This window comes from Pelobates fuscus, chromosome 1 (genome assembly GCF_036172605.1).
Source record: "Pelobates fuscus isolate aPelFus1 chromosome 1, aPelFus1.pri, whole genome shotgun sequence".
NCBI classification, from domain to species: Eukaryota; Metazoa; Chordata; class Amphibia; order Anura; family Pelobatidae; genus Pelobates; species Pelobates fuscus.
Window position 1 is genome coordinate 38,586,589 of NC_086317.1, and position 144,179 is coordinate 38,730,767.

At 43.4% G+C, this 144,179-nt stretch overlaps 1 protein-coding gene across 2 annotated transcripts; it reads left to right on the forward strand.

Moving 5' to 3' along the window:
* Positions 1-2,319: 2,319 nt before the first annotated feature.
* On the forward strand, positions 2,320-58,034 carry LOC134602755 (claudin-8-like). Of its 2 annotated transcripts, none has more exons than XM_063448063.1 (3): positions 2,320-2,389; positions 42,645-42,711; positions 55,623-58,034. In XM_063448063.1, exon 3 carries the CDS (start codon positions 56,234-56,236, stop codon positions 56,909-56,911), a length of 678 nt encoding a protein of 225 aa, XP_063304133.1. In that variant the 5' UTR covers positions 2,320-2,389; positions 42,645-42,711; positions 55,623-56,233; the 3' UTR covers positions 56,912-58,034. The 2 variants fall into 2 exon arrangements, with proteins under 2 accessions (XP_063304133.1, XP_063304125.1); XM_063448055.1 differs by lacking the exon at positions 2,320-2,389 and adding an exon at positions 35,094-35,109.
* The last annotated feature ends 86,145 nt before the right edge of the window (positions 58,035-144,179 follow it).

The window sequence follows — 144,179 nt, forward strand, 5'->3', positions numbered from 1 at the left end:
CAGGTAAGCTTCAGTTAATGTCAGTGATTTTTTTGTGTGTGAATCTGCTAGTGAGCAAGCTAGTATGTTTGTATGTCAGTAAGCTTGTCTGTAGTAAACATGTGTGTGTGTGTCAGTGAGTGTGACAAAACTAGCCACTTTAAACTGTATTTTCAGAAATGTGTGTGTATTGCTTTAAGAACCAAGTGTACGTCTGCACTATGTATTCATGCAAACAATAGCGTTCGTATGCTGGCGGCATGAAAACCGCCAGCATTCATACAATAGTTTCACGAACAGTGAATTTCAACACTGTTCGTGAAACGAACCAAACTGCCGAATGGAGACCACACACAGGAGGCCGTGTGGCTCCCATTAAGGATTGCAACATTGTTGCAATCGGTAATTAGAAGGATGCAGGGTGGCCATCGTTCTGCTACCGACCACACGGCGGTCGGCCATCTTGGATCCTTTGTTAGCCCAGCGGTATTTGGTCGTTGAGCGCCTGGAACTAAAATCGGCTACTCGACGGCACGAATACCGCTGGACTTCCAAGCCGTTCGGGAGCCCCGGCCGTTCTGTAATGTGGTTCCCTAAAGTCAATCGGTAGTTTGAAGGTAACTTCAACGTAATGTTTGTTTCGTGCAGCGTTCGGTTATTTAGGCTGGGATCTGAGCGGTACTCTCACGAAATGTGCGCTCAGGTCCCAGCTATCAACCGAACGTCCATTCGTCTAAATATACAGAATTTTATAAAAGTTATGTATTTTTATGTAAAATGTCAGTTCTGCTGCACGGAGGGATAATCCACTTAACTGTATATTCTAGTGGGAGTGTCCCTCTCGTGCAGCAGTGCATGATGGGATAAAGGTCCAGGTTATTAAGTCCCCATGTAGTCCCCTACTGTACAACCCCTGTAAGGTCAGTACCTTGCATGGGGAATCCCATAAATACTGTGACCTGTGAATAAAAGCTCAGTTGACTCCCAACCCATGTGTCGTCTGTGTCGTCTAGTTCTTGGGAAGGAAGGATTCATACAACGCTACCGGGATTATGGTATGCTGTATTTATTTGCCTGGATTATTTTATGCTGTTCCTGTCTACCAGCGGATAGATAGATTATACTACCTCACCGCATTTCTGAAGTGAACATGTGTCAGTCAGCTTGTCTGTAGTGAGCATGTGTGTCAATGAGCTTGTCTGTAGTGAGCTTGTATGTGTCAGTTACCTTGTCTGTAGTGAGCTTGTATGTGTGTCAGTGAGCTTGTCTGTAGTGAGCTTGTCTGTCAATGAGCATGTGTGTGTGTCGGTGAACTTGTCTGTATTGACCATGTGTGTGTGTCAGTAAGCTTGTCTGTAGTGAGCATGTATGTGTCAGTGTCTGTAGTGAGCATATGTGTATGCCAGTGAACTGGTCTGTAGTGAGCTTGTGTATATGTATATGTACACACACTACATGGCAAAATGACTTAGGGGGCTGGCATAAATTTTTTCCAGGACTGCTTTGTATGTCCAGTCTGACCCTGGACATAAAACCGCATTTGTGTTAATAATAATTAAATTAAATTATATATAAATAATTAAATCTATTTATCGATTACCACATACAATTAGGGCAAAAAGTGTAAATATAACTATTTAAGGAAAGCGAAAAAAAATCAAAATGAGTGAGTATTCTAAGAAAATTTATTGAATTGCAGTTTATTAGTACCTGCTACAATGAGTGGGGTGGGTCGGAGAGTGCGTTAATCCATCTGCAACCAGAGCACAGTGACATAACCTTTATTTAGTGATATTTCTCCTTCACAGAGGTCCACTGTCTTGTCACCACCCTTCCCTGACACTCCCCGGAACCCACCTGGCCCAGACCCCAGACTTTCTATGCTGGGAGGTGTTTCATTTTTGTTCCTGACGGAATAACTTGTTTTGCAGTAACTATTTGGGAATCATTCACTAAACACTGGATTGTGTCAACTGATATTCAAGTTGTAAGATTTTGGTTAAAACAGCCAAGCTGTGAGTATAGCCAAATTGGATTTTATTTTTCAAAATACACATTTTTTTTTTCCTTTTTATTTCTTACAAGTCAGTATTTCACGAAGAAATCGCGTTGTGTTAACTTTAGGTGCACACACATTTCTTGGGTTAAAACCCTTACAGGCCATGATAAACATTTAAAACATGTACATGAATCTCTTTTATCATTTCGCCATCCACAGCAAAACACACCTCATCTAATTGCACATACACAACTTGTAGCGTAATTATTTTGTATTTATAGGTGGCCCCAAAGGAGCGTGGAGGTATGAATTTTCTGTGCCCTGTACACAGTTTGCACAAGAAATCAGACAGGTCAGGTTTCAAAGACTACACCTTACTAACTTCAGACCCACCTTTTATTCCACATTAAGGTACACTTTTATACTTTATTTTAATAATAGCAAATAGCAATTTAATTTGTGCATTTTTGTTTTCCAGAAGTGTTGAAATGTTGCAGTGATGTCTAGTTTCTTGTGATATGAAGCAATTCTCCTCTGTTTTTGATTACATTAGATCAATTTGAAAAAGAACATTGAGTTACTAACTAAGACAGGTACTGAATAAATTATATAATGCCATTATCAACAACATTTAAATCCAAAGCAGATTGTACTTTTGTTTGATTTGTATATGACCTTACTATTAAACTGCTAAGAATTGCAAAGTATGTCTCTACACTCTGTATTTAAACACACCAGGTGCCAATATTAAGCAGAGCTCTGTAATTAGAATTTCACACTTACATGAAGGAAAAGATTGCAGATTTCTCAAAATATATGTTAGCTGCTACGATGACATTCATATCACACAGTCTATAAACAAGTGCAACTATTTTACAAAAAAATAAATAAAATATTAGAATTTATCATGTTTATTATCTGAATGATATTTTAACTTGTTTTGAGCTGGCTCCTGAAATTCCAAAAATATTTATCAGAATTTAGAATTTTACTGCAGCTACAGGGATGAATGATGGATATAACTGGGGATTCAATGCCCAAACAAATTGTAGATTATGCTAGCTTTAGTGTACCTATAATCTTAATTTTATTAATGACAGGAGGCGAGTATTTGCTTAAGTCTCTCTTTACTAGAACTCCACAGCAGCACAGAAAAAACAACCAATCAGAAAAAAGTTAGGTACTATAAAACTCCCCTCCCCATGCATCATTTCCTCTTTCAAGCTGAGACAAAACAGAATAAAAGGCAGAAAACATAATGGGGAAGAAACAAAGTCCTAGATACGATGAATACAACGATGTCCACCACCCGAGAAGAACTGCCAAACCAGATAGTGTTGATGGACTGTAAACTGAAACGAGAGAAAAACAGAATCGACAGGTTGATTATCCAATGAAAGGTACTCTGAATAAACATGTAGGCACCCAATGTAGCAACCAAAATTACCTAAAATGAAGATATCCCAACCCTACTTATGAAAGAAAAGACATAAGAGCATGCAACAGGTAGCAGAGACAACAAGCAGAGTTGCATACGTACCTGATCAAACCAAACTATAAACATAGAACAAGGGAGGGATAAAAATGGGTGGGAAATACTCGCCTCCTGTCATTAATAAAATTAAGATTATAGGTACACTAAAGCTAGCATAATCTACAATTTTATAACATGACAGGAGGCTTCGTATTTGCTGTTTCAACGCTCAGATCACCAATCCAACGCTGGTTGTGTCGCTGGTACCTATTCCAGGAGATAGCAAAGTAATCCTAATTGTACTTACCAACTGCGAAAAAACGACAGTAGACGAATCAATGAAGATGTCAGCCGATGAAGCATCTCAACACACAGAAAAAACACCATCTGCTGATAGATCCAACAAACTAGTGTTGTCACCTGCTTCCTAGCGGTTGGTACCTGAGCTTGCAACTGACCTATCAGCTATTTTCCTGTAGTTGTAAAATAACGAAGGCCTTTTGCGTATGCAAGGCCGCGAGAAGAAACTGCCACCAAGACGCAATATAACCGAGTATGATCCTTCATTCTCTCCTGGTCTACCTGGTGAGATGTCTCATCCGAGGATAAATCTGTAGTGCCTGCGGGAGTGTAGTCAACTAGCCATATCCTAAGTGATTCCGGCATTCCAAATGGACTGTGTAATCCTCGGACTCTGTAGAGAAAAGATTCCAAAAGGACGTCTAGTCATGGTTCCGAACTGAACTCATGTGGAGGAACAGTGGTCGACTATTTTCTGGAATAGTGAATCCCAGAAATATTCAAAGGGATGGAGAGTGCAACCGGAGTGCAGATTTCCATCCAGGTATGTCCTCGCCTAAGAGTGAAAGGTGTCTGTGTAGGAGTCGGGGTACCCCAGGTACTCTCGCAAGGTCTCGTAGGTCTCCTCGACGGTAGTTGAAGAGTAGGTTAGCGTGAATCAAAAAGGCAGAATGGCTCCCGCGAGGGGTAAATAGCTAATAGACGGAGGACCCACCAACTCCGAATCCTGTTCACCAGGTATGCGTTCCGAGGAGATGGGGCTGTCCTGCCCCCTTCTCCCGAGATCGTAATGAGCAGGGAACTCAAGCCAACCGGGATGTCCGGTCTCACCATGTGAACCATGTGTACGGTTACCCAGAGACCGGATAACTGGCCCTCCTTAATCTTGGTACCCGAGCAAGGCAGTGTCCTTTCGCTCCATGAAGGTTTCCGTAGCTCCTGTCATCTTGATATGGGAGAAACGGTCTGTGCGGTTGGTCCGCAATAGCCTGGATATCCAAAACAGAAAGCAGATTTACGATTTATAAGGTGTAGAGAAAACCAAACACCTGCACTCTCGTAATACCTGAAGCCATCCGTTAGCCGTACTATCTTCAGTAGTGTGTGTATCTAAGTGATCCGGACCCAGTAGAGCCCTCACCGGAGATAGAATAGAGGGATCCAGACTAAAGATTATATCTTGTATGACTAGGCAGTCCTCTATAACGAAATCAGTAGTACGGGCGTCAGATCCAATTGAATGCAGGAGGGACGCCCCTCTATGTAGTCACCGATGTCTTGCACAGGTACAAGCCTGTGTGGTGAGCGAATGGCCGGCCCTGTAGAGTGACGAGCGTATGAGAGAGCCGCGTTCTCATCTAATGTGATCGACTAACGTGACCGCGCCCGGCCGATAGCCTGAGCGGGCCGCGCCTGTTAACAACCAAACAGTAGGGTTTACATCCGTGATCGGTTCCTTCTATGAGAACGCGTCCTCCAAACATGTACTCTGTATCCAGCCCAGTATTCGGCCGAGGTTGAGGGAGGGCTGTGTCCCTCAATAACAAATCAGTGTCCGTCCTGTATCTGAGAGGGTTCGCTCTCTGTTCCTGAAAATAAAGTATTCTTGAATCGGGATGAAGGAGGGCCGCACCCTCCTGTGGTCCAAACTAGAGTCCCTAGAGACTCAGGGTGACCAATTGCAGGAACACCCAATACCAATATCAGTATAAGGCTGATGGAAATCCACGGAAGAAAACAACAATGGAAAGGAAAAAACTACCAACTGTCCGCCCGGATCCCGTGCGCGCGCGCGGGGTCCAGGACGACCGTTGGTAGCCGGAGGAAAGCTGGAGACGTTCTCCGCAATCCACAAGCGCCCGGGAGGTCGGGGGAGGTCAAGTCAGGCCTCTCGACGACCCGAGCGAAAGGAAAAGGAAGTTACGAAAACGAAAAATTTAACGTAGATAAGAGAAAATACATAAATTCGAGAACAGATAGAAGGGAAAATAGCAGGCCGGAAGGTAAGACCCACTGAACCGAGCCAGGAGCTAATCTAACGTGGGAAGTAACTACCGATACCTCTAAGGATACCGGGGAGCAGATACGGAGGTAGATGTAAAGGTAAGGAAAAAAACACTGCATTCTCCTTAGGTGTCTGAGCACCGATCCTTGCCTGTGCGAAGTCTTCCTTGGAGATGTATAACCGGGTGCCTTATAAAAAACCTTGCCCTTCAGGCATGAGGTTCCGGGCCTTCACCCTACCCACCATATTCAGATGGCCGTATACTGGTTTCCTCTTGGATAGATTGGCAAAGGTGCCTGTCTGGACACCTGCCTATTTCCATGTCACTGGTGGGCACCGGCATTTCCCCAGTGATATTCCCCCAGGTCTGCGGCCTAGCCGGGGTTCGGCACCCAGACATAACCGGCCGTCTTAATAGGTACCGACATTCTTAATAGGCACAGACATAGCCGGCCGCACTTGCATAGCAGGTCGTACTTATGGGCACAGACATAGCAGGCCGATCTTATGGGCACAGACATAGCAGGCCAGTCTTATGGGCCCAGACAAAAGCAGGCCGTTCTTATGGGCACAGACAATAGCAGGCCGTTCTTATGGGCACAGACAATAGCAGGCCGTTCTTATGGGCACAGACAATAGCAGGCTGTTCTTATGGGCACAGATAATAGCAGGCCGTTCTTATGGGCACAGACAATAGCAGGCCGTTCTTATGGGCACAGACAATAGCAGGCCGTTCTTATGGGCACAGACATAGCAGGCCATTCTTATGGGTACAGACATAGCAGGCCGTTCTTATGGGCACAGACGTAGCAGGCCGTTCTTATGGGCACAGACATAACAGGCCGGTCTTATGGGCACAGACATAGCAGGCCATTCTTATGGGCACAGACATAGCAGGCCATTCTTATGGGCACAGACATAGCAGGCCGTTCTTATGGGCACAGACATAGCAGGCCGTTCTTATGGGCACAGACATAGCAGGCCGAACCTGGTTGTGTATTATTGTTATATTATGATAACATGTTATTCAAAATAGCGCCCTCCGATTCCGTAGCGCGTTACAATGGGTATTGAATGAGTAATGGGGACCTCCTAGTTCCAGTGGAGGTCCCTAAGAATAGCAGATTCTGAGAGCATCCTGACACAGGAACTCTAGACTCCAACCCATTAGGCAGTGTAATGCCATGTGAATAAACCTGAACCGGGACTGGCAGTCCCTAGATGCCCAGCAGGCAAATAGTGGTATTCAGTCTGTATAGGGTATAAGTGGAAGTTGTTCCAGAGGCTATCATGTCCATGAATGTAAGATACACTGAGCAATACTCTCCTTAAACTGTGAATTGGTATGCCCGTGTTCACACAGATCTGTTGGAAATTCCTTATCGTATAATAGACTACCCTCATCATACCACCTGAAGGGTATTGTAACCATGGGCACTTCCAGGAGTAGGGCCAACGATAGCCAACCCAATGAATTCCCCCGGGAATCTGATAAAAATGTATGGCATCAGCGAGACTGGTCTCCCATACTAGTTTGAGTCAGAGCCAGGTCTGTAAGTGAGAGATATATGCCATGGACAGAGAAATCATACCAGAGGAGTCTCAAGAGACCTCCAGCCGGACAGAAAAAATATATATACTGAGAAGGAGATGAATCCTAGAGCTAACTGGCACTGTAAACACCCTGTACAGAATCAGTGTAACAGAGTTCATATACCTGTAACTCACAATAACCTGCAATATATCCCATCAGGCACTCACAAAACCTGTTAATATACACTGACAGTAAAAAGCTCACAGCGATCCGTGACATAACCTGTCAGCAAAACTCACATCAACCTGCGATATACACAGTCAACAGAAACACGCAGTAATCTGTGATATACACTGACAACAAAAACCCACAGTAAACCACGATACACACTGTCGGCAAAAACTCACAGAATCTGTGGTATCACAGTCAGCAAGGCAAACCAACATGTCATGTACGCTGTCAGTAGAACCAATATGTGATATACACAGTCAGTAAAACTAATGTGTGCTATACACTGTCAGAAGACTAATATGTGTTACACACTGTCAGAAAAACTAATATGAGTTATACACTGTCAGTAAAACTAATGTGCTATACACTGTCAGCAAAGCTAATGTGTGTTATACACTGTCAGTAAAATAAATATGTGTAATACACTGTCAGAAAACTAATATGTGTTATACACTGTCCGTTATACACTGTCTATGTGATGTACACTGTGGGAAAACTAATTATGGGATACACATAGTCAGTGAAAAAACCACAGCAAGAACAGAATCTGTGTCAATAAAATTCACAGCAGATATGAAAAATATATAACACTAAAAAGGCTCAGACTACTATATATATCCGACATGAAAATGCCCTAAGACACACAGAAGCTGTGGGATACACGCTGGAAATAAATAGCACATAGGAAAAGGGGATAGTACCCTGCCTTCCGGCAAAAACTGGAGGGAATCCGCCGGGGAAAAGGCAGGGCAACAATAGCCGCGATCCGACCACCGTGGGTGGAGGAGGGGTCGCGAGTAAGTGCGTTCTCCTCCACCCGGTCGGCCGCCTGCGGCTCTGTGAAGAAGTTGAGCGCGGCGGTCGACCACGTGGCGGACGGGGCGGCCACGAGAGTGAGCGGAGCGGCCGCCGGGTACTCGCGTCCGACCGCGAGTACCTCGGTCGCCGGTATGAAACTAGGGGGTCGGGAAATCAGGAGGCAGCCAGAGGCTAGTCTCCTGAAACCCCTATACCGCGCAGGCAGCCCGCGGAAAATGGCGGGCAAAGAGAGTGGGCAGCAAGGGGAGGGGGGGGGGGGAAGGCATGGCGAAACAGAGAAAAAAAACCCCCAAGACTCCCCTAAAACTACCCCCTGAAAGGGAAAGAATCCCTAAGAAGACAGGGGAAGCAAATGCAAGGCAAGTAGTAAAAAGGTATAAGCAAAAGTAACACGAAATATAACCAAAAAATATAGGAGTACAGAACACAAGATACTAGATAAAGGTACAAATAACAAATAAGAAAATATACTGAGATATCAAAATAAATCCCAATAAGTCATAAAACAACCCAAAACCACCCACTATAAGCAGGAGGCCGTGGTACTCTGACCTGTACTGGTGCGGAGCAGCAAAGAAAGAGGAAATGATGCATGGGGAGGGGAGTTTTATAGTACCTAACTTTTTTCTGATTGGTTGTTTTTTCTGTGCTGCTGTGGAGTTCTAGTAAAGAGAGACTTAAGCAAATACGAAGCCTCCTGTCATGTTATAAAATTAAGTCTTATGGGTTAGTAATTAGAATTTGAACTATAGCAATTTAAAAGCTGATTGGCAAAATTTTGGCAAACATAGATCAGAATTTTTTTTCCATGTAAGCTATAGTTACCACTTAGGTTCTTTTAGTCTAAATTTAAATGTACTACAGTTTAGTGAATAAGTCAATATTTTTGGGCCAAAATAGTCGAACTGAAAACTCAACTGACTTGGATTTTCTTTAATTTGTTTTTTTTTTCTTTTCACAACCTTAATTATATACAAGGTGTGCCCAATAGTAGGGTGGTTATTGAAATGTGAAATAAAGCAGAAGAGACGTTTGTGCCACTACATCATATAAGGGGAATTAAGATTTGTTAAAGGGACACTGTAGGCACCCAGACCACTACAGCTAATTAAAGTGGTCTGGGTGCTGGGTCCCATTTGCACTTAGTGCTGCGATGTAAAACATTGCAGTTCCAGAGGACTGAAATGTTTACATTGCAGCTCTAAGTCTGCCAGCTACTGAAGGGCTTCTGGAATCCAAACAGACTTTTGGTCCATTATCTGATGCTTGACGTCCTCATGGACCTCCTGCCTCAGATTTTCCCCATAGGAAAGCATTAGGTCTCCCCGGCCGGCTGACATCGGTGGGGGAAGAGCATGGGCGGAGTCTGACCCAGCAGCGAGGGACATCGGCGGTGGATTCAGGTAAGTGGCTGAAGGGGTTTTAAGCCCTTCATCCCCGCAGGAGGGAGGTCATGAAGGAGGGGGGCACTCCAGGAGCCTATAGTGCCAGGAAAATGGCTTTGTTTTCCTGGCACTATAGGATCCTTTTAATATAAATGAAAGAAAATGGATATAAATATATCACAAAAACAACAGGAAACTATTTACTTACTTACTCCACCATGGCAGTAGATGTGCTACAAGTTCTCGGTTTCGGCTGCAATGTTTCTCCAATTCTGAAAATTCGACAAAATAGCAAAACTGCACTCAAAAGAACTTAATGGAAAAAAAAGTTCTCTGGAAAACAAATATCCTTGTAGTGCGGATGTATTACAATATTGTGAGCATAGCATGCCCACCATAACAAGCAGCAGTGATAGGAGTTGTAGCTAACACATCTCTGCACCGGGCTTCAAAAAACTTGAGGTGGGTGGGGGAGAGCATAACAAAAAAACTAAATAAAACTGGGAACCAAACGCATTTCACATAATTACTGGATATTTCATTTTTAAATTCACTTTAAATTCTCACGTTAGTGAATAACCCTGATTGTGTCCCATCCACATCAGAGTGTTGGGGTCTGTGGGAGATTTTTTTCAGTACAACACAATGCGTAATTTAATTAATAAGTGTTTTAATTTTATGATTTTACTTTATCATATTAGTGCTCTGCAGTATTGTACAAATTCCCATATAAACAATAAGGTTATTTTTATGTTTTTATGCTATATTGCAATAATATGTTATTACCATATACCATACCATGATGCATAGGGTAGTCAATGGCAAAATAAACAGATGAAATATTCTCAAACAGGGCTATTCATTAAATTCTGTGTTTCAAGGTCAGGAACACAAACATGTATTCCTGACCCTAAAACACTATCTAGCCTCCCCACATATAGTACTTTTATTCCAGTCTGCTGGTGCTTGCTCTGCCCCTGCTCTGACCATCATAAGTAATGTTCTCAGCCAATCACAGTGCTTTCCTATAAGAAAGCATTGGATTGGCTAAGATTGCCAAGGAGGAAGGGCAGGGGGCAGAGCCAAACACTGCCTTGGATAATCAACATCTCCTCATATATATATATATATATAGAATCAAAGCATTACTATGAGGAACGTTCAGTGTTTCCATGCAGAGGGGTGAGACACTGAATGGCAGTTACACTGTCCAGCACTGCCCCAGGAATCACCTCAAGTGGCCATCTGAGGAATTGGCCATGCCAGTGGAGGCATCCCTAGGCTTTTCTCTGAAAAGACAGTGTTCACTGCAAAAAGCCTGAAGGGAATGATTATACTCACCAGAACAAATACATTAAGCTGTAGTTTCTTCTGGTGGCTATAGTATCCTTTTAAATCTGATTGGAAAAACTGAGGCAAAAATAACTCAGCCAACTCAGCCATTGTTACAGCGTGGCTATTTAGAGACTTTAATTTGAATGTGTGGAGTGATGGTTAAAAACATGATTGTGCACACTCACCGGGGTGGACGGCACGGGTCCCGTCAAGAACACGGAATAGACTGACACCACGTCTCAAGTTGGGTAAGCCGACACACACTACTCCACAACGAGACATGGAATTAAAAATAACCTCACTGAAGTGAATGGGCTAAATATACCCACTAAACGCAGACTACTTTTGAGAGAAATACGATGCCATAAGACCGACATCACATTCGTGCAAGAGACACACATACCACCTAGCTCACGAATAAGCCTAACAGACCACATATACACAAGAGCATACGCATCACGGGCCCCTTATAAAAAAAATGGAGTAGAGAAACTCATACAGAAGAAATGCCCTATACAGGTCACTAGCGTACAAACCGACTTGGAAGGCCGGTACGTGGTACTGTCAAGCACACTCCACTCCAACACCTACCACCTTGTGAATGTCTATGCACCAAACTCCCCCACACCAGAGTTCTGGACAGACCTCGAAACAATTGTACATACCCTCCCGAATGGAATCTTGATACTGGGAGGGGACCTTAATGCGACACCCTGCCCGGCGTCAGACCGCGCTCACAACACAGAGGGGGACAGGACAAACTTCTGCACAAATTCATACTTAACAAAGGACTGTTGGATCTGTTGCTAATCCAACACCCAAGTGAGCATGACTACACGTTCTACTCTGCCCCCCATGCCACCTACTCCCGCATAGACCTCTTCCTCATGAATCGGCTGGGCATGCAATGGGTCAAGACCACCGCAATAAACTTAATATCCTGGTCAGATCATGCAGACATAGAGATCACTCTAAAAACCACCGGGACCCACACACCCTGGAAGTGGCGGATGAACGCCTCCCTCCTTAAGGTGCCCAGGGAGGGTGCCCATGGAGGGTGCCCACGGAGGGAGACACAGACTGCTGGGGAGGGGAACCTCATCGCCAGGCTGCTGGGGAAGGAGGAGGCCACCGTCTGCAGCAGCAGCACCATTACCAGCCCTGAGGGCACCCAGGATGACTGTAACAACCAGGATCCAGCATCCAGGACCCCAAGCAGAAAATCCAGCAAGCCCAGCAACAGGAGGAGGCAGGAAAACAAGTGGCACTGAGGTCAGTCTGATCTGTCACCACCCACTTCCTCACATCTCACACTCCCACACGTAGCACATAGCCGATCATGCATCATTCATCCCACATTCATACATGTGCCCCTGTCCGCTAAGCTGCGCACTCTCCCTGGGGCCTTGTATAATGAGGTACCCGCTCTTCGCTTGTTGGGGACAGTTTGATGGTGTCAACAAAAGCGGTACAGCAGGAACAAAGTGTGAAAAAGGTACCCAAAAAATTAAGACTGCTCTACCGAAAGCAGAACATTTGGGAGGACTGCTTTTCATTGGCTGCCCGAGAACATTGGATGTACTATCCAGGGAAGCACAGTCGATTTGGGAATTCTTCTAACACTTGCCAAAATATGCAGCATCATCACTCACTGTGCTTAGTTTTTAAATAGTTTTTATTGAAAGATTTAACATTTTACAATAAAATGAACAATCAATATGAGATGAGTAAAATATTGATACAACAAACGCTGTGATTACTATACCAAATTACAAAAAGCATTGTGAGTTTACTTGCAGGTCACCGATTCCCGTTGGTGAAGATCTAGATTCTAGAACATGCTTTGTAGCATCTGAATGACTTGTAGAGCTGGCCCTTACACAGAAAGCGATATTATCTAGTGTGCATGACACAAAGGGGTTAAAGGGCAGTTGTAGTTCAAATGGAGCAATATTAGGTGATGTGCATCTCTGTAATGAGAAGGGGTGTGGTCTAATGACATCAACACCCTATATCAGGTGTGCATAATTATTAGGCAACTTCCTTTCCTTTGAAAAATTTGTCAAAAGAAGGACTTGACAGGCTCAGAAAAGTCAAAAATAGTGAGATATCTTGCAGAGGGATGCAGCACTCTTAAAATTGCAAAGCTTCTGAAGCGTGATCATCGAACAATCAAGCGTTTCATTCAAAATAGTCAACAGGGTCGCAAGAAGCGTGTGGAGAAACCAAGGCGCAAAATAACTGCCCATGAACTGAGAAAAGTCAAGCGTGCAGCTGCCAAGATGCCACTTGCCACCAGTTTGGCCATATTTCAGAGCTGCAACATCACTGGAGTGCCCGAAAGCACAAGGTGTGCAATACTCAGAGACATGGCCAAGGTAAGAAAGGCTGAAAGACGACCACCACTGAACAAGACACACAAGCTGAAACGTCAAGACTGGGCCAAGAAATATCTCAAGACTGATTTTTCTAAGGTTTTATGGACTGATGAAATGAGAGTGAGTCTTGATGGGCCAGATGGATGGATTGGTAAAGGGCAGAGAGCTCCAGTCCGACTCAGACGCCAGCAAGGTGGAGGTGGAGTACTGGTTTGGGCTGGTATCATCAAAGATGAGCTTGTGGGGCCTTTTCGGGTTGAGGATGGAGTCAAGCTCAACTCCCAGTTTCTGGAAGACACCTTCTTCAAGCAGTGGTACAGGAAGAAGTCTGCAGCCTTCAAGAAAAACATGATTTTCATGCAGGACAATGCTCCATCACACGCGTCCAAGTACTCCACAGTGTGGCTGGCAAGAAAGGGTATAAAAGAAGAAAATCTAATGACATGGCCTCCTTGTTCACCTGATCTGAACCCCATTGAGAACCTGTGGTCCATCATCAAATGTGAGATTTACAAGGAGGGAAAACAGTACACCTCTCTGAACAGTGTCTGGGAGGCTGTGGTTGCTGCTGCACGCAATGTTGATGGTGAACAGATCAAAACACTGACAGAATCCATGGATGGCAGGCTTTTGAGTGTCCTTGCAAAGAAAGGTGGCTATATTGGTCACTGATTTGTTTTTGTTATGTTTTTGAATGTCAGAAATGTATATTTGTGAATGTTGAGATGTTATATTGGTTTCACTGGTAAAAATAAATAATTGAAATGGGTATATATTTGTTTTTTGTTAAGTTGCCTAATAATTATGCACAGTAATAGTCCCCTGCACACACAGATATCCCCCTAAAATAGCTATAACTAAAAACAAACTAAAAACTACTTCCAAAAATATTCAGCTTTGATATTAATGAGTTTTTTGGGTTCATTGAGAACATGGTTGTTGTTCAATAATAAAATTAATCCTCAAAAATACAACTTGCCTAATAATTCTGCACTCCCTGTATATATATAAACAGTGCTTGGTTTTAAAATTGATTTGTAGTTTTTATGGTGTTCATTTTGATATTGTCCGACATACAGGTAGTCATTGTAATTTGGTTTTGATTTTTAATGCAGATGTATTGTTGTATCTCAATCTGACAGGCATTTACTCCAAAAATAAAACCAGATTAAGACTTGCATATTTTATGATGCAATAGTTGGAATAACACACACGTTTTAATTTATATTTGAATTTTTTCTCAATTTCTTCAGTTTTCGGTTTAGCGAACGGCCACATTTTCTCTCCTTCAAGCCCTCTGTTTCTGAAATGTAGGACACTCAACTCTGAATGGCAGAATTCAGACTAAAATAGGTAACCTATGCTTTAAATCAGTGACCTTAGCCTAAATCAAGCCATTTAGAGCTCAATCAGTTTTAATTCGGAGATTAATAGATAGACCTTGTCTGCCTTCCCCCTTATCATAGTCAGTTCTTCTCTACAATGTACTGTCATTATTTAATAAACTATGCATTGCTATAAAGTTATCAGGGTAACTCGCATTTAGGTCAAAATATATTTAGTGGAAAAATAGCCAAGTTAGGGAATTTTTCCAATTTGCCTTTTTGGAGAGAGTGTAATGCACACACTAAAAAATGAGGGGATTCTTCCTACAGGGTGCTCCAGAAAGGGAGGGCCAAACCCTGAAGGCATCAAATGGATGCCCAAACTTGATTAAGGCTCAGAGAGAAGCCGAAACGTTGTCTCCACTTCCGTGTTTCAAACAAAGACTGCCTTTTAGATGAAACCTCAGGTGTGCCTGGATATTTCTTTTTCCCATTTTATACACTAACATGGTCTGTGTCTTCATATATATGTATTTTTTTTCAACCACACATCATGGGTAAAAAATAAAAGTATACTTCTGTAGATCTCCTTGACAACTGAGGACTCCCTAGCTGTCAGACTCCAGCGCAATATTTTCATCGCAGCGGTGTCTACTTGTGTGTTCCAACATGCAAAACTATGTAACATCTATATAGAATAGAAAAATAGACAGAATGTAAACCGGTCCTTAGAATGGCTGGATTAATATGTTAAAGGGACACTATAGTCACCTGAACAACTTCAGCTTAATGAGGTTGTTCAGGTGAGTGCTACAGCTACCCGGAGCCTTTTTCTTGTAAGCACTGTATTTTCTGAGAAAATGCAGTGTTTACATTGAAAGCTTGGAACACCTCTTGTTGCAGTCAACCAGACGGCCACCAGAGGGACTTCCGAGTTCAGAGGCCCTAAAAAGGCCTCTCGTCCGATGCATTCTGGGTGAATACATCAGACGGGCTATCAGCACACAAAGCACTGTGAACGCGCTTTGTGTGCTGATAGCCTATCAGCACTGCTGTGGGCGTGGCTTCAGCTGACAGCTTCAGCTTCAGCTGACAGCTGAAGCCCGAATCCACAGGGACGCTTTCTGTCCACAATAGTGGTTGAAGGGGGGGGGAGACCTACTCTCCTTCCCCCCCCGGCCCCCACTGCTGTGCGGCGGGTGGGTGCCCTAAAATTATCAATAAGGGGGGGATCTATTGTCCCCCCCCGGCCCCCACCCCTGAGCGGTGGGTGGGGGCCCTAAAATTATCGATAAGGGGGGGGACCTACTGCCCCCCCGGCCCCCACCCCTGTGCGGCGGGTGGGGGCCCTAAAATTATCGATAAGGGGGGGGGACCTACTGCCCCCCCCGGCCCCCACCCCTGTGCGGCGGGTGGGGGCCCTAAAATTATCAATAAGGGGGGACCTATTGTCCCCCCCGGCCCCCACCCCTGAGCGGTGGGTGGGGGCCCTAAAATTATCGATAAGGGGGGCCTACTGTCCCCCCCCCCGGCTCCCACCCCTGAGCGGGGGGACCCTAGTTAACCCCCCCAAAAAATTTTTTTTATCTCCCTACCTACCCCCCTCACCCTAAAAATAATGAGGGGGGGAACATTAACTAAAAACCTGTAAAAAAAAAAAAAGAGATAAAAAAAACTTACCATTCGATGTTTTCTTTCTTCTAAAATCTTCTTTCTTCAGCCCCAAAAAAAGGCCAAATAAAAATCCATAATAACCGACGCAATAAAAAAAAAAAAAAAAAAAAACAAGCGCAAAAAAAAAATCCATCTTCACCCATGGAGGGCTCCGTGCAGATTGAGCTCCGCAGGGTGGGGAAGGCTTATAAAGCCTTGCCCCGCCCTGCAATTAGGCTAAGAACACTCTGATTGGTGGGTTTAAACCAATCAGAGTGCTCTTTGTCATTTCACAAGCGTGGGAAAGTTCTTTGGAATTTTCCCACACTTGTAAAATGACACAGAGCACTGTGATTGGATGGATTTCAAGCCATCCAATCACAGTGCTCTTTGTCATTTTACAAGCGTGGGAAAGTTCTATGGAATTTTCCCACGCTTGTAAAATGACACAGAGCACTGTGATTGGATGGATTTCAAGCCATCCAATCACAGTGCTCTTTGTCATTTTACAAGCGTGGGAAAGTTCTTTGGAATTTTCCCACGCTTGTAAAATGACACAGAGCACTGTGATTGGATGGGTTTCAAGCCATCCAATCACAGTGCTCTGTGTCATTTTACAAGCGTGGGAAAGTTCATTGGAATTTTCCCACGCTTGTAAAATGACACAGAGCACTGTGATTGGATGGCTTGAAATCCATCCAATCACAGTGCTCTGTGTCCTTTTACAAGCGTGGGAAAATTCCAAAGAACGCTCCCATGCTTGTAAAATGACAAAGAGCACTCTGATTGGCTTAAACCCACCAATCAGAGTGTTCTTAGCCTAATTGCAGGGCGGGGCAAGGCTTTATAAGCCTTCCCCCACCCTGCGGAGCTCAGTCTGCGCGGAGCCCTCCATGGGTGAAGATGGATTATTTTCTTTGCGCTCGTTTTTTTTTTTTTTTTTTTTTTTTTTATTGCGTCGGTTATTATGGATTTTTATTTGGCCTTTTTTGGGGCTGAAGAAAGAAGATTTTAGAAGAAAGAAAACATCGAATGGTAAGTTGATTTTATCTCATTTTTTCTTTTTTACAGGTTTTTAGTTAATGGTCCCCCCTCATTATTTTTAGGGTGAGGGGGGTAGGTAGGGGGATAAGTTTTATTGGGGGGGGGAGGGTTAACTAGGGTCCCCCCCTTTGTATTTAGGGCCCCCACCCACCGCTCAGGGGTGGGGGCCGGGGGGGACAATAGGTCCCCCCCTTATTGATAATTTTAGGGCCCCCACCCGCCGCTCAGGGGTGGGGGCCGGGGGGGGGGCAGTAGGTCCCCCCCCTTATTGCTAATTTTAGGGCCCCCACCCGCCGCTCAGGGGTGGGGGCCGGGGGGGGCAGTAGGTCCCCCCCCTCATTGATAATTTTAGGGCCCCCACCCGCCACACAGGGGTGGGGGCCGGGAGGGGGACAGTAGGTCCCCCCCTTATTGATAATTTTAGGGCCCCCACCCGCCGCTCAGGGGTGGGGGCCGGGGGGGACAGTAGGTCCCCCCCCTCATTGATAATTTTAGGGCCCCCACCCGCCGCACAGGGGTGGGGGCCGGGGGGGGGGACAGTAGGTCTCCCCCCTTATTGATAATTTTAGAAAGCGAGCTGAGCTGTCAGTCAGACAGCTCAGCTCGCGAACGCGCATTCCGCGCACATGCGCGGTAAAGCGCTCAGGTTCTTCATAGGGCGGCATTCAATGCCACTCTATGAAGAACGCGATTGGTGCAGCGCGAAGCCGCGCATGCGCACCACATCGCTATGACGCTTCTCTGTGAGAAGCGTCCTATTGGGCCCCGCGATTTCGTCATTTTGACGAAAAAGGGGGCGCGGCCTAGCGGGGAGCTCGGCGCTGGAACGGAGGTAAGTTTTTAATATAAAAACACCTCGAAACTTTTTTTAATGAATGAAAGTACATATAAAAGCAAGAAGGAAGGCTGGGGGACCTGTCTTTCTTGCTTTTATATGGTGACTATAGAGTCCCTTTAAAGACAGAGAATGGTCAAAGGAAAGCCGATGTCAAGGAAGCGAGAAATACAAAAGATCGATAAGAAAGCCGAGTTAGGGAAATCAGAGATCAGAATAGTCAGGAATATCCAAAGTCAGAATACCGGGAATATCAATAACAAGGACAAGAAAACACACTCTCGGGAACCAGGAACGGAAACCACGACTGGGCAAGGAACTAGGGAAATTCAGGGGTTTAAATATCCCTCCTTGGGTTGTGATTGGTCAGGACTTGGCCTCTGACCCCAGAACGTGCGTGAGCATCGACGTCGTGACATCACACGCATGTTCGTGTGACCTTTGGAGGCGGAGCTACAAATGGCTGCGACCTTGTGGTTGGCGCCATTTTGGATCCCCACATGTAAAGGGGACGGACGCCACACCAGGATGGCTCCTGGCTTGCTGCTGAACAGGTAAGCTCTTAAACCTGTCAGTGTTGTCGCACCGATCGGGTGCGACCACGTGCAGCCACAAGCCAGGGGCCGTGACATGATGGCTGACATATTTTCAGACTTACATTTCGATATAGCAAAGGATAGAGTTTTGATTTCATGAGATATATGAAAATATGATTCCTCTTCACAGAAAATTATTTTATCCAGGAGAACCACCAAAGGTTCACCATTGAGGGATTATCCAATCCTGTTCCAGAGGGGTATTGATCAAACGTGGATTGCAATATTTGATAGCAACGCTACCATAGATCAGTAGAGTAGTGCACTATGGCACTAACAGTGTACATTGTGGTTTTACATAACAGAATAAAATAATAACAGAAAAAAAACTAAAACACACACAAAAAAAAAAAATATCCCTTTTCTTTACAGATTCCAGAGATTTATAGATCATAATAGTTGCCAGTACCTTCAGACGTGAGCAGACGATGATTGTAAAAAAGATAATAAAAACTAATCTAACTTTCAAGTGTTTAAAAAGTCACACATTCAAGTGTTTAGAATGCTCACGTTCTTTTAAGAAATGCATTATATACTGGTTATAAACAAGGTTTCAAGGTAAATGTGAACGTGATAAGACATGGTTATCCACTGAGGAAGTATTATCTTTCACAAAAAGGCTGTAAAAAAGTTATCCATAAAAGCCACATCCTCATACTTAAAGTAAATAAACCTATACATATTGGGTAATTTCGTATCCAAAGGTGGCAAAATAGCAGACGATATCTGCAGCATGTCAAGAACTCGAGAATTAAGTACGAACAGGTTTTATTAAAATAAAGATATGGTCAAATCTGGCAAAGTCTCAGATTGTTAATGATTGGTTAAATGAAATAAATCACATGGCCTTAACGTAGAAAAAAACAAAGGTTATAACAAATATTACAGCACTACAGGTAAGTGAATAATGTAATACAAATATAATTAACAGTGTGTGAATACACTCACAACTGATGGTAGGAAAGTCAGACAGATTGACATGACTGTAAGGTTGCCATAATGTTTTCCATTATAGATACATATTGTTTATGAGAAGTACCTAAACATTCTGCCCTGTGGTATTTACGAGGTCTCATCTATGTCTTATAATGTAAACATCCTCTAGTGAGTCCGAATTAATTTGTCAGCTGTCTGTTTATAAATAGATAAAATTAAGCTTATATTTATTAGTATCTCCAACAAATGCAATACATACACACAGAGACTGCTGAATACATACACACAGTCTGCTGAATATACACACACAAGACTGCTGAATACAGAGACTGCTGAATACACACACAGTCTGCTGAATACACATACACACAGACTGCTGAGTACACACACACAGACTGCTGAATACATACACAGACTGCTGAATACATACATACAGTCCGCTGAGTACACACACACAGACTGTTGAATACACACACACACACACACACACAGACTGCTGAATACACACACACACACACACAGACTGCTGAATACACACAAACACTGCTGAATACACGCACACACACAGACTGCGGAATACACGCACACACACAGACTGCTGAATACACACACATACTGCATTGAGGGGTGTAGTTTAAGGGGCATTGAGGGGTGCTGTGTGTATGCTGTGTGTGGGGTGCTGTGTGTGTCTGAGGGTTTCTGTGTGTGCTGTGTGTGTGTGTGAGGGGTGCTGTGTGTGTGTATGAGGGGTGCTGTGTGTGTGTGAGGGGTGTGTATGAGGGGTGGTGTGTGTGTGTGTGTGTGAGGGGTGGTGTGTGTGTGAGGGGTGGTGTGTGTATGAGTGGTGGTGTGTGTGTGTGTGTGTGAGGGGTGGTGTGTGTGTGTGTGTGTGAGGGGTGGTGTGTGTGTGTGTGTGTGTGTGTGTGTGAGACAGGGGTGCTGTGTTGTGTGGGGGGATAGGGGTGCTGTGTGTGTTGTGGGGGTGCTATGTGGGGGGTAGGGCTGCTGTGTGTGGGGGGGTAGGGGTGCTGTGTATGGGGGGTAGGGGTGCTGTGTGTGGAGGTAAAGGTGGGGAGCGATGCTGGGTGTAGGGGAGGGGAGGGAAGCTGGGTGTAGGGGAGGGGAGGGAAGCCTTGTGTGGGGGAGGGGTGGGATGCTGGGTGTGGGGAGGGGAGGGATGCTGGGGGATAAGGGTGCTGTGGAGGGGTGCTGTGTGGGGTGTAGGGGTACTGTGTGTGGGTGGTAGGGGTGCTGTGGGGGGTAGGAGTACTGTGTGTGGGGGGTAGGGGTGCTGTGGGGGGGTAGGGGTGCTGTGGGGGGTAGGGGTGCTGTGGGGGGGTAGGGGTGCTGTGTGGGGGGTAGGGGTGCTGTGGGGGGGTAGGGGTGCTGTGTGTGGGGTAGGAGAGATGTGTGTGGGGTAGGGGTGCTGTGGTGGGTAGGGGTACTGTGTGTGGGGGTAGGGGTGCTGTGTGTGGGGTAGGGGAGCTGTGTGTGGCAGGGGAGCTGTGTGTGGGTAGGGGTGCTGTGTGTGGGGGGTAGGGGTGCTGTGTGTGGGGCTAGGGGTGCTGTGTGTGGGGGTAGGGGTGCTGTGTGTGGGGGGTAGGGGGGCTGCTGTGGGGGGTAGGGGTACTGTGTGGGGGGTAGGGGTACTGTGTGGGGGGTAGGGGTACTGTGTGTGGGGGGGTAGGGGTACTGTTTGGGGGGTAGGGGTACAGTGTGTGGGGGGGTAGGAGTACTGTGTGGGGGGTAGGGGTGCTGTGTGGGGGGGTAGGGCTAAAGTAATAAAATAAAAAATAAAATAAAGTATATTAAATCAGTCCCCCCCCTTCCTCCTTCTTACCTCTAATGAAGGAAGGGGGGGACACAGCCATCCCTGGTGGTCCGGTGGTGGCAAGCAGTCTTCCGGGTCGGGAGGCAGGAGAGAGATCTTTGCAGCAGCTCCCCTGTCCTCCCGCGCGATGCTGTGTGGAGCGTTGCCATGGTAACACGCGGCAACGCTCCACACAGCTTGCTCGTGGGAGGACAGAGGAGCTGCATCACAGATCCCTCCCCTGCCTCCCGACCCGGAAGCAGAGTAGGCGCCTGCCGTTTTGGGCAGGCAGGTGCCTACTCTGCATTATTGGCGAACCTATGGCCGCGTGCCCACAGAAAGGGCCCGGCGTGCCACCCGTGGCACGCGTGCCATAGGTTCGCCATCACTGCACTAGAGGCTGGATTAACCCATAGGTAAGCATAGCAGTTTCTATGAAGCTGCTATGTTTACAGCAGAAAGGGTTAATCCTAGATGGACCTGGCACCCAGACCACTTCATTAAGCTGAAGTGGTCTGGGTGCCTACAGTGGTCCTTTAAGTTTTAGCAATTGACACAACACAGCCCACTTTAACCCAGGCACAGTGAGGGCATTCTTTGCACTACAGGAGAGGAAACTTTGTGTCTTTTTCTCCTCTCTCTTTTTCTATGCTCTTTCTTCTACCGCTATAATTTTGGCAAAGCATCAGGGGAGATGCAGTCTACAGCATCCAGAGTGCTGAAGGTTGGATGACAGACAGAGAGACAAGAGTTTATAACAATGGCTGACTGGGAGACAATATTGAGGCACTCAGTTCCAGAATATAGCTAAATAATGTAGTGCTCTTTTCTATATTTAATTTAATCAGGCCTCAAAAACATTTTTTTTAAATGTAGTAAGTAAACACTATATAAAATATTTCAGACAAGGCAAGTCCACAAGCGTCAACCTACCTTGCTGTCCGCCTTCCTGGGCTGAGGGCCAACCAGGGTTTGCCTCTTAGCATTGACCACATAGGCCAAAGACCAACCGCCAACAGCGGTACTCTCCATCTGAATCTTCCTGCTACCTCTGGAGGGGAAACGACTTGGTATTTGAGAATCCCTAAGTTTGTGGACTGCAGATGCTGGCCCTCATTCAGGCCTGGGGCTGGAGAGGAGCCCTACCCAGGCGCTCCAATGTGGACACTCAAGCAATCTATCCTGTAAACATTCCATTCCTGCCACTACTGGGGATCAGCTGATATGGGTCCTAGGCAGTGGCGTACCTACCACTGTCTCAGGGGTCGCTGCTGCGACCAGGTCCCTCACTCCCGTGACCCCTGCGACTGTGTGCCGCCTGGATACCTTCTGGGCTGGTGCACAGCTGCACTGGCCAAGGTCCGTGATTCCCGGGTGGTTTGTAGGAGGGGAACAGTTATTGTCAGACCAGGAACCACAGCGAGAAGCAAGTACAGGAGGAGAGAGAGAGGTATAATTGGGATACAGGGAGGGGAGGTGGGAGAGAGAGAGGAATGGGACACATGGAGGGGTGGGGTGAGGTATGGGACATATGGAAGGGCGGAGAGGGGAGAGGGAATGAGACACATGGGGGGTTCTGGGCGTGGGAATGAGACACATGGAGGAGCTGTGGGGATGGAATGAGACACCAGGGAGGAAATTAGACACATGGGAGGGTGGTCCCAGGGCAGTTTTTGCACCGGGGCCCAGTGGTTTCTAGTTACGCCTCAGGTCCTATAGTCTGAATAATGCCAATATAAACTAATTTTTCCTGCTGCCATATGTAGCTTCAGTTTTTCTAAATAGAGGGATGGCTCTCGTATTCCTATCGTTGCATTTATTTAATTTTACCTCATGTTTCTTTCCTTCACCCTATTTTGTATGGTGCCATATCTTAGAGCTGTGCAGCACTTCGGTGGATATCGCAAAGGTGAATTCAGCAAATGTCAGTCACTGCGACAGCTCGTTACCTATTACGTATCATACCTCTTTTATAGTAGAATGTCAGTTGTTTCCTCAGTGTTTAGACATGTTAACCCAGCATGACCATATTCCTTTTATCATCATATTCTTAAAATTGTGTAGTTGTCTTAATGCCATGCTATGCCTTTCTGTAACACTACACACAACTAAAATATATATATAAGAATAAAAAAAAAAAAAAAAAATTCCAGGAAGCGACATGACCCGTACAACGATCCGGGAGGACTTGTATTGAAATGTATCATATAGAGCTATCGACCATAATGAGAACTCTGTTCTGTTCTTTAGGAAAGCACAGCCATTATCTAGCAAGAAGTATGAAAAGAAAAGTTTGGGCCCTGCAGGCATCTTTAGTATATGTAGAAAGAATTTCAACTTTCTATTTGACTGAAGTTTTATGCTTTCAGTTTGTTAAAGTGATAAAAAAAACAAAAAAAACTGGGCTGTGTCACAGATACTCAGGGAGATTATTTGTTTAGGTGTGCATTAGAACATACCGTATATGTGAAATTCATTGTTCATTTATGAGAAACGAGCAGGGTTGTGTTTGAAAAGATAAAATGCCGAAAGACTGATGATCAGGAAGAAGAGTCACATTGAATAAGAGCCTTGTTTTTTTGGCAAGACACTGAAATGGTTGGACAAAAATACTTGAAGGTACAACCAAAGACTGCTTGCACCGTGACCACTGTAATACGCTTTATTGTTACTCATTTTACAGTTTTGTTTTGTCGATTCCTGATCTTTTGCTTACTCTATCATTTGCAGAATTATTCTGCATTTGGTTAAAATTAAGGCTGATGAAAGTCAAATATCTAGAAGGACAAACTGAGCAGATATAAGCTTTTTCAACCTATTGTTCTTGTAACATTTTGTAATTGTACCTTTACCCTTTCTTCATGTGACTTGTTTTATTATTTAAAAGAAGACTCGGATAAGTAGGAAATAAAGTAATGGGAAACGGAGGTGTGAGACCTCTGTATGTATAAAATCCATGGAGATGCAGTTTGTAGTTAACAAAAATAATACGACAAAAATAAGAATGCATTTATAAAAGAGGAACACACAGTAAAGCTTTTACAAGTGAAGAACTTTGACTTGCAAGTATTTGATTTACTAAATGAGGTAAAACAGGCACTCCTCACTTACCGACCTGGTTCCGTTCCTACGACCCGGTCGTAAAACTAATTGGTTGGTAATTGAGGCTGCGCTATCGAGCATGTGCAAGAGAGCAGGTCTACGTTTGGGGGAATAGACCAGTTCACTAGCGCAGGGAATCTCCCGAATCTATGTTTGGGTAAATTTCCCTGAACATAGACCAGCTCTCTAGAATCCTGTGAATCCCCACGCTAGACAGTTGGCTGTAAGTGCTCACCGTTGTAAATCAGGTAGGTCGTGAAGGAATTATCACCTGTAAGGCTACTCCACGTGACGTCACTCATAAAAGTGGTGAAGTCTGGACTTTAGAGAGTAATTTGAAAATAAAGGATAAATAAAGGAGCCTACAGTGTCTCTTTAAATATTATAAAGTGGCACAAATATAAGACATAAAATTAAACGAATACTATTCATACAAGGGTGTTGTAAGGAATCTCACTGTACAAATATCAAGGGTTATCAGCTATATTCTACAGTTTTCTAACCAAATAACCTGTTGAACTCTTGGGGAAAGAGCTTTGTTTGCTTTTTGATAAAGAGCTAACAAGCATTACAACAAATAATTCTCTATTAGAATATAACCAAAGCATTACTGCCGTGATTATTTATGAAGCCTCAGTTTTGTGCATGCATCATTGGCGTCCTTGTTAGCTGCAGTTATGGGACCTCTAATATTTGTGTAAGTATGTAACTTCTTTGCAATGGTGCCCTTCTGTACTATTTGTCTCTATTGTGTGGCCACGAGTAATGATATATTGATTTTCCTGGCGACCTGGCCTGGATCACTGCTTTTGGTTCCTGATAATGGCTTCTGTCCAGCAGTCTTCCAGGATTTCCTGTAGAGCCATGTTTTGTACGAAGATGACAACTCCTAAGAGAAGGATTGAAATCTCAGAAGGGCTTTAGACAGGTTACTGGTTTTCTCCTTCATTCTTCACATAGGGGCATTTAATAGGACCAACACATACGGACAGTTGCAGATGATCCTACTCGGCAGCCCTTTGTAATATCTTTTGCCTGAAGTTGAAAAAAGGATAGGGTGGTGGTTCCAAGTAGGAGATCATAAAGTTAGTATTCTTCTCCTCCCTCATGGTTTCCCTCAGGGTCTGACTTGTTACAGACATGTAACCTGAAGGAATTTTTCAAAAAAATTCTAAAATCATAGAAGAGAGTTTTTGATACCTGGGTAGAGTCAACATCATTGGCTATTTAATATATTTTATTTTGCCTTTGAACATTTTGCAAACACTTGGTTGGATTGCAGATTATTAAGTGCTATAATCCCTAATAACATATTATTGTTACTGTGCCCTTACATGCTTTCCCCTGAAGGACATATTATGTCCCTAAAATGGTGCTGCTTGGAGTATGATTGTCATTATATTGAATACAGACATAACATAAACTTGGGGAAAAAAGCTCTATCTTCACCAAGTTATTTTATATTTATTTGCTTTATTGAGGTTTTGAGGAAAGGTAAGGTATATAGACATATGAGTAATGCAAGTTGCAATAAAGCAGAGTGTCATCACATAAGATTTTTTTAATGGGTAATATTAAAGATAAGCTGGGGAGCTCCTTCCATCTGCATCCAGCTTGGTCTGCCCCCACCAAGTTATTTTTTAGTTTTTTTTTATCATTATAGTATGATTTCTTATTTGTGGTATATATTGTACTTTGTTAGAGATAGATTCTACTTAAAAGCTACATGTGATTGGGACCGTGAAGTAGCTGATCTTTTTTGTTCTCTGCCCCCCTTTCCCGGGCATTAATGGGTCTCTAATCGTCTTGTCCCCAATTTGTTCTTAAATGCCAGTTCAGGCTATTATGCTAGATATGGTGTTTTTTTTCATTAGCTATATATTGTTATTCCCAAATGTCTTAGCTAAAACACTTTCAGGTGCCCTTACCAAGCAAAACCTGTATATTTCATACATTTACTGCTTTCAATTAAAAAAAAAAAATTCAAAAATAAAAGGCATGGCGTTTTTTTTTTTTTATCATAATCAAGTAGTAGGATCCGGTGGATGCCTCTGAACTTGGTCTAATAATAATAATTTATTAAAAAGGAAAACAGTGAAAACCAGGAGTATTATTGGTATAAATATCTACAGTGAATTTAATATAAACATCATAACACAGTCGGGGGAAGCTCAATGTCATTGAAGGTGGGAGAAACAAGAGAGATTGGATTAAAGTAAGAGTATACGGGACAGGGAGAAAGAGAGAGGTGTCAGGGCAGGATTTAAATCTAAGGTATCTTTAGGTACAGAATTTGCAGTCATCGTCACTCTCACAAAAATATGCAGTATTAAATACCATTTAAAGAGACACTCCACTATTAAAAAAAAAAAAATACCTTTAAATCACTATTTAGTAGATATAGCCCCAATGAAAACATGCATGCATTTAATTATGCATTTTTTTTTTCATTGGGAGTATATTTAAGAATAGCTTGCAAGAGTTGTAGATCTCTTGTCTTCATCCTTTCCAAGAGATAGTATAGGACAGGGGTAGGCAACCTACGGCACTAGTGCCATGCACGGCACTCAAGGTGTCTTTGCACGGCACTCAAGGCTGCTAGAGCCAAACAGGCTCTGGCCTATCAGGAGTCCCAGTGAAACTTCAGATATCTGCTAATACGAAAAGGTGGTGAAGGACAATCCGTAATTTATATATTGCAGCACGTAGAGGAAGTGACCTCAGATCACTTCCTCCCAGCACTTGTGAATGGGAATCCACACTGTGGTAGAGCAGCCCACAGCGGATATTGCAGCTCCTGTCCTTCACCTGTACCTGGCCAGCCTGGTCTCCACTGGAACCTAGGGAACCAACCCACTTCTAGATATACACATAAATGCACAATAGCCCTCCCCTCATACAAATAATACGAGCAGCCCACAAACAAAAATACACACAATCTGCACAAACATAACCCGCTAACAATCCACATACATGCACACAACCCCACATGCAGCCTCTCACATGCAATACCCCAAACAGCCCCCACACATACACACACTACCAAACACACAATGTGGCATATCTATCCACACACAATTCCACAAGTAGCCCCCATACACAGCCCACATTCATAGGTACACGATACCACAAACTACTCCTGAACATATACAATATAAAACCCCTTCAAAAACCCCTTCAGTGACTTACTTGTATCCAGTGCCGATGTCCCTCGGTGCTGGGTCAGGGTCCCCCCATGCTCCTCTGACGGCGGGGAAGACATATTGCGCATGCGCTGCCGGCGGCGGGGTAGACATGATGCGCGGCATTAGACCTCCCCATAGGAAAGCATTGAATAATGCTTTCAACGCTTTCCTATGGGGATTTCGGCGACGCTGGAGGTCCTCACATAGCGTGAGGACATCCAGCATCGTTATAACACACTGGCCTCTAGACAGCCACTAGAGGAGGACTTAACCCTGCAAGGTAAATATTGCAGTTTATTCAAACTGCAATAATTACACTTGCAGGGTTAAGGGTAGTGGGAGTTGGCACCCAGACCACTCCAATGGGCAGAAGTGGTCTGGGTGCCTGAAGTGTCCCTTTAAATTTCAAATTCACCTTGAAGTCACACTTTGGTGAATATCCCAGCACTGGCAGAGCTGAGGCCTGTTGTTATTTGGTGATAATGGAATAATGAGGAGTAGGTAGAATAAATATTTGGCAAAGAAAGAAAGTGTTAGAGAGCGAGGGAAAGGGAATCACCTCCCTCTAATTCAATTAAATTATCTAAGTCTATTCAATAAAAATACCGATTGGTAGTTGAATGGCATTTGGTTGTCCATGTCTGAGTGTTTCAGCTGAAAGTTTGCTATTTGAAAACCATTTTGCTGTTCAAAAAAGACAAATTTAATATTTCAAGCCGTATTTACACAGACATTTGGCAGCAATTTGGTCTATTTACATATGTTTACTGCTTAAACAATTCACAAATGGATGAAATGCAAACATATGGCAACTAAATCCCATTATTTTGTTTAATCCAATTCCCTTGTTATAGACTGTAACGGATCGACGGGCACCCAGACTGGGTACCTCCGTTAAAGGATGCTCCTAGCGTTTCCTGAGGACTCCAAGCCCTCTGGCAGACACAACAATCACCGAACCGGAGAAGCATACAAATGCTCTCAAGCATATGAATGCTGTAGACAGTTGCATAGGAACCATACGAATAGGTTTGCACTCCTAGCAGTCAAACTGGAACAGCATACAATAAATCCTCCCCCAATAATGAGTAGACACTTCACTTTGAGGGTTAAACAGGAACTCAAGATTTATTCACACACTGTCTTATAAAGGATTCTCCTATGCAAGGGAGGGATTTACAATACACCAATCACACAATGGTTACATCCCACAGATTCCCTCCCCTTAGCCTGAGAGGTAATCCAATTATACATACAGTTTAAAACATACCTTTTAACCAACATTCATAACTCTAAAACCATACATCCAATATTAATAACAGTTACATATTATTAATCAGCACATTCCACATACAAACATACCCAACAATCATTTGAATCTGTTCAGCCGTTCGGGAGATAGGTATAAGTCCTTTATGACCGACCGTAGGCACATTTTCATGCCCAAAACAGTTCCATAGATTTGGGCTGTGCGGTCAGTCTATTTCAGGCTGAAAAAATGACTAAGTCCCATTCGAACGAGCGTTCGAATCTTCGAACGGGACTTAGTCTCTGTGGCTGCAAAACCATTGTGGGAGAAGGTAAGGCTCAGCGGTGTTCGCGGAACTGTGTAGCCGATTTCAGTTCCATTGTGTCTCAGGGTTCTTTTGATCACTGAAAACAATCCCGGACACCTGTGATAATTAGTTCGCCAGGTGAGCCCAATTTAAGGAAAAACTACTGAAGGAGGGTGTAACGGATCACCTGGCACCCCGACCGGGTACCTTCCGTTGATGGATGCTCCTAGCGCTCCTGAGGACTTCAAGCACTCTGGCAGACACCACAATCACCGAACCGGAGAAGCATATGAATGGTCTCAAGCATATGAATGCTGTATGCAGCCGAATAGGAAAAACCATGCGAATAGGTTTACACTCCTAGCAGTCAAACTGGAACAGCATACAATAAATCCTACCCCAATAATGAGACGACACTTCACTTTGAGGGTTAAGCAGGAACTCTGTGCTGGCACACCCAGCCTGGTTTTTATTATGGTCTTGCACATACAGGACCACCCACAGGGAGGTATAAAATAACCAATGACATAACGGTTACATCCCACATATTCCCTCCCCTCTGCTTGGGAGATAATTGAGTTTCTTACTGTATCTACTCAATTATCTCCAAGCTAAAACTTATACCTTTTTATGCATTTTTATAACTTCAAAACTATACATCACATTCACATAAAAATTACATCTTCACACTCAATCCATTCAGGGGAACAACATATTAAAAATGGCACGAATCAGACCAGGGGTTCAAAAGTTAGCAAAAGTATTTTTAAAACCCACTGCCAGCACAGCCGTCCCAAACCAGTTTCACAGAGTCTTCTATCCTGGAGATAATTGAGAAGTAATACAATTATCTCCAAGGACAGAGGAAAAACTCCATTAGCCACATGGTAGCAAAACACAGCAAAATACAACAAAATACACAAGGTTACATTTACTACATAAAATACAGACATGCAACATATCCCCAGATAGCTTAGGTCTGAGTGCACATTATTACGGAATGGCGCTCAGAACACACACATACAGTTCAATTGCCATGGAGCCAAAGTCTTTTATTACACGAATAGGCTCCATGGCATAGCTATCTGGGTTAAATGAGTCCATTCAGCAAATCTGAGAATCTACCGAACGCCAAGGCGGAAATACATGAATAGACCTTTCTGCACAGGAAAATAAAGTATTTAAAATGCCGGTCCATAGTCAAAAGGCAGCAGGCAGGCAACCAGGCTCCTCCAGTGCACAGTGGCGAGGTTGGTTCTGCCACAGAGGGTGTTCCACATTATTAAGCAGAGCACCATTTTCATGCAATATGGGGAAGAAAAAGGATCTATCTGCTGCCGAAAAGAGTGAAATAGTTCAATGCATTGGACGAGGTATTACAACATTAGATATTTCACGAAAACATAAGCGTGATCATCACACTATTAAGAGATTTGTGGCTGATTCAGAGCACAGATGGGTTTGTGCAGATAAAGGCTCATTGAGGAAGATTTATGCCAGATCCATGCATCGGATCAAGAGAGCAGCTGCTAAAATACCATTACATAGCAGCAAACAGATATTTAAAAGCTGCTGGTGCCTCTGGAGTCCCACGGACATCAAGGTGTAGAGTCCTCCAGAGCCTTGCAACTGTGCATAAACCTTTTATCCGTGCACCAATAACCAATGCTCACAAGCAGAAACAGCTGCATTGGGCAGAAAAATACATGAAGACTAATTTTCAAACAGTCCAGTTCACTGATGAGTGCCATGCAACCCTGGATGGTCCAGATGGATGGAGTAGTGGATGGTTGGTGGATAGCCACCCTGTTCCAACAAGGCTGCGACGTCAGCAAGGCAGTGGTGCAGTCATGTTTTGGGCCGGAATCATGGGAAGAGAGCTGGCCGGTCCCTTTAGGGTCCCCGAAAGAGTAAAGATGACCTCTGCAAAGAATGTGGACTTTCTGACTGACCACTTTCTTCCCTAGTACAGAAGGAAGAACTATGCTTTCCGTAATAAAATCATCTTCATGCATGACAATGCACCATCTCATGCTGCAAAGAATACTTCTGCATTAATGGCTGCTATGGGTATAAAAGAAGAGAAAGTCATTTTGTGGCCTCCATCCTCCCCTGACCTCAATCCTATTGAGAACCTTTGGAGCATCCTCAAGCAAAAGATCTATGAGGTTTACATCCAAACAGCAGCTCTGGGAGGCTATTCTGACATCTTGCAAACAGATTCAAGCAGAAACTGTCCAAAAACTCACAAGTTCAATGGATGCAAGACTTGTGAAGCTGCTATCAAATAAGGGTTCCTATGTTAAAATGTAACGTGACCTGTTAAAATGTTTAAAAAGTTAAAATGTTGTTATAAGTTTGATTGAAATAGCTTTTGATTTCAGTAAATATGCTGCAAACACAACAAATGACAATTTTCAGTTCTTTACAACCTATAAAGTGTTTTGAAACTTACTGTGCGTAATAATTTGGAACAGTGCATTGTGAGTTTTTTATGTTTAAAAAAATACTGTTATCATTAGGAGGTTTGTTCAATAAAATTTGGATTGTACTCTTAATAGTTGATAACATGAGAATTATGCTGACTGTTATTTACATCAATTATTTAGGTAAATGAGAAAAATATAATTTGCATAATAATTTGGAACAGGGTATTGTCACTTGACTCTCACTGCTCCTGTGAGATCCAAATGAGCATAGCAAGGACCCATTCAGCTCAATGCGGCTTCTATTTGGTCAATAGAAAATACAGTAAAAACCATTGGAATCCTATCATTCCAACTCAAATAGAATGAAACTGATATTGCTAAAAAAAGATCTTACACCTATGAATAGATTCAAATGTATTACACAAAAGAGAATGTCAGAATCACACCTTGTTACTTTGAAACCACCTTTCTAGTTACTATTCCAGTTTTTCTCGAATTACAGGTGTAGTGCCCTGTGATAGTCCAAGTTTGAGAATACAAGCCAGAAGTCAGTGCGATCATATCTGCCAGGGATACAAGCTGTTTTCATGTTCGGTTATATTGTGCAAATGAGGAAGGTTTGATTTGATCCTTTTTGAAGCCACCGAAGCCAGATATTTAACATTTAACCTACATTTAAATGCTGCAGCAAAGTGTAAACATGAGCAGAGATTGATAGAATTGCGTGCTCAAGGTGTAGACTTTTCGAGAGTTCTAATTACTCTCCATTAGCCCCAATCAACTGGCAAGCATTTCTTTTTTTTTTTTGTAAATCTTTATTTTTGCAGTGCTTATAGTAGTTACATGCTTACATATGGTGTCCCAACGGCATTCCATACGTAGGTTTCAAAGCGTTTGTTACATTGGGTAGTAGATAGACAGAGCACTTTTTTTTTTTTTGATTAGATATTACAGATGGATATCAATCGATTAAGAACAGTAGCTTAACATTTACGTAGAGTGTCCTCGCTTTAAGGTGTAAACGTTGGTCTGGGTCTGCGTGACTATGTGGGAGTGATAGGTGTACATGCTTTACGGTGACTGCTGATCTAAGTAGTGATGTCACACTATAGATAATACAGTAGGTGGTATATCAGGGCATAAAAGAGTATGCAGTGTCGGCTACTGGTAAACATGAAATTCCATGCAAGTTCCGGCTAAACTACGTGAATGTGCCATTATCAGATAGCTAGATATGTCAGACGTTTGTGATTTATAATATGCAAGATGTATATTCGCAGTCAACCTGGTCCAGCAGTCATACATACAAAGTACAGTTAGCAGATAATATGCTCTCTGAACTGTCGCCAAGTCAGAGCTGTACATGCTTGGTAGTGGGAGACAGGGTAAAATTACAACTATAGGTTACATTCGAATTAAAGACATGCTAATATGTAAGATCACGTTAGGCTAGCTAGCAACAGCATCTCTTCATCATGGACAACAGTATACCATGCATTAAGCAGGGAGACAGAAGTGGCAGCAGGCTTCTTTATAGTAGCCCACTCAGTAACCAATGAGGGATGGCATATCTGGTTAACCAGAGCGTGAGTTGGTGAGAGTCCTTGCAGTGAGACTTAAAGAGAAAAGGTACTATGAGTCCACAGAACAGTCCCTTTTGGCCCATGCCGGTTCCTGGCTTGCAGGTCTTCAGTATCAGCCCGCCGATGTGCGTGTGGTGTGTGTCCGTCGCTGGGCTTCAGTGGCTTGCCTCATAGCAGGCTATGGTGAAGGTATCTCTCTAGGCCTAGGTTGGTCTGGAGGCCTGTGTGGACGTGTCGTAGGCTCGGTCGCCACTGGGGTCTGGAGTTACTGCGCCCCGAGTCCACTGGCGGTCGCTGTGGGCGGGTGTTGCAACGCCACGTTCCCTGTGGTGGCTGCTCTGCGGTCGAGAGCCGCTGGTCTTTGGCCTGAGGCCTGTGTAGGTGCTCTTGCCTTTTGCCATTGGGCCCATCATCAGGTCCGTGTGCCCAGGGTTCCTTCCAGGTCCCAAGCTTCTCCCTGGGTGTATGGCAGGCTGTGGGTGGGGGGGGGGGGGAGATCCCTCCCTGTGAGCGCCCAGCTCAGAAGAAGAGTGAGCGGGCCTCTTGACATGGCATCCACAGGTGTGGCAATTGGTGGGTGTCAGATGCCAGGGGTATCTCCGGGTGTGAGGGCCTCCGTGTGGCACTGCCCCGTGTGCAGGGATAAATGAAGGCTAGTTGGTAGGCCTTTGCTCGAGGTTGCCTGTTGTACTCACATGGTCTCCGCCATCTTGTGTGCGGGTCGCAGGCTACACGACAGCGGTGTCTCCGAGAGTAGTGGAATCTGGCTTGGTTTTGTTTGGACCGGGATCACCCCCCCGGTCCAGTGGGGGGGAAGCAGGACCGGGTCCGCCGGCTCTTCACGCGTGTCGGGCTCCGTCGGGCGGGATAGCGTTGCGGCGGCCGTCCGCTTCACAGGTAATTGACGGGATTTCTCCCCAAAAGTGCGATTTGTTGGCTATTTGTGGGCTATTTGTGGCCCTGTTTGCAGGAGCTGAGCTGTCCTGCGACCGCTCAGCTCGGCCCGCCCGGCCCCGCCCCCCAACTGGCACGCATTTCAAGATGGATATTGTATTAAAATTAATTACAAAAATGCTATTTTATTGAATCCTCTTGTACCTAACATCTTTAAAGGAACACTCCAAACACCATAACTACTACAGTGAACTTTAGTGGTTTTGGTTACAGGGGTGCACTGTTGCCCTCCATGTAAGTAGTCAAACTGTGTGCTAAAAAAATATTTTTGTCCACCTAGTGTGGTCTCTTTTCCATTGAGAGCAGTAAGCTCGTGCATGGTGCTTATGTCCTGCCATACAAGGTCAGCTGATTGGCCAAGAGCATCACATGCTTGATCGCTCTCAAAGCAGAGAGTTCTGGCTCTCAATGGAGGAGGTGACAGTTGCACAGAGCACCCCTAGTAAGTTATCAAACCATTAGCAAACTATTTGACTTCTTACATGAATTGGGGCGTACACCGGGGTACTCCTGCCACCATAACCACTACTGCATGCTTCATCCCATCAGACAAAGGGGTCACACAGGGTGATATGACCATATCTGGTTACAATTCAGGATATCTTTTTTGTTGACTGCGTTCCATTGTCTCAGGTTTAAGCCGGTATGAATACTCCGAACAGGTTTGTTATGTAACTCATAATGTTTTCTTGAAAGGAAAATAATTTATTTTGTTGATTAAATCAGATTTATTGTTTGATACAATGTATTTTGTAAGTGAAGACAAAACGCATTTTTAGCCAGAATGTACTGCATGCAAACTCAGAATGTAAAATTGGCAAACAATAATTTTCTCAACAACATTTATTTCCTGCAGACTCCCCTCTCCACCAAAACAAGCAGTGAGTTCTTGGCACATAACACTCCATACGAGAGCAGAAACCAGAGACCGGGCTTTCATTTATAGGGAAAACAAAGGAAATGTCTGTTTAGTTTGTGAGGTAGAAGGAGCAGAGATTAGGAAGTTTGGTTATTTTGTAGTGGTGAGTCAGTGATGGGTCCTATTGAGGAATGTTTACCTCCTGTATACCTGCTTGATGCCTTGTATTATGGGGTATTTCTGGAATGAAAATATCTGCTCCTTCTATTGTGCTAGAGAAAAACAATATAGGAAAACATTTATAGTTACATAAAGGTTGAATGCCTCCTTGCAGAAACTAGTGAAAAAACAACCGGTAGTCTAAGCAATGATATTTTGGTATTTGTTGGAAAAATATGGGCATTTTTGTACCTCGCAGGTTTTACCCACCTTGCAAGATTAAGGGGGCAGTCCTTATTTTGGGCCCTTGTCACTAATTGGAACTCTGGTGTCCTTCTTGCTAATTCAGAACAATTTGTCAATGTAAGAATAGTTGAGCAGTTCTGGTACCAGGCTGAAAAGTCTCCTTTTAGAACAAGCATATCTTCATTGATACAATATACTGAAAATCATTTAGTGCTTGTGATGCCTGTCCAGGCAAGCGGGCCTTGGGGTCCTTTGTCTAAGAGTAAGAGGGTTATTTACTAAAGTGAGGATTGTTGGGAATTCTAAGTCAATTTCAAATTTGAGACCAAAACATCTGATCCAGAAGCATAGTTGACTTGAAGAGTTTTTCCTGATCAGTTGTTTTGACTTTGAGTTTGAAATTTATTTTGAATTCCCAACAATTTGAACTTCATTAAATAACCCTGAGTGTGTCCTGGACTCATGTTGTTTTTCCATAAAGCCCTTTACGGAATGGGGCAAAACCATCTGGCTGCATTGGAGGCTTTTTGGACTGCAAAATCCGTGCTGTTGGATGCATTCGGTCTACATTCGGTTTAAAGTCAATGCTTTGTGAATCCTATGAATCCTATATTTTGTAATGGATTCCGATGCAAATGCACCAATTTTAACCCGGACACAAAATGCATTTGTGCGATTACTGCATATTAGCTCTTGCTGTCCGAATCCCGACCATATTTGGCTTTAATAAATATAAAAATCGTGGTTGGAATTTGGTCATTTTCACCATCTGGACAAAATCCGTAAACCCCGTAAATGTGTGTTATAGAGAATTAAAACATACAAACTAAAATATAATGTAATTTGATCATTTTACCTTCAAAGTTATTTTGTTCTAGATTTAGTAAATTCATTTTTCAATTCACTACATATCCCTGTAAGCCCCAATGTTGGCACCATTGACTCCTTTGTTCTTGATGAATGTATAAATGCAAATAGTAACCTAACTTAATGAGGCTAAACATCCAGCATAATAACAGAAGTAGAGTCAGACAAAAAATATGATATTTGCTTACAGCAAACACAATTACAATGAGTGAATTCAGCTTCTGTGAATTTTATTGTCCACATTTGCTTCTTCTGTCATGCATAATTATTCTGTGTACTAGAAAAATATTTTTTTTCCTTTCAACTTCTATTTTAACTATTTAGTTTTTTTCTTACCTTATCCCACCTAATAGAATTAAAATGACAGTTTAGGCTGCTTAAGGCACCATATAAATTTAATCTGAATGACGTTGCTATGGTGCCAGGAGGCCCCTTGGGCTCGCTCTTATCTCACTGGGTTAAACCATTCCTTGGTTAACCCCAAATTAACAGCAGATCCTTTAAATCCTGCAAGTTGGTAGGTGGGGCCTCTATGGATTGGATTTGTTGTTCCAGCACATCCCACAGATGCTCTATCGGGTTGAGATCTAGGGAATTTGAAGTACACGGCAACTACTTGATCTCTTGGTCATGTTCCTCAAACCATTCCTGGACATTTTTTTGCAGTGTGGCAGGGTGCATTATCCTGCTGAAAGAGGTGTCAGCCATTAGGAAATACCATTGCTTTGAAGGGGCTATGTGGTTTGCAACAATCTCCAGGTAGGTGGTACATGTCAAAGTAACATTAACATAAATGTCAGTACCCAGCAAAACATTACCCAGAGCATAACACTTCCTCTGTTGGCCTGTCTTCTTCCCCTAGTGCATCCTTCTGCCACCTCTTTCCCCAGGTAATCAATGCACACGCACCCAGTCATCCACCTGAGTTAAAAGAAAACATGATTTATCAGACCAGGCAACCTTCTTTCATTGCTTCATGTTCCAGTTCTGATGTTCACATCCCCAATGAAGGCATTTTCGGCAGTGGACAGGGGCCATCATGGGCACTCTGACTGGCAGCCCCATATGCAGCACACTGTGTGTTCTGACACCTCTCTATTATGGACAGCCAGTTTTATCAGCATTCTGAGCTATAGTAGCTGTTCTATGTGATTGGACCAGGCAGGCTAGCCTTCCATCCACACGTGCATCAATGAGGCCTGGGCACCCATCACCCTGATGCCGGTTCACTGGTGTCCTCTCTTGCACCACTTTTGGTAAGTACTAACCCCTGTATACCGGGAACACCTCAAAAGACTAGTCATTTTCAAGATGCTCTGACCCAGTCATCAAGCCATTACTACTTGGCCTTTTCAAGATCTCTTTGCTTGCCATTTTTTTCTGCTTCCAACACATGAACATGAAGAACTGACTGTTCTTACTGCCTAATATATCCCACCCCTTGACAGGTGCCATTGTAACAATATAATCAATGTTATTCACGTCACTGGTCAGTGGCTTTAATATTGTGACTGATTGGTTCAATGGAAGGCTGTATTATGAAAAGACTGCTGCAAGATTGACCCACGGGCTTAAAATAATGTGGGCTATACTTTAATAATTAATAGCCATGATGTTACTTTGTGTAGTAACTTTGTGGATTCCAGGTAAACAGTCAAATTGTTCTAACTTTGCAGTTGTCGTGGTGCTTTGAGTGCTCTTTTATTTATCAAATGTCAGTCATGATCAACTTATTTTTCTACCACAGAAACAAATCTAGATTAACCAATTTAATTCTCCATAACATCTCCCAAGATTGACACATGCCTTTGGTCTATTAAACCTAGACTTTGATAATGGAAGTGTTATGCCTGAGACTATTACAACTTTCTGAATTCTCTTACCTCTAAAATCAAAGAAAGCTCATTTGATGCATATATCACAAAAGAAACTCAAGGCGCCTCTCTTTTTTCAAGCACATTGAGTCACCCGATTAAGAATACAAGAAGCTCTAGACTAGAGAATAGGTACCATACCCACCACTTTGACTGAAACCTAAGCATACCTTGAGTCAGCTTGACACTTCGAGTCTCCACCAACAATTACCGCATTCACACTTCTACAGCTCTCTTGCCTGTCACTTTAAATATGTAAAAGCTGAAGAACATTTTATTTCCCACCCTGGGGTAGAGTACAATCAACGTGACAGTCTGCACACCAAGAATAAGGTCAATAACCTACTATGTGCATGCTAATGATCAAAATGTCGGCTAATAGTTTTGAATGAGAAGAACACTTAATTACCAATTACACACTGGAGAAGTGAATACAATTATATTTTGAATTATTTCATTATTGGCCATTTCTGAAGAATCAAATATATGCAAATAGGACAAGTAAAGTTTAACGTTATTGCTTTTTTTTTATGTACATATAGAAAATCTGTACTCCTGGGGGTATTGTATGCATTATTAAATATATACCTATTAAACACAAGTAATATATTTTTAATTAAAGTATGTAATTGTAAAAATCAAAGAAACCAGGGAATTAATACACAAAACACGGTTTGTTATTATTATTTTTAATTTATTCTAATGTTAAGATGATGAAATACCATTAGCTAGTACTTATCACATTGCTCAAACTTGCTGATATAAAAAGAAGCATATGCAAGTAAAATGTAAGCTTATTTATATTTGATATATTTTTCAAGTAGGAATGCTTAAATTAGCTACTAGAAGCATTGCCTACTAAATATTGCTGTCTATAAAGCTCAATATAATGCTTATATTGCATAGAGCTGTCCCTGGTTGAATTTCAAACTATTTGTAATTTATTGTTCCTGTTATTGAGTTGCATTAATTAATGTGCAATAAACACTTTGCATTATTATTATTATTATTTTCTTATGTATATAGCGCCAGCAAATTCCGTAACGCAGCACAATGGGTGGACTGGCAGCCACGTAATTGTAACCAGACAACTGGACGCACAGTAACAGAGGGATGGAGGGCCCTGCTCAATGAGCTTACATGCTAGAGGGAGTGGGATATAGTGACACAAAGGGTAAAGGTAGGGTAGAAAAGTAGGTTGCTAACAAAGTATTCACTGAGGGCTTAGTGGGTTATTTTGGACAGTTGTAGGAGAGGAGTCAGAGTGCGGGGAAGTGAGTTTTTATTTCATTCCATTTTTAAATTGTTTCATAACAAGCTATTATATTTATTTAGGTGAAAGTGTTCCTTATTCAATAAAGTAAGAATTCAAAATATAAGGCCAGAGTAGCCGAAATGGAAGCATAGCTGACTTAGAGAATGTTTGCAATTCGGCTAGTTCTAGCTCAAATTTAAAACTCACTTTGATCTCCTACTTTAGGGAATAATCCTTTTAATGTAAAACAATTTCAGGAAGAAATAACATTGTGTATGCTATTCCATATACATAAAGATAACGAATTAAAGAATAATTGAAAAAATAATATACACTGTAGCATACCCCCAACATCAGAGTCCCATGAAGTGGGATGACAGGGCACACTGGCACTACCCAAAAGAGGCGGTGAGAACTGGCAGGTCAGTCTGCTGTGTATGAAGGAGGCCAATCCACTGGTTTCAGTGCTCGCTGCATGGTCCAACCCACCGGTTTCAGTACTCGCTGCATGGTCCAACCCACCGGTTTCAGTACTCGCTGCATGGTCCAACCCACCGGTTTCAGTACTCGCTGCATGGTCCAACCCACCGGTTTCAGTACTCGCTGCATGGTCCAACCCACCGGTTTCAGTACTCGCTGCATGGTCCAACCCACCGGTTTCAGTGCTCGCTGAATGGTCCAACCCACCGGTTTCAGTACTCGCTGCATGGTCCAACCCACCGGTTTCAGTGCTCGCTGCATGGTTGTCAGGGTACCTGCGGTCTCTACCTCCGAAAGAGGTAGAGACTTAGCTGTTCCTCCATCCAGACGGCCTGATGGCTCCCTTCCCCACGGTCTATCCGGCCATGCAAGGCCGGCCACGAGGGAGTGACTGCCTTTTACAGCATCTAGGCAGGAAGTTGTCATCAGGACACTCCTCCGGAACGACCTGTCACTCAATTGCTGCAGGACCAATCAGGACGCCTCGGAGGCGTGGTTACTGCTCTGAACAGGGTATTTAACAGAGCTTCGTTCATTAGCTCATTGCCCTGTCGTGGTTCTAGCTTGTTCTAGTCACTCAGTGCTTGTGTATTCTATTATCCCTTTTGGTTTTGACCCGGCTTGTTTACCTTACTCTGCTTATCTCTGTTACCCTTGATTCGGCTTGTCTCTCGCTTACCTGTCTTCTGTTACCCTCGACCTCGGCTTGTCTTTGACCATTCTATACTGTACTACTTACGTTAGTCCGGCCATTCTAAGGTCCGGTATACGTATATGGCTACTGTTTGTACTCTGCTTGTTGGATCCCTGTCCCGATCCTGACAATGGTCCAACCCACCGGTTTCAGTACTCGCTGCATGGTCCAACCCACCGGTTTCAGTACTCGCTGCATGGTCCAACCCACCGGTTTCAGTACTCGCTGCATGGTCCAACCCACCGGTTTCAGTACTCGCTGCATGGTCCAACCCACCGGTTTCAGTACTCGCTGCATGGTCCAACCCACCGGTTTCAGTACTCGCTGCATGGTCCAACCCACCGGTTTCAGTACTCGCTGCATGGTCCAACCCACCGGTTTCAGTGCTCGCTGCATGGTCCAACCCACCGGTTTCAGTACTCGCTGCATGGTCGAAAGCACCGGTTTCAGTACTCGCTGCATGGTCGAAAGCACCGGTTTCAGTGCTCGCTGCATGGTCGAAAGCACCGGTTTCAGTGCTCGCTGCATGGTCGAAAGCACCGGTTTCAGTACTCGCTGCATGGTCGAAAGCACCGGTTTCAGTACTCGCTGCATGGTCGAAAGCACCGGTTTCAGTGCTCGCTGCATGGTCAAAAGCACCGGTTTCAGTGCTCGCTGCATGGTCGAAAGCACCGGTTTCAGTACTCGCTGCATGGTCGAAAGCACCGGTTTCAGTGCTCGCTGCATGGTCGAAAGCACCGGTTTCAGTGCTCGCTGCATGGTCCTAGTGCCTTGAACATAGCACTTCTTATCATGCACCTCTGCTACGCTTTTTGTGGACCCTGGTGTCTCGCTTTTGGGGACGGGACCCTGAAATTGTGACTTTCCGGCCTAAATCTGGAATGTAAGTTGTTTAGTAGGTAACTCCCCTATTTGTTATCCTTACGTGCGATTGCCATATTTAAAGATACCAAATTAGGGAGCTATCTACTAAATACAACACATGTATATACACATACACATAACCACACACAATCACAGATATACAGACACACAATTCCAGACCCACGCATGCACACATACAATCACAGAGACATATACACACAATCACATACACAACCTGGACGGCAACTGGCCACAACAAAAGCGGTTAAGGGCCGCATGCGGCCCGCGACCAGCTGGTTGGATATGGACATGCCTAATCTAAATATAAGTCAACACATTGTATTATCTGTACCCCTACCCATGGTCTGGTATGTTTAATTTTATGTATGCGTGTTTTATGTTTATTTTCTTGAAATGTTTTGTGATAAATGATACAAAAAATATAATTAAAAGTGGAGGTCAGCTATGCAGGAATGCCCGTTTAACCCCTTAAGGACCAAACTTCTGGAATAAAAGGGAATCATGACATGTCACACATGTCACTTATCCTTAAGGGGTTAAATTGGGACCCTTTAATTCAGATCACTAACAAGCTTGGGAAGCAGCAAGTCACATTAAATCCTAGCTAACTAATGATCTTTAATACGTGACTGACATTGTGTAAATACATTTCCTCTCATTATGTCTCTGAGAGGAAGAAAAAGAATCCATTGTAGCTCACTTTCATGGCCTCTCTCCAAATAAGCAGAAGGTGGAATTTAGTTATGTATTAACTCTGTTTTAGAAATACATCAACAAGTACAGAGAGGCTTGTTTCACTGGCACAGGGTTTGGTTGTTAATACATGTCAACAGTCTGTCAGTCCTTGATCATAAATACATGTTCCATTCTGTTTCCAGGTACTGTTACTATGTTTAATGGCCTGGTAGAAGCACTTGCAGTACAAGCGCGGCTGAAATAGTTCAAGTAAGTAATAGCAAAACTCTTGTAGTTTTAAGGCCAGCAAAGGGTTACTGAAACCTCTTATTTGCAAGGAGATCGAATGAAAGGGTAAAGCATGGATACCTATAGACCCGAGATATGACATCTGCGATAACACGATAGCCTTTGCGCCAAAGAACATATTTATCTAGGATAAAGACAGCATTACCGCCTGGGGCAGATTTTTAGATAGCCAGTGGCTTGGCAATCTAGCAGTGTTATTTAGTAAAGTGAGAATTCAAAGTGAATTTCAGATTAAAGGTGAAATTAGCCAAACTGGATAAATTCTCTGAGTCAGCTGTGCATTCAGTTCAGCTATTTTGGCCTTAAATTTGAAACTCACTCTGAATTCACTTTGCATGCTTGATACCGGAGAAACTGACGGAAGCCAAGCACACTCCCTAGACTTACAATATGGTTTGGTAGGCAATTTAGTGACGATCATATCCTTATCTACTGTCTGTCCCCAAGTTGCCCACCCTACACAGGACCAATACGGACAATAATTATATCTTTATTTGGGCACTTTGGATCCATATATTTGTACTTACTACTGGGGCAAATATATTTATCATTAGACCCATACGTTCTTTCCCATTTAAGATCACCACATACATTCCACGGTTTCCTACCACCTGATATCGCCTTACATGCATCAAATAGCAGAACACCTGAAGAATGTATGGTTTCTAGTATGGTCTTATTTATCAGGGTCCCCTGTGAGTCTCCATTCCGAAGGGTCAACCAAATTGTACGGGGTTGATACTCTGGACTAAAACACCGAGGTTCTCCTGCTCTTAGATGGCATACACTATAATCTATACTCAAGTATCTACACTTAGATACATGTCCTTTACACTCATATTGTGAATGCCAAATAAGGGTCTGGGAAATATGATTGCCTGTTTTCGTAGTCTTAATGCAAACCTCACAGCCTCGTGTGTTGGTACCTCTACCTTCCTGAATAATTAAAAAACACAAATATACACATTATCAAACACATCACTCCTGACATCTTTGTCCTGACTCTTCGACCGTGTGATGGCACCTCAGCTTCCAGGATGTGAGGGCTGCAGGGAATGGAGTCCTTCCTGATCCTCACTTTTCTTCACAGAGGTTTTTCCTCTGGCTTAACGTTGGTAGGTGGTCAGGCTTTATTGTGGCCGTCAAAACACCTACTTGTAGATCTTTGTTGATGTTCCCTTTTAACAATATTCTCTTCGCAAAAAACACTTTTAATCCAACTGGGTCACACGCTTTAACCGGATCTTGCAAGGATTCTCTGGATCTATGGTAGCTTGTCAGGAATCTGCCACTGGTTTTTACCCTAGAGTGATGAATCCACGGAGTCACTTCTACAACCTTTACAACTGTTGGGGTAGATAAAAGAACAACATAGGGACCTCTCCACTTGGAACCTAATGGAACAGTGTTCCATTCTTTTATCCACACTTGATCCCCTGGATGGTAAGAATGAACAGGTGGATAAATATTCACAGGTAATCTTGTACCCATTTCTGTACCTCCTCCATAGTTTTACCCAACTCTACAACCTGCTGCCGGGTAATTCCTTCTCCCAACTGACTCAAATCCCCCCTTAAGTTACCAAGTATGGAAGGTAGATGCCCATACATAATTTTTCAGCAGTACCCCAGAAACAAAAGAAAGCATCTTTGAGGTCTAGGAAGGTATAGTAGGTTGCCCCACCTGGTATTAAAGCAAGCAGATTATAGGGGATGGGTACCACTGGGTGTATATTGACTACTGCATTATTAACTGCTTTTAGATCTTGTACAGGATGATACTCATCTGATCCCAGTTTCTGAACAGGTAATAATGGAGTGTTCCAAGGGGAGGTACAAATTTTAGGATGTCATACTTTACACACTTATCAACATAGGTTTGTATATTTTTCTTAGCCCTCTATAATATATGGTACTAACTAAGGCTAACAGGATACGCTCCAAGCTTTAATTCAATGTGTATTGGTGGAATATTGCGAGCAAGTCCTGGAGGATTATTCTCTGTCCATATTCTTGAAATGTCAAATAAGGATTCATCACTCTTAGGGTCTGTATTTGTTATTATAGAGTAGAAGTGCCATTCTTCTTCCCTTTGCACCGATACTGATATTATGCCTGGTGATCTATTAAACTTCAGATACGTTGATCCGTTGGGTTTAAAAGCTATCTGGGCTTGAAGCTTTGATAATAGATCTCGTCCTAGAAGCTGAACTGGACACTCCAGCATATATAGGAACTGGTGCTTAACAAAATGGCCTCCTAGAATACAAGTATGACTCCTGAGAATTGGTCTAGCAGCGCTTTTCCCAGTAGCTCCTATCATAGTTATAGTCTTCCTGAAGGAGGAGCAACTAGGTTAGTTACCACAGAGTACTCAGCACCAGTGTCAATCATGAAAGCGCTCCTCTTTCCCTCTATTGATACATTGACCATAGGCTGCACTCGGCTAAAGGGGGATGGAGCCCAGTCGGTATCAATAGTCTTCCATGACAGTGTCAGCCAGACCGGCAAAATCTCTATCTTCTCTATCCCTTAATCTCTGGGTAGGGGAATAGTATCTACTTCCCTGAACACCTCCTCTGTTACTACTGTCATTCCCTCCAAGACTTTCTCTATAGCCACCTCTGTAACCATCTCGTAACCTTCTCTCTTGTCTTATCTATAACTTGCTTTATATTCCCTCTGTGGGCAGTCACTTTTCCAATATCCTTCCTCTCTACAATACGCACAGTGATTCCTACTTCCTCCCTTACTCAGCCTATTCTCAACTCCTCTATTCACCTCCCTTCCCTGTCTCTCTACACTTATGATAGCTACAGCTAGCATATCTGCCTTCATCCTCATTTTACGTTCTTCCTCCTGCTTTGTTTCAATCTCCCTGTTCATATACACCTGACTTGCAATTTCCATTAACTGTGATATGGACATTCCTACAAATCCCTTTAACTTTAGCAATTTTCTTTTGATATCACCTTGGGTCTGGCTGACAAATGCTGAGTTGTTCATTCGAGAGTTCTCAGGGGCCTCTGGATTAAAAGGAGTATATAATCTATATGACTCCAGCAATCTCTCATAGAAAGCACTAGGTGACTCGTAGGCTTTCGTAAAGGAATTATGGGTCTTCCAATTAAACAGATCAGTCATGGTGAAAGGGACATAAACAAATACAGGGTCTGCCAACTGTAATTGACCATTAATATCAATGTGTGGTGGACCAGGGGTAAGCTGCAGTGGCATTTGTAAATGTCAAAGTTGGAGGGCAACGGTCATTTGTCAGGTTAGGGTGGGACTTAGGGTTGTTTAGTCATAGGTTCCGGTCGGGGAGTGGTGAGGTAGGTGGAAATGGATAAATTAATTTTACTGGTCAGTAACTCGGTTAACAAAATGTTTCGGACAGGGCTAGGAGGAGCCTGACCAGTAACCAAAAATGGTAAAAGTGTATTCCAGCGCCTATACCATTGACCATTTCATCCAGTTGTATTTCAAAACTAATTTACTGTTACTAAAGGCACACAATGCTCAGTAATTATAGTGTTATGTCAGTGGTTATGGTGTTTCCAGTGGTTATGGTATTATCAGTGGTTATGGTGTTTTCAGTGATTATGGTATTATCAGTGGTTATGGTGTTTTCAGTGATTATGGTATTATCAGTGGTTATGGTATTGTCAGTGGTTATGGTGTTTTCAGTGATTATGGTGTTTTCAGTGATTATGGTATTATCAGTGGACTCAGTTACTGTTATTAATAATTCTCCTCACAATTTTGACTGCTAATAATAAAACTGAACAATAATAAAAAAACACTAAAATACCCTTCCACCAAAAAGGGCCTCATGGTACAAAGAACCAGTTGGGGGGTAGGTAGGCACAGAAATAGGAGGGCTTAAAGCACAGGTGGACATACCAGCTGCACCAGTTCTTGCTAAAGAATTTAGTCGAGGGATGGTCAGATTCCATTGGGGATGGACAAACCAGTTTTGGTAACCATCTAGTAGCACAAACTGTTTTAACAGTCAAAATATGGAAACTGGTCATAGAATTCAAGCATAATAGATACAACCACATGTACACGCTGCACTAGATTTAAATCAAGACAGATTACCACAGAGGCCATTCTCTACTACATAAGGTAGTCAGGTGATTTGGAGCCAATTTAACCCCAAAATCACACACATTATATCCCTTTTTAAAGTTTCTTTGAATCCGACGCACCCATAAGTAACAACGGAGCGTCTAATTCAAAGAAACACAACAAACACACCTCCAACAGTCACACTCATTTCCTTGGCAACAGCACCACGTGGTACAGTTGCTAGGTCAAACGCACACAACAAAACATACAGGGAATTCCCGTACACACACAGCTGTTACACCAGTCACTAAATAACTATTACTGTGCCTCTTGGCGAAACTATACAGTCACCCACGCTATAATTCCCTATATCTAAATTACCCGTCTATAACACACCCCAGTAACATCGTCTTTACAAACAGTAGTTATAGTACGGTTAGCATTGGTTAGAGTACAATTTAAAGTCACAGTTCAATTAGTAGTGGTTATGGTGTTAAACATACAACATAGACAACAGTTATTAGTAGTTATTTACAGTATCAGTAATTATACATGGTTATGGTACCGTGCGCTATAATACAGTTACACACTATTCACACTCTCGCTAGACGGCAGAGCTCACGCTATCTAGCAAGATATACACACTACTACAACAATCTTTAACACATTTACAAGTCCCAACTAATCTATTGGCCAGTACCTTGATGGACTACCTAAAACTATTTACATCCGTTTTGGTTAGCCACGCTGCCCAAGCACCACATATAGCGAACTAGAGGGCGGAATTTACAACAGCACCCTCTTAGTCTATATACTCTATCAAAAATCTAGTGGGTTCCAAATTTACACGCCTTCCCACTTAGCCAAGATAGGTTGAGATCTAGCGGACCGAATTTACACAGACGCCGCTTAGTCTCCCGTTCCCTCCGACCTAGCGAACGTAATATACACCCTAGAACACTAGTCTAGACAAGACACCGGTGTCCGGCTTGGGCTATTTACACAGAACCCAGCCTGACTCCAAACCAAAATTAAACGGGCTGACTACGAGGCGTTTAATTACGAGCGGTGCGCCTTCGCTCCTTCCCTCTACTGAGGGGGCAGATTCCATACACAAATAACCCCTTATGGGCCTACCGCACAATCGGTATCCAATACCCCTAGTGGGTCCACCGTCTAAAACAGTAGTCGTCTTACCTCCTCGTTCCTGAACCTGGGTTCACACTCATCGACGGGGGCACCCCAGCACTTACTACGTAGAGGCTGATGATCTCCTGGACAACAGACCCGTGGCGCCGAGACGAAAGGAGGTCCACGCAGAAGTTCAGGGGTGCAGCCGTAGGGAGCGTGGGCAAAGATAGACCGTCTCACGCCTCTGCTTCTTAGCCACCGTTAACGATGAGCTTCCCGGCCAATTGCACCAAATGATACCGGAGAAACTGACGGAAGCCAAGCACAGAGAAGTGGACACAGGTTTCTTCACGAAGGAAGAGATTCTTTATTCGATTCACCAACCGGGGCTCAGAGGGACTAATGTCACCAAAATACAACAAGATCTGAGCCCAGAACTGACTGTGTAAATGCATGATATAGACATATAGCTCCTCCTATAGTTAACTCTACCCACATATACTCTTTACCCAATCAGCTGAACAAAGCCTAACTTCCCTTACCTGTTAGACCACATGGCTCACCCAGAACAATTGAGGAGGGGAAGTGTTTTCAGTTCTTGCATTCCTGCACTTGCTCAGTACACTGTTGATTGTATCTTAGCTACGTGTAACTGACTAACTGATACACCAACATTTACACATATGCCACGTGGAAATCTCGGCCTACTAAATTTAATTTCTACCGAGCTTCCACCACATGCTCACTTTACTGAATACTACTCTCTTCTTCATTAACCCCCTAAGGACACATGACATGTGTGACATGTCATGATTCCCTGTTATTCCAGTAGTTTGGTCCTTAAGGGGATAATGGCACATTGAGCTGTGTTTAGGATTAGTTGGTGGCTCAGATGTTTATGCTAACTATGATCGTTCCAGTAGGAATCACCATCAGATTACTGTTTGTTTATAAAACACATTTTACAAACATATTCACAATGCTGTTCAGGTGGCAACAGACTGGATTATATTGGGCTTTGCTTATTTTGCAGATAATGTTGGATTTCTGTTTTAATCAGTTACTGAATATTTCTCTGTGCTGGCTGTTTGATACCTGGTTATTTAGGGTCACAGTTGTCCTGTAAATTAAGCTAAAGAATGAAAGCAGATTCACTTAGAAAATGTTGATATTGAACAGTTAACTTCAAAACAGCAGCGGCCACTATAGTGATACTATAACGATGTAGCATTGATCCAGTTGTTTACAGTGGCAGCTCCAGAGCCTGATCTCGGGAGGGGCACTTGTAGATTATTTAAAGAGATAATCCAGGCACAATAACCACTACAGCTCAGTGTAGTAGTTATGGTGCCAGTAGTGCCAGTATCCCATCCCAGAGTAAGTAGTCAAACCGTTTAAAAACAGTTTGCCAACTTACTTGGGGTCTGCTGGGATATAGGGCATAGGAGCAGTGGTATGTGTTAGGGGTGAAGCGTGTGTGAAAGGTGCTGTGTGTGTGTGTGTGTGTGTGAGTGGTGAAGTGTGTGCGAGTGCGTGAGGACGGCAGTGCATGTCAGGGTTGCAGTGTGTGTGTTAGGGGGCAGTGTATGTGTGGGGCAGTGTGTGTGAGCGGTGCAATGTGTATGTGAGGGGGACAATGTGTGTGAGAGTTGCAGTGTGTGTGTGTTTGGGGCAGTGTGTGTATGGGGGGACACTGTATATGAGTGTGGGGCAGTGTGTGTATGGGGGAGCACTGTGTGTGTGTGTGGGGGCAGTCTGTGTATGGGGGGGCACTGTATGTGTGTTTGGGACAGTGTGTGTATGTGGGGCAGTCTTTGTATGGGGGCACTGTATGTGTGTTTGGGACAGTGTGTGTATGGGGGGCACTGTATATGTGTGTATGGGAGGGCACTGTATGTGTGTGGGGGGGCAATGTGTGTATGTGGGGCAATGTGTGTATGTGTGGCAATGTGTGTATGGGTGGCTTTGTGAGTATGGGGGGGCAATGTGTGTATGGGGGGCACTGTATGTATGTGTGGGGCAGTGTGTGTGTGGGGCAATGTGTGTAGGGGGGGACAGTAGTGTGTGTAGGGCACTGTGTGTGTATGGGGGCAATGTGTGTGTGGCAATGTGTGTATGGGTGGGGGCAGTAGTGTGTTTAGGGGCAGTGTGTGTGTGGGGCAGTGTGTGTTGGGCAATGTCTTTGTGTGGGGGCGAAATGTGTCTATGGGTGTGCAGTGTGTGTATGGGGGCAGTGTTTGTGGGACAGTGTGTGTATGGAGGGGAAGGAGGGTAGGGAGGCTTTTTAAATTCTTTATTTTTGTGTGCATGAATGGACAAAGCAACTCACAATGCCACAGTAGCATATGCAAGCCTGGCAATATTACAGCGTTTTTACAAGTGTGGCATTTAAGTTTTGGCACATTTTTAAGTATAGAGATAAACCAACAGTGTATCTGCGAGTTATAAACAGGCTTGGATTGCCACAATAGTAAGTACTAGCTAGAGAGACAATACAGATTAAGCATTTGCATGGCAACAGCTAACAGCCCGATTTTTAGTAGTGTCAGAGTAGGTTCAAAATAGTGAAACAAACATTATGAGGGTGTCGGAAGCGTAAAATCAGGAATATTTTCTAAACAACTTACATGGATTGACTGTAAAAGTGGTCTGGACAGGAGAGGGTAGCCCAGGTACGTCAGGAGTATCGTAGGGAAAATGTCAGTGGGGAGTTAAGGGAACACAGGGAGTGTATCTCGCTATAGTAGCTGACATTTCCATTGATAATATCACCACTGGCAACCTGGTGACTAGGTGAAGCCCTCTGGAGCTAAGTGTAACCCGTGACAGATGGGATAGTTCGGGAGGCAGTGGGCATGTTTATCTCAGAGGGAACTTAGAACGAATACATGCCCGCTGTACACAATTCCCGCTCAGCCTATCCCAGTGATCGGCAAGCTGACAGCGCACACTGATAGTTCATAGAGGCCAAGTGTCCCGTTCACCGGTACGTGCCGCCTGGAGTGAGGATCCGTCACGCAGCTGGGGAGAGTCGGGCACAAGGTTGCAATTCCATGCTTGCGTATAGTTCCTTTCTGACCCCCGGCCCTTGAGGGATCTTGCGCTGGTCGAAGAGTTGAGCCCTGCAGGCGGTCATGATGAGGTTTAGGTGAGCTGCGGATGCCAGCAGCGCTGAGCCTCCGTAAATTAGGTACACGCCGCTTCTTTCTCCTCCTCCTTCTTGCTGTCGGAGCGATGTTGCGGCCATGTACAGCAGGCTGTGGGTTGAGGGCTCTTCTAGGGTTTGTTAGAACGGAGCTTTTCACCGCCTCCCTCTCTGCTTTTTGTCCATTGTAGCCCAGAATTGAGACCAGAAGCGCTCGAAGACCTTTTCTATCCCTGCCTCTTGGAAGGCCTTGGTTGCTGCGGCAGCCATCTTACAAAGTTGGTTACGGTGATTTGGGCACACAGGTAATGCCGCTGTTTGCTCTCAACAGTTGCGTTCCACTGCCTTAAGTCAGTCCACCAGTGGGGACCAGGATATCCCCCACCGGTCCAGGGGGGGGGGGGGGGGTATCAGGGCACAGCGATAGGCAGGAGCTGAGTGAGGTGGAGGAGCGGCTGTCTCCACCACCCCAACGCAGTAGGCCTTGGACGCTGGCAGTGCTGGTATCACACCACCTGTTGTCTTCTACGCGTTCACCCTGCTTGCCTCGCGTGGGTTAGTAGCTAGGGCAGAATTATTGTCGAAGATTGGGGTCACAATCCTTGGTTTATGGTTAGAATCAAGCTTTTTGTCGAGGAGTTCTGGCTTTGCATGTCTGCCTCGTTCAGCTGCCAGGCCCCGCCCCCCCAGGGAGGCTTTTTAATATTTTTTTTTATTTAATAAAATAAATATATTTATGACCCCCCTCCCTTCTTTCCTTTACTGGGAGGAGGGGGGAACATTTCTGAATCCCTGGTGGTCCGTGGGGAATCCCTGGTGGTCCCAGTGGTTAGAGTGAACTCTAGCCCGTAGCTCCAGGGCTAGAGTTCACTCGCGCGAGATTTGGAGCGTTGCCGTGGTAACTGTGGCAACGCTCCGTGCTTGCGAGAGTAGGACCCGGAGGAGCTGCAGGCTGAGGTCCCGTGTCCTCTCTCCCTCCCCTGCTGGCTGCCAGCACCGTGACTGCGGACCGGGGATCTCTAATCTCCCTCCCAGGTCCGCAGGCACATTGCAGTGCTGGCACTTGGACAATGCCAGCCCTACATTAGCCGGCAGGGGAGAATCTTGGGGGGGGGGGGGGGGGCAATTGCCCGTTGAGCTTGGGGTTACAGTGTATACCATAACCCTTATACAAACTGGACTTAAACACTATTTTAACCTGTCTGAGAATGAGTGGTCTTACAGCATCTTTATTGCAGGTACGCCATAACTCTAAGTACCTTCTTTTCTTAAAGGACCACTATAGGCCCCCAGATCACTTCAGCTCAATGAAGTGGTCTGGGTGCCAGGTCCATGTAGGGTCAACCCTGCCTGCTGTAAACATAGCAGTTTCAGAGAAACTGCTTTGTTTACATTAGGGTTAATCTAGCCTCTAGAGCCGCACACGCATTCAATCAGTCCATAGGAAAGCATTTCTCAATGCTTTCCTATGGACGGCATCTTCTTCTCACTGTGATTTTCACAGTGAGAAGCTCGGAAGCACCTCTAGCGGCTGTCAATATTTTAATACTGTTGTTTTATTCTGCACAGTAGGCGTTGCGGTGTGCTATTAATTATTTTAGAACTCTAGAGAGAGTTTAGGGAGTACTCTGCCTTGTCAGCCATGCTTGGGCACGTCCAATGTTATTAAAGCGTGTGGACTCCATAGCTGCAATCATAGTAGCTATGCAACTCACCAAGTGTAAGGAAGTCAGAAAGAATCTAATTGAAATAACTCTTTGTACATACCTAATAAATGTAGTTAGTGCAATGATTGGAGGGAATTTGAATCATGTAGTAATTGATTGAACATGATTTAAAAGTTAAGCACAGTAACATTACGGGGCCAATCCATTATTACTTTTATTGTGATATGTAATACATATTTTTTGATGTAGGGCACAGTTGGAAGAGAGAGGAATGTACGTTTGATCTCTGTCCTTTATAAGTCTGCCAGTCTGCCAGGGAGGCATGCAGTCTTTTCGTGGCAGTCTTTGAAGTACACCCTTCCCATCGCAGTGTCTTCGTCAAGCGAGAGCTCGTGGCAGATGGCAGATTTCTATACTCTTTTAAAATGCAGGTGCCCACATCTACTTAACTCTTCCAGTACTTAGAAATTGTGTGGCCCTTTTCATTCCCAAAAGCAGAAAACAGAACTTTCTGCCAGGCACTGATATTCTATTATAATAAGCTGCGTCATTCAAACAGCATTATCGTTCTCTACAGTCACTGGGTGACCATGGATTCTTTGCCAAGGCTAAATTTTCACTACCCAAAGGCTAGTGGGCAAACGGTAATTTGGAGCCTTGTAATAGGAGAGTGTATACTTTGGTTTTAGGGTACAGGTATTGGGCACCCTATTTTATTCTACACAAGATACAAATTACTCCAACATTCCACTGTGTTCATCCAGGCAACCCGTCATCCCACTACACACTGAGTGAAAGATAGGCCCTCCCCTCCCTAGTTTCTAAACTCACAAAATTTGTTTCAGAGAGCGTACTATCTCATTGGGCTCTGCCAATTCCTTTTCTTGGAAAATCTGTTGGACTTAAATACCATTTTTTATTTTAACACCTGCTGTGCATTTGTTTTAGTGCTGCAGACGTCATATTCTGGCTCCCGCGCCATCAGCAAACAGCCTGCGAGGGAGCAGGTCAGAGAGATCAGAGCTCCCTTGCCACCTCGCAATCCAGTTCAGCCGGACGCCTCCCAGCAGCCCCATTGGACCACCAATGAAAGACCCATGCCAGCTCTCCAGGTAGGGAGGCTGGGTGGGAAATTTAAATAAAATTTAGATTATTAATTACTGTGAGTGTGTGTATGTGTGTGTGAGTATATGTGTCTGTGAGTATGTGTGTCTGTGAGTTTGTGTGTGTCTGTCAGTGTGTGTGTGTGTGCATGTGAGTTTGTGTGTGTCTGTCAGTGTGTGTATGTGTGCATGTGCGTATGTGTGTCTGTGAGTTTGTGTGTGAGTATGTGTGTCTGTGAGTTTGTGTGTGAGTGTGTATGCCAGTTTGTGTGTGTGTGTGTCTGTCAGTGTGTTTGTGTGTGCATGTGAGTATGTGTGTCAGTGTGTGTGTGAGTATGTGTGTCTGTGGGTTTGTGTGTGTGTGTGTGTGTATGTGTGGGCATGTGATTGTGTGTGTGTCTGTCAGTGTGTGTTTGTCAATGAGTCTGTCAGTATTTGTGTGTCTGTCAGTGTGCGTGTGAGTGTCTGTAAATGAATGAGTGTGTCAGATAAGTGAGTCTGGCTGTCAAAGACGTCTGTGTGTTTGTCATTGAGTGTGTGTGACTGTCAGTGTTTATACACCCCTGACTGTAGCGTGGCCAAGCGGAGTTTACCGTGGTACAGGAATTTCTGTTTCCTGTACCTGGCAGGACTGACAGGAAAAGCTCACTGTACCAGGATTCGCTCCGCTCAGCCACGCTACAAGAAAGGTAGGAAGCACACCAGGAAGGGGAGGGGACCACTATGGGGGTGGGTGGCGCACCAAGGGACAGGGAGAGGAGGGGAGAGATACCCTGAGGTACAGGAAAAGGAGGGAGGGGGGAGAGGAACACTAAGCGACAGGGAACAGAGGGGGAGGGGAGAGGAACACTAAGGGACAGGAAAAGGAGGAGAGAGGGGATAGGAACAGTAAGGGTCAGAGAAGGGAGGGGACCATTAAGGGACGGGGAGAGGGGCTGGATGTGAAAAACACACAGCGGGGCTTGAGAAGGAAAGAGACACACACAAAGGAGCTGGGAAGAGTAAAATACACAAAGGGGCTGGGAGAAAAGGAGCCACACAAAATGTGGGAGGATGTAAGAGTCATACAAAGAGGAGAGATAGGAGACACACAAAGGCAAAAATAGGAGATAAAATACACTAAAGGGAGTCAGATATTTAAAGACGGGATAAGAAACACAAAAAGGAGGTTAAGAGGCACACAGGTGAAGATGTTTTTTGGGGGGGCGGAAAAATGCATCTTCGCCTATGTACCCAAAATTCTTTGCACCGGCCCTGTGTGAGGGGGTTAATGCATGTTGCCAAAGGTTCACAGCAGCAAGAAACTTCAAACAATGCAAAAAATACGTAAGTAGATGCTGATTCAATAAATGGGACCCTGACTTTAACACGAGTCCCTTTTAATTTATCTTACATTTTTTTATTATTAATTTCATAATTTGTACAGAAGAGCTTGCAATTTGTTACGTAAAGAGTAAGTCTGAAACAACAACTTCCTTTCCCTTTAGAAGTTCACTAGTGAGTGTAAATAATTACTTCTCAGCTGCAACTGTTTTATCTCCATTTTATCTCAATTTTATCACCTGTGCATGTTCTGTGCACCTGCAAAAATGTCAGTTGAATCTAAGAAAGAGAAACAAAAAAAAAGTAGCAGATAACATTTAATACGTTTTATACCTAACTGATTTTCAAGAGTGAAAAATTAATCTGTAGTTTAAGGCATGTGTGATTTTTATTTTATAATATTTTTTTACATTTTATATAATTTATTTTTCAGGTGACAGTTTCCTTAATGCTTCATCAGTCAAGTCAAGCGAACACAAAGGAATGTCGTTTTTCGAGCAAGGAGACCTGCTTAGCAGTGAAACCAGACTTTCTGTGTCTCCTAGTTCCCTTTTGTAGTCTGTGTGCAGACTGTAGCTTTTGGATTTCATCCATATACTTCAAATGCCTCTTGTTTATTGAAGCACTGCTCGGATTGTGTGTGGTTAACTATTCTTAGTGGAACTTGTAGATTCTATCAAATCATCTGATACAATGCTAAAACGGAAACAGAGAGAAGCTTGCACAATTGCAGTTATTTAAATGAAGAATTCCTTGTTGGTTAAAACACACACCCCCTTTTTATACGCTCCTATCATTGGTCTATAAAATTGTCAGACTTGATAAACAAGTACACCTGTTCGACTTCTGGTATTAAAATTTTAGGTACAGTTGAACATACAATCACAACCAGCCTATACAGGTTTGCATCTGGTTAAAGGTGGTGAAGATTTTATTGAGAAGCAATTTCTAACTGCATGGGACAGTTTCAGCTGCAAGAATCTGCACACACGAACTAGCTGTCTCGAAACCCTTGGCTCTTCGTCTATCTAATACGAAGACAATATGGAAGGGGGTGCTTTGCAAATTGCCGGGCTAGTCATGGGAGGCATCGGTGTCGTTGGGACCTGTGCGGTAACTGGCATGCCTCAGTGGAGGGTCACTGCTTTCATCGAGAACAATATTGTAGTGTTTGAATCGATGTGGGAGGGTCTGTGGATGAACTGTGTCCGACAAGCAAACATTAGGATGCAGTGTAAGATCTACGATTCCTTGTTGGCGCTGACCCCCGACTTGCAGGCTGGCAGAGCGCTGATGTGCATTGCGGTCATACTCTCATTTATTTCATTCATGATTGCCGTCATTGGCATGAAATGCACGAAATGTGGAGGAGACAATGAGAGAACGAAAGGATTTATTCTTTTGGTGGCTGGGATTGCGTTCATCTTATCTGGGGTTGTTGTGTTGATTCCTGTCTCCTGGGCCGCCAATAATATAATCAGAGACTTCTATAATCCTCTTGTCAATGCAGCGCAGAAAAGAGAACTCGGGGATGCTCTCTTCCTAGGATGGGCCACGGCATTCTGTTTAGTGATTGGTGGAATTATATTATGCTGCTTTTGTAAAAGAGATGAAAGGAAATACAAATACACTCCGCAAGCCCCCAAATCTGCATCAAATTACCCACGGGGAGCAATATCAAAGAAGACATCAAGTCTGTACTCGAAAAGTCAGTATGTGTAATATACTTAAAGCACCAAAACATTGAAACAAATAAAAAATATTCTATCTGGACCAAGCAAGAGTTACAAGAAAGAGAAGAACACGTGTTTGGAATTGAACCATAGAATTCTTAAACGGAGACTATGTTTGGAAGGTTCATTACATTAAGATTCTTTTTCTGACTTCAGGATGGTGATACAGGACAACATGTGTAGATCGCTGAAGAAGATCTTTATACATTACTGGAGGGCTGTAAACAAGTAGCAGCTGTCCTTACACAATGACACGTAGACATTTCAGCAAAGTAATATGACAATCAACACGGGACTGAAGAGACAATGCCTCGACCCACTGTTGGTTCACCATGTAGCAGGTATAACATTAGTGGGGTGGTGAATGGTTTAACATTTTTTTAAGGACCTGCTGCAGGAGACTACTGAGGATGTTTTATAATATTATATGAACTTTTTTTTCATTGTTTATAATTATTAAGTTATATTTTATGTACACAGTATGTGCTAAGCAAATCATTCTGGTGAGGAGAGACATTTGTGCGTAGGAGCCAATTCTCGTAGAGAAAATCAATAACTTTTCTACTTTATCTCTTCCTGGCTACAATAGTGAATTTTTTGTTTGATTTCTTTTGCCATGTACTATAACACGTTAGTTGTGAGAAAGAGTTTAATTTAATAACAGGAAGTTCATTAATTATTGCCATAGTTTTATCTAGAAAAAAGCTTCTAAGTAATTGTGTCCCTTAATTATCATTTGCATAAATGTGACATATTAAAAAAAAAACAAAAAACATGAAAACAACCAACACATTTAGAAAAGATATGAAAATAAAAACATGTGAAAGTTGTTTTTTGGGCAAGTGAATATTATTTTGTTGTTTTTATTATAATCTGTTCGGTGTTCACGTTGTTGGGTAATCATAGGGACTGTTTTAATCTTATTTACTTCCTTCATCCCAAAGCCACAGTTAAAAAGTCAATTAGCCTCCAATGCTGATCATTTTCTTCCACAATTTATTAAGTTTAACTTGCTCGTTGACTGATCTTGTGCTGACCTTTGCCATCAATTAAGTTGCACAAAATGGGTAGTCAGTCTAATGTTTAAATAGGGATAGAAAGTGATAATTTAACCCCTTAAGGACACATGACATGTGTGATATGTCATGATTACCTTTTATTCCAGAAGTTTGGTTCTTAAGGGGTTAAAACAAAACCCACATATTTAATTACAGAACCACTTTAATAACATATCTAGTTATTGGTTTGACATTGCTGAGCAGGGTAGGGCTTCAGTTACATAACAATTATTATTATAAATATTGCTTTCTACTTGATCGTTATCTGCCTTTCTAATTTGGTTAAAGAGGCACTTCAGGCACCATAGCAACTTCATCTAAATAAAGTTGTGATGTGCCAGGAGGCCCCCGGGCGCATTCTTACCTTGAGGGGTTAAACCTTTCTCAAATGGTTTAACCCCAAAATTGCATCAACTCCCCCCAGGTTTTTGAACTTTCAATTTCAGGAAATGAGGAGTGCTGCTTGGCAGGGGCGCCTCTGGATTGGAAAAGGTAAGAGTGCACCCTGGCACCATAAGGACTTCATTTAAAGTGTCCCTTTAAATACTGTCTGAAAATAATTTCTGTAAAAGAACACCAACTTGCGTGTATTTGCCTAAATTATATTTAAAAAAATAAAAAATGTTGTAGGACATTTTACCAAGTCTGCATATGGAAATGCATCATCTAAAACATGTGACATCTAATTAGAAGATGGAAGATGAGCAACCAATCAGAAACATGGGCTTACGCGAATGATGGGATATATTGTGTTACAAGCACAAGCTACATTTTTACTCAAATATATATAACAAAAACAAATGTTTAATGACTGTTAATATTACATAGAGATTGTTTAGAATTTTCATGTTCAATTAATTTTAAGCGCCCTTGTGTGGCGGGTCTCCTAGAAGGCAAATCATGCCTTGTTAGAACTTTTTGAGGATCTATATTTGTTAAGAAATGTAATAGGGCCTGGTTTAACAGCTCGGTAAAGTGAAACTTGATCGAATTATTGAGTTTCTGGGCTCTCCCTGGAATAAACCAATAGATGTAGAGAACTAATAAAACTGTTTTTAACTGAATAGCAAAGTTTAAACCAAAACAATTGCCAGCATTGCCGAACTAGAGATTTTAGGTTTTTTTTCCCCCCATCTTGAATAGTTTAGCCTACATTTCGCACAGTAGTAGCCATGTTACAACTTGCTGTTTAGTGAATAAACCACTTTAGACTTTTGAAATCAGGCGCCATATAGTAGGTAGTTACAATGCATACGTGACAATGAGTTTGAATAATATAAATATGTAATAAATGAAATATACATTCATTTACTTTAATTTTCATGCTTAAAATATTCAGTTAGAAATTGCAGCACACATTGTAGAATGCCTGCACTATATAGGTGCAAGTCGCTGTAAAATGCTATTGAACACACATAGCAGTAAAACGAATCGTCCAATGCACACAACTCCAAAATATATTGATACAAAGAATTGCAGTAACACTTAATTCGAGTTCAAATCATGCACATTATTTGAAATATAATTAATATTGATTTGTGTTCTCTCTATATGTAGCATTCATGCAAAATCTATAGCAAATACTTTTAATAAATGTGCAAGTCTTATTATCAAGAGATAAGCAGTGTGACTTTTTAGGAGTTCATCACATAACCTTCAAAAGGTTAGTTATGATCAAGTTGTGACAAATCATTGTACGATGAGTTCAGATTTATGTGTTCTTTATACAAAGAGGAAATACTATTCATGTGCTGTGGAGTAAGCTTAAAGAAAAAATATAACTTATTAATAAAATAACAATTGTAAAATGTTTAATGCTAAATAAAACAAACTTTCTTTTTGTTCAATCTGTTGGAGTGTGCTTTATTCATGTTATATGGGTTATATTTAGTTAAAACAAACAAACCCACAAGTCAAATGTAAAAAATATAAACATACAAGATGATTCCTAACAGTGCTGGATTTGGTGGACCAGTACTGAATTCCGTATCCTATCCCGTCGTCCCAGGTTTTCTCTCCGGCGTCCTACACCTATGGACACCATATACCACTTGCACATAAAGCACCTTAACCTATGCTTAAGTTTTATTGATCACATCCGTATCATTTGTGTGTTTTGTTTGCTCCCCAACTTAGACACATATTTGTCCTCGCAACTACCCCAGCCTCATATGTCTTTCCATCTTATTATCCTTGTAGTGACATTGTTGAGTTTGGAGACACAGACACTCACACATCCCAAGTGTCCCTATTTAGGAAAGACATTCTCTATTTTAGGCCCAAATCCTTCTGTCCCTCATTTCTACCATAGTATCATTCTTTTCTAGGAGCTCCATATTGCTATTGTGTCTGAGTGTATAACACTTTACTCACATTAATACTCACATCACTCGCAATAATACTCACATTAATATGTCTTTAAACTACTATAAATGTGGTTAGAAATCAGTCTGTGTAAATAAGTTACAATGTTCTTGTCCTGGATTACATTTTAGTTGCATAAATTGTTATTAATAAGTCACGTACAATTTCTCAGAAAAGCCCGGACCCCTGGTCACCCAGAGGTGTTGAAATGGCGAAGAAATTGTCAGGTGAAGGTCGTAACATGCAATATCCATGCACCTACTAGGTAAATGCCATTTCCGCATTCATTACTACAAGGGAGAGGGGATACTGCTAAATGTATTACTGAACTTAAAACATTCTATTAGTAAGTTTCAAATTTGGCAGTCATACTTGAAATTTTATTTTATTTTAGGTGTAAGAGGATTCTCCTGCTTTAGCTTGTCACTCAGTCTAAGTCAGCTTGATTGACATGTAGGGGAGGGACTACATATATAGACTTTATATATATATATATTTATATATATATATATATATATATATATATATATATATATATATATATATATATATATACTATTCAAATAGAAAATAAAAATGTAAAATTTGCCAGTGGTCACTTAAATGTTAAGTAAAGTAAATACATATATTGAATGAAACAGTTCTCTGGACCCTCAGTCAATAGTAGTGTAAGGGTTATCAAATTATCCCCTAAAACTGTGCGGCAGGTAAGGGATTTAAATCTACCAATAACTCCATAAGCCCTCGGTTGATACGAACAAAAATTAGGATTGCTCAATAAAAGTAAATGAAAAATGAATAGGCTTGCGTGATTCAGCCAATCAGACTAATTTGGCTGCTGTGACACAAGCGGTATAAATCCTCTGCATTAAAATGTTAAGGACTATGATTATAATTTTGTGAATGCATCAGGATTTTAAAGGTTTTCTGGTTTTAATGAAACATATTTAAATGGTCATTAGATGCAGGATAATGTGGGCTTTGTTGACAGTTTTGGCTGAAAAATATTTAAATATTATTTAATTACACTACGCATATTTTCCTGGTGAAGTGATTCTGAAAAAAGAGTATTTTCAGCAGAGATAAACCGCCAAAGGATCTTAAAGGGATACTCAAGGCACCAACACAACTTTAATGCATTTAATTTGGTTTTGACTTCATTCATATGCTGTATTTTTTTACATGCTCAAATCTTTATAGTTTTTGCACAATAATATTAAATATTTTGCAGAATGCTGCACCATAAACTTTACTCTTTAGCTACGCCCCCTCACTTCAGAAAAAGTTTTTCTTATAAAATGCAAGGCATAGCATGGGTTGCCAGCACCCGGGGCAAGACAAGTATTGCACCCCCTAACCCGATGTATGCAAACACTCTTAGAGCCCATTAACGGGCGCCTAGATAGCCTTGCTCTTCCTACCCCTCTTGTCTCCATGATGTATGTGACACTGATAGTCGCGTTGCATAATTTTTAAAATCTTCCTCACGCTGTATAGTCTATACTCATTACTTGAGACGTGAGGTGGATTTGAGACGGGTAGTCAAGTTAAGGCATTTAACCCCTTAAGGACGCTGGACGGTTCAGGACCGTCATCGGCATTTTTCCATTGCCGACCGACGACGGTCCTGAACCGTCCTAAATTTAATATGTACTTACCCGATCGCCGTTGTTCCCCCGGCGGCGATCGGCGGTGCTCCCGTTGTGGGGAGACTGCCAGCATCCCAGACAGTCTCCCCATGGCGGATTAGGACCCCTGTGGCCATGTGATCGCACAACAGGGCGACCACATGGTCAGAATAGGTGTCCTAGTGTCTGCCTGCAGGGGGACTGTCTGTGCTGACAGGCAGTCTCCCTGCTGCTGTCAAATCATAAAGAAAATTTAAAGTTAAAGTGAATAAAAAAAATTATTATTATTATATATGTGTGTATATATATATATATATATGATATATAGACATATATTATACCTATATAATATATGTCTATATATCATATATATAATGTCATGCTAAGTGTATTTTTATATTAATATGTACATATATTAATATAAAAATACACTTATAATTAAATTACACACGTATATATATAATATATATAATAACTATATATATTATTATAAAATACAAATAATAAGTAATTTAAATTAAATTAAACATGTAAAAATAATAATAAAAATGTAAAAAAAATATATATATCTATACGAAATTTTATTCTAACTGTATTTTGATATTAATATATATATATATATATTTATATCAAAATACACTTAGAATGAAATTGTATATATATCTATGTATATATAAATAAATAAAAAGAATACGAACTATTCATATGTCCATATACAAAATTACATAAATAATTATATAAATATACACGTAGACTTCAAATATATAAATATGCATATATATTCAAATTCTACGTGCGTATTTATGTAATATTTTTACATAATTAAGTTATTTTATTGATTGCAATTTAAGGGACCTGCCTGCCAACCCAGGCCGAAAGTCCAGATAATTTAATTTGCTATCACTGTATTTTACCCTGTAACGTTCTACGACACCCTAAAACCTGTACATGGGGGGTACTGTTTTACTCGGGAGACTTTGCTGAACACAAATATTAGTGATTCAAAACAGTAAAACATATCACAGCGATGATATTGTCAGTGAAAGTGACTTTTTTTGCATTTTTCACACACAAACAGCACTTTTACTGATGATATAATTGTTGTGATACATTTTACAGTTTTGAAACACTAATATTTGTGTTCAGCAAAGTCTCCTGAGTATAACAGTACCCCGCATGTACAGGTTTTATAGCGTTTTTGAAAGTTACAGGGTCAAATATATGGGTCAAATATTTTGACATTGAAAATGGCCAGGTTGGTTACGTTGCCTTTGAGAGCGTATGGTAGCCCAGGAATGAGAATTACCCCCATGATGGCATACCATTTGCAAAAGAAGACAACCCAAGGTATTGCAAATGGGGTATGTCCAGTCTTTTTGAGTAACCACTTAGTCACAAACACTGGCCAAAATTAGCGTTCAATTTAGTTTTTTACTTTTTTCACACACAAACAAATATGAACGCTAACTTTGGCCAGTGTTTGCGACTAAGTGGCTACTAAAAAAGTCTGGACATACCCCATATTGAATACCCTGGGTTGTCTACTTTAAAAAAAAATATGTACATGTGGGGTGTTATTCAGCGATTTATGACAGATAATAGTGTTACAATGTCACTATTGATACATTTTAAAAATTTATGTTTTGAAACCGCAATATCCTACTTGTACTTATAGCCCTATAACATGCAAAAAAATAGCAAAAAGCATGTAAACACTGGGTATTTTTAAACTCAGGACAAAATTTTGAATCTATTTAGCAGTTTTTTTCATTCGCTTTTGTAGATGAGTAAAAGATTTTTCACATAAAAGTCAAAAAACATGTATTTTTTTCAATTTTTCATCATATTTTTTCATTTTTTTTAAATTAAATTACATGAGATTATATAAATAATGGTATGTAAAGAAAGACCCTTTTGTCCTGAAAAAAACAATATATAATTTGTATGGGAACAGTAAATGAGAGAGCGGAAAATTACAGCTAAACACAAACACCACAAAAGTGTAAAAAGATGCCTGGTCGCAAATGTACAACATCGCAAAAACAGTCCGGTCCTTAAGGGGTTAAAAAATACCGGCAGTATATTGAAACATAGAATGTGACGGCAGATAAGAACCATTCAGCCCATCTAGTCTGCCCAATTTTCTAAATACTTTCATTAGTCCCTGGCCTTATCTTATAGTTAGGATAGCCTTATGCCTATCCCACGCATGCTTAAACTCCTTTACTGTGTTAACCTCTACCACTTCAGCTGGAAGGCTATGCCATGCATCCACTACCCTCTCAGTAAAGTAATAGTTCCTGATATTATTTTTAAACCTTTGCCCCTCTAATTTAAGACTATGTCCTCTTGTTGTGGTAGTTTTTCTTCTTTTATATATAGTCTCCTCCTTTACTGTGTTGATTCCCTCAAGCAACCCTCTGTTGCTTGTATCTTCAACCAGGAAATCACACTATTATTAGGCATTATGTAATTCACTGATAAGGATTACATGATGACATTATGGCTGTAATTAACAAGAAAAATACTGTAATATGTTACGTGGCAATACCAAGAACTTTGAAACATCCAGCCCAGAAGGTATAATATGAAAACGTAACTTTTAATAGTTAAGTATAAAAAAGAATTTTAAAGAAACAATATCCACTAACTATAATAAGTTTTATGTAAAAAGCCTTAGGAAAAAAATAACACAAAGTGTCCACTGACTAGTAAACTATTTAATGTTTTAACCATCTCTAAGCCAATGGCCAAAATATTGATACAGGTCCCCTTGAAGAGCCCGGTGGTGTGGCGAAACGTACGTCGGGACTTCAGACATTATGTGTTTAACGGTCTAAAGATACAGGGAAGATATTTGAATTGAGACACTTCCAATAGATTATTGTCCTTTCAAGATATTTAACTTATTTAACCGTTATACACAGTGTTTGTTTTTAACTTATTTTCCTTTTTTTAAAGTTAATTATCATGGACCATTACTATCTTAGCCTCAGGAAACAGGCATTCTAGGGGAATATGGGATTAGGTGCCCTCAAAGGCACAGGTTTGGTGGAAGTGAGAGAAAGGGCCCTTTCTCCCTCCCCACTCCTCCACCCTACCCTGTTTCCCCCTACTTTTACCTTGTCTCCCTTACATTCTTGATACTACTATTTGACAGCCTGGCCAGGACTTATTGTGTCTCTACCTATCAAGTTATTTGCTGTTGTTTTTGGCTACAGTTGGATACCTATTAGTGTGTTTTTTGTTTTTTTTTACTTATGTCAATATTTTGGCCGTTGGTTTAGGGATAGTACACTAAAGGGATTACTAGTCAATGGGCACTTTGTGTTATTTTTTCCTAAGGCTTTTTATATAAAGCATATTATAGTTAAAGGACCACTATAGTGCCAGGAAAACTTGTTTTCCTGGCACTATAGGGTCTTTAGGTCCCCCCCCACCCTCATGGCCCCCCTTCCGCTGGGCTGAAGGGGGCTGAAGGGGTTAAACACTTACCTTTCTCCAGCACCAGGCTCCCTCGGCGCTGGGGACTCTCCTCCCTCTCCCGACGTCAGCATTGAATTTCTCAATGCTTTCCTATGGAAGTCAGCGTCTTCTCACTGTGGTTTTCACAGTGAAAAGCACGGAAGCGCTTCTGGCGGCTGTCAGTAAGAAAGCCACTAGAGGCTGGATTAACCCATAGGTAAACATAGCAGTTTCTCTGAAACTGCTATGTTTACAGCTGCAGGGTTAAAACTAGAGGGACCTGGCCCTCAGACCACTTCATTGAGCTGAAGTGGTCTGGATGGCTATAGTGGTCCTTTAATGGATATTGTTTCTTTAAAATTCTTTTTTATGCTTAACTATTGAAAGTTACGTTTTAAAGGATCACTGTAGGGTCAGGAACACAAACTTGTATTCCTGACCCTATAGTGCTAAACCCACCATATAGGTGGTTTGCCCCCCCCCCCCTTTAGACCTCCTATAAAAGTTTAAAGCCCCCTTTGTGACATCATCAAAATGGCTGATTTTTTGCTCATCCAAAGCGCCTAGGCCCTTACACTCTGCTGAAGACTTACGTCTATATTCTCTCCGTACTCCCACCTCTGATGCTCACCTTCAAGACTTCTCGAGGTCTGCACCGTTCCTGTGGAACTCACTTCCCTCCTCCGTTAGATGCTCACCCAGTCTCCACTCCTTCAAAAAAATCATAACTCCTCTGTTCCTTTGTGTCCAACTTGTCTGGTTACAACTACATGTTTGTTCATCCACCCACTGTAAAGCGCTACGTAATTTGTTGGCGCTATATAAATAACAACATAATTGGCTAAAATAGGCATGGGGGCGGGGCCACATGTCGTTTTGGCCAATCAGGACCTCCTCATAGAGATGCATTGAATCAATGCATCTCTATGAGGAAAATTCAGCGTCTCCATGCAGAGCGTGGGGACGCTGAACGCCAGGGCTGTTTACTGTGCAGCCCTGAGCCAGGAAGCCCCTCCAGTGGCCATCTAAGGAGTGGCCACTTGGAGGTGTCCCTAGAGGCAATGTAAACACTGCCTTTTCTCTGAACGAGTGAAAATTGTGTAGATGGGAAAATGTTTACCCATATGACTTATGGCCACATGTTAGACACCCAAGACAGCTAAAGTTCCCAGGGTTCAACTTACCAACCGCCTGTGTATACAATGATACTGGGTCAGTGGGAACAAAGATATCCTTTAAGTTAGGGTTACATTTGTATGATACCATTGGAAGAGGTTTAAATCTCTTGGGTAATGAGGGATCCTTGTACAAAATCTCCCAATGTTTAGCCATTGCCTCCTTACGCCTATGTGCTCAAGGGTGGTATGTCTGGACAAATAAAAATGAATCTTCCAATGTATCCCATTGAGACTGAACTGCCCAGGTCCTAGACCATGCTCATTCCAAACCATTATCAAGAGTTTGTCTCCTATGTCCATGTTGAAGGAACTTTTGATACATCTCATCAATTTCTATAAAACATCTATCTTTCTCAGTGTTATTGCTGATAACCCAAACAAACTGTGACATAGGTAATGAGTCGTTCACAGCACATATAGCTGTCTGCTATATGTAGAAAGTTTCTGACTGCATTTTTCATAAATAGGGTACATGCTAACTAAGCATCTTTGCCAAAAATCTATAAATCCAGAAATTCAGTGCAATCACTACTATATGTGTGTAAGTAAATCTGACCAGTGTTATTTCCATCTGTGAAAAAGGTGTGTAATGCAGTCTCAGAGTCTAACCAAAGAATAAACACATTGTTGATAAATCACATAGATATTGCAATGCAATCTTTATATTTATGTACAATGTGAATTTATTCACACACATACATACATGCATTTGTATACATGGGGGCCATCACAGCCCCATGGACGTTCCTGCAATTTTCATATAATGATGTTCAAATTTTAATTTCAAATTTTAAGTAATTGAGGAACAATGTCAAATGGATGGCAAGAGTAAACTTGTGATGCTGCTATGCCCTTAGGGTGGGGGGATAATAGTATAAATACTTTTGACATCTAAGGAGGCTAACATCTGTGTCTGTTCCACCAACCAAATGGATTTAATGAGTTCAGTCACAAGTGTCCAATGTCATACCTAGGACCTCAATAACTGCATCTAACCACTTAGTCATTTTTCAAACAGACCCCGACATGCTGACACTATAGGTTGGCCTAGTGGGTGAGTAGAGTTTTTGTGTATTTTAGGAACTGTGTAAAGTAATGGTCATTTAGGATGGCATTCAAATAAGTATTCTGCTATATCACTAGATACAATGTTATTAGGTGCTGCTAACTCCAAACGAGGTGGAACTATTTAAAAATAAATAATCAGTGGGGTCTTTTGCTAATACTTTGTACATAGCGGTATATGAAAGCTGTTCAAAGATGTAATATCCTATAGTCCAAATAATCCAATATCACTATCAGACCCCCTTTATCCACTGGTCGAATACAAATAGACGGACCTGTCTTTAATGTGTTCGCCATATTCGCGATTAATTGAATGGAAATCAATTCTCAAACCAAATTAAAGGTTTTAATTGTAGAATTCAAGGCAGGAGGATTAAACCTGCTCTTTAATTTCATAGTAGGAGTGTGAGTTGAAGAAAACTCAGCTTCCTTAAAAAAAAAGTTATGTAATCTCAGCGAATGGCCAAATCTGTATAGTTCAGTTTCGGTTTTAAATGAATCCGATTCTGTTGTAGGGATAAAAGACAAGCCTTTAACGAGTACTGAATTTTCAGCATCCCTCAAAATATGTAAAGACAGATGAATAACTGGAGACTCTGCCTGTGTCTTGCATGTAAATATAAATATAGTATCCTTGTACTATTAATGCTATTTATATAATTCCATGATGCAATTCGTTGTTAATGCAATGTTCAGTATTTGGCGCAGTATTTAAATAATAATAACAGGTTGCACGCAATATTGTTATAAATAAAAAGTTTATTTTTAACTTAGCTTTAATTGCATTCACGTTGCCATTGAAACTGTATACACCAAAAATAATTCATGTTATATAATTCTGTTTAATTTATCATAATATGCATTTCCAGAATGTCAGGCAACAATCCAAGAATACATTACATGAGTGGTATTTAAAAAGCTACTGTAGATTAGAGATAGCTTTTACTTGTTATGGGATGAAAGGTTATACTGATAATGCAATCAGGATTGTGAGGAAGGTAAGAGTATTCACTTTCTGTGATATGAGCAGTTTCTGTTTCTTGCTTGGCTCACAGCTGGCCATGTGATGCTAAAGGCTGATTGCATGTGAACATGTTTTCATCTGCTGAAAGATGCAGAAACATGAATGGTGGTCAATTACTGGATCTCACCTTCTGCCTTTAACCCCTTAAGGACACATGACATGTGTGACATGTCATGATTCCCTTTTATTCCAGAAGTTAAACAGCATGATACTTTATAAACATGCAGATGCGATTCTTTATAAAAACGCGTGCTGTCATTTTCATTCTAATTATATTACTTTTACTTCTATATTAAAAATTTTAAAAGAAGACTGCAAGCAATTGTAGAATCACAGCATCTTTCAGTATTTATGGTGCTTGGAGTCCCTGGGCGCCATCTTGGTGAATTGGTTGAATTGATCTTACGAAGCCAAATGTTCATACCTCTGTATTATCATATCAACTGACACCAGGCTTAGAAAGTATTTATTGACTTACAGCCAATGCCACAGTCTCCAATCCGTGAGTCAGTGAGGTCTGTCCAAAGTTTGGTTTGAGTACAGTGCGCTGTAGGTTATCATGCTTGGAAGTTCCACTAAAAGGAAAATTGATTTTAAGCATCTTGAGTCTCTTGGTATCACATTTATTGTGTAGTGACTCAGTGAGAGGATAAAAATAAGGAATTTACAGCATATACAGTATAAAAACAGAAGTACTAGAGAGAGATGCAAAAAGAAGTATGACATGATAAATGGCCAGTAGTTCTGAAGATACTCTTGCAGCTCACATAGTTTATTCTTTAGTGATAAAGAAGTGCACTCACGCTATAATTTTTCTAGGTAATGAGATAAGTACATGCTTTGGGCAGTCTGTGGGCCCTATTAATCATCAGATCTTTGATCTCTCTGGTAGGCAATAGAGCTTGAACGAATGAGGTGATAAATTCATATAAGGCCTCATTGCCACTGTTTCTGAATATTATTTTGTCTGGAGCAGTCTGCCAAACCTTATTGTCTTCCAACACTTCCTGAGAGTCCACCATAGAGTTAAATGAGCAGACACTAACTCCATCATCTTGTCCTCTAGGCTCCCCATGGGTTCCATCAAGCTATGGAGATCTTGACATAGGTCATCACCATTTTGAGTCAGCTTTGCTGTAGTGAAGCTTTAATATGTCAAACAGTTTTGTATAGTGGCCTCAGTAAGTATGGCAGGAGCAGTGGCAAACATTGGGGTAACTACACTTTTTTCCTCCATGTTAGAAGCTGGAGAAGCGTGACTGCCAGCTCCATCTTGGGTCTTGTGGCGGTGGTGCAGTGCTGTGATATGCACGTTCCCGTCATGTAATTGTGACTTCTTCGGGCTCTGGATCAAATGACACCAGGTTTTCCAAACACCTTAAGAAGAGGAACTTGGAAAAAGTTCTTTTCATACATACAAAAGTTTCCACTATGCTATGTGCAAAGATTATCACTGATTGTGTGTAACACTGGATTGTCATGCATAATGACAAGACTTCAATAAAGTACAAATACTAACAAAATGCATGACTACCTTTTTTAATTTCATTTACGGATTTTATGGATATTAGACTTGGATCTGCTCTGTTACCAGGAATTAAGAGAACTCTCAGCAGAGATCTGGAGTGCTTTAGGCAAGCACTGCCTCTTATCGTCAACTCCTACTACTACCAGATAACACGGCTACCTGTCAATCTGACTTTTTAAATTACCTCTGTCCTTAACTCTGAATATCTGACCTTGCGACCCTGAAAACCAGAAGTCATATTTTGTCGTTATTAGCATATCTTCATAACAGAGGTGGAGGGGTAGTAGGCTTCTAGCACTTATAGATGAGTGTTGAAGGCAGCTCAAATTAACCCAAACCAGAGTCTCTCTATTCTGGTCCAACAAACATGTATGAAATAGGAGGGAGTAGCACCTGAAGGAATTCTAAGAAAGATGTAATGAGATAAAAAGAAACAGTACAACAGGAATATAGTGCAGTATCTCTGATGCAAATAGTGTAAGGAAAGAAAATACACTTACAGTGTGTAGAACTCTAAGTTAGTTCTATGTTACTGCAACTTGACGTTAAAATCCCTGTCTGAGGATATATGGTATTCTTTAATTCAGTGGCTAATGCTCCAGGGAGTGTACAAAATAAATAGAGAACAGGCTCAAATCTAGTGTAGTATATTTAGTTAATGAGGTAGAGTAAATAATAATGTAGGAATGCACTCACAGTTTGTGGAGCCTCCAAATGGCTCCCTGGAAATAGCATAGATTGATACAATCCCCACTTAAGCATCTGCTGGGTTTTGGTATACAGGAAAATAAAGGTTTTTCTGAAATCTTAAGACTCAAGTGGTATGCCCCCCACCAGGAAATAGGTGTACAGGCACCAAAAGAAAGTCATGATGGTCCAGGAATGTTGTTTACAATTCGACTATTTTATTGAAAAAATAATAGTTAAAGCTGAAATACTTCAGTGTGTTTCTATTTTACTTTTATTTGACATAATCAAATAACAATTTTGCAGCTGGGTGAAGTATATACAGGAAGGCTTAAAAAATATACATTTTTCTGTCTATGGGTTAATTCATATCCAAAATTTATTTGCAACTATGATGAGTAGTGATGTCGTGAACACAAAATATTTGGTTCGCGAGCGGCGAACGGGAACTTCCGCAAACGTTCGCGAACCGGCGAACCGGGCGAACCGCCATTGACTTCAATGGGCAGGCGAATTTTAAAACCCACAGGGACTGTTTCTGGCCACAAAAGTGATGGAAAAGTTGTTTCAAGGGGACTAACACCTTGACTGTGGCATGCCGGAGGGGGATCCATGGCAAAACTCCCATGGAAAATTACACAGTTGATGCAGAGTCTGGTTTTAATCCATAAAGGGCAGAAATCACCTAACATTCCTAAATCGCAATGGATATGGATTGACACCTGACATATGACAGATTGACACCTTGACATATGGATTGACACCTGTCCTCAGAGACCCTGATACACACTGACACAGAGCAGAATAGGGACTGTTCCTCTTACATATGGTCACTTGGCAGGTATGGATTGACACCTGTCCTCAGGGACCCTGATACACACTGACACAGAGCAGAATAGAGACTGTTCCCCGTCCTCAGAGACCATGATGCACACTGACACAGAGCAGAATAGAGACTGTTACCCCTACTTGGCAGATATGGCGTGGTCGTGGGAGGAGGAGGATGACTTTCACCTCTTCCCCTGTTAGATTCCCGTTGTGCTGTGACATCACTCTTATACGCTGTGTAAAGCATACCTTTTAATTTATTTTGCAAATGCTGCATCCTTTCCGACTTGTAATTCAGTAACATTTCCGCCACTTTCTGCTTATACCGGGGGTCTAGTAGCGTGGACACCCAGCACAGGTCGTTCTCCTTCAGCCTTTTTATACGAGGGTCCCTCAACAGGCACGACAGCATGAAAGACCCCATTTGCACAAGGTTGGATGCCGAGCTACTCATTTCCTGTTCCTCCTCCTCACACAGAGTAGAATAGAGACTGTTTCCCCTACATAGGGTCACTTGGCAGATATGGATTGACACCTGTCCTCAAAGCCCCTGATACACACTGACACAGAGCAGAATAGAGACTGTTCCCCCTACATAGGGTCACTTGGCAGATATGGATTGACACCTATCCTAAGGATCCCTGATACACACTGACACAGAGCAGAATAGAGACTGTTCCCCCTACATAGGGTCACTTGGCAGGTATGGATTGACACCTGTCCTCAAAGCCCCTGAAGAAAATAGAAAAATAAATACAAGGTGTATTAAACAACGAATATTTAAATGCTGGCAGCTACATACATTCACAAGCGTCTGGAATTGAGTGGTAGCTCAAAAGGATATAGAAAAGTATGTGCGCTCAGAAACAGATGTTTGGAAAAATATGATTACTATATTTATTGAGATACAACTCCTATACAATAAATTTACTTAAAATAAATCAAGACAAACACTAAATGAATAGAAATCACAATGTATGCATGGACCCACTATAATAAATGATGTACCACTGAACTCTCTATTGCGGGTACATGATATAAAGTGAAGTGTAAATAATTTATCAATAGACTCTATATTATAGGTACAAAGTATAAAATAAAATATCAAAACAGCTGCCCAAAGGATAAAACAATATCATAAAAAAGAGATCACAAAACACAGTATTATAGACTATTAAACATAGGCAAATATGTAAAAAATGTATACACAATAATAGAAGTACCTGCCTCGGTGTGGGCCCCCCACCTAGGTAATCGAAGAAAAAACCAAAAAAAGGGGAGAGAGGGAGTTCTATGCAGCAAGCTTCCGACCCACTTCAAAGGGGATCCGTTGAGAAACGATGATATACACCGCGGTCGAGATCTTCAAAAAAGACGGCGGTGTGGCTGTAGCAGACCACCCACAGCTACAGCTGATAAATCACTCACGAGTTGGAAACATATACCGCGGTCGGTGTCAAAGCCCCTGATACACACTGACACAGAGCAGAATAGAGATTGTTCCCCCTACATAGGGTCACTTGGCAGGTATGGATTGACACCTGTCCTCAGAGACCATGATACACACTGACACAGAGCAGAATAGAGACTGTTCCCCCTACATAGGGTCACTTGGCAGGTATGGATTGACACCTGTCCTCAAAGCCCCTGATACACACTGACAAAGAGCAGAATAGAGACTGTTCCCCCTACATAGGGTCACGTGGCAGATATGGATTGACACCTGTCCTCAAAGCCCCTGATACACACTGACACAGAGCAGAATAGAGGTTGTTCCCCCTACATAGGGTCACTTGGCAGATATGGCGTTGTCGTGGGAGGAGGAGGATGACTTCCACCTCTTCCCCTGTTAGATTCCCGTTGTGCTGTGACATCACCCTTATCCGCTGTGTAAAGTATACTTTTTAATTTATTTCGCAAATGCTGCATCCTTTCCGACTTGTAATTCGGTAACATTTCCGCCACTTTCTGCTTATACCGGGGGTCTAGTAGCGTGGACACCCAGTACAGGTCGTTCTCCTTCAGCCTTTTTATATGAGGGTCCCTCAACAGGCACAACAGCATGAAAGACCCCATTTGCACAAGGTTGGATGCCGAGCTACTCATTTCCCCTTCCTCCTCCTCACTGATGTCAATGAAGGTATGTTCTTTCCCCCAGCCACGTACAACACCACAGGTACCAGATAGGTGACAACGAGCACCCTGGGATACCTGTTGTGGTTGGTCTTCCTCCTCCTCCTCAAAGCCACATTCCTCCTCTGACTCCTCTTCCTCACAATCCTCTTCCAGTGTTGCCGCAGGTCCAGCAAGCAATGCTGATAAGGCTGTTTCTGGTGGTGATGGTGACCACAACTCTTCCTCTTCCTCTTCACGCTCATCTACGGCCTGATACAGCACTCTTCGAAGGGCACGCTCCAGGAAGAAAACAAATGGTATGATGTTGCTGATGGTGCCTTCGGTGCGACTGACTAGGATTGTCACCTCCTCAAAAGGACGCATGAGCCTACAGGCATTGCACATGAGTGTCCAGTAACGTGGTAAAAAAATTCCCAGCTCCCCAGAGGCTGTCCTAGCAACCCGGTCATACAAATATTCATTAACAGCTTTTTCTTGTTGGAGCAGGCGGTCGAACATTAGGAGTGTTGAATTCCAACGTGTCGGGCTGTCGCAAATCAAGCGCCTCACTGGCATGTTGTTTCGCCGCTGGATATCGGCAAAGTGAGCCATGGCCGTGTAGTAACGCCTGAAATGGCCACACACCTTCCTGGCCTGCTTCAGGACGTCCTGTAAGCCTGTGTACTTATGCACAAAGCGTTGTACGATCAGATTACACACATGTGCCATGCACGGCCCATGTGTCAACTTGCCCAACTTCAATGCCGCTAACAAATTTTTTCCATTGTCACAAACCACTTTGCCGATATCCAGTTGCTGCGGAGTCAGACACTTTTCCACCTGTGCGTTCAGGGCGGACAGGAGTGCTTGTCCAGTGTGACTCTCTGCTTTTAAGCAAGTCAAACCCAAGACTGCCATATCCGGGATGTGGAATAGTACCTGGGGAGCTGGGGGGGTGCCGTTGATGTGGAGCAAGACGCAGCAGCAGAAGAGGACTTAGCCGAGGAGGTTATGGAAGAGGATGAAGTAGGAGGAGTAGAGGAGGTGGCAGCAGGACTGCCTGCAAGTCGTGGCGGTGTCACCAACTCCTCTGCAGAGCCATGCATTCCATGCTTGGCAGCAGTCAGCAGGTTTACCCAATGCGCAGTGTAGGTGATATACCTGCCCTGACCATGCTTTGCAGACCAGGTATCAGTGGTCAGATGGACCCTTGCCCCAACACTGTGTGCCAGACATGCCATTACTTCCTTTTGCACAATCGAGTACAGGTTGGGGATTGCCTTTTGTGAAAAGAAATTTCTGCCGGGTACCTTCCACTGCGGTGTCCCAATAGCTACACATTTTTTGAACGCCTCAGACTCAACCAGCTAGCTTGTATGGTAAAAGCTGGCGGGCTAATAGTTAGGACAAGCCAGCTGTCAGACGCTGGGCAAGGGGGTGAGTTTCTGACATTGGCTTCTTATGCTCAAACATGTCCTTGACAGACACATGACTGTGGGCAGATGAGCGGGAACTGCTCAAGGCGGGAGATGAAGTGGCGGATGGTTGAGAGGGGGCAAGGAGGACAGCAGTGGTTGACTAGGCTGAAGATGCTGGACCAGGAGGAGGATGGCGGCTTAGAGTAGGCGTGCTGCTTGTACTCATGTTTTGATCCCATAGGCGTTTGTGATGTGAGATCATGTGCCTACGCAAAGCAGTTGTACCTAGGTGGGTGTTGGACTTCCCACGACTCTTTTGGCACAGGTTGCAAATGGCATCGCTGTTGTCAGAGGCAGACACACAAAAAAAATTCCACACTGCTGAGCTCTGCAATGACGGCATTCTGGTGGTGGACACAGCATGCGTTGATTGGCGTGCTGTCGGGCTGACCCCGGGTGCCGATGCATGCTGTCTGACTGTGCCACTAGCTCCTTGCGACGACCTCCCCCTGCTTCCAACTCGTCTCCTCCTCCTCTCTGTCTCCCCATCTAAACTTTCGCCCTGTTCTTCTTCTTGCCGAGCGGGCACCCATGTGACATCCATGGACGCATCGTCATCATCGACCGCTTCACTTGTATCTGACAACTCAGCAAAGGAAGCAGCAGCGGGTACAACATCATCATCATCACACCGTACGTCCATGTGTGTAATGCTGCCTGCCGGAGACATATCCCTGTTATCTACATCCTCTGGCAATAATGGTTGCGCATCACTCATTTCTTCAAATGGATGTGTTAATACCTCCTCTGACATACCAAGTAAAGTGGCTGTGGTGCTAGTTTTGGTGGTGGCGGCAGGCGGGTGCGTGGTATCTTGAGAGGTGCCTGAAATTAAGCTGGAGGAGGATGGTGCGTCAAGGTTACGAGCGGAAGCTGTAGAAGATTGGGAGTCCTGTGCTAGCCAGTCAACTATGTCCTCAGAACTTTTCAAGTTCAGGGTACGTGGCCTCTGAAAATTGGGCATTATTCTAGGGCCAAAGGGAATCACAGCACCACGACCACGATGGCCCCTGCGGGGTGGCCTGCCTCTGCCTGTCATTTTTTGAGGGATTAGTGGTACTATGCGTGCAAGCTACTGTGAGACCAGATATGAGTGGCAATGTGCAATGGCAGAGGTCTGCAGAGTACACGCTGTAGGCCTGACACACCCGCTTGAAGACAACTAACTGCTATTCAATCTATAACAGTGAAAAAATGTTTTGGTTTTTAAATGCACGCTATTGTGACACCAGAAATAAGTGGCAATGTGCACTGGCAGGGGTCTGCAGGGCACACGCTGAAGGCCTGAAACACCCGCTTTAAGGACACTGACTGCTATTAGCTTACACTGGAAAACTTTTTTTCTTTGTAAAAGCACGCTACAGAGACACCAGATATGAGTGGCAACTGTCAAAGTACACTGGCAGGGGTCTGAAGGGCACACGCTGAAGGAAGGCCTGACACACCCGCTTTAAGGACAGTGACTGCTATTAGCTTACACTGGAAAACTTTTTTTCTTTGTAAAAGCACGCTACAGAGACACCAGATATGAGTGGCAACTGTCAAAGTACACTGGCAGGGGTCTGCAGGGCACACGCTGAAGGAAGGCCTGACACACCAGCTTTAAGGACACTGACTGCTATTAGCTTACACTGGAAAACTTTTTTCTTTGTAAAAGCACGCTATAGAGACACCAGATATGAGTGGCAACTGTCAAAGTACACTGGCAGGGGTCTGCAGGGCACACGCTGAAGGAAGGCCTGACACACCCGCTTTAAGGACACTGACTGCTATTAGCTTACACTGGAAAACTTTTTTTCTTTGTAAAAGCACGCTACAGAGACACCAGATATGAGTGGCAACTGTCAAAGTACACTGGCAGGGGTCTGCAGGGCACACGCTGAAGGAAGGCCTGACACACCCGCTTTAAGGACACTGACTGCTATTAGCTTACACTGGAAAACTTTTTTTCTTTGTAAAAGCACGCTACAGAGACACCAGATATGAGTGGCAACTGTCAAAGTACACTGGCAGGGGTCTGCAGGGCACACGCTGAAGGCCTGAAACACCCGCTTTAAGGACACTGACTGCTATTAGCTAACACTGGAAACCTTTTTTTCTTTGTAAAAGCACGCTACAGAGACACCAGATATGAGTGGCAACTGTCAAAGTACACTGGCAGGGGTCTGCAGGGCACATGCTGAAGGAAGGCCTGACACACCCGCTTTAAGGACACTGACTGCTCTTAGCTTACACTGGAAAACTTTTTTCTTTGTAAAAGCACGCTATAGAGACACCAGATATGAGTGGCAACTGTCAAAGTACACTGCCAGGGGTCTGCAGGGCACACTCTGAAGGAAGGCCTGACACAACCGCTTTAAGGACACTGACTGCTATTAGCTTATACTGGAAAAAAAAATTATTTGTAAATGCACGCTATAGAGACACCAGATATGAGTGGCAACTGTCAAAGTACACTGGCAGGGGTCTGCAGGGCACACGCTGAAGGAAGGCCTGACTCACCCACTTTAAGGACACTGACTGCTATTAGCTTACACTGGAAAACTTTTTTCTTTGTAAAAGCACGCTACAGAGACACCAGATATGAGTGGCAATTGTCAAAGTACACTGGCAGGGGTCTGCAGGGCACACGCTGAAGGAAGGCCTGACACACCCGCTTTAAGGACACTGACTGCTATTAGCTTACACTGGAAAACTTTTTTTCTTTGTAAAAGCACGCTATAGAGACACCAGATATGAGTGGCAACTGTCAAAGTACACTGGCAGGGGTCTGCAGGGCACACGCTAAAGGAAGGCCTGTCACACCCGCTTTAAGGACACTGACTGCTATTAGCTTACACTGGAAAACTTTTTTTCTTTGTAAAAGCACGCTACAGAGACACCAGATATGAGTGGCAACTGTCAAAGTACACTGGCAGGGGTCTGCAGGGCACACGCTGAAGGAAGGCCTGACACAACCGCTTTAAAGACACTGACTGCTATTAGCTTACACTGGAAAAAAAAATGTATTTGTAAAAGCACGCTATAGAGACACCAGATATGAGTGGCAACTGTCAAAGTACACTGGCAGGGGTCTGCAGGGCACACGCTGAAGGAAGGCCTGACACACCCACTTTAAGGACACTGACTGCTATTAGCTTACACTGGAAAACTTTTTTCTTTGTAAAAGCACGCTACAGAGACACCAGATATGAGTGGCAACTGTCAAAGTACACTGGCAGGGGTCTGCAGGGCACACGCTGAAGGAAGGCCTGACACACCCGCTTTAAGGACACTGACTGCTATTAGCTTACACTGGAAAAAAAAATGTCTTTGTAAAAGCACGCTATAGAGACACCAGATATGAGTGGCAACTGTCAAAGTACACTGGCAGGGGTCTGCAGGGCACACGCTGAAGGAAGGCCTGACACACCCGCTTTAAGGACACTGACTGCTATTAGCTTACACTGGAAAACTTTTTTTCTTTGTAAAAGCACGCTACAGAGACACCAGATATGAGTGGCAACTGTCAAAGTACACTGGCAGGGGTCTACAGGGCACACGCTGAAGGAAGGCCTGACACACCCGCTTTAAGGACACCGACTGCTATTAGCTTACACTGGAAAACTTTTTTCTTTGTAAAAGCACGCTACAGAGACACCAGATATGAGTGGCAACTGTCAAAGTACACTGGCAGGGGTCTGCAGGGCACACGCTGAAGGCCTGAAACACCCGCTTTAAGGACACTGACTGCTATTAGCTAACACTGGAAAACTTTTTTTCTTTGTAAAAGCACGCTACAGAGACACCAGATATGAGTGGCAACTGTCAAAGTACACTGGCAGGGGTCTGCAGGACACACGCTGAAGGAAGGCCTGACACACCCGCTTTAAGGACACTGACTGCTATTAGCTTACACTGGAAAAAAAATGTCTTTGTAAAAGCACGCTATAGAGACACCAGATATGAGTGGCAACTGTCAAAGTACACTGGCAGGGGTCTGCAGGGCACACGCTGAAGGAAGGCCTGACACACCCGCTTTAAGGACACTGACTGCTATTAGCTTACACTGGAAAACTTTTTTTCTTTGTAAAAGCACGCTACAGAGACACCAGATATGAGTGGCAACTGTCAAAGTACACTGGCAGGGGTCTGCAGGGCACACGCTGAAGGAAGGCCTGACACACCCGCTTTAAGGACACCGACTGCTATTAGCTTACACTGGAAAACTTTTTTCTTTGTAAAAGCACGCTACAGAGACACCAGATATGAGTGGCAACTGTCAAAGTACACTGGCAGGGGTCTGCAGGGCACACGCTGAAGGCCTGAAACACCCGCTTTAAGGACACTGACTGCTATTAGCTAACACTGGAAAACTTTTTTTCTTTGTAAAAGCACGCTACAGAGACACCAGATATGAGTGGCAACTGTCAAAGTACACTGGCAGGGCTCTGCAGGACACACGCTGAAGGAAGGCCTGACACACCCGCTTTAAGGACACTGACTGCTATTAGCTTACACTGGAAAACTTTTTTCTTTGTAAAAGCACGCTATAGAGACACCAGATATGAGTGGCAACTGTCAAAGTACACTGGCAGGGGTCTGCAGGGCACACTCTGAAGGAAGGCCTGACACAACCGCTTTAAGGACACTGACTGCTATTAGCTTACACTGGAAAAAAAAATGTCTTTGTAAAAGCACGCTATAGAGACACCAGATATGAGTGGCAACTGTCAAAGTACACTGGCAGGGGTCTGTAGGGCACACGCTGAAGGCATGAAACACCCGCTTTAAGGACACTGACTGCTATTAGCTTACACTGGAAAACTTTTTTCTTTGTAAAAGCACACTACAGAGACACCAGATATGAGTGGCAACTGTCAAAGTACACTGGCAGGGGTCTGCAGGGCACACGCTGAAGGAAGGCCTGACACACCCGCTTTAAGGACACTGACTGCTATTAGCTTACACTGGAAAACTTTTTTTCTTTGTAAAAGCACGCTATAGAGACACCAGATATGAGTGGTGGCACTGACTGGGCAAATGGGCACAGTATCCACTGTGAGCCTGACACAGAAGCTGGCAGGCAACTAACTGCTATTCAATCTATTACAGTGAAAAAAAAAATATTTTTAAATGTCAAGCATAAGCTATTGTGAAAACAGATATGAGTGGTGGCACTGGGCAAATGGGCACAGTATCCACTGAGCCTGACACAGAAGCTGGCAGACAACTAACTGCTCTCCTTCAATCTATTACAGTGAAAAAATGTTTTCTTTTTAAATGTCAAGCTTAAGCTATTGTGACACCAGCAGTGAGTGAGTGGTGGCACTGGGCAAATGGGCACAGTATGCACTGTGAGCCTGACACAGAAGCTGGCAGGCAGGCAGGCAACTGCAAATACATTACACAAAAAAAAAAAACAGACTGATGTTCTAGCCCTAAAAAGGGCTTTTTGGGGTGCTGTTCTTACAGCAGAGATCCGATGAGTCCTTCAGGATTGTAGTGGACACTGAATACCCTAGCCTAGCTATCAATTTCCCTATCTAATCAGCAGCAGCTACACTTTCCCTCCTCTCACTAAGCATGCAGCTTCAGAATGAATCTAAAATGGATGCTGGGATGGAGGTGGGAGGATGTGGAAGGGAGGGTCTGCTGCTAATTTGCTGGAATGTGTCTGCTGACCGTGAGGCACAGGGTCAAAGTTTGCTCAATGATGATGAATAGGGGGCGGATCGAACCGCCCATGTGTTCGCCCGCGGCGGCGAACGCGAACACGCTATGTTCGCCAGGAACTATTCGCCGGCGAACAGTTCGGTACATCACTAATGCTGTTAATTTCAACAGATTCTATATTATGTAATAAAAGTAGTGAGTGGAGCAAAAAGAAACACCAATAGAGAAAATAAATAAAAAATGAATAAAATATATGGAATACAACCTTACATTGAAATGTGTGATGGTTCCTCCAGAGAGTATTATTATATGTAAGGCAAAAGAGAAAGTATATGCAGTGATAGTGCAGATGGTAAATAACTGCAGGTAATTCACATATATTCAATATAGCTTATATAGCACTTAGATACTCCAGAGACAATGTGCTTCACATAAAAATGACATGGATTTAATATCTGCTACATGCAGAGAAGAGATAACATAAATACATAGACCAGTAAAAAAAAAACCAATAAGAAACAGTATAAGGAGAGTGAATTGCCCCTTACTGGAAATGTTGGTGAGTAAAACAGCATAAGCTGTAACTCACTATAAAAGCTCGTAGCAATGGGATGGTAGGCAGACTGTGACTTGCATGCAGCGCTCGGTCGGATCCACAGATTCGCAGTTATGTTAAAGTCTCTGCTCCGAGTTCCGTCTGCAACAGGCTCCTCCCCTCGTGACGTCAACGCTTTCGCCGTATTCCGGCTTCCTCAGGACATGTTCATAACCACTATGTTGGTTATGGGCATATAAAGGGCAAAGTCCCTTCTGATAGGCTCTAACTTAGTTTGCATAATTGCGGTTTAATTCTTGTTAAAGTCCATATGGCATCAAGTCTTAATAAAAGTTTCAACATAAATTAATCAAAATTAAAATTAAAACGATCAATGTCAGTATTGTATATATACATAACAGACATTATAGAATAGTTAATTGTTAAACTTCATATAGGCAGATTAAATGTAGTTCTTAAAGTGACATTATGCAAAATATATTGTAAATCCTGCCATCTATTCTAGATGTGAGAAACATATAAATACAGCAAATACATGAAAAATTATATAACAGATAATAATTAGACAAAACACAATCTTATGTACAAATTCACTAACTTCATATTTCAAAATATAAAAACATGTACAAAGGGGCATATTTTTAAATTCCTTCTTATTGTAAAGAAAAAGAAAAAAGGGAGAAAGTTAATTTAAATATGGTAGACAGTACACATTCATAACTTAAATAGTTTAGTGTACCTCCACCTTACTTAAACTCGAAAGGGTAATAGAGACCACAAGAGAGTTAATTAACGATAAAAAAGAGAACTCAAACTTAGATGGCCGATGTGCAGAGTGTAGTAGTCATTATAAAAACCTATAGACTTAAATATATAAAGAATAAATAAGAAATATATAAAATATAAAAAAAAAAAAAGAGAGAAATAATAAGATAAGGGGGGTGGCGATTTCATATGTAGGCTAATAGTATTCATATTATTCTAAAAACCAAGATATAAAGATTTGTTATAGACTAAAATACTTTTTAAAAGGTCTATTGTTCAGATAATTTTCATTATTTCAAAACTATTTTAAAAGTATTTAAAAAAATTATTTAAAAAAATTATTTTAAAAAGTGGCATATTTTAAAATCATTATTGAGGCCGTACGGTGTCATGGTGTTTAATTCAAAAATCCACTTCATTTCGGCCTTTCCTATTGTTCCATTAAATCTCCACCTCTCCATGCCTTATAAACTTGTTGAATCTCTATAAAACTTAATTGTGTGGGATCTGCACAGTGATATTGTTTAAAATGTGTCGATACTTGATGTAGTGCATACTGTCTCTTTATATTATATATATGCTCACATATCCGGATTCGTAGGGGTCTCGTAGTGCGACCTATGTAGTGTAGCCCACATGTACAGGTAAGCATATAAATTACATTCTTCAAACTGCATGTAATCCTTCCTTGATCTTATAGGTGATTCCATTTACAATAAAATCTTTTATATGTTGTTTTTTATTTTGTGTTTTAATGCACGCACTACAGTTCCCGCATCTAAAGAAGCCTTTTTTGCTGATTAAAAAAATGACTACCCTGCTTTTTAGGTTCATCTAAAACATTATTCACTAAAATCCTTTTTAAGTTAGGAACACCTTTATGAACTATCTTGGGTGTATCAGTAAGAATATTATTTAAAATCGGGTCATCCATAAGTATCGGCCAATGCTTTTTAATGATATTTCGGACTTTGTAGTTATGTCCCCCTGAGTATTGGCAGATAAAAGGAACGTCGGCGTTGATACTCTTGTCTTTTTTTTCCTTATATTTTAAGATTTCTGTCCTATCCAAACCTTCTACTCTATTTTTTTGCTTCATTTAAAACTTTCTTATCATATCCTCTTTTTTGGAAATCCTCTATAACTTTATGACTCTGTTCTGTAAAAGTGCATTCATCGGTACAGTTTCTTTTCATTCTAGTTAACTGACTGCTTGGTACATTATTCAACCAGGGACTAAAATGACAGCTAGTGTGTTGAATATAGCTATTTACGTCTACCGGTTTGAAATATGTTTTAGTCTTTATTTGATGATTCTCTCTATATATATTTAGATCCAGAAAGTTAATTTCTTTATTACTGAATTCTGAAGAGAGATTGATTCCCCACTCATTTGAGTTAAGTGTATTGATGAACTGGTGTAGAGATTCCTCTCCACCTTTCCAAATCATAATCAGATCATCAATATACCTCTTGTATAGCACCAAGTTCGACCCCCAGCCACCTCCCTCCTCAATATGGGTATATTCCCAATGTGCCATGAAGAGGTTGGCGTAGCTGGGAGCGAACTTGGTGCCCATAGTCGTTCCACATAACTGGAGATAAAAATCTCCATGGAACCAAAAATAGTTGTTATCCAAAATAAAGGTAATTGCTTCTAAAATGAAATTATTCTGAATAGGTGGATATAGAGAAGAAGACGTTAAGAAATGCTTCACTGCTCGCACACCTAGAGTATGTTGAATGTTGGTGTAAAGGGAAGTCACATCTTTTATTACATTACTGCTTGCTGGTATTTTTGGCGAATTTCACCAGAGTGTGAAGCGATTTTTAACACTTGTAATTCTACTTAAGCACCCAGACTGTACTTTATTCTCTCTATTGTCCTAGATTCTATATTATGCAAGAGCACTTTTATCAATATTAGAAGAGTGAAAAGGTGCCCTATATCTTATAATAAGCACACGTTGTGGTGATCATGCTTATCAAGTCGTAAAAAAGGATTTAGAAACATTTTGCAATGTTCTTATGAAACAGGTTTAATAACACCTGTCACTCGCACTTGGCTGTCTGTTAACCTTTAATCTGTGATGTAATAAAATAACCTACAAAAATGGCAGTTTTGTTGTTGTTGTTAAGCTTCCAATATCACACTACTCAGCTTGACATTGAGAGATCAATGATGAACTCGTGAGTTAGAACAGGCTTTAGGCAATAAAATGAAACTTTTTTTTTTTTTTTTACCTTATTTAAAAAAATAAATCTTTAAAATCGAGATGAAAGGATTATTATATGAGAAAATAGCTTTGATTTGAGATTAACGTACTTATTAGTACACCTGACCCATCCTTTCACTAAAATTACTTATGAAAATAGAAATTTTACACAGTAGCCTAATCAAGGCAGAACATTAGAAAGTCAAACTGTCAAAGTGACGGGTTCTCTGTATTTTTTGCATTCCTCAGCGGATTCCATTTCAGCAGATCTATCAATTCCATAGAACCATTTATTATTTTGCTGCAATACTTTGGAAACATGCAATGTTTGGTTCCAGGCTTAACTAACTGATCTCTCTAAATCTGTCTCCCACACTTAAATGTCAAATGTCACCTCAAAATTTTTTGCTATAATAATCCTTTCATCTAATTTTAAAAGGAAATCGATTATCTTTTCAATTAGGTATATGTAAAAAAATAAGGAAAACCTATCCCTACCTTTAGTATGTAACAGGGAGTAATGAAGGAAAGGCCATAGACTAATTCTCGGTTTTCAAGCACTGTCTGATTGTATATGGCTGACGAATCCTGTTATATATTAAAGGTAGGGATGCATTTTTCTCATTTTTTTTTTTTTACATATACCTTATTTAAAGAAATCTATTTCCTTTAAAAACTTTCTGAAAGTTTTGAGGTGACAGTTGTCCATTACATTTCTGTCTTTCCAAGCTTTTGTTGGACTGCAAAGCCGTAACCCCCTAGCTGAGTATGACATGACTTGTAGTCTAATAAAAGCACTATGTTTTCATGCAGTGGTGAAAAGGCTTTAATTCTAGTTCCACTTTCTAAATGAAATAAAAACCGGTCTGGGAGCATTGTTTGGAAGTCAGTCAGCTAAAGTATTCACTGTAAAAGATAACAAGCTGCTGAAAGACTTTCCAGTTGGAAGACATTAGCAGCCTCTTGTGGTATAATGTCAAATTAAATTTTTATCTGCCACAATTAATTTTTTTATGTGTGTAGAAATAATATATTACATATGAGATATTTTGCATAATGTTATATATCATATTGTTCTACCCATTTTTATAATCTCCTATATTCAATCAAACAGGGATTACTGCAGATGAAACCGGTCATTGGGCACACCGGGCAGATGGCATCTGGGCTGCTATGCTTACTGCAGCAGTGTCTCCACTTCGTGTTGGCCCTCTGTGCCCTGGGTATGTGCTCATGTGTCTGTGTGTATGCCTGTCTGTGTCTACATCTGTATGAGTGTGTGTCTGTGCGTATGCGAATGTCTATTTAATGGTGTGCATTTTTTTTGATTGTGTTCGTATATCTGTGTTTGTCTCTATCAATGTGTGTCTCTATGACTGTTTACGTGTGTCTACATGATATGGAGACAGAATGTTTTTGCCTATGTAAGGAACAGAGGGGTTGAGGGCCCTGCTCAATGAGCTAACATGCTAGAAGGAGTGGGGTAAAGTGACACAAAAGGTAAGGATAGTATTGGACTAATGACAGTTCCAAGAGAGGAATCAGTCGGGAGCTATTGACAGTTTAATTGATACGCTTTTATGAAGAAGTGGGTTTTTAATGATTTTTTTGAAGGAGTGGAGACTGGATGAGCATCTAACGGAGAAGGGGAGGGATTTCCACAGGAACGGTGCAGCCCTCAAGAAGTCTTAAACGTGAACATCAGAGGTGAGAGTACGGACAGAAGATAGACGTAAGTCTTCAGCAGATCGTAAGGGCCTGGACGGCACAAACTTGTGCATTAAAGAGGAGAGATAGGTGGGAGCAGCATTATGTAGAGATTTGAAAGCAAGAACCAGAATTTTAGATTGAGCCCTATATCTTACAGGAAGCCAATGTAGGGACTGACAGAAGGGTGAGGCGTGGGAGGTGTGGGAGGACAGGAAGATGAGCCTCGCCGCCGCATTCATTATGGACTGTAACGGCGCAAGTTGGGAGCACACAAGACCACTGAGAAGCGGATTACAGTAGTTAAGGCGAGAAAGGACAGTGGAATGGACCAGCACCTTAGTCGCATCTGGCGTTAAGTAGGGTCGGATGCGCGCAATGTTTTTGAGATGGAAACGACAGGATTTGGCGATAGACTGAACATGAGGTGTGAAGGAGAGGTCGGAGTCAAAGAGAACACCTAGGCAGTGAGCCTGCTTGGTGGAGCTGATGGTAGCACCGTTGACTTGAAGAGAGGGAGACACAGGAGTAGCAACACTCCAGTTTTGGTCAAGTTGAGTGTAAGGAAGTGGGCAGACATCCAGTTAGCAATAGCAGAGAGGCAGTCAGAGACACTAGTCAAGAGGGACGGGGAGAGATCAGGAAAGGACAGGTCGATTTGAGTGTCATCTGCATAGAAATGATATTGGAAGCCAAAGGAGCTAATGAGTTTACCAATGGAGGCAGTATAGATAGAGAACAGTAGGGGACCAAGGACTGAACCTTGAGGGACACCAACAGAGAGTTGGGAGAAGAAGCCGAGCCAGGGAAAGAAACACTGAAAGAGCGCTGGGAGAGGTAGGAGGAGCACCAGGAGACCGATATTACGGAGGATGAGAAGAAGCTGTTGATGATCAACAGTGTCAAAAGCCACGTACAGGTCAAGGAGAATTAGGATATAGTAGTGACCACAAGATTTTGCAGCGAGTAGATCATTGGATACTTTGTTCAGTGCCGTTTCCACAGAGTGCTTAGCGCGGAAACCAGACTAAAGCGGGTCTAGCAGATAGTTGGACTCGAGGAAGTCTGTCAATCTCTCATACACAACTCTTTCAAGGATCTTGGATGCAAAAGGCAGTAGCAAGATAGGACAATAGTTAGATGGGGAGTTAAGGTCAAGGTTGGGCTTCTTTAGAATTGGGGTTACAGTTGCATGTTTGAAGGGCGATGGAAAAATGCCAGAGGAGAGAGAGAGATTGAGAATTTTAGTGAGAGGTGGAGAAAGAGAAGAAGACAGCGTACGGATGAGACGCGAGGGAATTTGATCTAGGGACCAGGTGGTGAGGCAGGAGGACTGGACCAGAGCAGAAACCTCTTCCACTGTAGTGGGTGCAAATGAACATAGAACAGCAGAGGGAGTGAGGTTAGGGGAAGTATTGTAAGGGGAATAAGAAAGGTGAGAGATCTCTTTCCTGATTGTAGAGATCTTGTCAGTGAAGTGAGTTGCAAAGTCTGAGGCGGTCAAGTTAGAAGGTGGAGGAGGAACAATAGGGCGAAAAAGAGAGTTAAATGTGTGAAATAGTCATTTGGGTTCACGGGAGAGTGTGGTTATGAGGGTATTGAAGTAATTTACTTTTGCAGAGAAAAGAGCCAAGCAATAATAGTGCAGCATACATTTATAGTGGAGAAAGTCAGACGCACAGTGAGACTTTCTCCAATAGTGTTCAGCAGTTCTGGGGCATTTTTGGAGATATTGAGTCAGCTTGGTGTGCCAAGGTTGTTGTTGGGGGTGCCTGCTGCGGTTAAATGTATGATGCCTAGTTGAGAGGAGAGGGTGGAATTGTAGAAGGAGGTTGCAGAACTAGGACAGGTGAGGTTTGAGATAGGTAAAATAAGTGTTTGGAGATTAGTGGAGAAATGCTCTAGGTCAAGACATTGGAGGTTTCTGTGAGATTGATGTTCAGACGGTGGTGTATATACAGTAAACATGTTTGTGTGTGTCACAACACGGGGGGAAAAACTACAGAACAACAGGGATATTTTAAGTTTATCTATCATGTAATATACATTGTTCAGCTATAACATTAACCCCTTAGTGACCAGACCGCTTTTCAACTTTCTTACCGTTTGGGACCAGGGCTGTTTTTACATTTCTGTAGTGTTTGTGTTTAGCTGTAATTTTCCTCTTACTCATTTACTGTACCCACACATGTTATATACCGTTTTTCTCGCCATTAAATGGTCTTTCTAAAGATACCATTATTTTCATCATACACTATAATTTACTATAAAAAATAAAAAAATATGATGAATGTTATTTTTAAAAAAAACACACTTTTTCTAACTTTTACCCCCAAAATCTGTTACGCAACTACAACTCGCCAAGAAACACCCATGCTAAATAGTTTCTACATTTTGTCCTGAGTTTAGAAATACCTAATGTTAGCATGTTCTTAGCTTTTTTTTTTTGCAAGTTATAGGGCAAAGTAGCACTTTGTTATTTCCAAACCATTTATTTTCAAAATGAACACAAGTTACATTGTAACACTGATATCTGTCAGGAATCCCCGAATAACCCTTCACATGTATATATTTTTAAAGGAAGAAAACCTAAGGCATTACACTTAAGGTTTTTGGACTCTTTTTATGCTCTTTTCATGCAGCCATTTTACCACCAATCTATGTCAAATTTAAAAAATATATAATAATTGGTGTATTAGTAATTAGTAGTATAGCGTGTTACATATTTCATCTTACCACTCAATAAAGGACCTACAAATCAAAGTTTAGAAATACCCAAGAAAGAAATACTTTTGAAGCCAGAATGATCATATTGTTTAATAGCAAGAATAGAGGACTAAATATTGATTTGGGCTTCCTGTCCCACTACCAACACTTTACATGAGCACTCCCCCAGCATTATCTTCCTGTTCTGTCATATGTATCAACATTTTACAATGCATTCCAATATGTTCATTGTATCAATATACAAAGTACTATGTGTTTGTGTGTATGTATATGTATATGTGTTCATGCAATTATTACTCGATTGTATATTAAACCGTTTATAAACAGTTTGACCGCTTAAGGTAAGATAGCTCTCAGGATCTCCAAGTACCATAACAGCTTCGTTGAGATGGAGTCATTATGGTGCCTGAAGTGTCCATTTCACCGTTTCCCTGCTAGCGTGCTGCCTGTGGGCAAACAGTCTAGATTTTTATATTTCACTTGCCAAAAGGCAAATGGTTTATAATGACCAAATAGGTTTCCTCCCAGATACATTTACAGAGGTTTATACTAAAGTGAGAGTTCACAATGGATTTCATATATAAGTTCAGAGTATCCAAATAGAATTCACAGCTGACTCGGAGAATTTTTCCAATTCGACGATTTTGACCTTAAATTTGAAATTCACTTTTAATTCACTTAAAATTCTCACTGTAGTGAATGAACTAACCCTGTTAGGGAGATTTTCTTTAGAATCTGTTCTTTGTAAATACAACCAAGCAAAAAGTGGAAAACACCCAGAATAAGTAAAATATATATAAAACAAATTAAACAACCTGAAATCAGGTAAAGTATCCGTGAATATGATCTGTATGAAAGAATCAAAAAGCTGACATAGCGTAATACAGTATTAAAGCGGCACTGTCATGCCGAATTCCGTTTTTTTTTTAACCCCCCTCCCGCCTCAACTACATCCAATCGACCCCCTAGTCATCCCCAAATGCCCCTATGCCCCCCACATTACCTATTTTTTATTCTTTATTTTCTGCCCGATCTTTATTCAGGGCGCCACCATCTTTGTGTGGGTAGGTGAAGTCCCTGTGGGACACGTCATCTGCCCACACTAGACAGACTGTGAGATTCCCGCACATGCCCAGTGAAACACCTGGACATGCGAACGGGAATTTCACCTATTCATTCATTCATCAGACAGACGAATGAATGAATAGAAAAAATCAGACGAACAAACTAACACTGTGTATCAGTGTTAGTTTGTTCGTTCAGTTTATTACAAGGAGGGAGCTACCGGCGTGCAGCTCCCTCCTTGTAATATGTAACTATAGAAGCGGCAGGGAGCAGAGCTCCCCACAACTTCATAAGCCCCCCAGGTCCCCCCCTCACTCTATGGGGGTCAATATGACCCCCATAATAGCACAAGGGAGATTAAAATCTCCCCAATGCCCCTACTCGCTATATCGCGAGTAGGGGCATGTCCACTAAACAGTGAGCAGCCTGTGGCTGCTCACTGTAAAAAAAAAAAAAAAAAAAAAAAAGGGTAATAAGGGGGGGACGGGGGGCCTACTGTCCTCCCCCGCCGGCTCCCCCCCTCGACGGCGGGTGGGGGCCATAATGGGAATGAGGGGGGACCTACTGTCCTCCCCTCAGGCCCCCACCCCTGGGCGGCGGGTGGGGGCCATAATAGTAATAAGGGGGGGGGGGACCTACTGTCCTCCACCCCCCGGCCCCCACCCCTGGGCGGCGGGTGGGGGCCATAATAGCAATAGGGGGGGGGACCTACTGTCCTCCACCCCCGGCCCCCACCCCTGGGCGGCGGGTGGGGGCCATAATAGTAATAAGGGGGGGGACCTACTGTCCTCCAACCCCCGGCCCCCACCCCTGGGCGGCGGGTGGGGGCCCTAATGGAAAAAAGGGGGGGGGGGGACCTACTGTCCTCCCCCCCGGCCCCCACCCCTGGGCGGCGGGTGGGGGCCATAATAGTAATAAGGGGGGGGGGAACCTACTGTCCTCCAGCCCCCGGCCCCCACCCCTGGGCGGCGGGTGGGGGCCCTAATGGAAAAAAGGGGGGGGGACCTACTGTCCTCCCCCCGGCCCCCACCCCTGGGCGGCGGGTGGGGGCCATAATAGTAATAAGGGGGGGGGGGATCTACTGTCCTTCCCCCCCCCCCGGCCCCCACCCCTGGGCGGCGGGTGGGGGCCATAACGATAATGGGGGGGGACCTACTGTCCTCCCCCCGCCCCCACCCCTGGGCGGCGGGTGGGGGCACTAAGTAAATTCCCCCCCCCCCCCCCATCAAGGTGACTAGGGGTGCCCAAGCCCCTAGTCACCCACCCCCCCACCCAAATAAAAAATGCCCCTACCTACCCCCCTCACCCTAAAAAATAGTGAGGGGGGAATAAAATTGCTAACCTGTAAAGTAAAATTAAACTTACCATTCGACGTCTTCTTTTTTCTAAAATCTTCATTTTTCAGCCCCAAAAAAGGCCAAATAAAAAACCATCATAGCCGTCGAACTAAAAATAAAATAAAAAACCCGAGCGCAAAAAAAAAAACCCGACGAAAAAGAAAAAACCCGAGCGCACAAAAAAATAATCCATCTTCACCCATGGAGGGCTCCGCGCAGACTGAGCTCCGCAGGGCGGGGCAAGGCTTATAAAGCCTTGCCCCGCCCTGCAATTAGCCTAAGAACACTCTGATTGGTGGGTTTAAGCCAATCAGAGTGCTCTTTGTCATTTTACAAGCGTGGGAAAGTTCTTTGGAATTTTCCCACGCTTGTAAAATGTCACAGAGCACTGTGATTGGATGGCTTGAAATCCATCCAATCACAGTGCTCTGTGTCATTTTACAAGCGTGGGAAAATTCCAAAGAACTTTCCCACGCTTGTAAAATGACACAGAGCACTGTGATTGGATGGATTTCAAGCCATCCAATCACAGTGCTCTGTGTCATTTTACAAGCGTGGGAAAGTTCTTTGGAATTTTCCCACGCTTGTAAAATGACACAGAGCACTGTGATTGGATGGCTTTAAATCCATCCAATCACAGTGCTCTGTGTCATTTTACAAGCGTGGGAAAGTTCTTTGGAATTTTCCCACGCTTGTAAAATGACACAGAGCACTGTGATTGGATGGATTTCAAGCCATCCAATCACAGTGCTCTGTGTCATTTTACAAGCGTGGGAAAGTTCCAAAGAACTTTCCCACGCTTGTAAAATGACACAGAGCACTGTGATTGGATGGCTTTCAAGCCATCCAATCACAGTGCTCTGTGTCATTTTACAAGCGTGGGAAAATTCCAAAGAACTTTCCCACGCTTGTAAAATGACAAAGAGCACTCTGATTGGCTTAAACCCACCAATCAGAGTGTTCTTAGGCTAATTGCAGGGCGGGGCAAGGCTTTATAAGCCTTGCCCCGCCCTGCGGAGCTCAGTCTGCGCGGAGCCCTCCATGGGTGAAGATGGATTATTTTTTTTTGCGCTCGGGTTTTTTATTTTATTTTTAGTTCGACGGCTATGATGGTTTTTTATTTGGCCTTTTTTGGGGCTGAAAAATGAAGATTTTAGAAAAAAGAAGACGTCGAATGGTAAGTTTAATTTTACTTTACAGGTTAGCAATTTTATTCCCCCCTCACTATTTTTTAGGGTGAGGGGGGTAGGTAGGGGCATTTTTTATTTGGGTGGGGGGTGGGTGACTAGGGGCTTGGGCACCCCTAGTCACCTTGATGGGGGGGGGGGGGGAATTTACTTAGTGCCCCCACCCGCCGCCCAGGGGTGGGGGCGGGGGGAGGACAGTAGGTCCCCCCCCCATTATCGTTATGGCCCCCACCCGCCGCCCAGGGGTGGGGGCCGGGGGGGGGGAGGACAGTAGATCCCCCCCCCCCTTATTACTATTATGGCCCCCACCCGCCGCCCAGGGGTGGGGGCCGGGGGGGAGGACAGTAGGTCCCCCCCCCTTTTTTCCATTAGGGCCCCCACCCGCCGCCCAGGGGTGGGGGCCGGGGGCTGGAGGACAGTAGGTCCCCCCCCCTTATTACTATTATGGCCCCCACCCGCCGCCCAGGGGTGGGGGCCGGGGGGGAGGACAGTAGGTCCCCCCCCCCCCTTTATTACTATTATGGCCCCCACCCGCCGGCCAGGGGTGGGGGCCGGGGGGGAGGACAGTAGGTCCCCCCCCCCTACTACTATTATGGCCCCCACCCGCCGCCCAGGGGTGGGGGCCGGGGGGGAGGACAGTAGGTCCCCCCCCCCTTTATTACTATTATGGCCCCCACCCGCCGCCCAGGGGTGGGGGCCGGGGGGGAGGACAGTAGGTCCCCCCCCTTTATTACTATTATGGCCCCCACCCGCCGGCCAGGGGTGGGGGCCGGGGGGGAGGACAGTAGGTCCCCCCCCCTCATTATCTTTATGGCCCCCACCCACCGCTCAGGGGTGGGGGCCGGGGGGGGGGGGACAATAGGTCTCCCTCCCTTATTTTACTTTACGGCCCCCACCCGTCATTTAGGGGTGGGGGGCAATATTTTTTTTATTTTTTTTCTACAGTGAGCAGCCACAGGCTGCTCACTGCTTACTAGACATGCCCCTACTCGCGGTATAGCGAGTAGGGGCATATTATTTACTAATACCAAGTCATTTTTACTTGGTGTTAGTAAATTTGGCTGAAAGACCAATTTAGGTCTTTCAGCCTTTTAGTAGATAGCTCCCTGATACCGTGGGAATTAGGGAGTTATCTACTAAGCGGCTGCAAGATGCAGCCACAGCAATGAATAGGATCGGAGTTTCATTCATTTGAATGAAATTCCGATCCGAACAAAGTACCGAATTGCATCCTAACACCAATGGAGAAACGGTGCTCATTCTGTTAGGATGCAATTCGGCAGTTTTGCCGGCGTTCTGTCTAAGTGACAGGACGTTCGGCAATACTGACAGGAAGTATTGTGGGAACTGGGAGGAAAGCTAGGGATCATGGGAAAATTGCTCTGACCAGCGGAAATGAAGCACACTTTGCTCCTCCGCTGGTCAGAGCTGGTCAAGCGGAGGAATCCCATAAGACAAAGAGTCCCTACTTTGTCTTATGGTTTTAAAGAAAACTAAAGAAGACAGGAAGAAAAGAATAACAGATCCCGAGAGAGGGGGAGAAGAGGAAGAGATTGAGGAAAGGTAAGTTCGGCATGACAGTGCCGCTTTAAATGGAGTGTATAATAAATGTGGTAATGGATACACTCACAAACAAACGTGAAATCAGGCTTCTCACCCTCTCAGGGGTAATGTGATGTATGATGAATATGAGCTTGAATAATCAATGGAATATATGTAAATAAAGGAAATCAGATATAGTAAAGTTTGTTATAAAAATACAAAATTACATTTATTGGTCGCACTTACACATAAGAATCTTAAGAAGAGCGTGTCTCCATATAACATGGAACTCCTAAACAGCGTGGTCAGAAATCCAAAAGGAAATCCAGGAGCAGATATATGAAGGCAGCCAAATACAGATAAATAATAAAATATGGAATAAAGCATAAATCAAATGTCCATAAGGAGAAAATCCAACGCGTTTCGTCCGATAAAATGTGGGACTTCCTCAGGGATATCACTGTATTCATCCTTATGGGTATATATAATGCAGGTAATCTCAGTTGATTCGGAACATCCGATGTGTGGCGTGCGTTCCATCCGTGGAATGCAAAAGGGCGCCAAATTTAGTAAATGTGAGAGTTGTTAATCCAGTCAAAATACAGTTTAGTGGATAGACCTATTTATGTAGATATCCAAATGGCAAATTTGGTTTAAATTGGGTTATTTGAATGAAATTTTGCTGATTCAGACTGCATTTTGACTTTTGTGAATATCCCTGTTTGAACCTAGTTGACTGAAAAGGCTGGTAAGTACTTTTTGAATGGAAATGATGCTAAGAACAGTTGTTTGAGATGCAACATCAGTCATCATACGTGCTCAGTGTGTTGACAGACTCCAAGAGTAGATGGCGCTGCAGTATATACGCAGAAAGAATGAGAGTTTATCAAAGTGTTCTGCAGGTTTTCTTGATATGGTGGCTTGTTATTATGCTTGGACGGATTTTTACTTTTAGGTAAATATATTTATATTAATCATTTTGATTTCTTTCTTCTTGTTCCTCTTACTTTTCTTCATGGGTCGTTATTTTCAGTGTTTGGTGTCACTTTAATTTTGCACTTATCGTAGTTGCTTTTCCAATTATAATGTTGATAATTTAAAAAGGGGTAAAAATGGGTTCATTAACTAAGTATTGACAGGATGTGTCCTAACAGAAGGTTAGAAAAAAATAGAAAGAGGTCTAGGCACTCCAGGATTCAAAGAAGGCAATTTATTAAACCCACAGCCAATCACAACCACGTTTCGACCTGTACGTTAATGCTTTCCTATGGGTGGTTTAAATGCGCGCATTCGGCGCTGACGTTGGCAGGATAAGGAGAGTTCCCTGGCGCCAAGGGAGCCCAGCGCTGGAGAAAGGTAAGTGGCTGAAGGTTTTTTTTCACCCATTCAGCCCAGCGGGAGGGGGCACCGGTGGGAGTGTGGGGGGGGGGGGGGGGGTGGGAGGGCCAAGGACCTACAGGTTGTTTTCCTGGCACTATAGTGGTCCTTTAAAGCTTAACTTGCAAGTGCTTTATGTGTGAAGAGTGTGTCCTCTTTTTTCATTTTACAAAAAGTGCAGATTTCAATAGGAATTGTCCTTTCCTAAACTATTCTTACACCCCCTGGCTGTTAATCAGACACCTGCTCTTGTTACATTCTGGATATTTAGAGTGAACTGCCCAGATGTCCTATAAAATATGTAATATATTGGAGGCGGAGCCTAATAGCTGAAACGAACAGACGCACACTGCAGAAGCTCCGATCGACAATCAAGAAAAAACCCTCTAAAAACGGAATATTTCACTCCTAAAGACAACCACACAACCAGGGGAACTACCCTGACCTCATGGGACGAAAGAATAGAAAACAAGGGGCGGACAAACCTGCTCCAGGGCTGACGATAGGAGACATGTGGCGGCAAACACGCAGCACGGGAGAATCCAATATGGCAGCCCTCCACGGAGGCTGCTCGGATTTCTACTCGGACGACTACTCTGAAGGCGCAGAGGAGGATCTCCCCCCACCACCAGCCCCCAAACAGCCGGCGAAACCTAACAAGCCCACAGCGGACAAAGATGCTGACCTGGTTACTACCGGGGTATTGAAGGCACTGCTAGCCGACCTACAGAGGAATATCCTCACGGACGTCACCGCACTGAGGGGAGAGCTGCAGGGCCTGACAGGCCGCATAACAACACTGGAGGCCTCCTCCCAAGATCACCAGCAGCACATATCCTCCCTTCAGATGGCCGTACAGGACTTACAACGCCAAAACTTATTATATGAAAGGCGTTTTGCGGCCCAAGAGGATAACAGAAGGGGCTGTAATCTAAAGGTCAGAGGGGTCCCAGATGACCTGCCAGAGACGGAATTACCTCAAACGCTGAAAAAAATGCTGACGGCCATACAACCCGCAAGCCAAGCTAAACCCATCACTCCCACAGACTTTTTCAGAGTCCCCAAACCTTCCGGGGCCCCGGCCACAGCCACCAAAGATACCATCCTCACCTTCCGAAACAAGAAGGACAAATCGGCGATCCTCACCACACTCCGAGGCAAGACCCCACTACAGTTTGAAGGCATGAGCCTGACATTCTACGCTGACCTGTCCGGGGCTACTCTGGCGTGGCGCAGGTCACTCCGTCCCTTCACAACATTGCTTCAGCGCAATAATATAAGGTACCGCTGGCGATCCTCCCAAATACTCCTCGTTCAACAAGGAGACAAAACACACCAAATCCACGACGCTCAAGAAGCAGCCTACCTCCTACAAACCCTGGGCCTGCCACAGGTTACACAAACCCAGGTGAGCGCCTACGAGCCTACCTCCCCAAACCGCAACTGGGACCCGGCACGAATCCCCGCATTTGTGCCGAGAAATAATACACCGGACGCCTACGCCTCGATCACCACTTGAATAGAGAGGCACAGGCAATCCCACTCACCTCCATTGAGCAGCGAACTACCTCTCAGAGCTCAACACTCTCGGACGCACCACTTGTCCAATTGAGCTAAGTTTTGTTGTGTTCCTGTTTTGTTTTAAAGCCACTACTGGGACACCGACATGCATAGGGGGAAATCGGCCAATTAATGTACCTGGCCCACCTGTCTAGCCTTCAGAACTGGCATTGACTAATCAGGATGAACTGCACCAGAGACGGACTATGCTTCCACTAGCCCTGTGAAGATTTTTCTATATCTTTGAAGGCATTTTTCCTTTTACGCCTAGTTTAAGCGTTCTTCATTGTCTTGTTTGCACTAAGATAAGAACCTCATACTGACACTTACTCACACAGAGAGTGCAAGTCTTAGGATGAGCAGAATCACTCAACTGACATCGCTGTATTACTGTATTATATTTCTACTGATGTTTGTTTAATGTCTTCAGGTATCACAGTGTGCAGGATGCTTAGCACTCGGAGGTAGCATGTCTTCCCTGGGCTTACTATGTGCCCCAGCAAATTAGTTATGGGTTTAACTCCCCAATTACTTACTACTACCTTTTTTTTTTAAGCCTACTATTGCATCCGTATAGGTTTTGAACGGGTCATCCCCCCACTGAATTACCCAACTCCCTAGCGTAGTTAACATGCGGGGTTAAGAAGCTTTAATATAGTACTTAGGGCAACTCACACGCCATGACAAGCGGAGCAGAGAACAAACTCTTTAGTTTTCTTCTTTGGCAAAGCGACAACACTGTATACAAACCTGTGCAGCTTCATCCCATACCCACCTAGCATATACCCAGCTTAGTATAACCGCTCGATAGGCTGTGATAACTAGGTAAAACTGAGTAGCAGCATCTAAATCTCTAGAACTACTCTTCTGTTATTTCACGTTATTCATGTTATATAGTTAATCTTGTATCCTCCCTTTTTTAGACGAGCTGAACAGGATAAACCAACTGTCAAGCGACCATAATGTATATAAACATGTGCAGAATCCTCAAAAACAAACAAAAATGTGTTGTCTAACTGTATGCAACGACTAAGATCCACTCTCTCTTCTTCAGCTACTGTCCCCACACGTTTGTGTAATCCATCTTATACAGTCAGCAAGTACCCAACCTGTTTTATTATTTACTGTATAAAAAAAAAAATGTGCGCACTCACAAATGCTTAACACTTGTCCGTACTCTTGAATGTTTTTATTACTTAAGAATGCTGTGGCATTACAGTCATGTGATCGTTTATACATGCACATCAAAAATAAAGAATTTACAAAAAAAAAAATATGTAATATATTGCATGGTTGGATGAAAATTATACTTGCCCCTAACTATTTTTTTTTTAAGTGTATCTTGTGCAGGGAACACTTGCTCACTAATTCCAAAATGGTTTTTAAATATGTTCATGTATTGTCATAAAAAGTATTGTCACAAAGCTTGATTTGGTCATTGTGTTGCATAAGTATTTATCCCACATCCCACATTTTGCTATATTACAAACTGTTACCAAAATGAATATAAATGAGTTTGGTAACATTTGATTTAGAACAATTAAAAATATTTTACACTATTATACACTGGAATCGCTGGGGAATCGCGATGCAGCCTAGAACAAAATCTAACCCCATTCAACCCCCCAATAACGACAGACCACTTAGTATGGATGAAACAGGCCACAGCATTTATTATCACAAACTAAATTACTGCATAACACATCCATAACTTTATTTATGAAATCTCTTCTTTTTCTGTAACCAAAACGTTAGACATAAATAAGCATAAATTAACATATATACATATATAACTCCACACATAGTGTTATACAGTGACCCAACCGTCCTTGCCAATAAACATAGAGTGGTTCCTAATCACCACTTCCTCTCACCTCCCCCCTCGTCATAAAAATCATATCTTCCAATGCCCGCCATCAGCCGACCTTATCCACGCTCAATGGGCACGAGACCTCAGGCAACCTAATGTTTAACCTTTGAAGCAGGGGAGGTTGAGACCTTAAAAAACTTGTTCATCTCATTCCATATACTTAAACGTAACCCCTCAAACTCAATTGGCAAGGACATACCCCCGCCACAACCCCGCCGTTTTACACCTAAAATCAGCGGGGGACCCCACCACAACCAGCCATGGCCTGTTCCACCACTTCTTGCAGTGCTAGATTAACAGAGGCCAAGTCCGACCTCCAGCAAGCGCACCCATCCACCTTGGGATAACTAGGCCACATCTGGCCAAACCCTAAAGGCGAACTGGAATCCCCCAAACCCCCACGACAAACCTAGAAACCCATCTAGTCCGATGTCCGACGGCAGCGCACCAGGGCACTCACATTGCGGAGCGCACTGCCAACAGGAAAAGGCGATAGCCTCAGCCTAGCCCCTGAGAACCTCGGGGAAGAAACAGAATGCGTAACATGTCCATATTGACGAGCACCCAATTCCTAAACCGTCACCGAACCCATGTCATTCCACCCAGAGATGACAAAACCCCTGGTACCCCCATGAGGCGGGACAGCTGACCCCGTATGAGGGGGAGCCACACCCCCTTCATGCAACCGGTGCCAGACCACCGAACCTCCACTCCCGAAGGCGTAAGATCCAACCACTCGCCCCTGCCTCCTGGCCCAAAGCACATAAGAGGGGGGACCGTAACCGCGGAGATAAATCCAGTCAAAGACCAGCAGGGTGAACCAAAGGAACCCACCACCCTGACTCCCACCATTCGAGCTCTCTGAACCATTGGCGCAGGCACGCCAAGCCCGGCGGCCTCCGTAGCTGCCCCCAACCAGAATGAATGCCCCTTCAACTCCCCACCATCCTTAACCAGGAATTCAAACCCCCAAGCGGAACACCCCATCTAAATGGATGTCGGGGGGAAAACCCATCTCCGAGAACCACACAGGGGTGAGGAGGCCGAATAATCCAGGGGACAGAAGAGCCCTCTCAATGAAAACAGGCAAATTACGGAACCCTGCACCGCCCCCCGATCGGAATGGTATATTATAGACTATCCCGGGAACCCACTCCATCATGGTAGGAGCCCAACCATTACCCCGTGTATTCCATCTACCTCAGGAGGTTGCAGAAAGTCAACCCCGCAACATCCAAAATTGCACAGATTCTATTGACGAATCAGCCAACCGCAACCGACTTACCCTTCCCAACGACAACAGCCGTCGAGCGTCGAAACCGGAAGGAAGTCCGTCCCAACGCTTACCCAACTCAACCAAAACACCCTCCCACTTGCCGACAACCGTAACATGAACGGGAAGCCGAGCCATGCTAAATCGCAGAAAACGCCCCCAACGCCCGTAATAGACGGAACCAAACATGTAGATGAGCAGCCCAATCCCGGAACCCCCAAGGAAACGTTCCCATCCATCCTGATCACTCCCACCGTACTGGAGCGGGCCCCACGCCGCCTCAGAGATCGACCCACGGACCAGCCACATCGGACCGGTAGACCAAGCGACCACACCTCCACCGCCTGAGAAATCGACCCTGCGACACCTCCGCCCGAAGTACGCCCTACAATGAACAAGACAGAGCATCGCCCATCACAATGGGAATAACCGGACAAAAAAAAAACCTGACCAGCCGCCCCTAGACTCAAACCACGCCGAGCCAGGCGCCGCAACCAGAGTACCAGAGTACCACCGGGGTAGAGGATACCGTCACACGATAAAGACAGCCAGCACCACCCCATGATGGTCCCCAAGGAAAAACTACCCACTTGTCTGTGAGCTGGGTACCCCATGCCTACCATGCCACCAGAAAGGGGAAGCTCCAAGAACACCAGAGTCTGCCAGAGCCAGCGTAATGGGCAAGAGTCAGCACCCCACCGAGAGCCCAATGGCCCAAAACCCACAAACCTGCTGCAGCGGCAAACAGAGGGAAGTCCTCGGAAAGGACTTAGGGGGCCAGATTGCACAAGCCATCGTGAAAGGAGGCCCAGAAGGAACCCCATACATTCCCAAGGGCAACCCCAACAGGCAAAGCCCAGTGTACCCAGGAGAGCCCACGGGTAGCGCAGCCGAAACCCACAACGCCCTGCAACCACCGATGCCTCCCGCCTGACATCCCAAACCGCAGTCAGGGGCAACGGACGTCTCCCTTGCAGGAATCGATCCCACCATCCAGGAGACTACAGCACGTATCCCGACCCACGGATAAGGCCTGGGCCACGGAACTCCGAAACTCCAAAACACCACCCCAAGAAAAACACTGCAGCAGCAGAGCGCGGACATGCGACACTGATGGCCCCACACATAAGCGACATCGGGAGCAACTCACGCGGAGGCACACAGCCACCTAAACCGGACCGTCAGAAACACAGCCTGGAAACAATAACCCGACGGGGCGTACCGGCAGTAGCCGGAAAACCGATCCCACAGCCGCCTTCGGCAGCAAGGCCCCAGGGCCCCGCAGCCCCACACTCACAAACCCAGCCCCTGGAAGGAAACGACAACAGAGTAAATAAGGAATCCGGCGATATCGACCCCGTTCCCCCGCGGGCACCATATCCCAAAGGGGGGACCAGCAGAGCGGACTTCAGGGGCACACTAAACGATCGGGAAGTAAGCCTATCAAGCGGTCTTGGGAAACTGGACCCATACCGCCCAATGGAGCTCACACATGGACTGAGGGACCCACACCGAGAGCACCCATGTCCCCCATCCCGACAGATTGCAGAGGGATCGAAAACGCACCATGCTGAGGCGCAGGGCGAGCCCCAAGCAAAACCAGAGGCCGAAAGCCCATCGGGTCCCCGGCCAAGAAGGGGCGCACTGCCAATTGCGGACGAATGTGCAAAACGAACCTCCACAACCCCGCGCCTCACAGGGCCGATATGCGTCCCGAGAGCGTCCTGATCGCAGAACCATGCAGCACATTCTCGTGGAGCCCTCTCCCCGACCATTCTATCCAGAACACGGGGTGCATCTGAATATTCGCCCTGGGGTGTAACCAACCACAGCAACCACGACCCTCCCGGAGCCCCTTATGTCCCTCTAAGCCAAGGGACCCCCCGTGGCAGGAGGGAACATACCTGCAATAAAAGCCCCTTCCCCCATATTAGCTCAGCAACCCAGAGTCACGTGATCTTGGGAGGCACCGCCGGCGCTATCAGCTGCGCCAGACGCTGCAGGAAAGCGTACCTAAACATATGTGACATACTGAAAACGAAAGAGGGGAAAGTGCTGTCCATGTACCCAAACTTTCTTCATTCATATTTGTATTTTATTTTTAATATTTTTTTTTTGTTTGTTTTAATTATTCACCATCTTGTACTTGACAGTGTATTCACGTTTTTTTTTTTTGTTTTCTTTTTTTATGCATCCATTCGGTAATTGACACAATTTATTTCTGTACTGTAAATTACTTTTTTTTTTTATTGATTATATTTTACCATGCTAGGAGAACTAGACTGAATAAAGAAGGAACAACGTATGTACGCGAAGCGCTAAAAAAGAGGGGGGAAAAGTACTCACCAGACGCAGAAGGACGATGCAAAGAAACAGCAGTACCAGCATCCACAGAAGACAACAGCAGCGATCCAGGCGCCACCTGCTGGACGGGTCCATGAACTGCAGCAGAGTCCAGAGAAGAGAGCAGTGGAAAAGAGGAGAGCCCAAACCCCAGAGGAGATGGCCGAGGTAAGTGATCTGCAGGGGGGAGGGAAGGGGGTCCAGGCTAGGTAGAGGGGGGGGGGGAGAACATAGGGGGGCAGACAGAAAGGGAATGGAGACTGTTACGGTACCCTCAGCATGAAATGTACAAACCGCCGTTTAGTGAATGCTCCCCGTTCGCACTAATGTAGACTGTATGCGTACTCACTACAATCATGCGAACCATAAGTAAGGGAACACTCCAAACTCCCGAACGGTCCCCGTACGGTCACTTACCTCCACGAGCTCTAAGCTCACGAACCGGCAGTATCAGCCGAACGCCAATATCTCCCAAGCGGCAAATAATTCCAATGAGCAGTCTCTATTCACTGGTAGAGTAGAAATCCCCCCAATAACGAGACCAAGCTCCGCATTGAGGGTAAAACACGAACTGAGTTTACTGTGGGCTACCCGCCCGTATTTATGCAGGTCTCCCACTTGGTGGACACTCCCTTAGGGGACCAAATGGGAGACTGAAATAGCAGAAGGACATATGGTATTTCAGGACATACAGTCACACAATATTCCCAGCATACATCATAGTTTCCTCCCCTCTGCTTGGGAGATAATTGGGAAGTAATTCAATTATCTCCCAAAGCAGAGGCAAATCGCCATTTTAAATGTAAACCATAAAATACATAAAAATGCACAACTTTATAACTGACGATTATTTCTCATTCGTGTAACACATCCCCAGATAGCCTGGATCTGAGTGCATATTATTGGCGAATAGCGCTCAGATCCCATACGCATAGTTCAATCGCCATGGAGTCAAAGTCTGTTACAGTTCTTCGGTATGCGATTGACTCCATGGGACGGTTATCTGGGGTAAGTCCATTCGTGTCTTTAAATCTCCTGAACGTCCGGTCTTCGCACACTTCTGTCGACTGAGAAGGGAGGTCGATGGCTTCAGCGGTGTTCGGTTGAAAAAGTGTCAGTTTTCAGTTCCATGAATTTAGTACCGAACACCGCTGGTCTTTCGCATGGTTTAAAATGGCCGCCGCCTCGTGGTCGACATACGAACGACGACCACCCTGTATTCGGTTTTAATTGAGAAGTGTCTGTGGTTAACCGCAACGTTATAATTGGGATCAATAGGTTAACCAGCATCACACTTCTCTTCTGGGTGGCCATCCGTTCGGCAGTTTTGTTCGTTAACAAAGTCAATTCCCTTAGATCCAGGCATAAGAAATAGGCGAATTCGTGAAACAAGCAAACAGACGAATCCAACAATCTTAGTCCATACAGATGGGTCTGTCACAGAGACCCAGGGGAGGGGGAAAGAAAAACACAGGAGGGGGAAAAAAGAGGGGAGAAGGCAGGCCCACTAGAGGAGAGGAGGGGAAGGAAGCAGAGAATGGGGAAGAGGAGGGGGGACCAGCGGGCCCAGGAAAGGGTAAGCTAGGCCCCCTGGGAGAAAAAGAAGGGGAGACAGAGCCCTGGGAGCTTTCCTCACTGGCAGAGGAGGCTCCCGATGGGCAAGGAGACCCCCCCGAATCCCAAACGGCAGTACTAAGGTACCCCGCGCGGCCCGTGGGGGCCTTCTCACCGCCCCACCCCCCCGCTGGCCACGGGGGGACCTGGACCGGTGCCGGGCAGCCGCAGGCTGCATCCCCGGCCTCGAAGTGAGGGCCCACGCGGCGGTCGGAGGCCGCATCCCCGGCCTGGGAGTACCAGGCCGGGCGGCAATGCATGCGGTAGTCTGCGCGGCAGTGGCAGGCCTTGTGGCAGAAGGCCGTGCCATGCGCGCGGCCGCAAATCCCGGCCCCTGTTGGTAGGCCGCGTGTCTGGAGCCCCAGACACGGGGTCCTGTTGATGCCTTGGGCCCAGGCTCCCATTCTTCAACCGGGCCCGAGGAGTTTGATCAGGGGAGAGCCTGGCATGCAGACGGGAACGCCTGCCAGTGCTGGTGCGGCCCCCAGGGGCAGGGACCGTATGGGAGGCAGCAGGGGAGACCACAGGGGGTGCTCCAGGGGGAGGCAGGTCGCGGGGGGGAAACCACACCGGTAGCCATACCTCCACTAACGTGTGCAACTTGCTCCCACAGGTGCTGGCCACCATCCAGCACAGCAGCCCTGAGGGGCACCAGGATCGCCTCAATATCCATCCCTCAAGCTGTGTAAATCTGCAGGCCCAGGCAAAGAGGAGCAGGAGACAGGAAGCTGTTTGCTGGCCCGAATCCCAAGTGGCACTGAGGTAAGACCTCCGCCACACTAACTTACACAGAACATAATCCCACCCACACACTCTTTCCCAACCATTCCCATGCATCTATCCCCACACTCCTACATGTGCCCTTGTCCGCTTAGCTGCGCTCCCCAGGGCCTGGATACGAATTGGATTTCACATTAGGCAACCAAGGCAGAGTCCTAGCGCCCTCCTCGAACTGCTTGTTAGATCAACATCCCCCTGCACTACCCTGTGTTTTCGCACTTCACTGAGGGAGCATTGTGGTTTGTAGTAATATCAGTTACAGGCCACGTTAAGTGTTTTCTCCAGTACATAGGCTCTTCTTGATGACTGTGGGCCGAGGACATTCTTTAAGTGGTCTGTACTTGATATTGGTGCAGACTATGGAGGTCCATCAGCAGACCACTAGGAGAGGGATGGAACACAACACAACACAACACACAACTTTCAACCACACTACAACCAGCCACACAGGCACACTCAGCCTCCCCATGCAGCTCTCAGCCTCCTCTACACACACACACACACACACACACACCACTCAGCCACACACAACACTCAGTCAACACACACACAACTTTAAAAAACAGAGCCCAGGGCTCTAGGAGGGGGACTAATCTGGAACCTTGCATGGAGCCCTGGCCAATCTTAATCCGGCTCTGGACTGAATGGGATTTTTTTTACTATCAAACTCATGACACACATTGTTATTAACAATTAGTAATTGAGATCTGGCCTTTACCTGGGTTATTAAAGGAACAATACCGAACACCATAACCACTACAATGTGTTTACTACTGGTTAAGGTGCCAGCAGTTAAGGTCCCAGTAGTGCTGTGACATCTCCCTATTGTAAGGAGTCAACACACTTTAGAGCAGTTTGTCTTCTTAGCTGGGGTACCTCGATGTGGCGCCCACAGCTTCTGTTAGCTCTCTTTGCTAAGCCATTGCATGTGTTGAAGCTTTATGTAAAAATAACTAATAAAAATACAGCACACTAATATTTCTATTAGCTGAAAATTTTTAAAAAACATATATTATTTTAATCAGAGGATATTTTCCACAATAATTCTTCAGCGCTGCATTTTAATCTTCTTGTAAAATCATGGAAATGAGTAATGATAATTTAATTACTGACAAGGCGTCCCATACTTTCTTACCGCAGGTTAATGCTATGTTTAATGCAAGCAGGTTAGGTTTTAATAACTGTAGCAGTGACGTTCAGGAGTCAGAATGTATCCAACGAATAAGTGAACATGGCCTCTATTACTACATTCTAACCCCCTTAATTGCTAATCTAAGATTTTATTACTGTTTGAGAGAAATCGCAATTCGTTCAAGCTATTTTACATTTAGATACAATCAGCTGCCCTTCCTTATGCTTCTTGTTGCCTTCTGTTATTCAATGGGTTTTCCAGAAAATTAACCGTTTAAATGCTGGTGGTTATTGATGTTACATGATATTTCTAAATAAAAACTTCATCAACAACTGGTATATTTAGGTGGATATACTTCGTGATATACCGAAGATTATTTATGTAACTAAACATGAAGTTTAAAACAAGATCAAAGTATGTTGTTTACTGTTTTTTTTGTATTGGAGTTTGTTCACCAAATATTATCTTTATCAGAATATGAGTGAAGTGTAACAACAAAAGCGCACCAGAAAAAGGGCACACATACATCAACCATTGAGTCATAAAGTAAATAATAACAGAAAAATAAAAAAAAAAAAAAAAAACACGGTATATAAATTTACACTTATATGGAGCAACCAATACGAACTAAACTAGGCTTAGGTTGGTGATAACTATTAAGCCCGTCTGGGGTGTTTGGAGAATACTCATAGCATCAGGAACCGTGTGAGAAAGTGTGTTCTGTTGCATTCTGAACAATATTACAGGCCGTTGTGTCCACAGCCATATGGAGCTATATGAGCCACTCTAGATTTATAGGGTTTACTGGGTATTGCCATGGTTGTGGTTTATTTCTTGAACTGCAACCAACGAACATAAGTCTGTTTAGTCTTGGCCTGTAAAGTTCCCTCTATGGGATTGCTCTGCGACTGTACTTCCTCCACCTGCGGTGCCTTCTGTGCCAACAGCATGTCCGGTAAGTCCAGTTTTAGTAGAAAAGTCTTTGGGTTATCAGCAGAGGTTAAGATTAGATGACCTCCCTCTCTTGGAACAATGAGGGAGCCTTCGATCCCTCAGTGGTATCTGATGGCATACTCTCTCAGTCGTTTAGCAACTGTTGCTAGTTGCCTCTTCTTCAGTAGCACCGCAAATGGAAGATCTTTGTATAAGGATACCCCGCAACCCTCAAAATACACAGTTCCCAAGGCTCTGGATCGAGCTAGAATCGTAGAGCTTGCTGCAATATCCCTAGTGATTATAATGGCATCTCTGGGGGCTGCCCCCTTGCGAACCCGGAACACCGACATCACCAACACAGGGTCACTCTCCCCCTTTATTCCAATTGAGGCATTCAGTCTTCATGTGAAGGGCAGCAGCTCCTCACCTCCAACCTTTTCGGGGATACCCCTCAGGCGGATGTTTCTTTTCTTGTGCCTGGATTCCAACACAGCAACTGCTCTATTGAGTTTCACAACTTGGTGACTGAGCTCTTCTACTTGGCACTTGGATCGGGTTTTCTCTCTGGTTTCAGCCTCGGTCAATTTTTTGTGGATTACTCCTATTTCAGTCGGTGTCTCCAGCAAGTCAGCTTTCCACACCTTCCTCAGCTCCTGCAGTAATCTCTTGATGTCCCCTTTTGTGGAAGGCGAGGAATCATTATCAGTCTCTCACTCTCTGTAGTCACCTCCTGAGCCCGTCGAGGCAGTGGAGTCTGCGTCTATTTGTGACTCATATGAGGCCTCAGCCTCAATTGGAGCCTCAGGCGCCATCTTGGGTGGTATTCGTTCCATGGGTCTCTCAAAAGAGAGTCTAATATCTGGTGGCAAAGTTTCTTGTGCTTGCGCTCCTGTAAGGACATGAAGGGGTGCTGCCCTGCGACAGCACTGTCCCTTTAAATGTGGGAACCAACTTAGCAGAGAAATAATGAAAGGACACAATGAATGGAGCAATCAAGAAAATATGTATTAAAGAAAACCAAAGGATAGAATATACAAAAACAAAACATGTACAATGCCACAAATATATATATACAAGAAATCAATATAAATACAAATAGAGCAGGCAGAGTACACTTGATAGTCCTTAGGCAAAAGTAAAGGCCTTAGGCAGGATCGTGCAGCCACCACAGAATATAAGTGGGGCACGGATCCTAAGCCACCAAGCACTAAATAAAAAACACCAAGGAGCAAAGCCCAAAGCAGGTAACACGTAAATAAGGCAGCCAGGTCAGAATCACTGGAAATGAAGTATAGGCAGGAACACTGCAAGCGAACACTGGAACGGGAGGCACAGGACACAGGACCTGGCAGAGACGAGAACGCAGGACCATAAGGACATCGGAACAGGAACACAAGATCAGGATACACAGGATACAAGACACAGGAGCAAGGAGCAAGGAGTCAGAATCATGGGGAACAGGAAACAGCAGGTAAAGGATGAAGGATAATGATCTGACAGGGAGTGAGGGGAGAAACCAGAATATATAGGTGCTAAACAAGGGCCAGGTGTAGTGCTTAACGAAAAGAAATGAGAAACAGTGCCAAACAGAAACAGTGGTGAGTACTGCACGAGGGCAAGGAGTGTTGTGACAGTACCCCCCCTTAAGGAGCGACTCCCGGCGCTCCAAACCTCCAAGACCCCCTACAGGTGACAGAAGAGAACCCGGGTCACCCAACCAAGGAAAACAAGGAGGAGGCTTAGGAGGAAGAAACCAACGAGGCAGGGTAGGAGAATAGAAAAATAAGGACCATAGAGAATCATGATACACCAGGAGGGTAGACACGTAAACAGAAATCAAGGATACATACGATAAGGAACTCACATTACCAGTGATTGACAAACGTGTCATCCTACTAGACCTGGGGCTATCGCTAGAAACAGGAGCATCACTCAGAGGTCCTGGGTCTGATTTGGTTTCTGGCTTGTTAGTTCCTCAGAATAAAGGCCGTGGTGCAACTCTTATAGAAGGGAGAACAATCTCAGAGTCAGCTTGGGTAGGTGCCACTGGAATCAATTGAGAAGAATCCCCTAGATTAATGAGTACAGGATCAGGAGCACTCTGTGAACCCTCATCCTCAGACCGCAGAAAGGCATCAAGGGACGGCTCCCCCAATCTCTCGGAGCATGAGGCCAGCCGAAGCAGGGACGACTCTCTCTCAAACTGATAATTCTGTAACTGTAGATTCTTCAGACTGTGGGTTCTGAACAAGCCCTGTCTCATGCAGATCCTTTTCTTGGGCTTGATCCATTTCGTGTTTGTCACGTTGCACCAAGTTTGACTCTTTGAATTCCACTTGAGGATGGCAGTCTTTTTTACTTGGTGTCAACTCATCTTTTACAGTTGCGGTTGCAAGAGAGGTGCCAATCCTCGAACCCCCAGAGGCAGAAGGGTTAGAATTGGTATCATCCAACCTCTCCATATCAAAGTCATGAGCTGCCTTTTGGACGATAACTTCCTCTTGCAATCCCACTGATTGCTCTGAAGTTTCCACCTTAAGTTTCTCAGCCTTCTCAGACAGTGTTTTGGAAGAAGTATGCAGTTTACCACGTTTCCTACATGATAGCCTTTTGACAGGAGGATCATCTTCTACGAGATTAGCTTCCAACTTCAGTGGCCCAACCTTGTCGTCAATTGCATCGCCCGAAGCAACTTTTATAGGTGACTCTCCCAGTTTCGAGTCTCCAGTATTAGATGACTCGGAAGAGGTGTAGAAATTGGAACTTCTGATTCTATAGATTCAGCATTGTCCATTGGAGCATGAACTGCATTGTCCTTTGCGGGACTGCTATCCAGATCAGATCCAGTTACCTGGTCAAGGTTACTGGTGGTCTCCTCAATTGTCACTGTGATGGAGGAATTAGTTTCTCTGTTTGTTGTCTCAGGTGAGTCTGATTCTGCTTCGTGACTGGGCAGACTTTGCATAAGACACTTTCTGACCAGACTAGTACCTTCCTGAACAGTGTCGAGATCGCTCATCTTGGTAGTCGGTATTCTCACTCTGGGAATAGGCGAGTGGATCTTGCAGAAGACAGATCGTGGCATAAGGGCACTGTGGGTCTCTGGTACCGAGACAATATTTGAAAACTGCGTACTGGTACAGCGTTCATGTTCAGGCTGCTCGTCATCCAGAGCTGCTATACAGCGAGCACCAATATCATCGAAGATCTGGTCCATGAGGGGATTGCCCGTGCTATACAACCACTCCATATCGTCTTCTTCAGTTTGGGATGAAAAGCTTTAAGCTTTTAATTCGTGAGGAACTTCGGTTTTGCAGGCGGGAGGACCAACAAGCCATTTGCCCAAGTCAGAGTCAGGAGGATTAGTTATGCTATGTACATCAGAAAAGGGAATACCATCATCATTAACAGGCATAAAGACAGTCATTCTTTCTTGTACAAGATCGATAAGAAATTGAACTTCGGGAAATAAGGCAACGGAATTATTGTGCATTACTCTTACTTGTCTCTGCAAATATGACAGAGATTTTTTATGTGATATCTCTTTAAGAGACATACGGATAAGTGTATACACCCTACTTATCACAGAAGGCTTTCTCAACCATTTATCGCAATCAGGTAACTGAGAAAGCAACGAGTCACATATATTTTTGTGAAAAGTTTGAAGTTCATTGATAACTCCACATAATACAGATTTCTGAATTTGACAGGAGACGTCTATAGTAGAAAAGCATAAATTAGAGGCCTTTCCAATCTGCCGCTGAATTTGTCTTAACTGATTACAACAAGTCTTGAAGAGAGCATACTCTTGCTGTGAATCAGCGTGAATACCAACAATGTTATCCATCGTGATCCTAGACATTATTCTCTGCTGGTTCCAAGTGGTCAGTTCATTCTGTAAGGACATGAAGGGATGCTGCCCTGCGACAGCACTGTCCTTTTAAATGTGGTAACCAACTTAGCAGAGTACTGCACAAGGGCATATTAACTAAGGAGTGTCGTGACAGTTCCACGATGTCATCTGGGGAGTGGTGGAGAAAGTTAAGGTGAATAACGCCAGTAATCTCTGTTAAATTTTATTTACAGCGGGCCTATGTAGGAGCTCCCATGTAGCACGTCTATTTCGACTCGCTGTTGGCCACGCTTCCCCGTTTGCTGGTGTTTGGGGTTTATTGCTATCCATTCATGGATGCAAAACAATAAAGATAGAATTCATAACGAAATAGGGCCTGTCTCTTTTGCATAGGAGGTATGTCAACTCACAAAATCTAGTAAACAACAGGTGACTTCTAGTTATGGGACTATGTCAGGGATATGCAACCTTTGGCACTCCAGATGTTTTGAACTACATCTCCCATAATGCTTTTAAAACAATAATGCTGGCAAATAATCAGGGGAGATGTAGTCCAAAACATGTGTTGAAGGTGGCCTACCCATGGTCTATGTCTTCAGATCCAATAACAGGATACTTTGGTTAGTTCCATTCAACACCACTATATCGATCCAGTGTCTGCTATGCTAAAATGTTGGAGGGGATGTTTAAACTTTTTTTTGGGTGGAACCATTGCTGACATTAAAAACTAAAGAAAAAAAATAGAAACACACCAATTATCCAGTGCAGAGGCCAAGTTCTCCCTGCAGCCTGACACGTCTACCGTACCATCACTACCCTCACTACAGGAAGAGTGATGTCAAAGTAGCAGGGTTGCGAGATGGCTTAGGGCAGCACGGAGGGTAAATGTGTGCCCATTTGCAGTGTGATATACTTGCTGATGAAGGTGTTTTTAAAGCACAGATTTAACATTAGACAGTCTTGTTCTCTCTTTGTAGGCAGTCAAATAATACTACCAGAGGAGGAGTTATACGTTCGATAGCAACTCTGTCAGGGTTATTCACCAATGTGAGAGTTCTAGGTGAATTTAAAGAGAATTTCAAATGTAAGGGCAAACTAGCCAAACTATAAAAAAATTTCAAGTCAGCTGGGCTTTCAGTTCAGTTACTTTGGCCTTAACGGGATTCTATAGTGACAGGAAAACAAACTCGTTTTCCTAGCACTATATATATCTCCTTTGTCAAGGCCCCCTCCCACTGCACTGAAGGGGTTAATAATCCCTTCTGTTACTAACCTGGGTCCAGCGCTGGTTCAGCTCCACCCATGCTCCTCCCCCGCCGAAGGGGGAGACCTAATGCGCATGCGCGGCATTGACCTCGCTTGTATTAGGATCTCCCCATAGGAAAGCATTATTCAATGCTTTCCGATGGGGAAAATCTGACGTTGGAAGTCCTCATGCAGAGCGGAGGACGTCCAGCATCAGATACTGGACTAAATGTTTTTTTCATTTCCAGAAAACAGCAACTAGAGGAGGAGTTAATCCTCAGAGGTAATTATTGCAGTTTTTTAAAAGCAGAAATAATTACCACTGCAGGGTTAAGGGTGACGGGAGTGATGGGAGTTTGCACCCAGACCACTTCAATGAGCTGAAGTGGTCTGGGTGCCTAAAGTGTCCCTTTAAATTTAAAGGACCACTATAGTGCCAGGAAAATATACTCGTTTTCCTGGCACTCTAGTGCCCTGAGGGTGCCCTCACCCTCAGGGTCCCACTTCCGCCGGGCTCTAGAGAGAGGAAGGGGTTAAAATCTTACCTTTCTCCAGCGCCGGGAGGGGAGCTTTCCTCCTCCTCTCCTCCTTCCTAGCGACGTCATTGGCTGAATGCGCATGCGTGGCAGGAGCGCGCGCATTCAGCAAGTTCATAGGAAAGCATTTACAATGCTTTCCTATGGATGCTGGCGTCTTCTCACTGTGATTTTCACAGTGAGAAGCACGCAAGCGCCTCTAGCGGCTGTCAATGAGACAGCCACTAGAGGCTCTAGAGGCTGGATTAACCCTCAGTGTAAACATAGCAGTTTCACTGAAACTGCTATGTTTATAAAAAAAAAAAAAGGGTTAATCCTAGATGGACCAGGCACCCAGACCACTTCATTAAGCTGAAGTGGTCTGGGTGCCTATAGTGGTCCTTTAAAATTCAGTTTGAATTCACTTTGAGTTCCCACTTAAGTAAATAAAGTGGGAACTCAGTGTAAATGTGTCTCTATGTGCAGCATTTCAGTTTTGCTCACTGCACCATAACCACTTCATTAGACTGAAGTTGCCATTGTGCATGAAGTAACCCTTTAAAGTATCATCCCGCTATTTTATCCTGTTAAACACCATCCTGTTACAGTTCATAAAAATACTGTTGGATACAAAGTATAGCCAACATGTTCCTGAATAAATTATAAAAAAATTCTATAAACTTAAAAAAAAAAAATACAAAAGTAAACAGACAAATAAATGGAGCCATGCCCCTTGAATCTTGTATTAACAAGAGGGGCTATATAATGTTCTCTCTATATCCTTGCAACACTTATTACTACATTATTATTATTATAGTTGCTATTCATTGAAAAAGAGTAATGTAAGATTCACTTTGGCTTGTTACATCTTTAAGTTTTTTTACTTGCAAACAAATCTTATCAAGTGAACATGACATTGAGCTTGACCTTGACTTCACTATATCATTATACTTTTTGACAGTGCATTTTTCAGTTTTGAAGAATTTAATCAAGTTTTTAATTGAATGGTGGTGGCAAGCAAGCACGCACACATTTGTCTTGCAGAGAATAGCTTAATTTTGGATTACATTTTGCCTTAAGCTATGAAAGGAATGGAGACAAACCGGGAGAACTCTACGTAGCGCTGTCTGTTTGGTTATGCATGATGAGGTCTGTACAGTGACATAAGCCAAAAAGAAGGTCAAGTTGAATTTTTTTTTACATTTATAACATTTAACTTTGCGTAGTACTTGTTGTACTGTTGTCATCGCAATAGATATAAATATGTTTCTGAGACTGTGTTCAGCATTCCGGGGTGATCTCCACTTCATGAGTCAAGGATTCTAGATGTCAACCTTAGACATCTGAAAACTGTCAAACTGCTTATCGTGCCATCAACATTTTCCAAGCAAGGAGAAGAAATCTCACGCACATCTTAAACACGTTACTGCAAACATGTTGGACTTGCACTATGTTTCAGGGGAAAATATTTAAGTATTTAAATGGTTTATGTTTGAGCCTCTCTAAACTGTCATCCCTCCTGTGTGCACCCTCTCCAACTCCTTATATCTGATCAACAACCTGAAAACCACTTTGCAGGAAATAAAAGACTTCAAAATGTTATCTGTGCATTCGGATTCGGATAACAGATTTCCAAGCGAATGTGACGATCTTATAAAGACCTTACCTTAAAAAAGGGCATTGTCTCATGCCATGCCAATCATTTATTGAAACACATCCACGCCACCGTATGCTATATTTCAGAGGAAATCCATCCTCTGGTTGAGTCTCCTATGCAGCTTCCCTGTCACTGCACAACGTCTGTCCTGTAATCTCGACTGAGTGGAAGAATCACTCACGCAATGTTCTACATCCCATGGGCACATTGCTGGCTTGCCACAGATAGTAACAGAGTGATATCAGAAGTCAAGTCCTACAAAACCAAAAATGATGGACAAGTGGGATGTAGTGGTTATGGTGCTTGACGTGTTCCTTTAATAAAGTTTCTTAGACATTTGCTTAAGCATATCTCTCAATTTCTTTTTAATTACTTTCAAGTTTAGCGATCTATCTCTTTAATCTGAACATAATTAAATGTGTTTTCTGTTTCCCGGAATTTTTTTTTTCTTCCCGTTTACTAGTTACCGTTCCTAGCTTTCAAACTAACAATAATAAAATTCTATAATGATCAATTACTATCTTTCTCCCACACCAGCTCATCATCACATTAAACGTAGAAATAAGGTATTAATGCTCCCATGGATCTGAATCACATCTCAGAAACACAATGACATTGTAATGGTTCGGCTACACCCAACAAATCAAGGACATTACACCTCTGTAATATGTTTAGTGCCATATATACAATGGAACCTTTATTGCTCAATTAGGTGACAATCCAAAAAAGGGATTTCTGTCTGTTCACATTTACATATTGATCACTGTAGGCAATGTGCAAGGCAGGTCTATTCTACAATTTATCTTGTTATAAATTGGTGAAATATTCTACAGACCACATATTCCAAACATTATGCTTTTAAAAACTAAATATATACAAGATAATAAAGTGGCTCTTAAATAATTTTCCATTATTACAGCTGAATTAAAATCTTATATACAGAGAGGCAGCTACTTTGCACAGGCCTTTTGCTTAATCTTCGTAAATCTTCTCTCTCTCTCTCTCTCTCTCTCTCTCTCTCTCTCTCTCTCTCTATATATATATATATATATATATGAAAAGTGCAGTACAAGCACAATATGTGTATAACAATGTTCCCCCTAAGTGTGTCATAGTTTGATACATTTAAATGGACACTCCACTGTCAAAATACAATATTTTTTAAAACCACTGTTTAGTAGATATACCCCCAGGGAAAACATGGATGCTTTAAATTATACATATTATACATATTTTCATTGAAAGAGTTATATCTAAAACTGCAGTTCTCTTGTCGGCTGCCTTTGCAAATAGGGACAGGAGCGCTATAGTATTAGGAATACAGATTTGTATTCCTTACACTATAGTATTCCTTTAACGCCATTAAGGCGTACTATGTACTATGCCACACGAGCTGCATAGTACACGCTAATGAGCTTTAGTCCTCCTGTCTCTGCAGACTTACCTGGACCGGCGATCCGTGGCAGTGCCCCTGCTTCCATTTTGGCCCTCACAGGGCCGCAAAGCAGTCTATGAGACTGCATGCATGGGGACTGTCTGAGTGTCCAGGCAGTCCCCCTAATGCCTGGAAATAAAATAAAAGTTACAATCAAACGTTAAAATAATATATTTTATACATGTATTATACATGAATAATATATTCTTAAGTTAAGTTAAGTTAATTAAAACACCTGATTAGCATATTATGCATGTATAATACATATATAATTTAATAATAAGTTTATTTTGGTATTAAAGGACCACTATAGTGCCAGGAAAACATACTGCCGGGCTCTGGAGAGAGGAAAGGGGTTAAAACTTACCTTTCTCCAGCGCTGGGCAGGGAGCTCTTCTTCTCCGATCCTCTCCTCCCATTCGGCTGAATGCGCACGCGCGGCAAGAGCTGCGCGCGCATTCAGCCGGTCTCATAGGAAAGCATTATCAATGCTTTCCTATGGACGCTTGCGTGCTCTCACTGTGATTTTCACAGTGAGAATCACGCAAGCGCCTCTAGTTTCTCTGAAACTGCTATGTTTATAAAAAAAAACTGAAGTGGTCTGGGTGCCTAGAGTGGGCCTTTAATCTATAAATTAATAACAAAATACACTTAGAATTAAATTATATATGTATGATATATTAATCAGGTGATATAATTAACTTATAATATATTCTACATTTCATTGTAAGTGATATACATAAAATAATTTTTAAAAAAAAATTATGTAATATAAGCGTATCTTGATACTATATATATACGCATACACTAGCTAACAGACATACACACTAACATACACACACACACTAACAGACACACACACACTCACACTAACAGACACACACACACACACACACACACCACTCTAACAGACACACACTCACTCACTAACAGACACTCACTCACACTAACAGACACTCACTCACACTAACAGACACTTACTCACACTAACAGACACACACACACACTAACAGACACACAAACACACACTCACTAACAGACACACACTCACTAACAGACACACACAGACACACACACACTCACTCACATTAACACACTCACTTCTTTTTTAATTCTCCCTGGGGTCTAGTGGGGCTCCTGGACGGGCTGTCGGGCGGCGCTGGTGAGGGAGCACTTTCCCCTGAGCGCTCTGCTCAGCTCCCTTGCGCGCCGCAGAGTGATGCCGGGAGCCAGAATATGACGTCATATTCCGGCTCCCGGTATCACTCTACGGCGTGCGGGGGAGCTTAGCAGAGCGCTCAGGGGAAAGTGCTCCCTCGCGCTCTGCGAGGTGATATTCCGGCTCCCGGTATCACTCTGCGGCGTGCGGGGGAGCTGAGCAGAGCGCTCAGGGGAAAGTGCTCCCTGGCCAGCGCCGCCCACCCGACCGACCTCCCGCCTGGCTTGTCAGTTAGCAGCAAGGCTAACAAAGTATTTGCCTGGCCATTTGGGGGCGGCTTTTTTTGCCGCCCCCTGGAAAATGCCGCCCAAGGCAAATGCCTTGTTTGCCTCACAGCTAATACATCCCTGTGTGTGTGTGTGTGTGTGTGTGTGTGTATATATATATATATATATATATATACATATATATATATATATATATATATACATACACTGAACAACATTATAAGCGCAACACTTTTGTTTTTGCCCCCATTTTTCATGAGCTGAACTCAAAGATCTAAGACTTTTCCTATGTACACAAAAGGACTATTTCTCTCAAATATTGTTCACAAATCTGTCTAAATCTTTGTTAGTGAGCACCTCTCCTTTGCCGAGATAATCCAGCAGTCAGGTCGAGACCCAGATGAGGACGACGAGAATGCAAATGAGCTTCCCTGAGACGGTTTCTGACAGTTAATGCAGAAATTCTTTGGTTATGCAAACCGATTGTTGCAACAGCTGTCCGGGTGGCTGTTCTCAGATGATCTTGAAGGTGAACATGCTGAATGTGGAGGTCCTGGGCTGGTGTGGTTACACGTGGTCTGCGGTTGTGAGGCAGGTTGGATGTACTGCCACATTCTCGGAAATGCCTTTGGAGATGGCTTATGGTAGAGAAATGAACATTCAATTCACGGGCAACAGCTCTGGTGGACATTCCTGCAGTCAGCATGCCAATTGCATGCTCCCTCAAAACTTGCAACATCTGTGGCATTGTACTGTGTGATAAAATGGCCCATTTTAGAGTGGCCAATTATTGTGGCCAGCCTAAGGCACACCTGTGCAATTATCATGCTGTCTAATCAGCATCTTGATACACCACACCTGTGAGGTGGATGGATTATCGCGGCAAAGGAGAAGTGCTCACTAACACAGATTTAGACAGATTTGTGAACAATATTCGAGAGAAATAGGCCTTTTGTGTAGAAAAAGTCTTCGATCTTTGAGTTCAGCTCAGGAAAAATGGGGGCAAAAACAAAAGTGTTGTGTTATAATTTTGTTCAGTATATATATATATATATATATATATATATATATATTTATATATATATATATATATATAAATAATATCAGGGGTGCACTCACAGGTCTTCGTGGTTTAATAGAATTTTTTTTTTTTACATCTGTAATGAATTAACGTTTCGACCCCTGGGGGTCTTTTTCAAGATGCTTTGTATATTTGTGGTTGGGGAAAATAAGCCGAGTTATAGTAGTAGTGGCATAAGTCGGTTGTGGTGTGCGAGAACCGACGTCCGGGTAGGCCTGTAAAAAGAGGGCCAACCAAATTAAATGGTTTGATAAAGGGAGCGGTGGGTGGGCCAGGCACACAGGCTCAGCCTTCTATATATGTATATATATATATATTCGATGTGTATATTTATCTACTACTTTTACATAATTAAGTAATTTTATTAACCATAATTCAAGGGACCTACCTGACAACCCAGACAGAAAGTCCAGCGAATTTAATTTACATGCCCTATATTTAACCCTGTAACTTTTCAAAACACCATAAAACCTGTACATTTGGGGTACTGTTGTACTCAAAAGACTTTGTTGAACACAAATACAAGTGTTTTAGAACACTAAAACTTGTAATGATGATGAGATGATCAGTAAAAGTGCAGTTTTTGTGTGAAAAAATGCAAAAAAAAACACAAATATGAAAAATAATTTTGGCTAGGGTTTGTGACTAAGTGGCTACTACAAAAGACCAGACTTATCACCTTCTGAATCCCCTGGGTTGTCTACTTTTATAAACGGTATGCCATGATAGGGGTAATTCTCATTCCTGGGCTGCCATATAGTCTCAAAGGCAGCATAGGTCACCTAACCAATCTGGAAAACAGAAATGGGAAAACCTATACTTGACCCTGTAACTTTCCAAAACTCCATAAAACCTTCACTGGAGGGTACTCTTGTACTTGTGAGACATTGCTGTACACAAATATGAGTGTTTTTTAGCAGTAAAACTTATAATGATATTGATATCATCAGTGAAAAGGCATTTTTATTTTTTGTAAAAAATTGAAAAATGAATATTAACGCTAAATTTGGCCAGGGTTTGTGACTAAGTTGCTACTAAGAAAGACTGGGCATACCCCATTTTGAATACCTTGGGTTGTCTACCTTTGCAAATGGTACACCATGATTGGGGTATTTCTCATTCCTGGGCTGCCACACAGTCTCAAAGGCACCGTAACCAATGTGGCAAATTTCAATGTGTAAAAAATTAAATGGGCAAGCCCTATATTTTACCCTGTAACTTTCCAAAACCCTGTAAAACCTGTACATGAGAGGTACTATTTCACTCATGAGATATCATTGAACACAAATATGAGTGTTTTAGAGCAATAAAATATATAATGGCAATGATATCATCAATGAAAGTGCTGTTTTGATGTGAAAAATGCAAAAACAAAAATGAACACTAAATTTGGCCATGGTTTGTGACTATGTGGCTACTAAAAAAGACTAGACATACCCCATTTTGAATACCCTGGGTTGTCTACTTTTGCAAATGGTATGCCATGATGGGGTTAATTTTCATTTCTGGGCTGCCATATGGTCTCAAAGACAGCATAGGCCCAGCAAACCAATCTGGCTAATTTCAATGTGTAAATATGAAAAATGGGAAAGCCCTATATTTGACCCTGTCTCTTTCTAATAACCCATAAAACCTGTACATGGGTGGTACTCATAGGCGTGCGCAGCCTATTGCATTAGGGTGTGCACCCTAAAGCACAAACACACGCCGCATGTATGTGTATGTGTGTATATATATATATATATATATATATATATATATATATATATATATATACATACACACACACTGCTGTTTGTGCGCTGTGTGAGGGTGCTGTGTGTGTGTGTGTGAGGGTGCTGGTAGTGTGCTATGTGGGTGAGGGTGTTGTTAGTGTGTTGTGTGTGAGGGTGCGGTTTGTGTGTGAGGGTGCTGGTAGTGTGCTGTGTGTTAGGGTCCTGTTAGTGTGCTGTGTGAGGGTGCTGTTTGTGTGATATGTGTGTGTGTGAGGGTGCTGTTTGTGTCGTGTATTTGTGAGTGTGCTGTTTGTGTGAGGGTGCTGTGTGCTTGTGAGGGTGCTGTGTGTGTGTGACGGTGCTGTATGTGTGCTCTGTGTGTGAGGGTGCTGTATGTGTGCTGTGTGTGTGAGGGTGCTGTATGTGAGCTATGTGTGTGGGTGCTGTTTGTGTGCTGTGTGTGTGAGGGTGCTGTATGTGTGTGTGTGCTGTATGTTTGGAGGGATTGTGAAGGTGGGGGCAGATTAGTAAATATCCCCCCTCCCTTCTTACCTTATGTAGGGAGGGGAGATCCTTGCTGCCATGTGCCATCCCTGGTGGTCCAGTGTAGAGTATACTCTAGCCTGCGGGGCTAGAGTTCACTTTCGCGAGATCTGAGCGTTGCCATGGCAACGCTCAGATCTCGCGAGAGGAACCTGGCGGAGCTTCTGTGTAGAGCTCCCCGGGTCCTCTCCTGCCTCCCTCCATGCTACTGTGGGCCGGTGAGGTAGGTCTTTGATCTCCCCGCCGGCCCATGGAGGCTTAGAGCAGAGCCGGCAGGGGTCAAGTCCTGGGAATAAAGTGTAAGAACTCTCCCAAGATTCCCAAGCCCCCAAAAAATAATATACACTTGTGTGTATATATAAGTGCACACACACACTGACACACACATATATATACGTGTACACACACATACACTCACAGACACACACATACTCTGACACACACACCCACACATACATACACTCACAGACACACACACTCACAGACAAATACACATACACTCACAGACACACACACACATACACTCACAGACACACACACACATACACTCACAGACACACACACATACTCAGACACACACACACTCACAGACACACACTCACATACTCAGACACACACACAGACATACTTAGACACAGACACACACACTCACAGACACACACACACATACTTAGACACACACACACTCACAGACACACAGACATACTCAGACACACACACTCACAGACACACACACATACTTAGACACACACTCACACAGACATACTTAGACACACACACTCACACAGACATACTTAGACACACACACACACACACACAGACATACTTAGACACACACACACACACACACACACTCACAGACACACACAGACATACTTAGACACACACACACTCACAGACACACACAGACATACTTAGACACACACACAGACATACTTAGACACACACACACACACACATACTTAGACACACACACATACTTAGTCACACACACACACACTCACAGACACACAGACATACTTAGACACACACACAGACACACACACTCACAGACACACAGACATACTTAGACACACACACAGACACTCATAATTTTTTTTTATTAAAAATTGTCCACCCAGCCTCCCTACCTGGAGTGCTGGCGTGGACTTGTCCCTGGGGTCCAGTGGGTCGGGTGCCGGTCTCCATCTCAGCCGCGGCGAGGGAGCTGTGTGCTCTCTGCTCCCTCTCGCCGCGCGGGCTGTCTGCTGTAGCTGGGAGCCGGAATATGACGTCATATTCCGGCTCCCGGCATAAGCAAACAGCGTGCGGCGAGAGGGAGCAGAGAGCACACAGCTCTCTCGCCGCGGCTGAGATGGAGACCGGCAGGGGGAGGTCCATTACCTCTTGCCTCCCCCCCCAAGACAGGGGGAACTCGGGGGTGGCAGAGTGCCTGCAGGAACAGTGGGAACATTGTTCCCACTCGTTCCTGCAGGACTCACAGGCGTGCCGCGGGGATTAGGGTGTGCCTAGGCACACCCGGCACACCCCGTGCGCACGCCTATGGTGGTACTGTTGTACTCATAAGACATCGCTGAACACAAATATGTGTATTTTATTGCAGCAAAAATTAACAGTATTATGGCATTCACAGTTAAAATGCCATGCAGAACTTAAAAAATAACAAAATGTCTTAGTATGTTTTATATATAAATATTTTATATGAAACGAAAACCCTGTTTCTCCTGAACAAAATGATATGTGATAAGTGTGGGTGCACTTAATATGAAAGAGGTGAATTATGGTTGAACAGACAAATAGCGCAAATTCCAGGTTTTGTTTACATTTTATTTTGATCAGAATGCGTACAATTGACTCCGTCGTTAAGGGGTTAGGATACAAGAGGCATAAGGAAAACAGAAAGAAAAACAAAACGTCGTTGCTTTAAGAACCGTAAAATTATTGAATAGATAAATATGAACAGAGATATCTAAACTGTAAACACGTATTATGTGCCTTTAGATTTACACTCACAAAGTCTGTGTCAAACATATATTCCTAATTTGTTTACATTTCATGTCATTGCTTCCTAACATTTGTTTGATGTAAATCTGATTTTCTAGGTCTCAGATTCCAGAGAAAACAAAGGTGTCAACGTGTCAGTCATAAAATGAGATTCAAAACAAAGAGGTCATAACATTAAGGTATTAACATTTTCAGATGTTCAGATTAGCTGCTAGCCCTTTTATGACTACTTGCCAGCACAAGATATCACTGAGATATGACACTTGCACTAGCTACCACAAAGTCATCGAATATCTCAACGGAATGTTTAGACACCTAATCCGGAAAACACTCGCTTATGTGGATTTAGATTAGGTAGGTGCGAAATGTGTCACAAGGCTTTTTCTACTTAGCTAACCTGTAGGTCAGACTGATCCTAACATTTATTTTTGGTGAATCTGAGTGACTCAGGGAACTTTAAAAAAAAAAAAACATTTGATAAAAGAAACATGTTGCAAGTAGAAGCAAGACAAAACAAACACAAAATAATGAAGACGAAAAGAAAAAAGACAAATGCTAATAGAAATGTCTTGTAAATCTAGAGAATATCAGTTGTGCATTACTATGCCTCTCAATTATTATTATTTTGTTATAATTAACTCTAATTTGTGCTCTGTCTTATCTCTCATTCTCAGCATCATTCATGATGAAAGATTTGTAGAAATGCCCTGATTTACAAAGTTAGAAAAGTAAAGTAATGACAAATGGAATGTTCCTGCTGCTGATTAATTTGATTTCCATGGCGACAGCCCACCTTCTAGAACTTTGAACCACTTTTATGAATAAGACAGTTATGTAAATTTCGTAACACATTGGCTCCAACTGCTAACAAACAAGGAATTTCAATATAAATTAAAAAAATTCACCCAAAATGTACACCACTAGTGGATACAATCAATACATAAAAAGTTACAATTACCCTTTTTTAGTACACTGTAGAAGGTTAAAAGACTACTTTAAATCTTCACTTAGAATAAATTAAAAATACAATCTACAAAAAATACAGAAAAAAACGAAAATAGTGTAATACTATTAAACACCATGAAAAAGGGTTCTGGATATATTGCACTCACAAACTGGAATTTCATAGCAGGCATATAGCAGATGCCTGCTATGAAATTACTGCGGCACCTTCTTTCCTTTACTCCATCTCCAAATATAGAGGGAAAGATAGGAGAGACAAATTCATTGTGGTCCCTGATGAAGTTTATTTTAATTAACTTTATTTTATTTTATTCTATTTAGTTTATTTATTTTATTTATTTGTATTTGTACTACTGACCTCAACACTGCTTCCACAACCTGGATGGTGCAGTGAAAGGAAGCTATCAATGGCTGCAACCAAATTTCTGAGAAGTCAGGTTGTGGAAAACCCTTGAGTGACTGCAAAAGACCTGCAGCAAGACTTGGTGGAAACAGGCACTGAGGTTTCAGTGAGTACAGTAAGGTGCAGAAGGTTTCCATGCCAGAACTCCAAGACCTACACCACTATTGATCCAGAAACACAAGAAAAGTCAGCTCCTGTATGCTCACAATTATATAAATAATGATTATATATTATAATGAGATCATATTTATATATCACATATATATATATAGAAAGGCATAGCCTGTAATTGTGGGAGGGGTTACCCGGCTATATAAGCTCAGGCCCCCTCCTAATCAGAACTGGTATCGCTGGGTTCATGCAGAACCTTTCACTTCCGGTTCAACTTACCTGGACATCGCTCCCACGTGGTCTTGCTTCCGACCAAGTTCTACCTGCCTCCTACTGACCGTTTTCGGTGCCCTCCGGTCGGCATCCTTACCCGCTGGCAGGTCTTCCTACTTCATATGGCCAGACTGATAATGGCTCCAACTCCTATCCTGCTCAGCCACCATCGCGGCGTGTCAGCGCCAGATTATACTTACCTACTCCAGTGTTCCGTTTCCAGGGTCCCATAACCGTGAGTCGCCCATTCACACCACACTCAGCCAAACGCCTGGCGCCCGTTCATGCACTCAGACTCAGTCACCCAACTTTCATTCATACTTACCTTGTCGTTCCGTGCTCCGTTCGAGACCTCACTCCACGCATGCGCATTCAACACTCTGGCACTTACCCTCCAACGCTGGTCGACAAGCTGGTGATTCGTCAAACGAACAAGTTCATTCTAATCATACTTACCACACATGCGGCTGCTCACAACGACCCCTGGTGGCGAAAAATATTATGACATGAAAATGTTTTTTTTTTTTTCTCTCCACCTCTTCTTTCCCCACCTTAATTATTTAAACTGTTTATAGTACCTTATATGTTCATTACTGTTTGGCCACCATCTGTACCCCCATATATTCACGTTAAGGCGTAATTATACACTACTAATATGCTAACGGTAATATTACAATTCATATACGGCTATTACTCTTTTTCCACGTTACTAAACTTGCTAATATGATCTATACCCTATACTAGGTATTTTCCCTAACATTACTTCTGCTCGCAGTCGCACTTGACTGCCTCAGTTCCTATACCCATTTAAGAAGTATTCTGGTTCTCTTCAATCAGGAAAATAAAATATATTATAATAAAATAAATATATAAAACCTTTTAGGCGTTATTCTCACACACCCCTACGTAAATCACTTACTCCATCACCCCTCCCCTCTCAGGTTTCGCAAATTTTCAAAAACAATACACTAAACTACTCTAGCAGACTCCTGCTTATCCCATAGCGTATGGCCTATTCCGTCCTTTATATGTTATGAATATATGAGTAACCACTACCTCCTGTACTCGCTCTCATTTCATTCCGGGCACCCTGACACCTTTTCAACTCTTCCCCAGAACCTTGGGGACTCATCGGACTCCCACTCCTAGTCCATTACAGCTATGCCAAGAGATCACCTCATCCCCTGTGCTATATAAGACTAAGAGGGTTTAGAGCAGGGGTAGGCAACCTTTTAGCAGCACTGTGCCGATATAGGATTGTGATGTCCTGTAGCGTGCCGGTCCTATTTTTTTTTATAAATCGAGGTGTGTGTGCTGCCGTATTCTGCTTGTGTTTGTACTGTAATTGCTTTGTATCATTGTATTTGTGCGTATAAATGCAGGGCTGTCTTTAATAATGACTGGACCCTGGGCAAAGCATTTGCTTAGGGCCCCCTGGACCTTGTCCCCCCCTTCCCAGGCATGCAATCACGTCCTACACCTCAACACAGTGGTGGACCTAAAGTAGAGAGGTGCAAGAATTCTTGGCGGTCTCCCTGTTGCACGGGTGATTAAAAGGTAGATCCCCATCTGTCGTGCAACTCCAGAAATGCATTGACAGCTGGGGCTCTACCATTTACTCATGTTTGCAGGTCTGTATTTAGCACTAAGCAGTTTTTGTGTGTTTTTGTGGAATATGTTTGTATGTGGTGTTGGCGTGATTGCAAGCACACACACACACACACACACACACACAGAGACATACTGACATACACACAGACAACACACACACACAGATATACTGACACATAAATAGACATGCTGACATACAAACATATTGACACACACACAGATATACTGACACACACACAGACATACTGACACACACACAGACATACTGACACACACACAGACATACTGACACATACACATGCTGACACACAAACATACTGACACACACAGATATGACACACACACACTGACAGACATACTGACACAGACATACACTTTAAAACTCACCCTCCAGTTTCCTACCTTTCCTGTTGGTGGCTGAAGGCGTTGGGAGTTGGGGTCTAGAGCTCTTCGCCAGCCCCCCTCCCATCTGCCTACTCTTCTTTCCTGCGCGCTCCTCTCTTTGTGGGAGGAAGTGATGCGTGGCCGTCACTTCCTCCCAGCCTGCTGCCGAAAAGCAAGGGGCCCGCTCGCACTGTTAAAGCACCTCAGCGTGTGCTGGGTCCCTGCTGACCTTTGTGCATGGGCCTCCCGGTGGGCCTCCTTAGTGTGCAGATTACCAGCCAGAGGGTTAGAAATAGTTGAGGCCAGCAGGGCTCACGGTGCAGCTGCCCAGTTTGCCCCGCGTTAAAGAAGGCCCTGCGTATATGAGCTATTATATTGTTTATGTTCATGAGTAGTTTTTGGTATTGTGTATGATACATATGAATGTAAGCTGTGTATGGGTGCTGCTTGTGGTATTGTGTGTGTGGATGGATATGTGAAAGTGTGCGTTTGGTAGTGTGTGGGGGCTGTTTGGGATATTGCATGTGGGGTTGTGTGCATGTATGTGGATTGTTAGTGGTGTTTCGTTTGTGCGGATTGTGTGTATGTTTGTGTGTGGGCTGTCCGTATTATTTGTATGAGGGGAGGGTTATTCTGCATTTCTGTGTATAGCTAGCAGTGTGGGTGGCTTCCCTGGGTTCCAGTAGGGACTAGTCCGGCCAGGTACATGTCAAGGACAGGAGCTGCAACAGCAACTGCGAGCTGCTCTACTGCAGTGTGGCTTCCTATTCACAAGTGCTGGGAGGAAGTGATCTGAGATCACTGCCTCTACGTGCTGCAATGCATAAATTAAGGAATGTCCTTCACCACCTTTTCGGATTAGCAGATATCTGAAGTTTTACTGGGACTCCTGATAGGCCAGAGCCTGTTTGACTCTAGCAGCCTTGAGTGCCGTGCAAAGACACCTCGAGTGCCGTGCATGGCACTAGTGCCGTAGGTTGCCTACCCCTGGTTTAGAGGATAACTCTAGCTTTAACCTCAGATAACCCCCCCCCCCCGTACTAGCATTAAAGTACTATTCCTGACAGCACCACTGTTATCAATCCATCAGGTGAGATTACTCACAAAAAAAAAATAAAAAAAATTATATTGGTAACCCCAACCAAGCAAACCCAGGCGTAACCAGCTATTCTAATATTTCAGATTCTCAAGTATCCTCTATTCTCCGTAGTGAACCCTTACGTTTCACTATTAGGTACGTCATCATTTGACACTTACTCGCTATATCCCAAATAAGTAGGGCTGTCAACTGATAATGTATAGCGTATTGTCCCTAACCTATCATAAGTTAAACTACTCCTGTGAGGCCAACATCCATCCTCATCGGAGGTATACGCCCCTCGGTCCAACGCATAGCTAGAGCCTCACTACAACCGCTGTCGGTTACCAGTTAGGGCCTCACCAGTCACACCCAATTACATTGTCTTGTTACAGTCACCGAGAGGCCAACAATCCTGCCACGTCATTCAAGTGGCCCCCGTCCACTCGGCCCTCCTCATAGATAGAGCCTCTCTCGCCACTTGGCACTAGCAGGGCTTCACCTTCCTTGCAGGACAGATAATGTTTCGCCTCTGGCCTAGCTAGTACCAGTTGACACAGGCACCTTTACTCATGATTAAAGCCATATCTTTACTGTGCTTTCATCTAGTATGTCTCAAATTCCCAACCGAGAAGAAGTACTAGCTATACCCGAAACCCCACCTAGGCCTACCACCCCGGCCGGCCCAAGCACCCCTACCAAGAACTTGGAACCAGCCAGTCCGTACTCTCCCCTGGTCATGGACTATCCCCAAGCTCGCAGCCGAATTACGTCGCATGGGGGTCCCGTTTCCAGCTACAGCCTGCTAGGCCGAACTATATAAAAATTTTCATTGCCTACACATGCACCCCCCAGCCAGGAATGGTCCGGCATTCCAAGAATTATAGATTTGTTCTATAGAGATTGAGGGCCTAATGTAGAAACATAGATACATAGAATGTGACGGCAGATAAGAACCATTCGGCCCATCTAATCTGCCCAGTTTTCTAAATACTTTCATTAGTCCCTGGCCTTATCTTATAGTTAGGATAGCCTTATGCCTATCCCACGCATGCTTAAACTCCTTTACTTTGTTAACCTCTACCACTTCAGCTGGAAGGCTATTCCATGCATCCACTACCCTCTCCTGGCCTCTATCAACACGATCAGCATTAGGCTGGACAAGTTGGTATCCCCCAGACATTGTCAGTCACCTCACCCATACCAACCTCCACTTCGGCTTCCCTTCACCACGGTAACGACACCCCCATTAACCCAAAGCCAAGCGCATCCACTTACATCATCACGCCTGCACACTTTGTAACCCCGACCACACGTAACGATATTCTTGAAGGCAAGTACATAAACCTAGTATCATTGCTTATCGCTTCTCAGGACGTATTAGAGAACAAGGCCTATTGCTACGGTGATCTTTCGGTTGCTCTAAAAGCCAGAGACCCTAGACTCAACTGAAAGTTTACCATACCCGAGTTTGTTCTTGCCTTCGGCTGTTATCATTAAGTAGTGTGTACCACTTCCCCGCACCGTAGGGAACAGTTGGATTTGTATATGCACAAGTTGGTGGACCTAGGGCACAAGTATGGTGGCTTATCCTTTTATGATTATCACTAATCTTTTTGGCTAGACAGCGGCATTCCTTACTCAGTTTATCAACATACCAACTGGAGTAAGCTGGACACAGAACTTTTTCTGCTGTCATTTCACCAGCCAACAGCCTCCATCTTGTGTCTTGTGCGCCTCCTTCTCACACTCCACCAACTTGTGCCCAGTCGATCCAAGCCTTCCTACCATTAGTGGTGCTCCCTTTGGTTCCTCCACGGCACAACATAGAGGATTGAAAGACAGGTTGGGCAGACCCATAATATACCTTGGGAATGCTCAAATCTGCAACAACTTTAAATCTGGAAGTTGTGGATGTAGCTCGTGCAGACTGCTACACATCTGCTCAATTTGTTTCAGGGGACACACATAAACTATGTGTCCAAATCGTCTGTACCCAAAACATGACTGACCAAAGTTAACATCGACAACCTGGCATTTTACCTCCAGGCATACCTTTCCCATCTCCTAGTTGTCTTCCTGATCCAAGGCTTCACCGACAGTTTCCACACTAGCCTCGTTACACTCCACACAGGGATTCATGTATGTCCCAACCTACTGTCAGCCCTCCTTGACCCTGTCACCACAGCTTTGTTACTCATGGAAGAGTTACCAACGGGTTTATCTGGGGGCCCTTTCTCCAATCCTCCGTTTCCCAGCTGGCATCCCAACCCAATAGGTATAGCCACTGGAAAGCTTGGTTAGGGAAATATATATTTCTAATGCTTTCTTGCTCCTACCCATTCACCTAGCCCTGTGACATATGCATGGTATAGGGTGGGAGAACATATATTATTTTGCGACTCGGTTAACTTTTGGTGCCAAAAGCTGTCCGAAACTGTTTGATATACGTGCCGACACACCATGTTGGCTACTTCTAAACATCACTCTTTGTCCCTCAGTTCTACATTATTGGGTTGACTTCCTTTCCATAGAACTACCTCAGTCCTGTCCAGTCAGTCTCCAGGAAACCCTGGCCCTACTTGCAGCACTGGGGGTACCACTGTCCCAAGAAAACACGATAGGCCCGACTACCATATCCTGACTTCCTAGGTATTCACCTAGACACTGTCACTTTACAGGCTAGTTACCAGGGGAGAAGGTGCGGCAAATCAGAGTTGGTGGAATATTTTCTGGCCAGGAACATGTGTACCAGGTCAGACCTACAATCCTTACTGGGCACGTTAAACTTCGCCATGTAAATTATTCCACAAGGCCGGACATTCATCTCTGGATTGTTGTGCTTCTCCCTCTGCTCTATACCGACAGCAGCTCCTCATCACTAGATGCCCACGCCATGGCAGATCTACACTGGTGGCTGCGGTTCCTATCTCATTGGAATGGGAAAGCCATGTTCCTTACACCCCCTAACTGATTCCTCCCCTGTCATATGGACTGATGCCGCAGCTCACACAGGGTTTGCACCCATCTCTGGCAAGGACTGGTTTAGAGATTCCTGGACAATAGAGACCCTTGGTTTGCCTGCATTCAACACTACATCTGCCCTATTCACAATCTATACGATAGTTGCAGCCTCCAGAGCATGGGGGCACCTATGGCAGGGGAAAGCAATAAAATGCTTCTCCGATAACAAAGCAGCATGTGACATCATAAACAAGGGCAGAACTTCCTCACTCACTATTATGAAACTAATACATAGGATAACATGATCTTCTTCAGGATCCATCCTACAGCCAACACCAGACCGATCAGTACCCCCTCATTCCAAGATCTCATCCTGGACTAGAGAGACTGCTGTCACACGGCAGATACCTAGCTGGTGCAGCCCTCTCTACTAACACATCCCGTACATACAATCGAGCATTCACCCTATATACAAAATTCACGACAGACTATCAGATAAGCGACACTCATTCACTAGACTCCATTATTGCATTTATCTCCTTTTTGCCACCTTAACAATCAGCTAGGTCCACCTACCTAAGTCTGTTATTATCACACCAGTAATCAATGGTGCCCTGTCACATTATTTGACACATATCTTGCTACCCTGGCAGGTCTCGGTCCTAATACTCCACTACTTTCATTACATGGTAACCCCTTAATCACCAACAAATTCATACACTACATCAGAACTTTGTTCATCAGACTCAGTCTTGTCCCCACAGGATTTTCAGGACACTCATGTAGAATTGGAGCCGCTTCTGCGGCTTCAAGCCACAACATCCCGACTCATATTTAAGAGACTAGGGCGGTGGAAATCTACTGCATACGCCACTTACATTCCACAACCAGAACAAGATTTAAGATTGGCATTTAAAGGTCAAGCAATGTAACTCATGTTCAATACGTTATTTGGTTACACCAACCTTTTTGCCCTCTTTTATTACAGGCCTACCCCATACGTCGGTTCCGGCACATCACAACCGACTGTTATATTCTCATGTACTTATCTTACTATACGGCTTATGTCCCCGACTACAAATAGAAAGGTGTAGCCTGTAATTGTGGGAGGGGTTACCCGGCTATATAAGCTCAGGCCCCCTCCTAATCAGAACTGGTATCGCTGGGTTCATCCCTCCCACCTCACCCCTTTATCACTATACATGGGTGGGCCCTCTTTTATTACAGGCCTACCCCATACGTCGGTTCCGGCACATCACAACCGACTGTTATATTCTCATGTACTTATCTTACTATACGGCTTATGTCCCCGACTACAAATATATATATATATATATATATATTTTTTTTTTTTTTTTGCAGTACACAGATGGGCCCATTTCGGTGCCATTTTGCTTCGTCCAAATTGTTTTCCCTGAAACAATTGCGTGTATGAAATTCATCCAAACCGTAACACCACATTGATATATTTTGGCCGAACCAAAATGATTCCACTTATCAGCTGCTTTGATAATGGAATAATAATGAAATTTCCCTGCCTCTTGATGTGTGCAAAACTGCCCAACCTTGGATCACAAAAATAGGCTGAGCATGTTGGAGAGCAGGGACTCCGTACGCCATAAATGATTAAAAAATCAATGATTTGGAGCCAAGTGACAAGGTTGTATTTTACTAATATTGGATGAAAGCCGTCAAATATTTTATCCATGATTCAAGACATGTGGCACGTGTGTTCTGACAATGAGTCATGCAATACTCTTTAGGTAGACCTAATTCTGCAGCAAGCACGTGAGACTGTTTGTAACATTTAATAATTCGGTAATTTTAATTGCTAAATTAATATTCAAGTGAGTAGTGACTATTATTGACGGCTTTGAACAAGATACTGCTTGAAAAGCAACTGAATGATGCGTCTAAATTTGAGCCAGATGTTGCTTGATCTCTTATATTTAGAAATGCGTTATGAAGAAACACAGTAATTTCTTATACAATTCTATTTGCCTGTACATTTGCTTGTGTTTAGCACTTTTTCATAGGGTTAGATATCATAGAGTTGCTTTATTGAAAACTCAGAGGTCAAATCTTCCTGAGTGTAAGGTATCCTGAATTCTTTTATATTTGCTGCTTCTACTGGAAAACCAATCCAGGCATCTAACATTCTTCCTATAAAATAGTTTTGTGAGCTGTGCCCCGTTTGTGACAGCTTGACTCTCCAACACCTGACGGACATATGACACGTGTAAATAGTCATTGAAGGTCTTCGCATAATGTTTGCAGAAATCTAATCCGGAAATGCTTATGTTTACGTCACTGGATTTAGTTTTGTGTAGCACGTGTCAAACATACATGTCTGACATGTCTGGGCTAAGAGTTGCAGATCTGAATGCCCCGACTATTGGTTTGGAGAGAATATAGTTGGCTCCGAGTACAAATAATGAAACCTACCACTACTTATCAGATTCCAACAAAACACGAGTATCAGTCATAATGTCATAGTACAAGGATTAGAAAAAACTGGGGTCAAAACATCAAGGAAGTAATGTTGTGCAATTTGTGGTGGTCAGAGTAGCTGTCAGACTGATGAGCTAAACTACACAAAATATTGGTGACATATATTAGCTTTCAGCAATTTCTTGGATATCTGAATGGAATTTTCACAGATATCAATCTTTTTACGTGCTTTTAGATTGCGAATTGCATAGAATGTTTCCAATATTTGCATCTGTTTAACTGTAGTTTTTTGTGTAGATATACCCCAATGAGAACATTGCATTATTCGTCTGCTTTTTACATTTTGAGTTGGAAGGAAGTGACATACACTGAACAAATTGTAACTCCCGTCAGTTTAGCATTCATTTAAATGTTTAAATATGCAAAAAACTAAATCCTAAAACCATTGAGTGTAAATTTTAGATCAAGAGAATGATAACACCTACAGGGTTATTCACTAAACAATCGATTTTGTCCAGATGGACAAAATCCGTTGAAAATGGCCGAATTCCCGCCGGAGTGGCAGTTCTTATATTTACTAAAACCAAATCCGGTCAGAATTTGTCCAACTCGAGCAAATCTGTAACAATCACCTGGATGCATTCGGTGTCCAGACTAAATTCAGCACTTTTTGCATCCTAACCCTATACAAAGTATAGGATTTGGAATATCCATAAAGCTCTGATTTTAAACAAAATCAGGTCAAAATGCATCTGACGTAATGCACATTCACAAATTATCGTTCACTTGCTTTTTGCAAATAAATGAGCATTTCAAGTATCCAGCAGCCAGTGTGTAATAGGTAAATAACCCTTGACTGCATGAAGGTTAACACATTAAAATGGTAAAAAAAATTGCCATTCTCCACCCATCACCAAATTTGTGCCATTGTCCACCTCCATAAAAAAAGAAAATTAACTCTACCTGCCCACTTCACCCTAATTATTGTGAGGGAGGGCCATTAAAATATTACCTTTAAAATAAAAATATTACTCATTAGAAGTGTTTTTTCTTGTAAACCTTATTCTCTTTAATTTCAAAAAAGGCCAAATAAAATTTCATAATACCCCAACTATGAAAGTAAAAAAACACCTGTTTTGCTAAAACCACCCAATGTGAGGGCTCATGACAGAAAAAAGAGGGCTTTGTAAAGGCTTTTCAAAGCATTCAATTATCATTACAGTGTTCTGATTGGATAGCTTGTAAGCCAACCAATCAGAGTGCTCTAAAAGGCAACTTGTACTTCTCTCTCAAAATTGGAATAATTTAAAGTCCCCCATCCAATGTCAATGGGTGGGAGTATGAGTTTGCTGAAGTGCTTTATGTATCTGGAGTTTGTCATGTTTTAAAATAAAGTTTCTAAATGTGCAGATCTTATAAACACTTCCCAGTTGTTACTCATACAACCGGGAGGCCTGCCTTCACCTCTTCTCAATGAACAGTACCAGAGCTCATCGAGAAGCAATTAGAAGCCGTGATTATGTACAGTTGCATTAATGGCGCCAATACAGAGGCTTCTTTGTGACAAGCCTCTGATTGGAGTATTCCCCAGCACAGACTGAAAGCTGTGTCTGGGAATGAGTGGATGGTTTGCAAAGGAAACAGACAGCAAGTCTGCAGTTTTAGAGAAAAAAAATACATGCATTTTTTTTGTGTGAAGACATATCTGCTAAATATCTGTGTCTCTCCTCCTGCTTCAAACCCCTACCTGTGTCTCACCTCCTGTGAAAACCCTGATCTGTGTATCTACTCTTGTGCAAAACATGTCTGTGTGTCTCCTCCTGTATCAACCCCCATCTGTTTCTCCTATTGTATCAATCACAATCTTTGTCTCTCCTCCTGTCCAAACTACAAATTTGTGTCTATCCTCCTGTGCAAACCCTCAATCCATGTCTGTCCTCCTGTGCAAACTCCGACATGTGTCTCTACTCTTGTGCAACCCCCCATCTGTGCCTCTAATCCTGTCCAAACTCCCATCTGTGTCTCTCCTCCTGTGAAAACCCCCATCTGTGTCTCCTCCTGATTCAACCCCATCTGTGTCTCTCCTATTGTATCAAACCCCAATATGTGTCTTTCCTCCTGTCCAAACCCCATCTTTGTTTCTCCTCTTGAGTCAACTCTCATCTGTGTCTCTCCCCCTGGCCAAAGCCCAATCTGTGTCTCTCTTACTGTGCAAACCCCCAATTTGTGTCTCTCCACCTGTGCAAACCACAATCAGTGTCTCTCCTACTGTCCAAACTCCAATCTGTGTCTCTCCTCCTGTATCAACGACCACCTGTGTCTCTTCTCTTATTAACCCCCATCTGTGTGTATCTCCATGACTCAAGTGTGACTCCTTGCAGTCTGTCCTCCCAGTTGTCTCCCCCATCCCTCACTGATCTGATATAGAGTCTGTCTGCAGGCTTGGAGCTGCAGTCTGAACTCTCTAACTTGCTTTGTGCTGTTCCCCCGTGCATTCAGTTACTAGAGGCAGGGATATGATATAACTTCCTATCACTGACTCTCTCCACACACAGGGAACCCTACTGGCTGGCACCGGTATTGCAGACATAATCTCAGTCTATACTGAGAAAAATACCAGCACCGGCCAGGCAGTCTCAAATATTCTTGGTCTCTGTTCTTCTCCTAGATGGAATATTTTCTATGCCTATGCTTTTGTCCTAATTATAATTCAGACTGAAATGTCATAGTAAGGTTTATATACTGAAAGGGGTATTTGCTGAAGTAGGAAGTGCCAGAAATTCTAAGTGTATTTAACATGAATTTCACATTTCAAATTTTCTTTTTTTATTTTATTTTGTTTGTGCATTTTTGCTTTTGTATGGAACTGTGTTATAATTCATTATAGATTATTGAAACTTTACAGTATTAATTTTTAAGAAATTGTTTCTGTAATTTGGAGAGTGCAGACGGAGCTAACATTCATATTCTTTTCTGTGTACATAGAGATAGAGTGAATCCTTACTGATTAGTGATAAGTGATTAGTACGAACTTCAGCTGCTCATCATTGAATATTATTCTAACATTTGATTCGGAAGTGACACTAATATTAATAATATCAAACATAATTAATCTAGATCGCAAGCTGTCTGGCTGAGAAATCTGTACATAAACGGCAGCCTGAGAGCAAGAATGAAAACTAACAAGTCTCAGCTACTTGAACATCAAATTCTTACATATTTTGTGCAAATGATTTGCAGGGAGAATATCCCAGTGGCATAATAAGTTGGCAGCTCGAGAACCGCCAAATATTCTGTTGATGATTCAATACACGTATTGACATATGAGTTCCGAATTTGCTAATGTAATACTCTTTGGGTGGACATATTTTATGACCTTACACGTGAGTTCCATCCATTGCACTCTGCTGAGGTCCAGGGACAGATCCAGACCTTGTTTTCATGACGGGGAACAGTCAGAATATATTGCAAACTATGGAAATAATGAGGTCACAATCGCTCTGTGATACCATCATACATATTGCACAGCATTTTGGATCTCTGTATTATTCACATACACGACATGCTTCTGAGGATCTCTTACATATTCTACACATTACTGAGTGCCATGTTCACTGAATTTTTATCCATCTCCCTCCCTATATTATATTTCCAAACTTCTTTGGTATTAACCCTTTATTTCTCATATCATAAACTACATTCCCCTGCAAACTAACGCCTCCTTTCCAAAATAGATAGCCAATTATATTGTTGCCCTTTTCTACTCGTTATCACCACACTGCAAATAAGCCCTGTCCCCCATGTATTATTATTATTATTATTATTATTATTATTATTATTATTGCCATTTATATAGTGCCAACAGATTCTGTAGCACTTAACAATATTCTAAGAGGGGGGATTTAGCTATAAATAGGACAATTACAAATAAACTTACAGGAACAATAGGTTAAAGAGGACCCTGCTCAAACGAGCTTACATTCTATAGGAGGTGGGGTGTAAAACACATTAGGACAGAAAATAGCAATCTACATAGAGTAGAGTGCTGCCATTTAGGAGAGAGCAAGAGACAGGTATGTGAGGTAGAGGTTACTCTGGGAGGCCATAAGCTTTCCTAAAGAGATGGATATTAAGGCACTTCTTCTTTTTTTTTTTTCATTAACCTGAAACCTGTGTCTCAGTGTGATTTACTTCAGCATGCATGCATTTTATTTTAAGCAATCTGGAGGGGGGCAGATACTCGAGCAAACACTTTGTTTGATCCAAAACACCAAGGGAGGAAGTCATTTAGAGGCTGCTGAGGTCAGGGGTGGGTTAATGGGAATATTGAAGTCCCTGAGAATTAGGGATGGTATGTTAGAGAAGAGGAAGTAGGGTAGCCAGGCAGAAAAGTAGAAGAAGAGAGGGGAACCAGGGGCCAACCAGGGGGGCAATAAATAATAGCAATGTTAGCAAAGAAGGGTTTGAATAAGTGAACTGAGTGAATTTCAAAGGAGGAGAGAGAGAGAGAGAGAGGGAAGGGGGGGAGGGTAGAGTTTTGAAGGAGCAGTGGGGTGAAAGGAGAAACCCTACACCGCCACATTTACTGTCAGACTGTCTTGGGTTGTGTGTAAACTGTAGACCACCATAGGATAATGAGGCAAGGATAGCTGTGTCAGAAGGAGAGGGTCAAGTTTCAGTTAAAGCAAGTAAGTTAAGGGAACGTGAGATGACTAAGCCATGGAGGGAAGTAGGTTTAGTTATGCTGTACACATTGTGTATGCCAGACAAACAAATCCCCCCTCCCCTTCCTCCAAATTAGGAAGCTATCTCCATTCCTGACAGGTTTATCATGTCTCACCAATTTTGTTCATCTAGTCATCTTGTCTGGTCCAGTTCCATGTTATGCACACTGCTCCTTTGCTTCCCTGGAGGTGCGTGGATAGATTTTAAAGGCAATGCCATAACATAGTTCCTTGTACAATACAGGTGCACACCACTGAGGAAGCTAAGGAGCAATGTGCTGAGGGTAAATGCACACCGGATGGTTGCTCCCCATGTCCCCCTCACTGACTGGGAATGAAACAGGGGACTGCCCGCCCTCATCATACCTGGCTTTGGAGAGGCACCTGGCTCAATGCCACCACCCTGAATCAGCTGGTGCTGAGGTCTAGAGTGAGGAATTAGATATCTCAACATAGCTTTGTATTTTTCTCCTTTCTTGAGTGTGTGCTCTGTACTCGTAGTACATGTTAAAACACAATTTCTAAGCCACAACCCTTCAGTGATTAGCATGATCAGGCTGATTAGATTTCACTTCCAGTGGACAAACATATATATCAATAATATAAAAAGACTTAATTTTTAGATAATACAGGGGTGGATGAAGAGGGAGATCTAGATATACAGACCCCCAGAGATAAGAAGGTTTCCACAAATGGTATTTTGAATTTAACTACGTTTACTCTTAATTCCAACCATACATATACATTAGGACATGGTTTTTAATGTTGCTCCTCTTTGTCCACCCAATAGATTAGATCTGTTTAGAGACCTCTTTTATTATTTTTTTTATTAGAAAGTTGGTTCTTTTGTGTGATTATGCAGAACATTTTTTATTATTTAGTTTAGTTTATCTATTGGATGATGAGGATACAAAATAGTGGGATGTTCCTGATCTAATTGATTTTAAAGCTCCATCCAATTATTACACTTTTAATAATAGAGGTACGTTTATCCCTCATTTTTACATTAGTATTCTTGAATAATTTGAAAAAAATGATTAAAAGACTTAAAATCCTATAAATATATTAATCTTACTAAGACAGAAGCCTCTGCTTTAAGTGAACTGAGAACGCAAGTCCACATTTTATTGAAACCTGAAGGCAAACAGATAGGAAAAGTATTGTTAAATAGAACTGATTATTTGAAGTAAGCAACCAGACTACTGGGATATATGAAACAAAAATGGCAAATGCACAATATTTCAGTGAAAATTTGAACAACAACCCATCAAACCCAAAAAACATCTGGAAAATCATAAATAGCATTCAAACCCCCACAATCCACTCCCAACCCTCCACTGTCAAAATGGACAACCAAACACTGCAACACCACTAGATGTAGCAAATTCCTTATATAATAATTTTGTTGGAGGTGCTACCACCCTGGTTGTTAAGATAAAGAATGACATTCATTTTCAGACCACAAATAAAGATCAGGCCCTGCCAAATCTTCAAAATCCTCATATAGAGAAATTAAACTTTAGACCTGTGCAGTGGCGTACACACAACCCATGGGGCCCCGGTGCGAAAACTGATCCGTGGGCCCCCCCCCCCCGCGCGCGCGCTTACTCTGCGCGGGCTGGGGCCGCAACACATGGCGGCGGGCACCTGGTCGCAGGGCTGCGACCCCTGCGACCACGTTATGTACGCCAGTGCATGCATAAACACATACACTTAAAGGACCACTACAGACACCCAGATCACATCAGCTCAATGAAGTGGTCTGGGTGCCAGGTCTCTCTAGTTTTAACCCTGCAGCTGAAAACATAGCAGTTTCAGAGAAACTGCTATGTTTCACTGAGGGTTAATCCAGCCTCTAGAGGCTGTCTCATTGACAGCCGCTAGAGGATTTTCTGCGTTTCTCACTGTGAAAATCACAGTGAGAAGACGCTGAACGTCCATAGGAAAGCATTGAGTAATGCTTTCCTATTGGCGGTTTGAATGCGCGCGTGGCTCTTGCCACGCATGCGCATTCGGAGCTGAGAGGCGGATCGGGGCGGAGAGATCCCCAGCGCCAAGGGAGTCCAGCGCTGGAGAAAGGTAAGTGCTTAAGACACACACGCACACATTAACTGACAGACACACACTCAGTGACAAACATACATACACACTCACTAACAGACGCACACAGACACACACTCTAACACTAACACGCACACTCCAACACACACACTAACACACACACACTCTAATACTAACACACACACACTCTAACACTAAGACAAACACTCTAACACTTACACACACACACTCTAACACACGCTCACACACACACTAACACAAACACACACACACACTCACTAACATACACTCACACACACACACTCACTAACATACACTAACACACTCACTAACACACACTCACTCACACACTAACTAACATACACTAACACACTCACACACACACTAACATACACTCACACTAACACACACTCACACACACACACTAACGAACATACACTCACTAACATACACACACACTAACTAACATACACTAACACACTCACACTAACACACACACACACACACTAACGAACATACACTAACTAACATACACTCACACACACACACACACTAACATACACTAACACACTCACACAAACACACACTCACACTAACACACACTCACTAACACACACTCACTAACATACACTCTCTCACACACACACACACACACACACACACGTTTTTTTGGGTTTTGTTTTTTCTATTTAATCCCCCCAGCCTCCTTACCTGTGGGAGAGCTGAGGGGATTCCCTGGGGTCCAGTGGTGTCACCCGGTGGGCAGTCAGGCTGGCTGGCGGGCGCGCGAGGGAGCACTCTCCCCTGAGTGCTCCCTCTTCAGCTCCCTCGCGCGCCGCGTACTGATGCCGGAGCCGGAAGATGACGTCATCTTCCGGCTCCGGTTTCAGTGCGGTGCGCGAGGGAGCTGAAGAGGGAGCACTCAGGGGAGAGTGCTCCCTCGCGCGCCCGCCAGCCTGACTGCCCGCCGGGTGTAAGCAGGGCCAGCCTCGGGGGGCCCGGAGGTGGCCGGCTCCTGGGCCCCCCAGGAGAAGAGGCTGGCCCAGTGAGTACATACCTGGGTCGCAGGGCGGCCGGGCCCCCTGGTGGGCTGGGCCCGGTCGCAGCCGCGACCCCTGCGACCCCGGTATGTACGCCACTGGACCTGTGCCTGTTAATGTCGTTAATAAACATCTTAATAATTTAAAAATGAAAAACCAGTGTGGACCAGATCAAATCGCAATTGCTAAACCTGTCACTACCCTTATCAACGAATCCCTGGTGTCAGGATACATACCAAAACTTTGGAAGAATGCAAAAGTTGTACCTATCCATAAAAGTGGTGACAATACTTTTGTATCTAACTATTGCCCAATATCATTGCTCCCAGTATTGTCAAAAATCTTGGAAAAATGCATCCACACGCAACTATGTAAATATTATCTGTTACGGACCGTTTCAGCAGAAAAGGGTAAAAATCCGTTTAGGCGATAATCCCCTTTTCTCAGAAAGGCACAGCTACTGTAAAAGCACCAAAACTCACGAATTTGGATATAGGTGAATGCATCAAACTCCCGAACTGCATACAAGGGAATAAGATAGCACTCCAAACTGGAACCTCACGAATAGCTGCTAGCAGACGAACAGGAAAAGCAGACATCAGCTTACACTCCTAGCAATCAATCTCCAGCAGCATACAGTGAATCCCCCCCAAGAACGAGACAAGGCTCCGTGTTAAGGGTCAAGCAGTGGTCTGTTTATTGAGGGTTACCTGCCCCTGTATTTATGCAGGTCTCCCACCTGGTGGACACTCCCCTAGGGGACCAGATGGAAGACTGAAACAGCAGACAGACATGTATCACTTTCGTACACACAGCCACAATACTTTCCCACAATGCATCCTGGTTTCCTCCTCCCTGTCCTGGAGATAATTAATGAAGTAATTCAATTATCTCCCAGGACAAAGGCCAGACTCCATTATGCACGTGGTGACACAGAAACAGTATATCACTTTAAAATACATAAAGACACATTTTATACATAAAACACAGACATGTAACATATCCCCAGATAGCTCAGGTCTGGGTGCACATTATTAGGTGAATGGCACCCAGACCACCCGAATACAGTTTAAGTGCCATGGAGCTAAAGTCTTTAATTATACGAACAGGCTCCATGGCATTGCTATCTGGGTTAAAGCATTCACATAAAACATAAAATACCGAATTTACCTGCATTCGCCAAATCCATACGAATGAGAACCAGGGGCTGGAGGTTCAGCGGTGCCTGCACGTAAAAGTGTCCGATTTTGGTGCATGAAAGTCGGGCAGACAAGCGCTGGCTGCCCGGGGAGCTCCAGAACACCGCCACTTAGCGGCCGCTAAGTGTAACAGCGGCCACCCAGTTAACAAGCAATTAAGCTGCGGTTAACCGCAGCTTCAGGGAGGTAAATAGGAGGCACACTCCAGCTTCTGGGTGGCCAATTAACAACGCCGGCCGGCTTCCCACGGCTCTGGGGAGGTTGGTGAACGGCTGTTTGTTCGGTAGATGAAATCTACCGAACTGCTGTGCAGAAAGGGAGAAATAAATCCTTCTGCACAGTAAAATTAACCCTTTAGCTACCGGTCCATAATCCAAAGGCAGCAGGCGGGCAACCAGGCTCCTCCAATACAATGTGGCGATATTGGTTTCGTCACATTATCAACTATCAAATTATCTGACCCCTGATCAATCAGGCTTTCGTCCAAATCACTCAACTTTGACTGCCCTCTTAAAAGATTGCAATGACATCCAAATTGGCATGGAACAAGGACACTTAACTGGAGCTATTTTCCTTGATTTGCCAAGGCCTTTGACACAGTAGACCATGTCATTCTTTTGCAAAAACGTAAAAACTCGGGCATTGGTGATCGTCCGCTAACCTGGTTTCGATCGTATGTTTCAGACCAATTGCAATATGTGGCCATTTCTGATAGAGCTTCCCTCCCTCTTCCAGTCACGTGTGGTGTTCCCCAAGGCTCCATACTCGGCCCCATTCTATTCACATTACTTATAAATGATCTGCCTAACGTCTGCAAATCCTCAACTGTACACATGTATGCAGACGACACTGTAATGTACGCTAGTAAACCCAAGCTACCGCAGCTTGAGGCTGATCTTCAAAACCAATTCACAGAGGTAGAAAATTGGATAGCAGATAACAAACTCTTCATAAACACTGAGAAAACTGTTACAATGATCTTTGGAACTGTACCTAAATTATGTAAACTACAAAATCAACAATTGTGTATCAGAAAAAATTCAAATAGCACACTGACAGCAGTCTGCTCTTTTAAATATCTAGGTATGTTGCTAGACCCCAATCAATCTCTTCAACATTTTACCCAAAACTAGATGCCCTGTACAGAAACAAATCCTGCCTAAGCCCTACAGGAAGGAAACAGATAGTGCAACAAATACTAATGCCGGTCATTGATTATGGGGGTATAGTGTATGCACCCGCACCGCAAACCCATCTCAATAAACTTAATACGTTATATACTTCTGTGGCGAAACCAATCTCGCCACTGGGCATTGGAGAAGCCTGTTTGTCCACCTCCTGCCCTGTGATTATGGTCCCTGGGAGGTTTGGCCCTTGAAATAACTGATTTGGGAATGTTGTATTGTATTATGCTGCTACTGGCCCTTTAAGAACCATCCGGGGACATACTGTGGAGTTACTGGGTGGCCACCATTTCATGTATCAGAGGCACAGGGTGAGAACAATGGATGAAGCACATGGTGAGAACAATGGATGGCGGCCATTTTAATGGATGGCGGCCATATAAAACTGTATTCTTCTGCAGGATTCTGCAGGATTTTGTGTGGGAGTGTCTGTGTGTATTGTACAGATTGATTGGTTGTTCTGTAAAACCCTGTGGGCTGTACTATGTTTGTGGATTGGGAATAAAAGAGGCTGTATGTGCCAGTACAGTCAGTTCCTGTTTAACCCTCAAAGTGAAGTGTCGTCTCATTATTGGGGGAGGATTTATTGTATGCTGTTCCAGTTTGACTGCTATGAGTGTAAACCTATTCACATGGTTTTCCCGATTCGGCTGTATACAACATTCATACGCTTGAGAGCATTCAAATGCTTCTCCGATTCGGTGGTTGATGTGTCTGCTGCAGTGCTTGGAGTCCTCAGGAAGCGCTAGGAGCATCCTTCAACGGAGGTACCCAGTCGGGATGCCCGTCAATCCATTACATTGGTGGCAAGCGGTGGGATGGCGTCCTAGTGCAAGGTAAAGCAGCTCAGAGACACAGTTTGTGGATTTACAAATTGAGGGCGACGCTAGAGTTCATACAGCGTCCCTATCTACAGAAAGATTTGGGAAAATGGGGTTTGTGGACCCCTGGGCAGCACACACCCCTGAGGAAGAGAGCGAATTGGAATGGAGAGATAATGCCCGGAAATAATTTTGGTACGATGCCCTGGAGGAAGTCCAGTTTCAACGGCAGCAGCGCCTTCCTGGTGTCGCATACCGGTTGGAGGAACAAATGGCCTGGCGGATGCCGCTTTTGGGAGACCAACCTGGAGGGCAGCGGGTAAGACAACTTGAGTACCTCGTGGAAAGGGAACTGAGCCTGGATGCCTCATACCGGGCACTGTGGTGGTGCACTGTCCAGCCAGAGACGTGGAGGGCAGAGGGCATCCAGCCAGAG

Bases quoted from the DNA above. Each gene is read 5' to 3' on its own strand.
- LOC134602755 (XM_063448063.1), top strand. From the start codon at position 56,234: ATGGAAGGGGGTGCTTTGCAAATTGCCGGGCTAGTCATGGGAGGCATC.